This window comes from Anabas testudineus, chromosome 9, assembly GCF_900324465.2.
Source record: "Anabas testudineus chromosome 9, fAnaTes1.2, whole genome shotgun sequence".
Lineage (NCBI taxonomy): Eukaryota > Metazoa > Chordata > Actinopteri > Anabantiformes > Anabantidae > Anabas > Anabas testudineus.
Window position 1 is genome coordinate 18054181 of NC_046618.1, and position 120804 is coordinate 18174984.

General features: G+C 39.4%; 2 protein-coding genes across 2 annotated transcripts; one reads left to right on the forward strand and one right to left on the reverse strand.

The window, feature by feature from the left end:
- Positions 1-3824: 3824 nt before the first annotated feature.
- On the reverse strand, positions 3825-96660 carry arl15a (ADP-ribosylation factor-like 15a). Its single transcript, XM_026343161.1, has 5 exons — positions 96305-96660; positions 58901-59045; positions 57458-57517; positions 49338-49546; positions 3825-5698 (listed from the first exon to the last, which is right to left on the reverse strand). The coding sequence occupies exons 1-5, from the start codon at positions 96314-96316 to the stop codon at positions 5546-5548; spliced, it is 579 nt and encodes a 192-aa protein (XP_026198946.1). The 5' UTR covers positions 96317-96660; the 3' UTR covers positions 3825-5545.
- Positions 96661-101028: 4368 nt separating this feature from the next.
- snx18a (sorting nexin 18a) lies at positions 101029-111605 on the forward strand. Its single transcript, XM_026343110.1, has 2 exons — positions 101029-102940; positions 110148-111605. Exons 1-2 carry the CDS (start codon positions 101428-101430, stop codon positions 110399-110401), a joined length of 1767 nt encoding a protein of 588 aa, XP_026198895.1. The 5' UTR covers positions 101029-101427; the 3' UTR covers positions 110402-111605.
- Positions 111606-120804: the final 9199 nt, after the last annotated feature.

The following is a 120804-nucleotide window of genomic DNA, read 5'->3' on the forward strand; positions in this document are numbered from 1 at the left end:
AATAAGGCCTTCTTTGTCCAAACACGATTGATTGGAAGCAAATGACTACGGCAGATGTCTGGCTCACTGGTCAATATCCTCAATTTCCATGTCTGATTAAGTTACTTCAAATACGCTCAGACTAATTGAATAAACTCCAGTGTGCTAGTGTATCATGATCTTAATATTAATGAAGTTTACAAAAAACAACTTTATTGACACTGGGAAGTAAAAATCAAGTCAAATAATAATTAACAGGACTATTTCCGGCGTAACTCATACGACGTAACTCATTAAGTTTATTAGGTTTGAGCCATTCAGTTGTTTTACTGCTCAACCTCAAACCTGTGGGGTCACATGCACGACAGGAGGGATTCCTCAGCGTTTACATTCAGCAACAGGGACGTCGGCTATGAGGAGTGATCCTGCTGAGCATCTGAAAATACAAAGCAGACAAAACACAACTTAGTTATTTCCATTAGAAACGCTGCCGACACACTTAATTCTTGTATAAGCAAAAGAAAAAGTGGCACTGTTTTCATTTGGTTTGATGAAAATCAGTCAATAATGTCACAAATGTCAAATATCTGACTGGATTTCTTTGTTGCTTTGTTACTTGAGGCACCATGAGCATGATATAACTGTAGCATGATCTACTTACAATTACAAGTAGATTTACACTATAAATATACTCCAAAGTCACTATGTTGACTTGTGATGTTCACACCCACTTTGTTCTCGCACCTTCAGGAAAAAACAAAACGACCAGTTTGCTGGTCAGTTTCAAGTCACTAAAATATGTGGAGAGACACCAGTCACAATACAGAATCCAGTCCCTGTGAATGGAACAATCGTCTCACACGTCCGGAAATTATCATTTAGGCCAGGGAACATTTCCATCATTTGTATAAGTTTCTCTAAGGGGTGTGTGTATGAGAGAGAGAGTCATGAAGGCAGGAGTGTTGAAGCAAAGACGAAACACCTCAAATGAACCCAGAGGACCTGTCTGAACTCAATCTGCAATCTTTACCGCACATATCCACAAACCAGCATTAAAGTTGATTTCTGCTTGAGGATCTTGAAAAGGAGAGTTCCACCACCACCCCCACAACCACCCCCCGCCCTCTGGGGGAGCAGCACCTCGCTGTGTGAAGGCCGGGAATGTGGGGTGTCCTCCACGGAGCATCAGTTGTGGGAGACAGAGCGGGAGTACGAGGCCCAGATGGATGTCAAGGCAACATCTGTTGCACCTCCTGGCTGGGTCTTATCAGCAGAAATGCTGCCACACACACTGGACAGGAGAAGACGGAGAGAAAAAGGCATTCTTTGCAGAGTTTAAGAAAACATGCCTGCTTTTGTTTGTCTTGTAAACGAAAGTTTGGTTCCCTGTCAGGTCACGCATTTGCATTTCACAAAGCTCATAGGGGTGTGTGATCACATTTGTTTGCAGTTGCGGAAGGCTGTTATACTGTATGTGGCATAGGTTTGTTCTAATAAGAGATAGATATTTCACTGTACGTGCTAAAATCTAAATAATGTAACAAATTAAATTGAAACTAATGCTCCCCGAAAGTTCAGTTAAGATTCAGTATTTTCTGAAAAGAAAAAAAAAAGTTGTAGTCTGCAAGGCCCAAACTCTGTTTACTTTAGAAATGTATCCTGAAATCTGTCAGATAATATATTTCATTTAATACTACCAATACTTTGGTAATATGTTTTTTCTAAATACTTTACTTTTCCTTTACATTCATTCATTCTGCCAGGCATAACAATATATCTGAAGCTTTATTCTAGTCTACTATTTGAAACACTGACAGCAGAAAATACATAATGCATGCATACTTTATATGCAGTATATGTATATATATATATTTTTTTTTTTTGTTTGTTTGTTTGTTTCGTATTTTTGTTTAAAAGAAAAGTCTTGATTGTTGTTACAGTTAAAGCAAACAGTCCATATTTTAGTCCCATCTACACTTGATGGATGAGAACCTGCGTTCACATTAACTCCAATGTAAGTACAAACAAACACTGTAACCAAGCTGCAAAATCAAAAGTAACAAACATGACGTGAATGCAGCACTCCTAATGCTAATTTCTAAGAAAATCAAAACCAAGAAGAAGAACAAACTGTTTTGAGGCTGTAGCAGTTGTGGTTGGCATGTGTGCACTTAACTGAGCACTTTTAAGTTCAATTTCCTTTTGAGCAGCGTCTTGCTCAGTCATTCACTAAACAGCATTTTTGCAAGTCTTGCCCCTTTGTTTTACACCTACGCTCTTCATTACTGCCAACAATTAGGCTTGCCATAATTTTTTTGATTTCTTTAAATGTTTTTCCTCCCTTCCAGGCAGCCATTAATTACCATTCATTTTAGTGAATCTGAAAATCGACCTGCAGAGACTTGAAGGTTTCTCAAGATACTGTAACCATCCCAGTAAACATTAAGTCTACATTATTGTTTCTTGGTAATGTAACTGTAGAGTATGAGAGAAGTCTGGACTGTGTTTTCACACGGCAGCTTCTTATATGAAAGTCACATTGAGGGTTGCCGCCAACAAGAACAAGAGGGGAAAAAATTCTGAGCACTGCAGCCAGACACCAGCAATTAAACAGGTAGAGCAGGTAAAGGTTCAGTGTGGGAGGAGAGGACTGGCTACTTCTTTTTCAAGGGAGTAACGTCAACTGTAGAGACAGAAAGAGAGAGTCAGGAGGAGTGTTTCTCTCTTTTTTCCTCCAAGGAGGGCTGCTTCGCTGAGGTCCTGGCCTCTTCTCTTCCCCCGGGTATCCTGGATGCCCATGCTGAGGGAGGGCTGCTTTGGCAAGACCAAAGGGAAGCAGAGTGAGTAAGAGAGAGACAGAGAGATGGAGAGAACACAAAAGAAAAAAAAAAAAAACAGTAAGAAGAGAGAGCGATAGAGAGGCCTCAAAAAACAGAGAGAAAGTGAGAGCGACAGGAAGAAAAGGGGGAGTGAGATGAACGCAGCAGCCCATGGTTTGTCTCAGAGCTGCAGCAGCTTCCAGAGCTGGTGTGCAGCAGACTGAAGAGAAGCACGTCTGCCCCAGAGGCAGAGACTGGAAAACAGGATCAAAGAGTCGCCGGGGCAACCTGCATGACACACATTGTATTAAAGCCACACGGTTAATTTGAAAGAGAGGGAAGAAGGGCAAAAGAAGAAAAAGGGAAGGCAGAGGTAGCACAGGGTAGAGTATATTTATCAGGAACCACTGTCTCACTCAGTTAACTTTCCACTCAAAACTTTCTTCAGCTTTTCCACTTTGACTTTGAGCACTTAAAAAAAAAAAGTTACTTTGGCTCAGACTCCACTGGCTCATCTGTGTTTTGCCGATTGTCTTCCAGCATCTCCGATTTCCACAGATCACCTTAAATCACAAATCAGACACCGTGAAGAAACGGTTTCCAGAAAAGTAAGCACACATACAACTCATCATAGACTTCACACTGATACATCAAGTATGATTATGACATTGAATTAATATATAAAAATAGACCTAAGAATCATCAAATAGATCAAACATAATACAAAAATGAACAGCGCAGCTAAGCAATTACTCTGTGGAGGCAGATTACAGAATATATTGACACAGTTTAATGAACCATCAGCCATACTCCCATAATGAGGTTATACATTAACAATATGGAAGTGTTATGGGAGCACACTGGTAGCCCCGTAACTGCAACATCCCCGCTTCGAGTCCGGCTGGAGACTCCCCCTGTCTCCCCCTCTTTCATATTTCCACAACACAAAATGCAAAAAGCAACTGAGACAATATTTTTAACTTTTTAAAAGTTTAATAGGCATTTTAGACAAAATGCATAATTGAAAAAAACAGGACAAACAAAAAAAAAAGGGATTGCAATGAATGTTTTAGAACCTATGTGTGAGCAGATGATATGCAAAGTCCAACATTGTTTTAAATCCTAGTCAACAGATTTATTTTGCATTCATGTGGCTGAATGCTCGGATCCATTCAGACTGTAAAAAAATACCCGGCAGATCACATGCCAGGTGATTGAATCTCTAAAAACCCAACATTACAGACGTAACAACAACCACAAATATACAAAGTACGCAGGGAGGACGTGTGAACATTACAGACGCGCATTGCAGGGGCAACCACACGCCTGTGGCACGATAAATACAACATATTTTTGAGGTGGGTCCACATAAGGGCATCCTGGCTGAACGATGGCATCTGGGATAAAAAGCCCACCAAGCGGTCATGGGGACAGGGAGCGAAGCTGGGGTGGTGGGGCAGCGTTGGTTAGAACGGGGTGGGATGAGGTGGGGCAAGGCTCCGTGATAAACAGCAGACAGGGAGGGGTCTTCACAGACAGTTGGAAGGCATTAGGGTGTTGGACAGAGACTTGTCACATGCAGCTGTTGCTGCAGCTGATTGATAGTTTGTATTCCACTCTGATGTGAGACTGGAGTGGCTAGACAGTATTAAGAGGGTTACTGTCAAATTTAAAAAGAAACAAATGCAATACAAATGTAGAAAAACAAACATAACATTTGCACAATAACATAAAACTAAATCCATCACATATTTATGCCTCGGGGCTGCATCCAGCCTGGTCAATCACTGCTGCTTTTCCTTCTCCTTTTTTTTTGGTCTTTGATTTGAAAGTCATAAGTGTGGTATGATATATAAAAAATCTGAATGTAGCTCTACGACGTTAACATACAGAGCTATAAAATATATCCTAAGTTGCACATGTATAAAAGCATTCAGACTGGTTCCCACCTTCTCCACATGGTCTCATAAAGTCACCTAGCACTTAGTCACTTGATTAGTAGTACTTGCGTATGGCTGCACAGGAATGTACACAGCATTATACTTGGTTGCCAGTACGTATTATTCCATGAGATACTCAGACTACACTATTCAGATTAGATATTCATACACTGATATGTAACTACCATACATAACACAAAGCTTTGGACTATGCACTCCAATCACACAACGGTATTCGTTGTTACTGAGTCGAAAGGAGAAGCACACTTCAGCCATACAGTACTTCTCAGTGGTAAGAATATCAACCGTGCCCACCCCAACATCCTGTAAAGTAATTAGTGGAGACGTTAAACATATCTACAGACAAACTGGGCTCCACTTTGTGTGTGGCAATATATGAGTGTGTGCAAGAGTGAGAAAGTGTGTGTGTGTGTGCATGCGTTAGTGTCTAATGATGACTAAAGGAATGCCATACGTCCCAAATGCCACCGGTTTAATCACAATGGCACAGACAGTAGTAAACAAGATTTCCATTCCTGTCATAGTTCAAAACTGCTTTACATTGGATGGGTTTAATGGTGGCTCACCCCTGTCAGGCTGCAGTGGCTGACTCTTGCTTGTGTACACCATTCCAATTTGTAAAATGAGATCGCAGTGAAGGAAGGATTACATACAATACACATCTTGAAGAGAGAGCCCAACTCTGTATTTTCTTGAGTGTACGTTTGTGTCTGTGCGTGAGTGTGTGTACATGGGCACCAGTAGGACTGTGTTGTTTCTTCGTCTTTAGCTGATCGCCCTTTAGCATCATATCCTTGCAAGCTCAGTGTCTTTGTCCTCCAACAGGCTAATGAATTGACCAAAGCTCTCCTTCACTGCCTCCATGTTGTCGGTGGTGCTGCCATCCAAGATCCAGCGTTTCCCCCGGGCCAGTGGCTCGAGCTCAAAATACTTCTTGATCTGTCGACAAAAACAGAGATTATGTTAAAGCATTGTAAAAATAAAATGATGAATTTTTAAGTGAAAAGCTACAACATCTCTCAAACCATGTCCTATTTACAGAACTGGGTGTATTCAGTGATTTAGTCACAGTGTTGTTGACCATCCAAATAACCATTTTTATTCATCATGTCCAATGCAAGTAGTTTTCCATGCACAGCACCATCGCATGCATCAGATGTTTTTACATAATCACTCATAAATACATGCACAGTCATGAATCTATCCATGCTCAGCTTTACACCAGAAAGCAACTAAATTCAACTAATATCATAGAACTAAATGAAAAGTCTTATTTGAAAAATATGCGGCTTGGAGACTTGGCACTGTTCTTTGTAACTGTTGATTCTAAAGTTCATATGTTGGGATTTTGGCAGCTCGTGACCGTGGGGGTGCGGTGGTCAAGAGGAGAACCAGAACCAGCTGTTACGTAAAAACAAATCTCGACAGAGGGAAACAATGTCTTAGACCTCCATTGAAGGTACTAGTGGTTGTTAGGATTTCTGACATCTTCAAGCTGAGAGTAATGGAAGCAATTTTGTTTGCCCGATGTGAACGAAGTTCAGCCATCTCCTCCTGTTTGTCTGATAGCCAGTGAAGAATGTACAAAGACAAATGTGTACTGTCAGCAGCTCTGACAAAAAAGAAAAAGAAAACAAAAAAGTAAAAGGTCCTCATGTCACTGATGCAATGCAACTACAGTTTTCCATCCACAACGTATGCATATTTAGTCAGTTTCATGCTCAGTTTGACAGTTTTGAGTCTGAAAAAGTTTAAAACAATATGTCTGTCACAGTGAAAATAAACAATATAAACAAATGCTGGAAGAATCAGCTGTCTATCACAGTAATTGCATCATTTATAAGTCCTGAAAACACTGAAATCTAAAGGACTGTTTCCCAGTTGTTAACATCTGAAGGGCTTGTCTATAAATTACCCAAATAATCTCTTTCTTGTTTATGTGTATTGTAAACTTGCTTTCACTTACTGAGTGTGTGTAAAAGCACAAAGGCTAAAATGGGATATCAATCAATTACTGCAGAAATACTGAAGCTGCTATTAACCTTTCTAATAGTATTTCTACATATTTCTGCAAATATAAAATGATTAATGAGTGAAGACAATTTAAAATAAAAGCAGATAACACAGTGTTCTCTTTTGGTCTTTTCCAATAAAAGAAGACAAATAGATTTGTGCACCCAGTAAACACCATCAAATCCACACGGGTGCCCGTCACACAGTCAAATGACTTTTCAACTTCAAGTGAAATTGCTTTTGTCTAGACTGTGCTGTGCTGTCTAGCTGTGCCATGGTGTGTGGCATAAAGGCTGTGGGGAGGAGGAGTACGGGGGTTTCTTTGTGTCTGCTCAAATCCAGCCAGCCATGCCAGTGAGTGGGAGAGTGAGCGTTGTCTCCGTCCCCCTGAGCCGAGTCTCTGTCCGAGTGTAATGTGAGTTTAATGACAGATTAAGTCACCTCAGCCGCGTTTGGCTCAGAGGACTGGCTAGAAAGCCGAGCGGACCCAAACAGTGTTAACAAATCTGTCTGGGTAACTTGAGCTGCCCTAGACCAGGCTGTAGCCCCAGACCTATACTGCAGACGATGTGGCTGTCTGTCTGGCTAGCTGGCTGGCTCACTTGTCTGCCCATAGCCAAGGCCCTCTTCTGGAAGACCGTGGCCCCTGCACTGGCAGACAGTCAAAAGGCCAGCGGTGACCTCTGTGCAAGTGCAGACAGGCTCAAGCTTCTCTCACGTCCCTCCTTGCCTAACAGGCCAATAGAACACACCCAGGAGCGCCTCACAGTGCAGCAAATGCCTTCTTTAGCACTATGCAACAGACAACTGATCTTACCAGTGATACCAGATGACTTATTAAGTTTTCAGTGTAGCTTTACAGTACTCACTCACGATAACACGAGAAGTCTGAGATACTAAAGATTCCGCCATCTGCTTAGTACCTACTTGGTATGGACACCTTCATACGGGCCACATTTCACTGACTGGGCACATCCAATCCAGAGATTTTAATCACACAACAGGCGGACAGGACATATTGCCAAAAAAACTCAGTCTCAGTGTTACATGACTAAAAGAACCCCATGACCTAACAGTCAGGAGTCTCTACATTGGCAGTCAACAGTGTGGCCCAAACCAGTTTTTCTGAGATTAAGTGCTCCTAAGCACACTTATGCTTGCTTAAGGAGTTGCGTGAGGCACTGGGAGAGGTAAGCCACACAAGACGTGTGTTGCCAGATGGCTCCTAGGATGACCACTGGGTCATCCAGTCTAGCTTCTTCTAGGTCATAAAGACCAGGGTCCTTGCAAATGGCTTATAGAGTACATGCAAAAGAGTGTAAAAGAAAGAATCCTTGATCACCTGTGTCTGTGACAACTGTATTCAAGTAGCAAGAATCCCAGTGACCAGGGGATATAAAACTGAGGACAAGTTTGTTTCCAGGAAAGCTGAACCCATGGCCAACAAGTCCAAATATTTGAAGTGACTACAGAACTTGACAAAATGTGCACCAAGGACAGTACAATGACTACGAGCATGCAGGAGCATGATTTTATATAACATTTTTGTTTTCTTTTATTATAGACAGGTTATTATATTACTTTATTATTCTCCTGATTAATATAAAAATGTGCAAGCAAGGTGTTTCAAGTAGTTGAAGTATGTAGGATTAGATGATATATTCACTGGTAATTGAAAATTTACTGTACATTAATCTTTTATAATGGAACTTATTAAATGATTTAACAAGGGATATGGGAAGTACAAATTGATCATGGTAGTGACGTTTGGTAATGGTAATTTGTGACCCAGTGTCTGCAGGGAGTGGCTGGTCAGCTAAGCTTAAGCTTCAAGCCTGGCAAGCCTACTTCTGGCTTCCTTAGACAGTGGATGGGCACGCATGGCACATGCATGCACCCAGCTGCTTCTTGACCTGTGCCAGATTACTACATGTGATGGTCACTGTTGGCATAATGTCAAGTTAAGGATATCCTGGAGGAATAAAAAGAGCTTTGGCAGTGGTCTACTGCCAGCACAGCCTTGCTCTGGCCTCCTGACCAACTAAACACAACAAGGCGGTAGACAGCGGCAAAAAAGACTCAGTGGCAGAGGAGAGACAGCTGCCTGAGGCAAATTTGTAGTCAAGGAACTGCATGATGTTGGCTGCTGAGTACATGTGTGAGAAAACCTCCTGACAAATTTATATCCTGCACAATTTATGTTCTGTTCTGCAGTGGTGCTCAGTTTAAAAATAAACTAGATAGCAGATGGTATTCAAATGTTTGCCTTCTTTGGATGTACTGAAAACTAAACAAAAAAACTGTTCTATTACAATTGAACTTTCACTAGGTTAAAATTAAATTCCCCCTTTTTCATGTTTTCCTGCTTATTTACTTTTCTTTATACTCATACTGTAGTTAAAAATGGGGCATGCACTGTGCAACAGGTTTGTTACCAGTCTCATACAGGTATAGTACACAAACGAAACCAAACAAGCTCACTCATGTCTACCTTCATACCTCCTGGATTGTTTAATCCAGACTGACTTTATATGCCCTCAAGCCTTGCTTTAAGATATACAATAGAGAGATTTAGTTTAAGCGTATATATCTTGCCTACAGAGTGGTCAACACTACAGCACCTGCCTAGCTGAATTCCCAAATCCAGGTCTACAATCCCTTCCATCCACTGCTCTCTGCCAATGCCAATCTGGTGATCTCTTTACCACTCAGTAAAAGATCACAATCAAGGCGCCTTAGCTGAGTGGTCCCGGGACAATGAAATACTCAATACCTTTGGGATGGAGTGTATATGCAGCATTGCCACAACAGATACAACAGTTACTGTAGCGCAAGTTAAACTTTCTCCTTATACTCTACAGATCTGGATGTCTGTCTATCAGATGCTTAGCTAGGTTTGAGGTGTTTCCTCCTTACGTTCCAAAAGTTCTGAGGCACAGTTTGAATTTCGGAATTAGCTTACTACAGGAGTAGAGGTTCTTGTGACATGCCAACCAGGTATATAAACAAAAAATAATAATAAAATGTAACAGACACTTAACACTGACAGCAAAATGTTAACTAATATGCAGCATAATATGACCTATATTTGTAGCAGTGTTTGCAGGAGTGACTACTTAACTTCAAAGTCCAGCAGCTTTTTCATTATTTTATCTATATCCTGAGGTTTCCTACAGTACTTTCTGCAATCAAGTTGTCTATCTCAAGGGTGCACTGGCAGAGGTCCGAGGCAACAAAGTAAAATCAGTTAACATGCTTTGTTTGGGATGTCTCAGATAAAAAGACTTGCCGTGGTTCAATGGTCTTGTGCTATGTACATGTATTTTGGAGATCTAAAGTCAGTTCTAGCATTCTTGCCGAGGTTAACAGCAAACCCAGATGGAACAGATGTAGATATGTTGGACACACTCTTATAGCAGATCAGTATCGTAAAAGAAAGTTAAATGACCTGCGCTGTCAACTCAATTTCTCATCTAGGGCATGTTTTCTTTTTTTGTTGAGTTTGGCTCTTGCAGTTGCCTTAGGTTCCAAATGTCTGAGAAAAATATCGAAACTAAATTCAATAATATCAAATAATTCTAATAATCTCTTCCTGTTTAGGTAACAAGATCATAAAAGGAAGAACAGGAAATGTTCACTTGAGAAGATGTTGCCTTTCAGCAATGTTTAAAAAAGCCAAACATAAAGAGAAGCTGATTAAAAAAAAAAAAAAACTTAAATCATCAAACATCCTCTATAGACCAAGGAGAGCTTTACTCAAAACCACTGGATGCTTACAGTCGGATGAACTTGAGCAGGGGCCATATACATATGCATCAATGCATATACAGTGGAAAGAAAAGGTATGAATTAATTACTGGTTGACCCCCCTTGGCAGCAATAACCTCAACCTGTGGCTGTAGCTGTGGATGATCTGCACATTGTTCAGGATATAGCCCATTCTTCGGGAAGAACTGCTTTAGCTCTGTCATATTCTTTGGACATCTCGTGTGTGGCTCTCTAAAGTCGTTCCATAGCATCTTTGTTGGGTTGAGGTCTGGGCCACACTAAAACTCTGAGGCCATTCTGTTGTGAACATGCTTTGGTGTTTTGGGTCATTGTCCTGTAGCATCACCCAACTTCAGCTGATGTCCAGACATTCTCACATCATTCTGAAGAATTTCTGATACACTTGGGAATTTAGCTGGCCAGGCCCTGACGCAACAAAACAGGCCTAAATCATGATGTTTCCTCCACCATACTTTACGACTGGGATGATGTTTTCATGATGATATGCAGTGAGCTTTTTACACCAGATGTAGTGTTGTGTGTTCTTTCCAAATAGTTCAATCTTAGTTTCATCAGTCCACAGAACACTTTGCCAACACTGCTGTGGAGTGTCATTGTGCTCTTTGGCAAACTTCAGATGTGCAGAAATGTTCTTTTTATTAAGCAGCAGCTTCCTTTGTGGTGTCCTGCCATAGACACCATGTTTGTTCAATGTTTTATGTACTGTGGACTCATGAACACACGTTAGCCAGTTCCAATGAAGCCTTCAAATCTTTGTCTGTCTCTCTGAGTTGTTTTCAAAATTGTTTCTTTACGTCATTAATGAGTGTTCGTTGTGCTCTTAGGGTCATTTTGATTGGCTGCCCACTTCTTAGTAGTGTTGCCTCAGTCCCAAAGTGTCTCCATTTGTAGATTGTTTGCCTAACTGTTGACTGGTGAAGTTCTAAAGTCTTTTATATCACTTTGTAACCCTTTCGACCTTTTTAAAAAATGAATTCTTGATCATAGATCCTCTGAAAGCTCCTTTTGGTGAGGCCTTGCTTACATAAGTGTATTCTTCTTGTATGGAGCAAACTCAAAATGTTTGAGTGTTTTTTTGTCAGTCAAAGTAGCTTTAGTCTACACCCCCAAAATAATTTTCTTGCAGGTATGCTAATTCCTGACTTCAATTGGCTTTTTAGAGATCATTATGCTAAAACTAGCACTATGAGGTTTTTATAGTATGGCAAAGGCATGAAAGATTCGTTTTTAATTTATTCACATTATATTTGTTAATCCTCTTAATTTATATAAAGATCAGATCACATTTTATGATGCTGATTAATGCAGCAAACTTGAAAGTTTCCAATTTTTCCATATATACATACATGCATACATATATACACACATACGTGTGTGTGTGTGTGTTTGTGTTTAATTGTTGGGCAATATGGCCTTTAATGTCCTTATCCCAATATGTTCCATGACAAAATGTCTATCATGCTTCACTGTCATAACCCCACCACATACTTAAGTTATAAAACTGGAGAAGGAAGCAATATGGGGTCTCTGAACTAGGGAAAGTGGCATACTCAAATATCCAAGACAATCAATTATACCATCCCTTGACATGTTGGCCCCTGTGAAGATATCAGTCACTTGGAAAGTGGCCCACACTGGCGACTGCATTGAAATGGGAGCGTAATGTGAGATCCACTTACCATATGATAGATATGCCTTTGTTTGCTTTTCCGGCTTACCTAAAGAGCCTTAAAGACACGAGAATGCCCGGAGGTCCCTTAGAGGGGAACACTTGGGAAGCCTTTGAAAAAACAAACACTGCACCACAAACTGTGGGAAGTGTCAAATGAAACAGCCCACTGGCCAGTAAGTAAGACCTAAAGCCTATTTAAGCAAGGCTGTAACACCTTGGGCAATGGACGCAAGGCTTTGCATCTGAATGGATTACTGTCGCCAAGTGTTATCTAAAGTATATAATGAACTACTGATCACCTGTTAAGTGAAAGTATCAGCTGTAGGTGAGGCACATGACACTACCTTTGTTTCCAAGTTACATGCAGTGAGGACTTCAGGACACACCTCTGCCCTCTGTCTTATTGGGCCGGCTGGCAGGTGGGACAGCACAGAAGGTATAGACTATAAAGAACTCGGCATGATCCCCATGCCAAACCAAACCTTTCTCTATCTTATGTGCAACTAGCGGGTACAATTTATGCATGTCCTCGCATGTTTGTCATTGTAGTTATCACTTTACTGTAGTGAATCCTGTGGACAAATCTAAAGCACGCAGGAACCAACAGCACAGCAACAGCACAGTAACAGCTAGGGGAGATTGCTCTTGATGTCACTGGAAAAGCTGGAAAGGCCAACAGTGAGAAAGACTGCATGTTGCTATCATACAGTATTTGTTGTTGTTATTTACTTGATTCCTCACTGATCTTTAAAATACATTGGTTCTCAGGCAGCACATGCATTTTTAAGTAAGTGACTCACAGATACCAATCAAATTAATCAGCAATCAGCAGTGGTGCAGTGGTGCATAAAGACTGCTAAAGACAGGTCCACGTAGCAGACCTTAAAAGTAAAATAAGAAGAAAAATACATATTCAAGTCAAAAATAAATACAGCAACAAATAATTAATTATAAAGACTATATAGTTGAAGTCTCACCACGTAGAGGAGCACCAAAAAAGAGAGGAAGATATGGACTTTGAGTATAGTCTTTTCATTTGCTGTTGAAACATTTCAGGACAAGGTGAGGCCACCTTGGAACCAGGCCATGGTTGTAGAACAGTTGGGCCAGGGGATTCAGCAGGCAACAAATTAAGCCTTTAGTCCCCATGTCACAGTGCAAAAACTGAACTGCTTTTAGATTTACTGTCTTGTTCCACTGAGGTGGGACCATGGGTCTCTCTCAGGCCCAGCTCAGTGCAGGTTCAAAGTGATCCACTTGCGGTACACTTCTCTTCAAAGCCAAATGACCACTGCCAGATCAGAGTCATCCTCAGAGGCGCTGTAAATCTAAGCGAGGTTGCACAGGGGACAGTCTTGTCGACTTTGTCAATGTGCTCCTTGGAACAATGCTATTACACTTAAGAGTCAACACAGTGATAATGTCCTTTCCATATAGGCAGGCATTCTGGAAATTTATCTAAAAGATGTTCCCGAGAAGATTCCCATTTGGACAATGAGCAGGTTGGTCTCTTTTTGCTTTGTTTTTACAAGCACGGAGGCATTTATTTTTATATTTCTTGCAGTAGATCAGATGACTTCCAAAAACACTGGCTGCTGTTACTTGAGTAAATGACCCGTGCCTCAAGTCTGGTCAGGGCAACAGCAGATGCAGTGTGTGTTTGCAGAACACATACTCAAACATCCTTAAACAATGGGGATTAGCACTGGGTGACAATTAAAAAATGTTTATCCACTTGTGGGATAGACAAAGATGTAAGGGAGACAAACCATAAAATAATATATTTACTTATCAGTATTGTAGATGGGTAGAATTTCCTTAAAATCAGTCAACCAATAACAACTTTACTGTCCCTAAGGAGCAATTGTTTATGACCACAGTCAACATAAAGTAAATTAAGCAAAACGCTTTCATCATGAAAAAGGCATTATTAAAACTGATGCCATGTGTTAAAATACACTTATCTTTGGGTTAGGTCACTGAAAGATATCAAGAAGTGAGGGTCAGAAACCCAGTGAAGTTGCAGTCTAGAAACATAAAGGCTATATTCTATTGTTAGACTGTGGGTTGGGAGCAAAGGGGAAGAAAAACATCCCTCATAATTGGCATGTTCAGTAGCTGGGACATGGGCCCCTTCACAAGGAGCTGACCTGTAGGACACTAAGAAAAGTCTGGACAGAATATCTGCAGTGTGTGTAGTGTAGGAGGTGGGGTGCCAGTGTTTGCTTTGCCTTATTACAGATTTACAGTAACTCAATTTATTAAAGACCAAGAGCTCTGTGACAAGGAACATGTGATCTGTGGGACTTGAACTGATGAACTGGCATCCTGCCCATGCTCCCTGCTGTTGGGGTCAATGTGCCAGCACCTTCCCTTGAGCTCGCCCTCCCTCTCGTCTTTGTGTGAAGGGGGCCCCCTTAGCTGTAGGAGCCCACACAGAGGGCTCTCAAAAACCAGGAAGTCCATCACAAGCCCTCCTTCCCCAAGACCCCCCTGGTGTGACCCTTTAGACACATTATATTTGTTAATACTTTTGACTTAGATGAAGATCAGATAACATTTCATGTACTTTTTCTTGCCACTGTATTAATCGAAGAGAGGTGTCTTTCATTACATAGCATAAGTGCAGACAGATAAAACAAACTTTTCAAATATAAAGAAACTTACAAAACAATGGATGCAATGAAACTATCTCAACCATTGTTGAGAACACAACAACACACAATTCACACTCCTTTTCTGGCAGTGGCTAAACTAAACTATATTACTCTACGAATGTGAAATCTGTTAAACCCAGATGTCAGTGGTTTCTTTGTATACAGAATATGCACAGTTAAAGTGGTTCCTCAGGTCAATTTAGAAAGTGAGACTTTGTGTCTTTTAGGAAATTTGTTTATTTTTATGCAATGCAAATTTCCCCTGTAATGAGGCTGCTCTTGACTGGCTTTAACCACTACCAGGAAATCAGGAGTATACAACCGATGAAGCAACCAGCCCAAGTAAAAGCAACCATGGTACTGATTTTCATACAACATCTGACAGGTATGAATGCTGTCCAATGTGCTTTTTTAGTTAATTATGCATAAACTCAATAATGACCATCAACGTTAAGTATTCAAGAATGAAGACGGGTAACTCTCAATGGATGAAAAAGCTCCATGGAAGAAACCCCCTAGAGATTCACAGCGTTTGATCCCTGTGAGTTAGCAATGGAACCTGGGGGTCAAATCACACGATGAATAGGCTTTTCGGAAGTCTTGTCCTGGCTAGTGGCGGCCGGTCGTCCGACCCTGCTTGACCAGCAGACAAAGAGAGGGCAGTGACCATAATTGGGATGGGGGGGATTCTTTTCTCCCCCAATGGAAGGTCCGGACCTGAATAGGGTCTGGCTGTCTGAATTGTGTTCCACACCAATTTGAAAGTGAGGACCCACTCGGGTCAGGGTTCAGCAGCATTTACGCAGGTTGTGGGAAAACGCAAGCATGGTGCTCGCACAACCTGCCAACTGCCCTCTTACCCACAGTGCCCCTTAACCTCCCAGAGGGACAGACCACCAGTCCAGGGATGACAGGATGAGACAGGCCATATGGGTGGGAAAAGGAAAGAAAGCAGAGATGAAGGTGGGCGGGAGGGCAGGACTTGTGGGATAGACAAAGATGTAAGAGAGATAAACCATCAAAGAAAGGAGAAATTTCTAAGTAGCTTCACATATTGTGTTGCGAAGGGTTAGAACACATTCTCTAGAGGGTAATCAATGTGTGCTGCTTGACTGGTTTTCCAACCCTTGCCTCCCAAGGTGGGATAGAAGAAGCAGTGGGTACATGTCTATGAGATCTCTCTTGACACTTTAGGGTCTGCAGTCTCTCTGTGTAATCATTCAAACAAGAAACATGCAAAATGAGAATACTGGTACATGGAAATCTATGCTGTATTCCTTCTGAAGTGTGTTACTGTCTGACTGACAGACATAAAGATGTAGTTTAACATTAGAGTCACCTACAGAATTTACATGGATATATGAGTATATACACACAGTATATTCTGAGTCAATTATATAGCCCTACACACTTTGTCCTTTTCAAATTTGATAATTGGTTACTGACAGCTGCAAGCACTTTCTGGTCACAACCGACATGATTGACAACGATCCTTCCATTTCCACTCCTTTCATGAAATCTAAGAGGATTTTATAACCAGACACGAGTCAGGCACTTTGTTCCACATGCAAAATGCAAAGGTGTTGCTCACTCTCTAGCCACCACTGAGACAATTTTCTGTTGTCCTGCTTGTTGAACAGAAACTGTTCCACAGTGATCACAGACTTTGTGGGATGGGAAACAGATTATGTGAGCTTTGCTTCAACAATCCCTTTTTATTAACTTCACACCAAAAAGAAATAATGAGGATACCTGTGGAATCACTTGCATCACCCCAAGGTAATTGAAGTAACCAAGAATTGCAGACCTGACTGGATTTGTTGTGCTAAAACTAAGTTGCATTATTAAATTATTAAATCACACAGTTAAGAGCTATGATTTTAACACAAGACTGAAAGACATTTACAGAGTGGCATTTAAAGACAGCTTAATTGTAACAGTTAACTTTCAATTGGAAAATCAAGCTGTCAACGCTATGTTTTACCAGAGAGGATAAAGTCATCCAACTGCACATGGCAAGGCCACGGGCTGACAGGAGACACCTCTTAAAAAAATATCACGTGCTGCTTTACATGGAATGTCACACTTTGGGGTGCCATACGGTACACCTCATCAACTGACCTGAGGGAACAGAAAACACATTAACAAAATATATTGGATCTTCTGCAGTTTAAATAAACTGTTAGTTGTTGTTGTCTGTTCAAGATAAAGCCCTACAAAAATAATACTGGTAAAAATAATCTGGTGTTTTCTCTGGGCTAATAAAACAGCAGAGCTGTCCAATGCCACAAGCTACTTTTAAGATTTCTATCAGCTGATTCACACTGTAGGTTTCCCAACCAAATGTTTCTGCAAGATTTAATAACATGAACCACTATTATGACAAGAATGTGAAAAGTAGATAAAGTTTGTTGCTCCTGGAATACATAACACAAAGTCAAAAATTAGCCATAAAACTGAATCAAAAGCTAGACAGAGAGCATTTATGCTTTGTGTATTTAGTATTTAGAAAAACAGACATTGGGTGAATTAACCTTGATTTTATGTGAAAAGCAGAACACTGTCATGTATTTCATGTTACTATTATTAATGTTATCCATTTTGATGTTACATATAAATATTATTGGAGCAATTAACAATTGACAAAAAAATATCTCATACAGCATTTCAATGAAGACGACAGATGACACCTCTGGATATGTTTCATACATACATATTGTTATATTGCAGTGAATATTTTTATGTCATGTGTCCATAGAGCTGTGTTTCACTTGGCTAGAAATGAGGGACACAGCTTAACAAGGTCACCTGCTCCACACTCGTTTTTCCACTATAGCCAGCAACTCGCAAGTCGGGGGTTGGGAAGGGGACTTGGGGGTGGGGAGGGTTGGTTGCTGACCGGCTTCAGTCTAGACGGCTCAATACGCAGTTGACTTTTTAAACCCGCTTGTCTGGAAAAAGAGCAGACGTGAGGTAAGAGGGGGGTGAGCTGCAGCAGAGAGGTGGTGGTGCATTTTGGCTGCCACAGACAGCAGGCTACATTTGCTACGAGCAAGTGGAGTGACAGGGGATGAGAGAAAAACAAAAAGAGACAGGAAGAGCGAGAAAGAGAGACAGTGAGAAAAGGAAACAGACAGCGAGGAGAGAGAGAGAGAGAGAAAGAGCAGTAGACGGTACTGGAGAGAGCTATCCGAGTCACTGGCAGTGGCTCCATTGTCAAGGTCAGTATGCTGCGGAGTAAAAGTCACGCCACCTGAACCCCCCTCCCTCTCTGCCTATCTGCTTTCCTGCTGTTCATCCGCTGTCCTCTCCCAGTACCTTCATCAGTCTTGTCTGCTCACTCAGCGTACACGGTGAGAGAATATGATCTCAGTGACTGCACAAATGTTCTGTAATTATGCCGTCATCATATAACTATTTTACAATTTCTCTTTTTATGCTTTTTGATGGAGAGGAAGATTATAGCATCAGACGAAATAGTTGAAAGAGCCACCCAGCTGCACATGCTGTTGTTCAACATGTTAATGCTTTCCTGTCTCTTATAAAATACATGAATTCCCCAAATCTATGGAAACTGTGATGATCTCTCTGCTGATGCTGTGCCTATACTCTGCAGCACACATTCATGCAGCAGCTGGACCTTTAAAGTTTAGAGCACATTCATCTTCATTTGGCATCCAGAAGAATGGTTTTAATGGCAAGTTAGAAACATTTTAAAAGAATGCCTGTTTGGAATGCTGACTGCTCTCAATTTGCAGTTTTCATTAGTCCCAATCTTTGATAGTCTAGCTGATAAAAATTATTTGACGTTGCACAATGATCTCATCTTTACAAGACTGGCAATGAGCCCTTTTGGAAGTTCTCTTAATTATTATTCTGCAGAGAGAAGAAGAAAGATGAAATTGGCTCACTCCTACTTTTGCAACATTACTTAACTCTCTTAAGGCAAAAACAACCCACTGAAGGACCCTGACATCTGCTGAATCATTTGACTGGGCTGCAGCTATTTGTTACTGATTGTCTAGTGGGTCTGAATGCTACTGCTAAACCTAAACGACAAGATTAAGAGAGGTTCTAGCTCACACACTGTCCTTCTGATGATTAAGCACTGACCAGAGCTTATTCTGGCAATGAGGTATGTGAAAAAGCCAACATAACAGTTACATGCTGTGTACCGTTAAGTATAGCATGACTTTGTCAAGAGCATCGGTACTTAGGGACTGATCTGAGCAAACATGCCCCCCCCCCTTCCTTTTCCAAAAAGGTTGCAAAATCAAAATCAGACTGAACACGTCCGTCGGAATACATCACAACTTGTGGAAAAGAAACAGTAAATCAACATGCATCTGACATATCAAACACAATAGCACCACACACACTTACTTTCCACTTCAAATGGCTTTGTTGGTGTCATGTTAAAGGCAGCTGTGAGAATCGTGTGAAAATAACAATTCTGGTGCGAGAGTGACATTTTTTCTGCTATTGCAATGACTAATTTAACATTTTACTGTAGACAGTAACATGAACTTTTAATTTGGACATTTTTAAAGATATGCTCTGATGCTGGTTATGCAACTCAGTGTGTCTTATTTCTTCTGCTGTTCTGTAGATATCTGCAATAAGAGATCTTCATCTCAATTAGATTGCCTAAAATGAACTAAATATGCAAAAAGGCATTAACTTTAAAAGACAGCTGGTACTAGCAATATTTATAAGTTGTTAAAACTTATTTGCGACAGATGTACAACTTTCACCCTGTTGATTATTCTAAATGAGCTGGCAATAATTAGACATTTCCGCTCAGTAATGACGCAAGTGCAAGGTATTGTAAGGGTGATCTTAACAAGTTAGTTAGAGCCATTTGGTAACGAAGTTGCTCACACTGTTGTTTCCTTCTTAAAGTTCATTCATTGGCCCTTACCTGTGCCTCATCTTCTACACAACCAATCAGCTGCCGCCAGGGAATTTAGAGCCACCAGCGTCACAGGCCACAATGACACACACACCATGTGCCAGACGTTTGACGAAAGTTTCAGACACTGGGCGCCTCATGAGTCATTGAGCACAGCCACCACCCAATGTGTGCCAAGACCTGCAAGTTCACCATGTGCAAAATGTGACAGAGGACAGTGGTTGACTAGCCACTTCCGTCTTGGACTATTCCCAACGCAGTTTGATCAAGTTATTATTGCACTTTCTGCAATGTCAAGTGACTGTATTGGACAGAAAAAAGAATGAATGTCCCAGTAACATGAACAATTCAAAATCTCTGTGATTTATTTTTGCAAGCAGCTGTCCCAAACAGCTGTACACAGCAGCATCAGCAGTAGTTCTGAAAAGGAGAAACAAATCTTGCACAAGTATTTTTATGATTCAGGCACTCACAGAACTTGGTGAGGTGAGGTCAGTTTGCAGTTTAGTTGCACAGGTACATCATTTTTAGAGACAGGGTTTTTATTTGGGTGGTTATCATTGAAACCCTTCAGGAGATTAAAGTGGAGTCCTTTTAGTTTTACATTAAATGAACAATTCTTATGGATTTCATAAGACTTTGAACGAGATTTAGAAATTCCATGGTTACCAAAAAACATATATACTGATTGTCATTATGGGAGACTTAATTATGAATCACCTACAAAGTGCAGATTTTAACAAATTGCTTCTTTTGATCATAAATGACAGATGGTGTGCCAACAATTATTAGGAACCTACTCACATTTGGATCACATTAAAGCACTATAGACTGAGGGTAGAAAGAAGGCAGGCATGGCTCAACCTGTGCAGGGTCAGACATGCAGCAACACATTAATTACTTGGCAGTGTAACTACCTACGTGATACATGCTCAGAGAACTTCTGAACTAATTAATGCCTAAGTGGAAGTGGTCTATTGGATGTCACATTCAAGTAGCCATCTGGATGTCTACCACCTGTCGAGGGTGACTAAGAGCAGTGAGTGGCTATGAAAGAAATGCGTCATATTTCAAACAAAAGTCAGTTTATTTTACAAACTTTGTCCATTATTGCAATAGTTCAAAGGCATTTTTCATATGTACGTAGAATCCATTCACCCAGTTATCATCTATACATATCAAATTCAATTTTGCATAAATACATTATTTTGGTGCATCTAAAACAAGTTTTAGCAACACAGAAGTTGCCTAACAAACTACATGGGACACTACCTCTTTTTGCCTTTTTGAGTGAAAGCAGGTTTTTACTTCTGTAGGTTAACTTTTTTTTTTTAGCTAATGTAACTGATTGACACATTTAAGACAATGTACTGTGAGCAAAGAATATCACTTACAGGGCTCAAACTCTGGTAACTGGTACACAGAGCCAAGTCTATGTTTTCCTCGAGCAAGGAGTGAAGGGGGATATGTGACACGTGTGTGAGCTGTCACACTTGCAGACAGGCAGAGAGAATCAAACAGTACACGGAGTGAGATAATTTTGAATAAAACGTGGGAGAGTCACCATGATTACAGGAAAAAAAGTGGTTATTTTTAGGCGTTAGAATTTCTGGTTAATAACACAGAAGTTCAATACAAGCTGTTGGAACTGATGTTACTTCAGATCCTTCCCTGACCGAGCGCTAGAACTCAGATCTAAAACATAAACTAAATTAACATTAACTAACATAACACCAACACAACTAAAAAACATGACTAGCTATCAGGTTTTATAGATTGTCTAGACTGCACAATATATTTATGTAGCAGGTTTTGAACCTGATCTTACACTCTTATTAACACACTGGGCTGAGTTTAGTTTATCATGCTCCAAAAAAAACATGTGTGCAGTGCCAGTGTGCAGAGCACAAATCCTGACCAGCTGAATGAGCTGGAACTGCTTACCAATTTTTGTATTTCTAGTTGAGTAATTTATATATCTCTAAAGCAATGATTTTTATGCATGTTATTATTATGATCAAAAAACTGTGAAATGCATAGTAGGTAAACTTTGCATACAGTGGACACATAACGGCAAACATGAACCAGGTGTGATTATAACTATAACTGTATATGTAACTTTTCCTAAACAATTACGTAGCAATCAGAGGGGATTATTGTTTGAGTGTGGCAATAATTTTAAATATATATTGAAAAGTAGTTTAATGCTAAAATGCATGGGTCATAATAAACATTGTATAGCAGTACAGCATCATTGACGCACTCCTTGAGGAAATCCCTGATGATTCTCTAAACGGCGAGCAAACCTCTGAACGATAACTGCAAGAAATGTCTGCAGTTGGTGGTTTGCATTATACTGTGTAAAGGAAATAATTTGTTATACAAATGTTTAAAGTGTAACAGATAATTATACCACCAATTCATTGAGATTTTTTGTTAGAAACACAAACTGTTAGAGCTTTGCTGAGAAGCTCATTTCTCATTTTCACCAAACCCAAGCATCTTGGACACTTATTTTAACAAATGTCCTTTTTGAATTGAACATACTGTGATGCACCTAAACACATTATATATATTTATTTTTCTTTTTTTTATATACATAATTTCATATTCCAACCACTTCCTACAGCCACAGTGCAAAAGAAACATTTAATGATATTTTTTCTTGCCCATGCTGTCCATACCTCCAGTGAACTAATTAAATATACATTTGGACTGAATAACTGTCATTAGATCTCACCTAATCAGGCATATGATCAGATAGCAGTTGAAGGAAATCTTGCTGAGTAACATCTACAGTACCTAATACTTAATCAGTAACAGAGGTGAAGGCCTTGAGAAAGAGCTTTTCTCTAGTTGGAAAGCTGCCTGTGAGTGATTAAGTAAAGCCTTCACCCTGGGGAGTAAATTAGTACATTTTGGAAAAGAGTCAAATGATCATAAATTACAAAATCAAAGCAGATAAAGAATAGTCTGCTGAATGAGCAGGCTGCCTTTCCAAAGCTTTCATCTTACTTTATTGACACTTTTTGAGTCAGTCTGTTCAGACCAGTTGGACTCCACGGAAGTGCTACAGGAGTATCAGCTGCATCTTCTTGAACCGTGTTGAAATATATATGGCTCAATATGATGCTTTGTGGTGAAGCGACTACACTGGAGGTGTGAGCATAACTGCTTGGTGTGCATGTCAAGAAAACAATAATGGCTATCAACACCCATGCATTACTTCAAAAGGCCTCAATTACAAGAGATTATTGCACATAAACGTTTCCGTTAAACATGCCATTGTCCGGATATATGCCATTTTCAGAAGTTAATTGTCAGAGGTGGAATGCCATCCTCTCCATTGTCAATGACTGGCAGTTCATTCCCACAGGAGAAAAACAGATTCTTTCTTTCCACAGGCCAGGATTACTAAACAAAAGAGGAAACAATATACATTTTGAATAGTGGAAAGCCCCTTCTGCACAACAGACACGAAAAGAGTAATTTAAAAATGAGCAGGAGGGAGGGGAAAAGCTTTTTGTGTTGCATCATATATTAGAAAATAAAAGATTTCATATATCAACATATCTTGTTTGTGCATCTGCATCCATATCATTCAAAAGCTCACATAGCCTTCATCTGGAGGCTATGGTGCAGCTCCGTCTTAAACACCCCAGATCATTTGATTCCCTTCCAGACAGTAAGTGCTTGAAACGAATCAGAAGAAACACCATGTTCTGAGAGGATGTCAGTGGTCGGGAGTGGTCATGCTACAGCATTCAGACATTAGAGAGACTCTCTGCACTGTAACTCATGTAGGGTCATTACTGGTGAAATCACATGAGAGACTTTTAACATTTCAACACCAGCTACCATTAGTTCTTAGTAAGCTTGGTCATTGCTTGCTTTTCTAATTTGCCATTATATAAAAAAGTATAAATAAGCCAATATTTCAAGTGACTGTATCCAAAAAGGATTCCATTCCACTCTGCCAACAGACACCAAAACATGCCATACTACCAGCCCACAATTCCTTCATGGTATAATGCAACATGACACACTGGGAGAAATGCTTGAAATTGGTGATCACGTATCCACAACGATAAAAAAAGATGAATAGGTGGTTTTGCAAATGTGGTGCATGCTGGTGGTACAGAGACAATTATGTGCTATGCCCACAGTTTACGAGGCAAAATTGACAACATTTTCAACCACCCACTTGGGGACTGGAAAGAATAATATTCTGTGTGGGAAAGGACACAGATTTTCTTTTATATTTGCACTTAGCAACAGAACAAAAAGCATATTGGGCATGACAAAACATGCACTACCAAAAACAAACACATCTGTAGGACTTTAACTCTGATGTATGTTACAGTGGCTCAGCAATACTTTGGTTACATTTTACCAAACTAATTCACCTTAATACTTAAACAGCAATACAGATGCAACACTTGCACACTGTCAGCATGTAGCTTTCTCCTATGGAACTGAATAAGTAAGATAGCAAATCATCATAATACACTTAGTTATACAATATTTAAAATATAAAAATGTGTTTTTACAGGTAGCTGGAACAATGCATTTAGCTTCATATCACATCAAGTTTTTACACCATAAACCAACTCCACTTTACTTCAATTGCTTCAGAATGGGCACTTAGTATTTAACTTGCTGTGTTATGGGAATATTAACTACAATGTTTCCAGTACATAGAGACAAGACTTTGGTTTCTGGACAATAATTATTCTTTCAAGTGATAATTCTGCTCTTTTAATTTAATACAACTATCCTATAAAGAGGGTGGATCACAGAATTTGGTGTATATAGGTAAACAAGTGGATCAAACACACTGTCAGAGCTGAGTTTTGATTTCTCCGCAGGCTTTTTGTTTAAGTTAGAAGATATTCAAATATAAGAGTAGGGTTAAGGTTCAGGTGTAGGCCCCCAGGCTCGACTAATCCCACTTGAAGTGCCTGTCCCATTAGACCATGTAATCAGGAATGTGGTGCAAAGCAGGTGTGTTAATAATGCTTATTAAACAAACGCCCGTTTACTGCTGTCTGCTTTGGATACCTGATGTTAGTGATGTCATGACAGACATTGGATGGGAGGGAGAGAGGAGGAGGTAAGGTTAGTGAGGAGTATTTTCACAGACTGGCGAGTCCAGACAGAGAGGCAGAGCGAAAATAGCTCAAGGGGCAAACAAGGTAACCTTTTTCAAAAGACGCTTCAGGGGGTGTCTGCCAAGTCCCACACAATACTGTCTGCAGAGAACGTCTGTGTTGCACTTGTATTGCACTAAGAACAAAATATCTTAAAACGTCTGGGTGAATCTTCTTAAGGAAGATCAAATCTACTGAAACACTCCAACGCTGCTTATCTGAATGCCTGATGTGTAACGTAACATCTTCCACGGAAAAAATATAAATTTTGCCCGGAGATTGTGATGTTGTTAAGACCCTTACATCTAGAATTCTATGCGACACCAGACCAAAAATGAACTTAATCCAAGTTCTCCTGTGCAGCCCCCTACTGTACTCACCTTTTTTTTTTTTATTTTAAGTGTACAACGTAAATCAGATTACCATGCATGTGGCATGAAGCATTCTTTTTCATTCTTTTTTTTTTTTAATTACTGATTTCTTACAGTAATTATGCTTATGTACAATAAGCTAATATGCAGAACCAAACACTGTACGCTGAAGGACTACGCCACTATCAATCAATTAGCTGAACTGTAGAATCGTGCACATGCTGGTCTTTGCAGAGGGAAAAAATATCAAAGTAGTTTGTGGATATTTTTTCCTTCACAGTGTGCATCATTCCAATGTGTTTATCTGACACACAGTAGCATGGGCCCTACATAGTCCTACATGTGATATAGTCATAATGCACATATAGAGGAATGCAGATCCTACAGTCCCTACTGGAGCCCTGGATTAAGGCAAGCACATAAACATGTTGCAGTGAGGTCACGGACATCTCTCCTGTTTGTGATATCATAACCACAGAAAAAGCCATGCACACTCGGTGTCAGGCTATAATCAGCTCTGCTACATGGTAACTGTTGTCAAGAATAAGACTGAGAGAATAACACTGCCCAGTTTACTTGAAAGCTGAGTATATCCCTTCTAAGACATCTCCATGATTCACGGGAGGGCCCCTGTTGTTGAGGTGGGAGGGGGCTGGGGCAAAAGGCAGTACGACAAGTCTGGACACATCCATGCCAGCCGGGACATCCCCATTAAGGGGCCACTTGGTTCTAAAAGTGGATAGAGGGGCACTGGGGTCAAATGGCCAGTTGTTTACAAAGTGTTTGCCCACTTACATAGATAAGAACTTACAATATAAGACAATATAAAATTATATTAAGAAAGTAATCCCAACTCCTCCTACATTTTGGTGTATTTAATTTACTTTGAATTAGTGTAAGAAAAAACATAATCTGGTTATATTAGGTTTTGATGTATGAGAAGTAAAGTTAAAATTAAGAAGTTGCTGAGGTCACTGGAAGAATGGTTGAAACATATCCCTAACCTTATCTTTATTTAGAGTCACAGAAACTAGCACTGCAATATATTGCACACTTATTAAGTAAGTGATGCAAGTCCAAAAAAACAAAACAAAACAATGAAGCACAGAAATGACTGAATTGAATGATGTGTGGAAGCTGGAGCGGTGGATTTAAGTGCTACAAAGTGACTGGCCATGCCCTCTCTTTGTGTCCTAAGGCCAGAGTGCATCCTCTATGAGTCCCCTGACGAGCTCAGACCTCATTCATGGGTAATGTACCAGACAGAGCAGATTACTCCCCTTTCTTCATTCTCTCCACTCAGCCAAGGAAGCCCTCCCTACCCTACCCATGCCTTTCGTCCACTTTCTCTGTTGACCTGTTTGTCAGGTTGACAGACAGCAAGCCTGTTAAAGTTAAAATCTGACAGAGCACATCTTAAAAAATAAATAAATAAATAAATAATAATAATAATAATAATTTACACAGTGGTTCACAGATGAGTAAGTCCATGCAATTCGACATACTGTTTAGGTAAAAACCTACAATCTGCTCATTTGTTCTTTTTCCCTAACTTGCGCCTAATGTTCCACTGAATAAACAATTCAGTATCCAGGATTTTTTGAAGTGATGTTACAACCGGATCTCTAAGACTGAGTGATTGCTGTCAGGGACTTCTGTCTTCAAGAGCTATCTGAAGGGTTCCACATTGGTTCTGCACTGTGAGCAGTGATGGGACCCTACAAAGTGTTTACATACATTCACTCATCGGTGACGGAGGACTGTTGGGCAATGAGGCATTCGTGCCTTGTCCATGGGTTATTTATCTCCAATGAGCAGTGGCTGCTGAAATGCAAATAGATGAAAAAATATATTAGTTACTTGTTTCTTGGCCTGCTTGAGAAATTCCGAAGAAATGCGTTTTATAATGGACAAAAAATAAAATTAATTTGTTTTTAGAATTATAACTTATTTATATAATATTGCATAATGTATACATTTACATAAGTAGTCTGCAAGGCAGAAATTAAATAGTTAAAGAGTTATATGAATTTTCTCAATTTGAAGTAGCTATGAGATGTCTGCGGTGAACGAGAGTGGTGTGAAAATGGTAAGCAAGTGATTAATTGTTTACAGTTTGCATATCAGTGAGGGAGACCACTGACAAATATAGAATACTGCCACTTGCTGGTAGAGAGACTTATCTCCTCTCACACAGGCTCTAGATGTATGTGCTACTGTAGCTGACTGTTGGTTAAAGTTTTTACTGTTCAATTGCCGGCCTTTTTTGAAGCAACAGTCAGCTTTTGTCATCACTAATTTTTTGTTGTCACTTTGGTGTGTCTCTCGGCTTGTCTCTTTAGGGTTCCCACAGCAGAACATGTTTCGCAAGTTGATCTGGCACGTTTTTTTATGCCGGATGCTTTTCATGCCGCAAACCTCCCATTTTTTTTTTATCCGGGCAAGGGACCGGCACCAAAGTCGCCCTTGGTGGCTCAGCAGGGCAACACCTAGTAGGGTGGGATGCGAAACCTCGGCCTTCTGTTGCCCAACCCAATGCTGGACCATTGAGGCCCCCCTCCCTACATTTCGATATTAAATTTTTCTGAATGAATAAATGTAAATATTGACATCTATAAAGACATCTCATGTGATAAAAAAAAAATCTTGCAGGAATGTCACACAGAAGTGTGATGAAATTATAAATGCAACAAGTACCAAATGAAAGGTCTGCTTCAGTAACAAAGACATTCGTAAGCATGCACAAGAAACAGGAAGCAATAGAGTAAATCGTTCTACAACAATGACAGTGAAAGAACTACTTACTACTTGCATGTGTTGGCTAATCAGATTTTTAATCCAGTTATGTGAAATCCACTTATATGCAATTTACATTTTTTAGTACCATCAAACTTAATTGTGGTGTATTCAGTTCACTATCACATAGCCACACAAAATGGTCCCTTCTCAGGAGCATTTCACTACTGACTTAGACGTTGGCACTGTCACAAACTCAGGCAGACAGAGTGAAAGAAAGCAAAAGAAAGACAGGAGCTGGCATATGAGTAAGGTCTACAGGTTTGGCATCCAGTGGGGCTGGCAGAAACACAGCTAAAGATGGCTGAGTGCATTCCCAGCCCTGGCAGAACAAATAGAACTGTTGTTTGGGTTCAGAGGAGCTGGTCCTCAGAAAGGACACCGCGGGAGGGTTGTGGAGGGGTGGGCAGGCCAGACAGGGACAGACGAGGACACTGGAGCAGGGTGGCTGGGTTGCATGGCTCACACCACTCACATCAGCTCCAACAGACAGGACTGAACTGTTCCCAGTGAGTAAAGTTTGTGGAGGGAAAAGAAAAGAGTGCACCCGGTGGAAGTCACAAATACAAACCCATTGTACGTATGAGGCTTACAATTTGCACAAAATCTTGGAATGTATTACAAGATGAAAGGGGAACAAATGTTATGAGGCACGTTCTAACATGTCCAGACATTTAAATTGTACAGCTGCTGCTATCATCAATACATAAAAAACTTTTTTGTTGATATGTTCTGAATGAAAGTGACTGTGAAGCTTTATTAAGTCAATCAACTGAGTTTAGAAGTTCAGACATTATTTAAACCTAAATGATCTGTTAGGGTAATACTGCCATAGTAATGTTCAGTCCTCTTTTGACTCTGCTCTCAAGCACATTGGGACTGTAACACAGATCACAGAGGAAAAGTGTCTCATGTGGCTCAAAGAGCCCAGGGGACTCGTCTGTCATCTGGTGTGATAAAGATACAAATCGAGCTGGAACAGTGAAACTGCCCAGTGCAGCATGCACTACAAACAGTGAGGGTTAGGCCTGGAGATGTATGTGGGTGTGACTTAAGAAAAAAAAAAAAAAAGATTGATTCTGGTTGACTTTAAGCAGCAGTTTAGGAGGAAATAAGCCTGCTAAGGTTGGAGGTCATATTCTGTTTTCAGCTGCTTGGATCTTCCAGTGGACCTTTGGTTCAAATAGTTGAAAAGAATAAAGTAATTAAGTCAGGACAAAAATTTATGCAAAGCCTATTTGCAAGAAAGCAGGGACTTCATCTATAATGCAATAAAAACAAAAATGTGTTTTAGCTATGCGACAATATATCAAAGAAACTGACGTAGTTGTATTTTGTGTGTATAATGAATAAATTATTTGTGAGATCTACCTCTTATTTGAAATTGTATCGTGCATCATGAAGAGGAGAACCACAGAATGTTAAGCAGGTGAAGTCTTGTATCCAGCAAGAAATGCAAAGCTTCCACTTGCAAAACTACAAGTCTGAAGTATTAGTCTGACATCCAAGACAAACAATGGATTAAAACAGACTAGCTTTGTTTGATGTGAAATTGCAAGTAATATCACAACACAGTCATTGTTATTCTTTCCAGTATTTAAATCAATTTGAAAACTAAACCATGATCACAATGCAGACAACACAACATATAAATAACGTGTAAACACATGTGGTGCGGCCGGATTAATGATTATACAAATAGCGTATCCAGAAACAGACCAGATTTTAGACCTTAGGGTATGTGAGGTCCACACATACTGGTCAGATGAAAACAAAAAACATGTGCAAGCAGATCACACTAAAATTATTTCTAAATAGAGTAAAATTTCTAATTATTGGTAATCAATAATGGAAAAATTCATCCTATTCAACTGGAATTGATGAGAGAACTGTTAATGACATCCACACTCAAAAAGATGAAAGCTGCGGTCAGAATAGTTCAGTAACCCTATAGCACAATATGTTATCTCATTTGAAGTATGTCTGAGATAATGCTGTGGCTTTAATCATATCCAGGCAAGAGTGTGGTGCTCAACAGACCTGGCTTCCAAAACCTCATGGTAACATCTCCATTTTTGGGAGACATATTTTACAGTCATTCGGCTTGCGGTTGGCTATGGCTTTTCACCAACACTGAGTGAAACATAAGAATAACATGATACTGTTTTTATAAAGAACTCTGAGTGATGTTTGCAGCAAACATACGTTTCTGCACCAAATACATCTTATTACATTTTCCGTTCCCAGTATTATAGAGGTCCAATATTGTTTGTTTACTTTGTCCACGTCCAAGTGTTTAAAAGTGTAAAAATGTGGATGAGCGTTTATTTACAAATTTAAAATAGAAAACTCATACAGTGATAAACTATTAATGTGCTTCATCTTCCTGAAATTGAGGATTCCCAAATTAACGTGTTAAATGATTAGGCTGCTCCATTGGCATGGTTGAAAATGTAGAAAACCCTTAAGGAAACCTTTAAAGGCAGAAACCAAATAACCACTGTTACTTGAACTGAACAAGTTCGACTCGATTGCACCAGACAGAGTTAGCATACACTACTAAACCATCTTTAAGCCCACATGAAGAACAGACTGTGTTTCTATTATTGGAAACTCTCGAGTCAACACTGTGTTCAAAAATTATTTATTAGACCTTTTCAAATGCAGGCTTCCAGTTTCAGGTTACATCATGTAATACTACAGAGCTTGTCTTGACTGCACAGGGCTTAAACTCTTAAGGTAGCGAGCAGGATAAACAAGATGTCTGTGTAATGATCTGCTTTCCCCAGTTCCCCATTGTTCTCATAGCCAGTACGTGTTAGTAAAAAACTTTAACACAGGAAGCAGTGTACTGAAACTCATCATCATCATCATCACCTTAGACAAGACCCTTGTGTCTTTGATTACAATAAGAGTATAATCATATTTTGGAAAACAGTTGTCATTATTTATAGTTATATTCAAAAGACATACAGTGCATTCAGAAAGTATTCTTACGCCCTTTCATTTTAAAATATCTTGCTGCCTGATACTACAGTCATTCAATTTCTTTTTTTTTTAACTCGCACCTCTCTACAGAAGGCCTCACAGCTGACAATACTTTCATGTATGCATGTCATGAATATGTTTTAAATGTCTACATAAACTGAGAATAAATTGTTCGCAAGCAGCTCCTTTTTCCAATGATAAGAGTAGCAACATAAATTAATCTCAGTAACACATCTCTGCCATGTGGCATGATTACAGTACTGACAGATGTGCACACAACTTTATGTATCTCAAAAAAATACAGAGGTGCAGAACTTTACACACATGCACACAAGCCTTAATATCTCTTTGCTTCCACACACAACATTTTCTTCCTCTGACAGCTACAACAGGTAAAGTCATATATTGTTTACATGAAAAGCGATGCTTGCCGATGCAGATGAGCACCTCCCACGAAACTACCTCACTCCTAACCTCCCTCCTGGCAAAGCATACCAATTTCCACCTGGATGGTCTTCAACTATGTGCCAAGAGGATATCACGGCAGCTCCATATCCTCTGTGTGACAGTGTAATTCCCTCTGCCCTGCAGCAATGTCTGCAAAACTCAGACAGTTTACATGTTCATGTAGCTACATTGCACTCGGGAAGAATGACTTGCCAAGTATTCTGTACATTCATTTAATTTCTGGCACACACAGTTTAACCCCTCCAACATGAGCTGTCACAGGCGAAACAAAGTCAAAGGGGGAGGTGTGTTTATTCTTTCTTTCAATTCAGCATATGGCAACCGAAAACCAGTGCTTTTGACTGCTCCACTAGAACTGAAGGAAAATACTCAATTTCAATGCTGAGCAGCAAAGTATTGGGTATAATGAATGGATATGGAGTAGGAGTACTGGGATTTATCTACTCCCAGACATTATTCAACCCAGGTATGCAGAAAAAAATCTGGCGTAATTAGATAATATTGTATTTCACATTTGATTACAGTACAAAGGAAACTATTAAAATACATTTCAATCACTTAGATTCAACATTTAATTAAATATTCTACAACACAAACCAAAAACATCAGATCCCTGACAGTTGAGGTTTTTTTAATCTGTGATCAAATGTAACATGTTTTCAATCAAATACAGTAAAGTTCAGTAAGCCACACCATTATCATTTAAGATTGCAAAATCCTTTGGCTAAATGCCAGGATATTACTGTAAAATACCACCTACATTGCAAGCAGTAGACATAAAAACACACACTATACTGCTGCATTGTTCACTGACTATTAAGAGGTCAGGCATTATAGAGTTCACTAACAACTCCAACAACACAAGCAATACCAAGACTCCATGATTTCTATGTGAGTCATCCCAACTGAGTGAAGCAACTTACTATTTGGGTTCTGGGCTGCCCCCTAACGGGAAAGGCAATGCTAATCCATGTTCCAGTATCTGTGGGCTGAAGAGAACTGATGAGACAAACAGAAAGTAATGTTTATGAGTGTGTGTTTTTGCATGCTGGTTTAGGTATAGCACAGAAAAAAGGTCACAAAAAAATAAAAATGAAAAAGCCAGACCACCTAATTAGTCAAGTAAAACTAACTATTCCATTTTATAATACATTCATAAGACTTTGGCTTGAGTTTGAAGGTAAACATACTCTATTATAATAGGTTGAATAAATGCCAACCAATGTGGATGAACACAAGGTATGTGAATCTCAAATCACAAAACAGTATAAGTTATGAGTTATAAGTTGACAGACTTTAATTTACATTTTTTTGTCTTCCTTCCTTGATCTACATTGCTTTCTAAGTGCCACTTCTTAAATAACTGTGTATCTTTGGTCAGACTTGTCTTATATTTAAACACAGACATGCATAAATAAGTCTTGAAGTGCTACGTTAAAAACCTTTAACAGATTTCTAGACAGTATGAACATTAAGTAAAGGATTTTGGAAATAGGATATTTTTTAATGTTGCACAAGCAGTGAGCTTAGGATAACTAACAAACAGCTGAAGGAACTAATGGAAGCATATGTTCAATGTTGTTTTAAACCGATTCACCATCATAGGCCTACCACGAACACCCCCACCCTCCACACAAAGCTAAGGCTATCAGACAACTAAAGCTGCAAAAGTAAAATGACCTGGTCACTGTTAAAGCCCTTGGGAGAGTTTCTGTCTGGTTTCTGGGCTCATCTATCAATCCAGACACTGGATTAAATATACTCCACTGTTTCCACCAGACCCAAGAATTGGACTGACTTCAGATATACAAATCCCACAGAATGACATGTTTTGATTTTACGGAAGTGATCTGTCGTCAAAACAGGCTTGATAGATGTTTATTTCAGAAATGTATATGCACAAACTTTCCAAAAAATGAGGAAATAATAACTAACAGATGGGAAAATTATGTAAATGAAAAGTTTGAAAATATCTTTCTATCTTATGCTTAAAGGTTTCTGTATAGCTTCAAGGTCTAATTATTAGTCACAGTAACTCTAATAATGTAAACTGTAATCTGCAGATATTGATGTCTGGGAAGACGTTGTAGGTTTACCCTTCAGTTCTTATTCCCCTATCTCTTCCCTCTCCACAGACAAACTGGTCACAACACTGTGGTCCTGGCCTCATGGCCTGCAGGTCATTGGATGCGCCGATTACCCGCAAGTCCTTGACACAAGACAAATCTGAGCGCTTTCATCTGTGTCGGTGGGTCACCCCTCAAAGCCTTGTTACAGGATTGGCACTCACCAATTAGCACAATTACCTTTTGGCAAGCCGCCGGGGGTGTCACACAGCACCAGCTTTGCACTGATGGTACCTGACAAGCCTGCAGATCAGTCATGTCTGCCATCACAGGGGATAAATTGGTTGCAAGAAGACATTTAGAAATGGTCTCATGAATAGTTCATGATGCAGTAGTAGAATGTGTATAATATTCAATTCAAGGCATTTCAGAGAAATAGGATTAAGTGGAGTGTTAAACTGAAACACAAGCATGTTGTCTAATAAGCTCAAAGATATTGCAGTCAATACAGTTAATATATAGCTCTAAAGTGAGGCAATACCAAGTTTCGAGGAAGTGTCTGTCATGTGAAGGACTTCTTATCCAGGATTTTTTAAATCTAAATTTGTCATTTGTCTTTTTAGGTCAGAGACTGACTTAGTTTGTGAGTCCTGTGTCCCTTAATGCTTTATCCAGAATGCTCTGTTGAGGGGCTACTATGTCAGAGTCTTTTGAAGAGATGAAAAACATTTGCAAATAAACTGGCTTTATGGAGCGAAATCCAACCCATGAAAAGGTTCCCTGGCTTTTCCGAAAAAAGTACAGTATAGGAGGACAACATCTGGAGGTGATTGTACGATGAAAGAATGCAGACATTAAAACATATAGGTTTCGGACAAAAAGCAGAGCATCATAATATCAAGGTGAATGTGTCGACTGCATATGTATAGTATATATGGGAAATCACCTTGGAAAACAACAGCAATATAATGGAGGAGGCCAAGCGTATAACCTTACTACCTGTATTATATGCTGACAACTCAACTACAAGTCAGTACTCAGATGGTGATTAATGATCAAGTCCTGTACTAGTTGAAGACAACTCTGGCAATTTTACAAATCAGCATATCTCAAGGCACTCTAAAATGTAAGGTTTAGGTCCTGAATATGACTATTATTATTATTATTATTATTATTATTATTATTATTATAATTAATAATAATAATAATAATAATAATAATAATAAGAGTGGAGAGACAAAACTCTCTTTAACAAAAGAAACAACAGAAAGGGGAGAGAGGGAAAAAAAAGCAACAAGTAAAAAAACAAAACAAAAAAACAACAGCAATAAGCAGCAGACAATTCAGTGAGCAGGTTGGTAGGGCCAGTAACTGCACACAGGAAACATACAGGGGATACCTGTGAAAAGATACAGAGAAAAGGAGATAGAAAGGAAGAAGCACAACTAAGGAGGAAAGAGGACACAACGTTAATGACAAAGGTGGCACATAAATAATAAGATAGGAGAGGAGCTCAGTTTATCAAGGGATGTCCCCCAGGCAGTCTAAAGCAGCAAAAGTAAGAGATTGTTCAGGGTCTTGAGACACAGCTCCAGGCCACATATCTACTCTTTTGTGCAGGAGGAGGTAATGTTTCCCGTGGTGAACATGATGCAGTCTGTGGTGAACGTATTGCAGTCTAACATCTTCAAGCATGACCAGTTTGGTGGTGGGAAGTCGTATCCTTGTAGGGCTGCTCAGACCTCCATGTCATAGCCAATGGTACCCTGATGTGTACAGTATACGGTACACTATGGAGCTTACTGATGCTCCGATCCAGGTCTGGGAAGAGATCTGCCAGGACATCACCCACTAATTCATCCTGAGCCAGCCCAGATGTTGTTGTTGGTAGTGCATACAGGCACATGGGGGGCCATACACACTTCTCTGTCACACTTGGATGAGTCTGTAATTTAAAATTTCCACTTTGATTTTCAGTGTGCCTTCCATAGGTTGACGATTTTGGTTTCCATTGACAGTGGTAATGTCAAATTGTTATGAACAAGTTTTACAATGTACATTATCAAAGATTTTCAACTTGATTAATTTGTTCAAAATGTGATGTGATTTAAGTGAATTGCGCTGTCCATCAAGTCCTCATCACTGATATAACAGTTTGATAAGACCATGTTATAGCAAACCTAACAAGGAGAGCAACATAAAACACAGACAAAACTCATTGCCTGGATACAATTGGTGTGCTGAAAAAAAAAAAAGAGCCCCAGACGATGAGCAAAAAGATAAGCAAAAGGGGAGGTCTGGGGCACTTATGTTCTGCCACAATACTGTTCTCATTTGCAGCTTTGTGTTTCCTTAGTTCTCTCGCTTTTCCTCAGCCTCATCAGTGTAATCTCTATGCCTGGCTACACTGCTTGAGATTACTATCTCTGCTAAAACAAGAAGCCAGGAAGTGTTCTGTCTGTCATTATCACAATTCACCCAGCACTGTGGTTTTCCTCTTCCCATTAAATCCATTCTTTATGGTTTCCTTCTCAGGGATCTTGTGTAAGTTAGTATTTTTAAACCATTCCACCTGAGTACAGTAAAGGAGAGTGAGAACACACCAAGAGTGTGTGTGTTTCTGTATGGAGTGCAGCGACATTCCTGAGGGTGAGCAATGATTTGACCACACAACACTATGGTGTGTGGGAGTGTGACACTAGAATGAAGAGGTATTATGGTGTAAAGGTTTGTGAATGTAAAACATGACTGCTTGATTGTTACGGGAGTGCACATGTGTATAAATGAGCACATCCACAGAGCTGCTCACCAATGGGCGTGTTGGAGCATCACACCTTGTCTGACAACACCCGGACGCATCTGGATGTCTCAAAGAGGAGACAAGTTAAAATAGCAACCTAATTATCTGGCCTGAATACCAAAGAATGCCAAACAAAAACATTCCCATATCTTCTCTTCGCGCTTTCTTTCATGAATATAGGTAGATGTTTCCCATCCACATGAAAGCTTCAACATAAAGGGTATAGTGAAACACCTTATCATCAGATGTTAGCTGCATTGGGAAAAGCACTTACAAAGAAAGGTAAACAAAGTGACCTCAATAAACTGTCTTGCAAAACTGTGTTTATGTCAGCTTCAAAGAAAGAGGGCTGCAAATCCCATCTTTCTCAGAAGTCATTATGCACAGAACTGGATTCAGAAGTTATTTCCTGTAATCAAATCAAATGGACCACCTGAATCAGTCACTTGCTCCAAACCTTGGGTGTTTTCAATGTTAACCTGCTAATATGAAAATAAACTTAGGAGACTGTGCCAAAATGGGCCAACAAATAAAAAAAGAAAAACTCACTCGACTAATTTACCAAACCATGTTTTGATAGTAGAAGTAATATGCTACCAACATAGACAACACAGCCCCAACACTTGGTGGCTGTTTTGTCTGGACTCAAACGTATTACACTTAAAATGAAAAGATACATTAAAATCAAGTCAAAACAACTAGAAATAGCCAGTGTTAGACAGGATTGCTATAGACCCCTTAGTCACTTCAATTTCAAATCAATTGACCTCCCAAACCTGACCTGGTAGCTGGTCAGAAGAAAGGGAGCTTGATAGACTAAAGCTCCGCCTCCCATTTAGTTTTTGAAAAGTCTAGGAACCATAAGTGGACCTGGACTATGGGAGCAAAGTGTTCCATCTATAGAGGTGGAGAAGACGAAGACAAAGAAGAAGAAGAAGAAGAAGAAGACGAAGACGAAGAAGACGAAGACAACGAAGAAGAAGAAGACGAAGACGAAGACGACGAAGACGAAGACGATGAAGACGAAGATGAAGACGATGAAGACGAAGAAGACAAAGACGAAGAAGACGAAGATGAAGACGACGAAGACGAAGAAGACGACGAAGAAGAAGAAGACGACGACGAAGAAGAAGAAGACGACGAAGAAGAAGACGACGAAGAAGAAGAAGAAGACGAAGAAGAAGAAGAAGACGAAGAAGAAAAAGAAGAAGTAGTTAAGATATGATGGAGCATGACCTTTGTACACAAGGAAAAGTTAATGAAGGAGAACCCTGATCGGTCTTGCTAATTTTGGTCAGTGCTCTTTTTGCAGTCTTTTGGATACATTTTTAGGGAGTTATTAGGACGTTGTAATTTATGGTAATCCAGTTAAGAAGGAACAAATGTCTTAAGTACTCTTTAAGTGTCACCATGATACAAGACACACTTAATTTTTATAATATTTTGCAGGTGTAAGAAGGCTGCTGTAGAGTTTAGTTTTATGTATGAGGTAAAGGACAAACGTTAAAAACAAATCGAAGGTTCTTCACAGTACTACTGGAGACTAAAGCTATGTCATCTATAGTGGCTATGTGATTAGATATATGATAACATCTACCTTGTCTGAATATAGAAGTAGAAAGTTACAGGACAACCAGGCCTAAACACACAACCAAATACACTACATGGTGCACAAAGCAGCTGTAACTTTCATCATCATTGGTGAGTTCAGCTCTATGGGCAAAAAGGTTTGATCTGTGAAAGCGATAAAGCTTGTGTCTATAATTCCAATTTTATGAAAGTTGAATGTTAGATTAGAGATTTGTTATGCAATGGTGATTAAACTGTTGAGGTAACTAAACTGCTGAAGTCCTTAAGTTTTTTGTTTTTTTTATCTAGTGTCTCTGTGATTTACTAACAGCTTGAGGTGAAGGTTCACCTCTTTCTAAACTAGAGGAGGGCTGAATTTAATGTGCATGTAGACTGAGAAAATGAAGATGCATTGCAACTGAATTTGTGTGTAGCCAACAGAAATGTGGCATGTAAATGAAAGTGTTTTAAATCTCATAAATCTCAACACTTCATATGATGGGTGTAAATGGGGACTGATAAAAAATGTGTTTCTAGAAGTCCAGAAAAGTAAATATACAATTATACATATATATTTCTTGTTATTATTATTTATTAATATTATGATGATATTCCACACAGAGCATTGACACTTGTTCAGTGTATGGAGCGGCTAAACCGTGGGACAGATGTATGGAAAAGGGTGCAGTCTGGTTGTCTTGTCACAACATTCAGTTTGAGCCCTAAAGACAGAGACAGCGTTATCCGCTTATTGTCATGGAGAGTAGTGCCATGGAGACTTGAGGCACAAAGACTAGAGGAAAGTTGGCCTTAAAGCTTCTTTGGGGATAGAATTAGATATTTGCATGATGCTAGAACATCCTTATAGGAGGGCTTCATGTTCAGTCAGGGGGGTTAGGACAGAAAATCACTTTTACAAACAGTGGGTATGAATGACTTCAGTGGTGCATATTTTTTGTGACTTTTTTATTTTGCATAATAAAAATACTACAAAAATCAGATTTTACAGATCAAAATGTTTTGATGATGAGATGACAAATCTGGCCTGCACCTCTCTGATCATGAGTGAGCTAATCCTTTATCAAAGTTTCCCCAAACGTTGACGATGGAATTCACTCATTCATTCAAGTTTTTTTTGCAATATATCATATCAGATTTGCATACACTTGTGCCTGTGCACACATGTATTCACAGGTATTTACACAGCTTCCAGGCTAAATAGATCCTTGTATCTCCACTCAAGTGGAAAAACGCCTCCATTACTTTCCCTAAAGCATCCTCATTCTCTAGTTAGTTCCCAGTCAACATCCACCCTGTCACCCTTCCTCAAAAAATCCTTGAGGAGGTCAACTCAGAGATTAAGACTCTTCAAATGGGGTCATGGAGATCAATGATCAAACAGCCAGCCAGGCACAGCCCCCATGCACCCACTTCACCCACTTTATTTCAGGAAGCCTGATAATAGAGACAAAAAGTCTGGCTAACAATTACTTCCCTACACCATGACCCAATCACCCTTTTAATCTCTGGTGGTGGCCTCACCTACTGTTGTCACTGACAGTTCCACCAATCACTAATCACAACATCTCCATTAATTCATTTTAGAAATGAAAGGCTAAACTGGACCTGTACTCACAAAAGTACCAGTGATATTGATCAATATAATAAAATACTGTGCAAAATCCAATACTTATATGTCACAGTTTAGATCTAATTAGCCAGAGATAAATGAAAACATGCATGTAAAGTTACATCCTTTCCCTCAGTGAGTCCATTAATTATAAGATGAGGTAAAACCATAAAATCACACCTGTCAAACAGCAATCCCTTTAATCTTTTTTGCTGTGCAAGTGTTTCCTGATTTCAGAAGGGGCACAAAGGCATTGGTCAAATGAGACCACTTTCATGGAAAGATTAATTGGTTGGTTGTGCGTTTTCCATCATTGTGTGAGTTACATTCCTGTAGATCACAGGAGAACAGAAACTGGCTGCGGAGAAACCTATTCAGCTGTGGGGTTGGTGATGTTTTCCCTTCAGAAAACAGGCTTTCAAATGAGTTATAGGCTTTCGTATGCTGGATTATGTTCAGCATTTTTAGAGGTAAAAACATGCATATTTTTACTGGGGCTTTAAAAGTGAGGAAAGAGAAAGGATGAATTACACACAGCTTGCCAGACCGTTAAGGAATTACCCAGTTGGTGCATCTATTACATAAAGCATACGCTAAGAAAACAAGGTATGGAATTGTTCAATTTGTCACTAGAGCTATATGTGTCTGACAGAAACTTCTCAGAGTCAAGCAACTGTTGCAGTCACTGCAATGAAAGGGGTTGTGTCAAGTTCAGGGTTATTATGACTGGGCAAATGAATGAATGAAAAAATGAGCAGGAAAAGAGAGAGGGAGTAAAGAGAAGGACAGAGATAAAATTATGTGTAGCACAATGCAAAATTGGTATTAATTACAAAATAGCATCCAATAAAACACAAACGAAGATGAAAATAAAGAGTTAAATCTAAGACGACTGGCTAACTAAGTTGATCTATGCAGTGCAGATGCAAAGTCTCACTTTACCACTCATCAGATGGCATTTCAGGATATGTGTAATGCTTTTGTTCACTGTCTATCACCCCCTCTCCGTGTGTGTAAGTGTGTCTCTGTGACACATACACAGTGTGTAAGAGGTACAACGCAGACTATAGATGGAGACAAAAAAGGCGATAAATACTGGTAACAGCAGCCCACATAATGGAATTAGAACTTCATGTTTTAGAATAATCCCAAAAGCATGCAGCCATTCAAAAACTTCAAGCACTTTTCAAACTATTTTATAATGGGATGTGCGTGTTCCTGTGAGTGTGTATGACCATCAACTCAGCCTTAAAGATGTTTATATAATGTCCAGTTATACTAAGTCTAGCCTGAGTGCTGGACCCTTAAAAGTTATCATAATGATAAGTTATGAGTATAACGTGTGCTCTGAAAACCTGAAAGTTTGTGGGCAAGTAGAGTGGTTAACAGCAGAACTTACTCTGAGAAGCATTATCCTTCACATACTTGATGAGATTCATTTATGCAGGTCTTTATAGCTATTAAACTAGCTTATAAACAGCAACCAAGAAAAAATAAATCAATCATTCTTATGAGAAAAATGATTTTCTCTAGGATCAGCTGAAGCCAGAAAACATGGCACATATGAGACAAACAATGTCTGCGTCAATGTGCTCAAATGTGTCTAAGTGTATTTGTGTGTCTGCCTGTCTGTTTCTGTCAAAACATGGCAAATTGATGATTAATGATTGTTTCCATGCTGGTTGGTGAGGAGGTGAAAATCTGTCAGTGTCTCCATTCTGCTTCTTGGTACAGTTGTCTAGATTTTCCGGAAATTGAGACAAGAGTTGGAACAATGTGTAAAAACACAAAATAACAATTAACGTCAACCTTCTGTAATTCACTGCTGGGGTACAGAAAATGTCCCACAAGTGTATGACGCATTTGAGTGGCTGCTGGTCTGTGTGGTATAACTCTGTCACAGTGCAAAAGCAAAATGAGGTTTAGCTTTAGTACACTGAAAACAGATGTTGTGCAGTTTTTACCAGGCATTGTTTCTTCACTGTGGACTAAAGCATAAAGGATCTGATTCGTGAATGAACTGACTTGAGTTTGATTGTCTGTGTGAGTGAGAAAGTGGGATTGAGAGTGTGAAAGAGACAGGAAAGATAAAAAAAAAAGTGTGTTTAGTCATCTGGGACTTTGACCGCAATGTTTCAGTGCTTCTGTCCCCAGCTTCAGAGGACAGCCATCATCGTGGATCTCAAGGTTAGATCTTTCAGCCTCCCCATTTTTCCTCAATATTCTCTCCCCACTTCAACATAAAACAGCTCTACCCTGTTGAACCCCCTTTTCTTTCTCCCTTCCTGTGTGTCACTCCGGGGCTCCATTGTTTTCTCCACTCTTTATGCTGTGCATCAGTTTTATTCTGTCTTCTATCTCTTCCTTAGATAACAAGCACCAATAGAATCAAAAGAACTCTGCCTCCGTCCACATCACATTGACAGCTTTTTCTAAAACAAGAGCTCTCGTGGATGCAGTCCATTAGGCCCAGCCATCCAAACAGACCTGCTTTGTTGAGGTGTTATATCAACAGGGTGACCTCCCCTCCACTCATTCCCAGCTTCCTTGGGCCCCCAAAGGCAGGAGATTGATGTCAACAAGGAATTTTGTCCCACATTTCCTTCTACCTTTTCCAGACCCACCCTAGTCCTGAAAAACACTTCACCAGCACAGAGGCTTTAACAGGCCCGCTGAGCTGCATAACCCCATCGCCACCTACGCTCACCCCTTGCTCTAGCAATGCCAGAAACACTTCAAGTCACTAATGTGACACAGTAAACAAGGAGTGCCCCAGAAAACAGCACTAGCAAATGCAAGTATGCGTGGGTTTAAAGGAAATGAGCCACCTTGTTCTGTCAACAGAGTGGTTGCTGTGAGAAGAAGGCCAACATGGAGACGTCATATGTGTATAGTGTCATCGCCAGAATAGCTGCCAGTAGACTTCAGACCGACTAAATTTGGGCTCGTTTCATGGGTGGTGCCAGTCAAACATACGCAAGATGCAAGAAACCTGCAGCTGCTGTCTTGGGAGATTTACAGAGTTCAGATGAAAACGCGTTACAGGAGTCAGGGGTCGACAGCAAGACGTTTGCAAAATCCAACATATGTTCCTATAAAACTACATAACAATACATAATTTCATTCATCTGTGGGACTAATTTAATTTTGTAATCTAGATCAGGTACAGGCCTTCAATGACATACACACTATACTGTTTCCTCAAAGACTTACATCAGTGGTTGAAACCAGACCATACCATATCCAGTAATGATTGTCCAAAGCAACATTTTCTATCCTATTTACTTATAGAAGCCTTTCAAATTTTATATGTTACATGTATTACAATTGGAATGAGAAAAATTAAGATGTAAATATGATATACCTCAGAATATTTCTCTTAAAAAATGGAAAGAATTGACATTTTTATAAAACAAAATAGCTTAAAATAGCTATAGATTACATTTTAAGAAAGATTTAATTTCTACATCATAACATGTTAATTACATTCCCATGATAAAGCTGTATATGTGTATGTATATTTTTTGGGGTTTTTTTTTTTATTTTATCATAATTTTATACATGTTTAGTTCCACAAATGTTAATTTTGCAAAGACCACCTCTCATATACTATTTTTTTTTTTAAATAGAGTGTTGTATGGTGTAAACATAAATGTGGTTTGTACAAATGTCTGTGTGTGTAACTTAAAGGGGGTGGGTAAATAAATGATATATATAAATAAACTAAATAAACTAAAATTAATAAGTGGTTCTTACCATTACGTTTGTGTGTCTAAAAATTCTTAAAATGTTGCTTGCAAAACTTATTCTGTGGATGAGTTTTAGAAAGTTTGTAATTACATTTTGGTTCATAGGGATTTATCTTGTAATGTTATAAGATGAAAAAAGTATATGAGCTAAAAGACATCTTAGTGAAAGTGTCACATTTATTTACATTACACAACATTTAATCTCAGGACAACTAAATAAATACAATTTCGTACACATATCTTGGGGAAAAAATGGGCATAAAGACAGAGCCCAATGTTACATGGTCCCCATGAAACCACAGTTCCAGGTGAAAGGTACTTGAGTCAGGGGATCAGAAGGGGGAAGACCTGAAGCATTATATCCATGCATCACACATTGTATATACAAAACCTTATGCATGACTTCTTGTTTTAATTTTGAGTGACCTGTCTAATAAACATTTAGACATGCTTAAATCCTTTAAACATTTCAAGGGGATTACTATGTATGTAACAAACTCTTCCAGAGCAAACTGTGACATTGATTAAAGATTATTATCAAAAAAAAAAAAAAAGTACACTACTGTTCAGAAGTTTGGGAGAGGAGTAGGAGGCTCCAGTGCACAACAGTGAACAAGAAAAAATAGAACAATAGAGTCTATAGTTTAATAAACACACTCTATAGGTCCTCAATTTGCAGCTTCATTAAAGAGTGCCTGCAAAAGTCAAGTCTCAATTTCAACAGTGAAGAAACAACTCTGATCTTGGCAGAAAAGGAAAAGATTAAGATTAAGATGGGCAAAAGAAAACAGACATATTCAATTCCTGGTTCCCCCCTGACTCCTGGTCAGGTCATCACACTTGGTGCCTAAAATGCAACAGCCTGTCCAAAAATTTCCCCAAGCGGATTAATGGAGTATCAATTATTATTATTAAAATGGGGGACATTTTCTGTGTTGTATTAAATAACAAATCAGAACACTAAAGACCATTGGGCTCTGATGATTTTCGAAACACAGACGACCCACATGTACATTCTGTGCTGTTCCTAAATGCTCTGCAGCATCAGAGCTGCTAACAGACAACCACTGCTACATCTTTTATATAGGCACAGTGTGACTTTCTTAACATAAAGCTTGCTCAGGAATATCTGGTTCAGTATGTCTACATGACTAATATGTTAAACATAAAAACAATTATGTGGAATTATGTCTGGATCTACTGGCTTGGGGAATTATATAACTGGATTTTCTTTCCATATAACCATAAATTAATAGCTACCACTATTCACCTTTTCACAGTCTTAAACCCTTAACATGGTGATGACCCAGTGAACAGCGCACAGCTTCTATGAGTGTCAGTAAAGTAGTTCCACTGGCCCAAAACATCTCAAAGTAATGTGCACTGACCCTGGGAAGGACTTGTATACTTAGGAAAAAGATAATGGAAATTCTAATGAATAATGGAAAGATACATTACATACTGGGTATATATGTTGACTTATACAAGACCCCTGAAAGATACATGTGTATGTAAGATTATTTGGATCCTGGAGAAAATGACAAGACTGTATTACTTATGTAGACACTTTTACAGTATGTTCGAGGGAGCTACAATAAGAAAGATATTAACTAGGTTAGCCCTTCTATAATTTGACTTAAAGGCAAGTGTCTGGAAAAAGAAAAAACCTTCAACTATGCTACTGAGTCAACTTTTATGACTACAGCACTGTAACCATACAAGATCTAACCCTTCAGGAATATCAGCTAAACCAGCAATGTAGCAAACTCAATCAGAGAAGTAATTTGCAGTGCAAGCACAGATATATAGATATATTTCAGATTTGGATTTACATTTAGTTATTTGGCAGATGCTTTTATCCAAAGCAAGTGAGGTACAAAGGTGGATAGGCCGGTCAGATATCCTAAAAAGTTATATGGTATGTTGAGATGCTTCTAGCAACCATGGTGCCGAGGATGAAAGGTAAAAATAAGAAGTGACATATCCTTAATTGCGCTTTTATCGTCAGTTGAAGAGACACACTAGGACAGTGCAATTGTAGGTCGTCACCTGAGTTTGACATATATCTTAGTACTTTTAGTATAACTTTCATTTAATACTAAGCAACCTGGCTCTTCAGGAGAGCATTTGTGACAACCTTTATCAATAAATAATGTGAACACAAAAATACTCCCAAACTTCCAGAAGACATGTAGTACAGGGGCCCAATGTGTAGTGTAGTAACCAAATACATTAAGACAGATTGCTATCTGTGCTATATAGTGCTACTGGAAAAAGTATGTAAACCTGTCAGGGTTTAGCATACCTGGAGAGTTGTTAAGAAAATTAGTTTGGAGGTGTGGACTAGAGCTAGTTTGACGGACAAAAAAAACCCAAAAACACTTTAATTCCAAGGGTTCACATATTCTTTCCACTAGCACAATGATGATTTTATGGTTGTTTTCAAGAGATAAAAGAGATTTATAGAGATATATAGATATAAAAGATCACAATTTATTTTGTTAATGTTTTAAGCACATTATATTTGTTAATACTGTTGACTTAGATGGATATCAGATCATATACAAACTTGACATTTATGACTAATTAATGGTGAAAACCAATTTGGATTTTAAAAGGTTCACATACTTTTTCTTGTCACTGTTGCTTTTTTATTAGAGAATAGAAAATAAACTCCAGGTGAATATTACAGTGGTTGGTTTACATATTAGGGGTTTGCACTTTTGCACTCATACTATTACCACAGTTTTATCTATTTTATTTGTTTTTCTATTTTTGACTGTCAGTGATGACAACAAGCAAGCTATTACTTTGTTTGTGACATATAGTACAGAAGCAAAGAACAATGTGTACAGGAAGAGATTAAATCAAAAACTTATTTCATTGTTTGTCTAAAATTCTGTTTCATCTTATCAAAGGCTACTCATGAGTCACTGAACACTAAGTGCCTTCAGTGACACAGCCATGAGTCAGATGATAATATGCACAAACAAGCATGATAACACTCATAATGACCATGTGACTGCAAGCATACAAAGGTATTACAAAGAATACAGACACAATTAAAAAACTATGATAATTAAGAGTATTTCTTTTAGAAGTTGAAGGCTACCAGTATGGCCCTAGAGACCCTGTAAAATGTCTTTATTAATCAATCTGTCAGTGAAATTTAATTGTGGTATACAATAAGCCACCACTGACAATACATTTAGAAACCCTTCAAAAGCCTGTCATAAGTAGATGAAATAGTATGTATGATCGTGGATGATATCCTTTTTTTTTTTTTAAATGTAGAACAATCTGATATCACCTCTATCACAAGTGCAAATGAGAAATTATTAATTGTGTGTTTAAGGTACACACATTTACAGCAGACATAGTTTGACAGCACACCCAAATAAATGTGGGCAGTGTGGGCAAAATATACTTTGCTCATAGAAGTATACACAGTATTCAAACAACTGAAAAGGTACAGTAATAACAGCTTTCTTTACTATCCTGATTAACTCAGTCACTCGTTATGAACTGAAGTTGCCTTTAGGCAACATCTATCTCATCCCTCCGTCCACATTAGCCACTCTCACGTGTCATCAGTGTTTGCTAACAGTTCAAAAACTCAATACTTCCAGAGACTGATGCCTGATGACAGATCAAATATGTCAGAGGACACATCACGCCAAGACCGGTGGGAAAGAGTGGGCAGCTCACAGACTGGATTAATTGGCTATGTTATGAGGGCCAACAAAGACACCAGTGTTGTTGAACTTCAAGCAAGCAGATGCCATTTGAAATATCAACGATTAGATAAGATAAGATTACTGGGTTTCTGTGACTGTAGCATCATGTGCTCACATACAAACACACTAATTAGTTAAACTGCTCCTGGAAGTGTCATAGGTTTGCCTCAAATGCATTTAAAGACCTTTTAAAAACATTTTTCACATTTCACTTCGTATTACTAAAGAGCAGCAACACTGGTATCTTGGCTGCAGGAAATGCAGATTGTCCACTGCAGGCATCCATGCTTCAGAAATATTGAATGTGCTTCTCCAGGTGATGCATGTATGCCTATATTTCTGTGTGAGTGAGTGATTCTGTGAAGGTGCAGAAAAGTGCCATTCCAGGTTTTTTTTAAATATGCGTGAAAGTGGTACAGGGAATCCTAGACATAACATCATTCTCCAAGAGACTCCTACTGTGAGGGAGGTACAGTAGTACTACATAGCTTCAAAGAAAAAAAGAGAATTGCGAGAGAGAGATAGTAGTAATACAGTGATAGAGATAAAGATGTACAGGTGCAACAGACAGACTACACTTAGTCGCGCGGTATTTTATTCATGCCTCTAAAAGCAGTGATTAATTGTGTCCTGAGGGGAGGTGATGACTTACTTCTCCATGACTACTAGATGACTTTTGTACCATCTTCTAACTGTTATAGACCTGCTGCTGTAAGTGTTAGTCAAATAAAAGTTGAACTAAATATCTGCACATGGTGTCAGGCTGGAGTGAATGAGAAAATTTACTTAATAAACTACATGGCATGATAAGATACACAATCATATTCATTTGAGATCTCTAGTAAGGGTTAAAAAAAAGCAGTAGAAGTATTTCCTCGCTCAGTGAAGAAACACAGGGCATGACATATGTTTTACAAAAAGTGTGCTGAAAATAGAAAACTGATGCAAGTATTGTAGCTCTTCCATTTGTGAACACCAGATAGTTTACCAGAAGTACTTGGACTAAAGCATTTAAAAGAACAGGCAATGCTGAAGTATCATTTGCAATTTGAACAACTTTGCAAACTTGCTCATAGCAATTAATGACAAATTCATACATTTTAGTGGCCAAAGGAGATTTTGCAAGAACACTTGCACAAAGATCATGTCCAGGTATCTTATTAATATTCCCAAACCAACTTAACTAACCTTAACCTTTCAGCTTGGAGAAGCAATGACTGCAAAGCACCTTCCAGTTTAACCTCTTTATCGGGTTTGGGTTGAGAAGGTGAGACAAAACAAAAAGAAGTGCATTTCTGGCATTTGCACCCATCATCTTATTCTTCCTGTAGTAAAGTAGAAAAAACTGGTCCTCTGTTCCATAAATGAGGCTGACATTTGCTTTAATCACTGTATCTATTGTTCAATATGTGTTGACATCAAATTCCAACACCTTGGCTTAAGATTTCCCAGGAGAATGAGCACTTATAGACATGTCAAACATGAAAACCAACAAACAACATTGAAAGCCTTTTGTCTTACAACTTTCCACAAAAAGTATTTCTGTTGAGTTCATACATTTCTGAAATGTTCCTCCCACACTGCTCAGTACTATCAGCATTACTTGCCAGTGTGCGGGGTCAAGAGGAGTACTCCCCTGCTGAGAAGACCCTACTCCTCCTTCTTGAGTCATCGAACAGTATGCCAAAACCTTGCAGAAGCCAACTAAAAGTCTGCCTTCATAAACTCCACAAACTACTGCAACAACAGAAGCTGACATTTGTGTGCTGATACAGAATTTCCTTGAGAAAATCAAGCCTGACAAGCTTCTGTCTTCGGCCCAATAAGGTCCTTTAAACGTTCATGTCCTCCAGCCTCTCTTCCTGAGAACCCCTGGAGAAATTTTTTTGCTAATGGACTTCATCCAGACATTTCTAGTTCACACTGACTGTACATTTGTTTTTAGTATCTTTTGCCAAAGTGCCAGTCTTTACCACTATGATCAGTCAGTACCAGTCCGAACATGGTGTTCATTATGGGTAGTCTATAAATTCGGCATCATTTTTCAATCAATCATTCTTTGCTGCTCTTTTTTTTTTTTTCCACACAGTGGATCTTGAAACTGGTGAAATTGGTGCAGCTCTTGCTTGAACCCACCCAGAAACAAAAACATCATCTACTCAAACTAGATTGAATAAATTAACAAAAAAAACTGTAAACAGGTAAAGTTACTTGGTTTGGCGTCCGTGCAGCGGGCTTGTCCTGGTGGTTGGCAAGAATCAGGAAAGGCAGTGTGCAGAGCTGCGGGTGCTGCAGGGCTGAGTGGAGCTCGTTACGTGCTGCCTCAAGGTCCTCATCTGATGATGCACTGTCCAACACGAAGACTACACCCTGCGACCCCTGATAGTAACGACTCCAATATTTCTTGATGTTGTCTGCTCCTGTAGAAAGATTAAGGATGTTAGTAAATGTTTTTGGCAGAGGCCATTATCATACCTGATGCTATTCATATTAGCCATAAAATTTATCTTGCAATTGTTAACTTTGTTAATACACACTTATACTTACACTTACACACTAATAATTACAAACTACAGTTATGTCATTCCTTTAACAAAGTTTTTATAATTTTTTTTGTAAAAGATTTGCAGTATGAAGTTCAAATTGCCTCTTATTTTAAAATTTTTACTGACACAAGAATAATCTTCAAAGTTCTTGAAGTAAATGTCAAATTCACATCAAGAGAAACTGCTCAGGGTCTGTCCAAATCCAGCCTGCCACAAGGGACTGGTAGAACAAAGCCCAAATCAGTGCCTTGACCATAACCTTAAAGTAAATTTTCACCAGATGCGAAACATTATCATTTTAGTAGAAGACCAACCACACCTCTGAGAAAAAAATCTGTTATGTACTAGAGCTGCAACAAAAACTCTGACTTAATGTCTTGACTGGACACATTCAGCACTCAACAACCTTTGTGACCTAGCAGTAAACATTTATGACAGATTCTCATTATATTACTATTCAGTTGATGAAAAAAAAAAAAAAACTCTGTTATTCTTAAGGTCAGGAATGACTGATGACAGCTGCTGCTGTTCCCCTTTCTTCATTGATGCTGACAAAATCCACACCACAAACCATAATAAGCTGGTCATATCCTCCATGTTACTCATGCTCCTTCAGCATTTGCAACACCTTGCTCTTTTCTTATGTTCACTGTAATCCATCCATCCACTGAACACATTTTGACCACAGCTGCTGATCTATGTTAATGACCCAACAGGAGGCGAGTTGTGAAAACCACAGATAGATTTAAGGTGAAGTGTCATTTTCAACACAATTATCTTTCACAGCATAGGAACAAACAAAGAAAAAGTCACAATAATCTTATAGGTTAGTTTTTTTTGCACTGTATAATCAGTGTTCTTTCTCAACACACTGCTTTCCTATCTTAAATACACCAGAGTAGGATTTTGCAATTTCAGATTTCTATTTCTGTTCTGCTTTGATTACAATTTATTAAGCTATTAGAATTATGTCCTTTTCGCAACATGTTTTTCATTATATCATTCTGAATGTTTGTTTTATTTGGTCAACAAATTTGCCGGAACTGCATAGAGACAATTATCAAGGGTCATATCACTTTGCATACGCAAGTACATGCTCTTGCTTTTAGAGGATGTACTCTCTCTGGTTAAAATTATCCTCCTCCGACTGGTGAGGTTACTTCCTTTGCAATCCTGTGAACTGTTGTTTTGTTATTGTTGCTCATAGTAAGGTAACTGCCAAGAAGTGACGAACTGTGAGGCTGGCAAATGTTTAAACATCACGAAGTGCTTTCAGTGACATTTACCTCCCTTCCTGTATGCTCTCCCTCCCTTCCTTCTTTCCTCCCCCACTCTTTCTACTCACACCTCTCACTAGAGTGGAAGCCTATCAGACAAAGTGCCACTTGAGAGATTGACTAGGAAGTTTCTCTTATCTTTGCCTGGAAATGGTGGAATGTATCATGTCTCGTTGGATCTCGTTGGCAGCTTCTGCCACCTATTGGTCTGATAGGAGGATTTCCGAAGATGACGTCATGATTCTTGGGGGATGCAGGCAGCCCTATCATTAATCAAATAAGTGCACCATGAGTAAGCCCTCATTCCTCTGCTTAGTTTTATCTCTTCCTTTAATACTTTGTTTAAATCATCTGTACATAGCTTGTAATTATACATAACATGTTTTATTCTTTCAGATTCCAATGAGATATAATTTGCCACAAGTTAACAGCATAGCATGAGGAAGTAATTTATCTTACTGACCCATCAAATATTTTTACTTATGGCTGTTATTTCAATTCTATCAATGTAATAATGAAGGGCTCTTGTATAATCAATTACCTAGCCAAGTTATATGTGAACAAACACTTTTCTGTTCTTTTTTATTATGTTTCGTTATATGTTTAACTGTTGGTTTAATGTGAAGGTAAAAGAAACAATGAGTTACAGTCAGCACAAAAAAATCAAAACATAACTAGAACTTGGCTCAACAGTTGTCTACTGAGGCTACCCTTGGCAATGTAACTGGTATCTGTTTCTTTTAATATATTTGTTGAGAAAACTGAAAATGTGGTGTAAAATGATAGAAACTAGCAAAGTTTCTGCAGAAGACATGATACCCATAATACAAGGAGAGGAGAGAAAAACAGACACGCATTGGTTACATAATCACGAGTGGCAACAACATTTCAGTGATCAGGTTACTTCTTTTTCTTGAGTAAAGTGTGACTAACTTAGAGGCAAGTGCCAGTAAAACATAAGAAAGCAATTACACAAGAAAAATAAAAGCAGATAGTCTTCTGCTTGAATTCAGATTGTCTTTGATAGCTTGTATTCTTGAATGCATCTGCAAATTCAAACAACTCATTTCAAAAGTGAGCCCACATAGATGAAACCCATGGTCTAATTAAGGCCACTGCTGCCACAGCTTGCACTGTTTACTGTTGGGTATTGTTCCAGGTAGAGTTTCAGATTCACAGTCAGCTTCAGCAACACTTTCACATACCTGCCTCCTATGGTTCATACTCTTACAAATAACTGCAAATCTTGCAAACTTGCAAATCAAGTCTTTTTTCACTTTTCTTTGAAGTCTCCCTCACGAAAGCAGACAGTGTTTTTTCTCTCTGAACAGCTACAATACAATGGGGGGGGGGGGACCACAATAATGTGTGCTCTAGTAATAAAGTTTGCTTACTTCATTGAGGGGGGGGGGACCACAATAATGTGTGCTCTAGTAATAAAGTGTGCTTACTTCATTGAGGAATGAGCTTGAACAGGAAATGGAGTGAGGTGGAAAACACTTCAGCTGTTGATACACCCATCGACCTGTGGTCTCAGCAGTGTCTGTTTTAAGTAAATAGTTCCTGTATGAGGCCTAGTCCAAAACACAAATCAATTACTCCCATTTATGCACACAATTGAGAAAGTGGTTTCCAGAAAAGTGTTGTTACTGAATGTGTGCCTTGCTACTTTAGACCCCTCCTCTCCATTGCCTAAATTCATTGGCACAGCTGTTTATAGTGAAAACCTGATGTGCTTATACAAACAAAAATGCCAAGTTTACAAGACATGTCTTCCCTGTTCTTGCACATTTGACCTAGTCAAATCTGCCATCATATAGGATAATGTCGTTGAATGAAGTCTCAAATGAAGATAAGTTAAAATTGCTGTCATCAGAACTTCAAATCTATAAGTCAGAACTGTCTGCAACTGTCAACATCTGCTCTAACCCAAAGGACAATGTAAAACCTTTGGAGAGAGCTTATCCTATATAAGAAAATGTTCCCCTGTCATGCAATGTAACACACACTGTGGTCCTATTTGACAGTAATAAGAACCACATTGTGTCTGCAGTGACTACATTTTAGTGGTTTTGCTCTTAGATGTGCTCACAGACTTTATTTGCCTGATGGCAGTCATAGGCAACTGGCAAATGCTCTGTGACATTATTGCATCTCGCTTGCCTCCCATCATGTTGTCTCTGTGTGTCCACAATAGATTAACATTAAGTGATAAGATGGACTCTTGTTATGCAGAAGATGCTTATTGCCAACTAAAGAATGCATCTCTATAAACTGTCTGATTTCCAGTGTAGTGGAATATAGAGAAGCACTAGAAAATACTTTCAAACCAGAGCCACTTAATGTGCAAGTTTCTGCTGCTTTACTTCACATCAAAAGCATCAACTCTTAACCACAGCCCCAACACTAAAGAACAACACAGAGTGGTGATTATTAGAACCACTTCTTCATCAGCTGTCATGGTGTGGCGTGAATGCACACTGTGAAATGGCCCGTCTAGACTTGACGTCATGTCACTGTCCACACACACACACACACACACACACACACACACACACACACACACACACACACACTCTCTCTCTATCTCACTACACATACACACACTTAATAGATTCCTCCCTGTGTCCCCTGAGGTGCCCTTCCCACCTAATCCCCATACCTGGCACCAGCTGGGTAGCAAATGCTTGCTGAACTAAAGATCGCCCAATGCAAAATTCCCAATGCCAACTAAATGAAAAGAATTTCGTAAATGTTATTCAGATGAGTACAAAGCATTTATATTTTACAATCCTGCAGTTCTTCTGTAGTGTTACTGCCCACTGATTAAATAAATAGTTTCAATCTTTTCATTCTGGCCATCTTACAATCAAAATGCAAAATTCTCTCTGGGTATTTATTTAATTCCTGATTAAATTTTCAAGTGAGACCACACAGTGTGTCTTTTAGTGTGCACATCTGTTTGAATTTTATAAATAGTCTGCTGTTCAGCTGTGGAAATGAACTTATTTAAGCTTATTTCAGTAAGACTTTGGATATAATTATGTCACAGTTGTCTCTTTCCCTGTTTGAAATTGAAATAACAACTGTGAGGCATTGTGCTTTATCAAGGCCAGACAATGTGTTTAAATCAATAAGCAAGGAAAGCTTGACAGAAGATTGAAAGACAGGCAAGAGAGAGACAAAGACAGCCCTAATAGCATAATCCACAATGGTAAAGAGAAGAAGTAATGGGAGACAGAAAGAAAAGGAAGGAAACAGAGACAGAAACCAGAGCTGAAGATGAGAAAGAGAACAAATGAAAACAAGATGGCAGGGACCTCAATGACAAATGCATCAGTGAGACAAATGTACAGTGGCAAAAAAAGGATGTGAACTCTTTGAAATGTTGTAGTTTTCTGCATTAATTTCTCAAAAAACATGATCAAGAGTTTTAAGAAATATGATGTGTGTGATGACCAGTGTTGTGTGTTCTTTCCAAATAGTTCAATATAGTTTCGTAAATCCAAAAAACATTTTTCTAAACCGCTGTGGAGTGTCAATGTGCTCTTTCGCAAACTTCAGGCGTGCAGAAATGTGTTCTTATTACTAAGCAGCAACTTCCTTCGTTGTATCCTGCCTTAAAAACCCTGATGTTCAAAGTTTTACGTACTGTGGACTCATGAACACAGATGTTAGCCAGTTCCAAACCTTCCAACCTTAAAATCTATGACTGTCTCTCGGGGTTGTTTCTTTACCTAATTAATGAGTATTTGTTGTGCTCTTGGGGTCATTTTGACTGGCTGCCCACTTCTTGGTAGAGTGTCCACAGTCTCAAAGTGTCTCCATTTGTAGACTGTTTGCCTAATTTTAGACTGGTGAATATCTAAAGTCTTTGACATCACTTTGTGACCCTTCACAGCTCGATCATAGATCCTCTGACAGCTTCTTTTGGTCAAGGATGGCTCACATAAGCACATTCTTCTTGATCAAAGCAAATTCAAATGTTCAAGTGTTTTTTGGTCAGTCAAAGCAGCTCTACAAGGTTGTTCAATAATTTTTTTTGATGTTATTATTTTAGGCACATTATATTTGTTAATACTCTTGACAAAGATCAGATAACGTTTTTTGACAAATCAATGCACACACACACACACACAAAATTCCTAAAGGTTCACATACGTTTTCTTGCCACTGTATCGCTTGGCCTGAATCATTACAGGCATTATACATCAGGGTTACCTGCACATAAGAAGCCTGGCACTTACGGTTAAAAAGAAACACACTTCTTAACCTGCACTCAAGGTAAGGACAGTTAAAAATGCATTACCAGGCTTAGCAACAATCCATGTTACAGCTCTGAGTCAATCATAATTATACACGCTCATAGTCTGCAACATTTTAATGAGAGGAGAACTGGCTCCTAAGCCACTCAAGTGCTATGTGAGGGTCATTCCCAGTGCTTTGCTGTATGTAAGATTTCACTGCATGCTAAATATGCTCAACGTAACACTTTCTGTGGTGTGTTTATATTCAACATGGTCCACTTTTGTCTCTTGGATTAAATGGGTTGAGCAATCGCCATGCTTCTTTAGGGAAGCACAAAACAAGGCTAGAATAATAGCATATAAAAAGTGTTGAAGCTTGAGATCTTGTGAAGAAAGATTTCATGTATTTTAACTTCTACTTGCTTCAACAAAAAAAACAAAACAAATGCCAACAAATAATAATCACTTTTTTCACATTTCATACTGTAAAGGGAGAATCCCTCTTTCATATCTAATAGCATTTTGGGTAGAAGAGGAAGGAAATACTGTATATGGAAAGTGTTCACACTTCAAGCTCTTCAACAAGTGCTTCTTCTTTGCTTTAGTCAAGGCTGAGTGAAAAGAATAAACCACAAAGGTATTGTTTAAACAAGTTTTTTTGGGGTCAGGAATGCTCGTGTCTGTGCGTCACATCTTGTATCATTTTTCTGCATCGCTGATGCAGTGCAAAATAATATAAAACTGAACCAGGCATGTTTACTTGTTTTAAAACCATAGGGAAAAGAGGCGAAAAAAAGGAATATTGACAGAAATGGGAAGTGTTTAGTTACAAACAGTACAAAAAAGGGCTGCTTAATCAAAAAACTCTCTCTCAAAGGCTCTTTATGAAAAAAGTGACCAGTGGAACATTATGCAAGCGCAACAACTCTCCTGACTCCACATTTACGTCATTTCTATTTGGATCAAGAAGTGTACAGGTTCACTCAGCCAAACCCAAACAAAAGAGATGCATGTCAACATTTTACTTCACACAGAAACTTAAATCCAAGAGTAAGCTTCTCAAAAAAAATAGTCATAAGAGCCATCAACAGATCATCTCAACTTCCTATGCTCTGAGTACTACCAAAGAAAAAATAAGGCTCAGGGCAGTTAGGTCCAGGCAGGGGGGCAATAAGGAAAAAAGAACAGATTTCATAATCCTTTGCTGTGGTGGCAGCCAGCACTAACTTCTCTAAATCAAACGTGTCATCCATGGGACCCGTGTTTTTCCAACCACAATAATGTCCTAGCAGACTAGCTTTGACCCAATCCAGAAAAACCTCTTTTGAAAACCCCCTAATGCGCTCTGTCCAAATTTGGTAGCACCCTCGTTGGTGGTCTTAAGGAGCCTCTGTGCGAATGTGTTAGTGTGTGTTTCTGTGTCTCTGTGTGTGTATGGTTTTCATCTTCTCAGAAGGGTAGGTTGTGTGAGGCTTCAAAATAGGCACTGCACCTGTCATGCTCCTATAGCACGCAGAAAACATAAATTATTTTAACTTTCAACAAAACAATACATCTTCGTGTGTCACTAGGTTGCATGTAGCACTGATAGATCCCTCTCTTAAGGCTCCCTTTAAGGACTGGAGCCCTCCCTCTGCCTCTGGTCTGTTTACGTGTCTCCACCTCAAGATCTCTCATCTGTGCTTATTAAACAGCTTCTTCGAGTGCTGTACATTTCCAAGAATAACAGGGTGCAGATTGTACAGCCACTTCAGAAAACGTTAACATGTCTGACGTCTGTACACAAATGTCAGTCTGCAAAAGAAAGGTGTGATGCTACTAGAGGTAAAACAAACAACATCCTTGGTGTACACAGTTGTTGGTGTAAACACGTAATGTTGACACAAGAAATGCAATCATGAGTTTTATTACCTACATGTTTTAAAATCTTTGTATGATTTTGATTCATGACACTGAACAAAGATGTTGCTTTAATAAATAATTGATATTAAAAGAGAAACTGAGTTTCTAAGCTAGTAACATATTTAAAAATAATATGGGCTGATAAAATTATTCAATAAAACATGTAGAACAAATGTAGTCTAACATATGCTAAGCTGCCAAAAAACACAGCAGAGCAAAGCAACTTAACATTGACACTTCATGCAAATTTAAAATCCAAAATCACATTTGGATACCGGTGAAGTTAGTGTAGGGCCACAGCCAAAACTGTCTGAATTTATCTGAGTTTTCCAGGTAGAAAAAGGACATGCATTTCTTACCTCCAAGTTCTTTTACATTCAGGATGGCATTAGGAAATGGCACTGCTTTGATGCTGAAACCTGAGAGGAGAAAAATGAAAATCCATTGTAAAAACATGAAGAAACTGTGTGTATGGACGTGTGGACAGCACATGTTAGAAGTGATGACAGTCAACTTTGAGCAATGCTGGCTGGATTGCTTTTCAATAGTGAGAAGATGGTTTGAAATCTACTTTATCATTTAGTCTCCCCGGGATATTTAGTATACCTTTGTCAAACGACCAGCTGGTAAACACAAAGAACTGTCAACATATCCGTGTTGCAAATGAAAAGAAAAGAAAAGAAAAAAAAAAAAAAAACACGTTGTGTGGTCCTACTAATGAAAAACAAGAAAAGCTAAACAGAAAGATGTATTTTTTTTTTTTTTTTTAATTTAGGGATTAGTGGAGCACTGAACTAAAGTCTAATGTGCTACCACATATTATGTGGTTTGTTTCTGTGGTGACATACAGTGGGAAATGGTAAAGTAGAGAAAGAAAGAGATTTAATGTTACTCAAGTTATGCCAATTGTCTCAACAGGAATTCATATTCTGGTAACATTAAAAAACAGGAGGAGAGACAGACACTACCCATCATAATTTGCTTAACATATGAATTAACTGCTAAATGTGGGCTTTCAGCACATTACAACAGTGCAAAATCATGATCTTCCCTGTGTAGATGTTGGCAGAGGCAGACTGTGATGACAGCTAAATCTTATTTCAAAGAAATTCACAAAAATAATTTTCTGGTAAGGTGAGTAATCAACATGTTTTCTTCTATGAAGACCTTCTCTGCAGTAGGGGCAGACAGGTGTTCACTCCCATGACCCACCTCCTTCTACAGAGAAATACACAAAACAGTCAGAGGCAGACATTTGGAAATTATATTATATTTAGCTTCTAGTGGTGAAAGTGCACGGTGACTAAATCTAAAATGGGATTTCTGCAACAGCTCAAAGCTGACAAAGCCAGGGGAGGAAAAAGGAATGTCAGTGTCCTTGAGGGATTGCATTGTGTATATGGAAAGCAGAGTGTTGACTACCAAGAGAATGATGTACTAACCCTAAAGCCTGCTCTTCTGGACATACTTAACACCAGCCTCCCACTTGACTAGAAGAAAAAAGCTCAGCATTGGCTGGTGAGACAGCAGAGTGTTTCTGGCATGAGCGCTGGGACACTGAAAGACATGCTGAAGACATGCTTCCCCCTATTGGCAAGCTGTAATACCTGGATAGTATTATCTAAACGATTCCAATTCAGGCAACATGTTCGCAAAACACAAAAGCATCTGAGAAACTGGGAAATCTTGCACAAACACATCAGGAAGAAGTGTTTTTGTGTGGATGTTATATGCTTCTATTTAAGTATATACAATAACAAAAAAGAACTTCTTACATGGATTTATGTGTTTTGTGAACCTACCTGTTGTAGGAACGATGCCGTCGCTGCCCTCACTACAGAGACGAGAGAGCAGGCTCGTCTTCCCAGCACCTGTCAGACCAATGCACACCACATCATATTCTGGTCTTGGCGGCGGGGGTCCTTTACAGCACAATGCCCGGAAACACTAAAAAGATAGCAATCAAACAATTAACACATTGGAAAACAAACCAAATGCAATGAATACTCACAGATACGAATGTGTATATTGAAGTCTCTTATGGGCAAATACATTTATTTATGAGGCGGGAAATTGGGTTTGGATCTATGAAACACATTCTCAGTAGTGTTAGTAAGTTAAGAAGTAAAATGTTTTCTCCATAAAGCAAAAAAGAGGAATGACTAATCAGAGAAAATAAAGCCAATTATTACCTTAACTGATTCAATGTAATCATGTCATACACAGTGATTAGAAAAGGTAGGACTTTGTTGGATTTACCTAGTTTTCTGAATCTGAATCAAAAAATGTCATAAAATATGATCACAATGTGACACAATCTTCATCTAAGTCACATGTACAGACATAAACATAATGTGCGTATGCTAATACACATTTATAATCTTTTTGTGTCTTTGCTGAATATACCCATTAAACACTGAGCTAGTGGAAAAAGTGAAACCGTTTTATTTAATAATAGATGGAACTTATTTTGGTGGTCGTAACCTCATAAAAGCACTGCTAGTAGCTGCGGATCAGACCTGCATAATATTAGAAGCAATTTTGAACCACTATTTATCACAGACCTGCTTCAATTTACCCATATTCAAGGGAAAGTTATTAAGTTATTCCACATTATTTGACGTAATTCTGTTAAAATTTTGATGTTTAGGATCATTGGGGCTCATTCACAAAGTATTCATTAGGTTTATACAGACTGTGTCATAGATTCCGACATTCACCATTCAGAAGATCACTCAGAACTAATTTAAGAAAAACTGATGATATTAATGAATGAGGCCCATTGTCCTGATGAATTACCCAACATCTTCTGAAACTTTATCTACAGGACAGCAACACCAACTTTATCCTGCAATATAGTCATACATAGATGGGAAATCATTTTGCCCCCGATAACTAAGCTATCCAAGCCAAAAGGCAGAAAATCAGCCCTAGATGATGATTACTGCCGTAATTTAGTTTGAACGATGTTTTCATGTTGGAATATAGTGCCCTTTTTACATGCTACTGCTCAATTCAACCTTAATTATAATCAAATTATTAATTAAATGATCTCCATTTGTACAAAATTTGTACAAATAGTGATAACTGTAGACTGATTGATATCAAACCTCTATGAGATTACTGTGGTATCCTTTCCATCTTAAAACAAATCAATGATTCTTTATTGTAACACAGTTCTACTTTTCTGTCCTATTCACATCAGCATATGCTTATTCTTATTCATTGATTGGAATCCAGGTTTGATAACTTGAGCTTAATTAGTGTTTATTGATGTCAGCAGCCTAAGGGTTTTTTTTTTTTTAACACAGAGGCAGAATAATGTATTGAACATGGAAAAAAACACTAAAATAATTGGTGTGTCATTAGTTAAAACATTTGAATAGGTTTATAAATAAATAATGTAGATAAATCTCTGACCAAGACAAATATACATAAAGGCAGGGTTTTGGTATACTTCTTCTTGCCACTTTCCAAAGGCTTACATGAAAATAAAAGTGAAAGGACGAAAGCATGTTAGTTGCATGCATCTAAGAACTGCTGCATATTTTGTCTGCAGCATCTATGTCTGATTGGGCCCTTATGGTGGCCAGAGGCAGACCTGTCACTCCATGAATCATGGCCTGGGACCGAGGGCCTGCTGTGAGACTTTAAAGGGCAAATGCAGTGTGAACCGTGAATAAGATCTTTAAATGTCTGTGGAAAGATCAGTATCCAAAACTAAAAAGAGATCTCTTTTATTAGCAAGACAGGAACCAGTCTGGACAAGGCAGGGCTGGCACACACACTCTCTTCTATCTACTATATCACATTTCAGGTGGAAGAACATCAACACAACATTGCTTACTGCTCATGTCAAAGGATGACCCTGTTCAACAGATTGCTACTGTTCAATCAAAGACTCTGACAGGAGGGAAACATGCACAAGTGTGCATGAACTGCTGCACATCTGAGAGCACATTCCCCAGGTGTGCTTGGAGAAGCCAATGTATGTCAATGGAGGTAGCACATATAATCAAATGAGAGACAAAATGTCTATATAAATGCTGAAAGATTTTTTGTTCAAGATGAAAGAATTCATTTATTATAACTGAATGCAGCAAATGGGAAAAATACTTTCCTCCAAATAGCAGTGATTACTACAAGGTACAGCAATTCTTCAAACTGGATGGGAACAGGAGAGTAGCAAAGTGTGTTTTAGCCTCAATTCTTCCACAGACCCCCAGAGATAAGTGACCACCAGGGTCAGTTTTCAGAGCCGTGCCAAAACAGTGCTGCTGTTTGATGGAGATGTGGGGAATCCGCTTCAACAGAACCAGACGTCGGCAGAGCAACCCGACCCCCCCGACTCCTTGGTGAACCCACCAGTCTGCTCAAACAGGAAATATTCTCCTCTTCCAGAAAAATGGTAAGATCAAAAACACACGCGTGTCAAGATGGGGGAACATATGTAAAAACTTGGTTTGATGAGGTCATTCTATTCTCTTTCTTGGACTCTTCTCCTCTTGCCACCTCTAACCCTACACCTACTTTTCCTAAGGCTAAAGATTTCTGCAGAATGTAAAATTTTCCCTTTAGCTGTCAGCCCTCTAAGCTGATAGTTAATCTTTCAAAGGAAGAGAGAGGTTAAGATAAGGAGAAAGAGAGAAGCTAGGGTGGCTTTGAAGTTGCAAGTTCAATGATTGTTATTTATTCGTCCCCTTATGAAAAAGATCATATTACTAGACCAAGTATATATTGCAAAAAAAGGCAGCTAAAAGGTTGTTGCCTCATTGGCTATGTGGGAGCAGACAGACAGGACAGCTCCCACCACATACAGTGCAAGTTTCACAACAGTTACCAAAGGAGCATCCGGGGCCTGACCCTGGGGTCCTCATGTACACAGTAGCTCCTGTGAAAGAGAGACAGGAGCTCCCACCTCTGGCCCTGTTTGACAGCACAAGATTGACGAGGAGAGTTTGGTCAAAAGGCTCACAAGAGAAAAATAAATATGTCCAAAGGTCTTTGCTTACCTCAAGACACGCCCCTCCCCTGTCAACCACACACTCAGTGATCTGAGAGTCAGCATGCTGTGTCACTGAGACTGAGGGCTCAAATGAAAGTGTTCTATAATCACTACCTTCATAAATCTCCAAGGCATCCAGACAAACAGCTGAGATTAAACTGGAACTGAATTTAACATACACAGTCAACAGTTCCCCAAATGTAGTTGGAGTGATTTACAGTCACACAGCTAAGAAGTCACTGTCGTATTCTTATATGTACTGTCACATCATAGAACATGTCTATGGAGGATTATTAGCTTTATTTGTTTATTATGACTTACTGTATATTAAACCACTATGCAGCAATCTGTGGAGAAACAGAAGGTAAAATCTTTGCCAAAATGCTCCCCATTAAAACTCTGCCATTCATTGACGTTATTGATCAGCTACCTCTTATAGGATTGGACATGTTTTAATTGTACTTCCCTGAGAGACCTGTCGAGACATTACCTCACTGTTGTGAAAGCTGATTAGCTAGGCTTTATGTAAATGAAAAAAACTGTTGGCTATAAATATCATTAAAGACATACACTGCATTCTTTCAGATTAAATGTCTCCTTAGAAGATGCATGACAGCACAAAGAAAAAAAACTGCCCGCCAGCCTCCAATTTGAAAAAGATGTCAAAACATTTAATGTGTGACATATTTAACTAGGCCTCCTGGCAGCGGACCAGAGCTCAAGCATGCAAGAACAGAAGCTGAAGACACTACTGTTGGTCTACCAGTACCAATGACACATCAGGACAGCTCCATCCAACTTTATTCACCGACTTTAATAGCATTTAACCTCATGTAAATGATGGGGGCAGCCATTAAATAGGCACCAGTGGTATGGAAGGAAATAATTACCACAGTCATTCCCCAATGTTTCCCTTCAAACAACTCTCAGTCATACCACATGCAACAGCATGCAGCCTAACCAATACTGCCATCAAGCAAATCTTAATTTGCATACTATTAACAAAAGACATATACAAGGATTTTTAAACAGCACATACATGTATAAACATTAAGAAACGGAGGTCAGCCACTACAAACTGACTTCAACTATTCAGTTACAGTTTGGGGGGAAACTGTTCTGTCAATGACTCGTAACCTAATGTGTTGCAAATTCACCTGACGTAGTTGGACAGAACAGGAGCCAGCCTCATTTTAGAAAACCACTTTGTATTTTCAGAATACATAAATGTGGGTTAGAGGAAAGCCGCTTCTACCACAGTGACTAGTTCATGTTACACTCTCATACTTTCTGGCTACCATCAAGACACCACAGGACAGGAAAATGGGAGGCATGACAACATGTTCCAAATTGAAGCACCCCAACAAGCTCTCACTTTCTTTGGACTGGTTCTCTTTGCTTCAGTTGTGAAATACTGTAACTACTAAACATTTGTTGTCAGAGCATAAATGCAGCATATGGCCTGCCCTACTCTTGCAGGTTTTTTTGACGTTCAAGCAAGAATGCATGCTGCGTGAAGGTGCATCTTGATTTTCCGCTTAGGAACATAAAGAAATGTTTAGAGTAATGGCGCGAGTGCTGTCTAAGTGCTAAAACATCAGAACAGGTGTGCAGTCTCATCTATTAACACTGCTGGAATACTGAGGACAAGCACATAATTAATCCAATGCCTTGCCTAGAAAACGTTAGCAGTCCTTTGGGATCATTAGGATCATTACATAGTATTGTGTTTATCCAGATGTTTGGCTGACATTGTCCACACTTACCAAATACCACGCTTATTACAAACAGTTTCTGTAATAGATGGGTTTTGATACAATAACATTTTGCAGAAAAATGGTTAAAAGGTGTTAACAGTTAACTCAATGGAAGATTCAGCATTGAGTGAATTATTACAAACTTGCTTCCAAGAACACCAAATATGTCAAGCTGAATCACTGAGAAAAGCATTAGTTGTGATGAATAACACATATGAATTTTCCATTTGAACTGGAAGTGCAACAGCAAATAGCAATATGAAGTAGTTGAAAAAGTGTTGGAGGAACCAAACAGACCTGTTTTTACTTTTTAAAGTAAAAACATTTTTGAAAACATGATTTGATAATGATAGTGACTGACCTTTGTCATTTACAGCATTACTGCAAACAGAAAACTCTAACGGAAAGGCAAGTATGTAAAGCATACAAATTAGAGGGTTTCAGTGGAAATTATAGATCAGATAATTATCTTATTAGAGAATTATCCACACTGGAAGTTCACCAAAATTCCTGAAAAACTGTGAAAAAAATAATAATTACATTGGTTTATAGTGAGTACCCGTTGGCTTATTCACTGGAATCTGGCTTACATCTCCCCTAGGTTTTGCGTTAATCTTGAAGCTGGCTAAAAGAAATTTGTTCCCAGGATATGGATGTAGATGTGCTGGCTATCAACAGACAGTCTAATTGTTTACACTTTGCTAACTACAAGCCTCAGACACACAGACCACGCTCTCTTAAAATAAAAACACAGTGGGTCATGTCCTTGCTCAACACGCCTGTGGCACAGCACACTTCCTCTTAAAAGGTAGGTTACACATCAACTGATATGCTTGAACAGCTTGCACTCAGCCCAGCCATGGTGCTAATGAGTGCAATAATGCCTGTTAAAAACTGTGGTATCACATTTACCTCCAGGCATTTCCAATAGCAAAGCACACAAAAAAGCAAAGCATGACTTCCTCCTTGGCTGCTAATTTACACAAGCTGGGCATCTTGATTTCCTGACAACAGTGTAGCTAGCAAAGGAAAGACAAGAGGAGGAGGAGAAAAGGGAAAGGACATCCGAGACACGGGTCATAGTCACCGTAGACAGACACACACAGACTATGACGGGCAAGCAAGCCGTTTTTATTTTTCCAGACCAAGTGTCGGGACAACACTTGTGTGCATGGCTCACTCCTGACCTTTGGAAATGACAGTCCTTTATATGGGTGTCCCGACAGATATGTGTGTAATACACACCAGCCACATTCATAACACAGGCCTGCAAAGCAGAGGTGAGCGGAGTGCAGGAGTGGAGAAGGGCATGTAGGAAGGCAGTTGGTCAGTGATGGAAGGAAGGGTAGAGGGGAGCGGGGGAGGTCTGGGGGCAAAGGGGGGATGGAAGGGGCACATTCATTCATCCTCATTCATCTTCTCCCCCCTTCAGTTGTTGTTATTTGCAGCTTTGAAGCTAGATGGGGGGTGCACGGTGGGACACAGTGCAGTTCAGTACAGTGAGGGAAGGGGGTGTGTGGGGAGCACTGCATGCCATTCTTGTTAAGGGGTGAGAGAGACATGCTAGACACACAAGCCTGCTCACTGGACTCTTCCCATGCTTAGTTGTTACCGCGCCAACCGCTGACTGCTTCAGTCCTGGTTTCCCGCCACACATCACAAAACCACCCACAACCCTTTATTCTCCTTGATAACATAACACATATTTCAGACCGCAATGTTTGGTTGCTCAAGTTCGGATGTTTTGATCAAACCACACTTCACCATCCTTCTAACTGCCACCACTTGTCTCTCGTGGTAGCACGTTTTTCTCCCTGAGGGCACAGGCAAGATGATACCGGAGGCACAATGCTTGTCACTACAGGCATGATTGACTGGTTTCTTGAAACATTAATTGCAAGTTAAACTAACAAAATGCAGATTTGGCAGCAAGCGCCGTGACATGCTTTCAACTGTAGCGGCGGGTGATGAAATATAAGATTTACGGCACTTCAAAAATGATGGCCAACTAAGGACACTAAACAGGTGCCATTCATTACCCCCGCATCAGAAATAGATCCCTGTACAAACACAGACACCTACAGACGCATGCACTGAAAGAGTACACTGTAACAAGTGGGGAATACGTGTCATTACCGTTCCATGCCTCAACAATGCACATCTAGTTGTGTGGAATGTTTTTGATGCAGTGAATGTTGAATATGTCTACTGTTGACTTCAACAGCTTAAAACACGATATCACACAGACCTACTGGACTGAAATGACAGACACGCAGCAATGATAAGATGACCCTGTCTGCACCAGCTCTACATCCCGTCTGGTGAAGTAGACCGTGTCTTACTTAACTCGACAAAACAACCCACAACCCATTATGCCTGCGTGTCTGTGTGTGTAGGGGAGGCCCTGTTTTAAAGCTGATATGCTTGTCACTGTTTTGCAGGCACATCATCCCCTTATTCTGAACCAACATCCAGTCTCTCACACTTTCTCCTATCACCCCTGCTACCCAATTCATTCATCCTACTTCTGTCTGTCTGGCCCTCGTTTCAGCGCTCAAACACTATTGCCCTGACGCTAAGGTGTCTGGACAAGGAGACAATCTCGAACACACATACATGCACACACACAGAAAGCCACAGAGTGAAGTCAGAGCGCCCCCTAGCTTTCTCCTGGAGCACATTGCATGTATTACACTGCAAAAGAGACTTGCATCTCTGTAACTGCTATCTACCGTTAGTGTATTTGAACATTAACTTACATTTTTTTATATTCTAGTAATAGATACACATGAGGATTTGATCAAAACAATATTTAAAACATTGCATTTTCAGTATGTCACACTTCTTTCTTAATTTATTATTAAAGTATAAAACACAGGACAGAGGAAGCAAGGCACAGTCCCACAGCCATGAGATCTCAGAGTGAACCAAGTGTTCCAAAAACTTACAGGAAAACGCAAAGTAAAACCTGAGCAAGGTAGATTTTCTCATCTGACTGAATGAAGTGGCCAACTAAACATCTGGACCATAAAAGTTTTAAACTTTTATTTAAGACAACCAATAAAGGGTAGGCTGTGGGGGCAAGACTTTTGAATAATCGACTGGAATGACCCCCCTGCTTCCCACTGTTCCCCTTTTCAGCATTTATCACCAGTGCTGGCCTTCTCCGATCTGGCCTGACATGGTACCTTGTGACCCTGCGTGGTTGAGGAGGAGGCCAGATCAAAGGCAGAGGAGCAGCCTTGAAAAAACATTTGGGCTGAGAATGGACGGGATATCTGTCCGGAAGCCTTTCCCACTGGGCTCACTAGTGCTAGGGCCCAGGGATCAGGTTACCACCCAAAAACGTCAACATGAAAGAGGGGGTGACGCTAATCCACATATATGGGGCTCTTTCTCAGTCTGTCCTGCACTCACACTACCACCAATATTGTATCCCTTCTTCTATTCTTTTTCCGACCCTCTAAACTCTCAAACACTCTGTATCAGTGTGTCACCTCCAAACTACAGCAACCTAACTACAGCCCCTACCTTCCCAAGCTTGTGCACACCACCATCTCACCCTCCTCCCCAATCCTTCACCCCAAAACTCAAGCTTCATCACAGAGGATTAGCAGGAAACCCTGACACAAGCTATTGTGATAGGAGGCAGAGGGGGTTTGGGTGGTTTTGCCACCCCAAGTGGGTCTTTTTTTCCACCGGGATTGTGATTCTTTCAGAAAATGAGACTGGGGCACTTCTAACTAACCTCTCTAATGTACTATTCCACAACTTCTCCCTCCACTTGCATACATAAGGCCTTGTGGCGGGCAAGAGTTGTTCAGTAGCAATGAGCAGGGGCTAAAAAAAGAAGGATGGAGAGAGAATAGGTTGGGGCAAGGGAGGGTGCATTTGAAAGACCAAGTAGGATAAAGAGAGTGTTCAGGACAAGGATGGTGTATATGTGTGGTGGGGGGGTTTGGGGAGAGTGCCAGTGCTGTAAATCTTGATGTCACTGACAGGAAGACTGTTGCGGACCATTACCATAAATCTGACAAACGCTAATTTGATGGGAGGCTGTATCTGTCTGGTCAGGGACCAGTCTAGACGGTCCTATTGAGGGGTCCTACAGCGTAGCCCTGTTTGTTTCCAGCACCATCTGGATGTGGCAGTAAGTGCCCGCTGCTATGGTTCACATACGCACACCCATGCAGACACAGAAACACCAAGTGTACTAGTGCACTATTAGTGAAACCTTTTAAAGGATTTGGTCTTTATTTTGTGTAAAAATAAATAAATAAATAAAAATGTATTTTATAATGCAAAAACAGCATTTTCCTTTATCACTTTAAACAAATCCTAGAACAACAGGTTGTTCATAACATGTCTAGGAGCAGTGTGTTGTCACCAGACATCAAGGTTTAACACTTAACAATAACACTTTAACAATATAATATACAATCGAATAACAAGTCTGTCGACATAGTTTCATTTTTTGTGCTTCACAATTTCTATCAACTTCATAGGCACACAGAGAGATATCCTTCTGTACTTTAAATTGCCTGCTGTACACACTCACCCATTTCTGTAAGTGTTTTCAGTAAAAGGTTAAAAGCTTCCATGATTTCATGACTACAGGAAGGTTTCTTAGTTTCTTAAGGAGATTCACTGTATTGTAGAGAATGAAGCCCATCAATTTTGTACAAAAGGTGCAATTTCTCAAGGCAATGCAACCAAGACAACCTACCTGTACTAATTAATTCTGATTAACTTGAGAACAGAATAAGACCAGCTTTTCACCACAATGCTACATCTGAGAATTAATTATATCCCAAACACACATGCAATAGTTATGTGTATTGCCTACTATTACATACTTCTTGTGTTTAGTTGAACAAAATTCTGTCTTTTGAGTTATTATGCGTTTATTTGAAAGAACACATTTCCCCTCTCAGCAAGCAGGACAAGAGTTCACCTGAGGAGAACCTGGGACAGATCCAAGAGCTTGAACGGGTTCAGCCAGCACTTCACAGGCTCCATGTTAGCCTCATTCAAAGGGGCCAATAGAGGGCCACAGTGCAAACTGGGGTTGAACTTTGTGTCATTATAGCTACACTTTGTTTCTTACAAATGTACAAATGTCACCTCATTAAGAAGTTCATAACCTGCATGCTCCCCAAACCCCCCCCCCCCAAATCACTGACAATAAAAGTTTAGCAGACAGAAAGGGGAAAAAAGCAACAGAAGGATGAATAAAAGAGGTGAAATGGGTTTGATGTAGAAAATATATATAAGAGAAAATATAGGAATATAGGCCACTAGGCATGCTGAGGGGCATAGTATTCTCTCCCCCCCCCCCCCCCCCCCGACACATTTATCTGTCTGGAACCTACCTTGGAGCTACTGTGTGTTTCAAGACATTTACTGGAAAAGTACATTAAGTAGAGAATAAGAGGGACAGCGTTAAGGGGCCCACCCACAGGACTGTTTTCATGTTATCCTCTTTATGTAAAAGCAAGAGGTGGTGGCAAGGCAGCTGCATTCACAGACAGAAGACACCTTTGCTCCATGGGACATCCCGAGGGTAGATAAGGGGTCCAAAGAATGGAGGGGTTGAAGGGGTACAACTAGGCGCCATTACGTTATATAAATCTTATAATTGGAAAGGGTGATTAGCTTTGCTGCATTAGCATACGGTGGCGGCAAAAAACTTTGGTTTCCTGGGCACAGTGTAGGGCAAAAAGATGTTTTCCGCACCCATATAGAGGATCAAAGCTTGAGAGGGCCCCCTTTTGAAGGCCCCGAAAACAGTGTGCAAGAACCAAGGGGGGTGGGGAGGCGCCCCAGCTCACAGACATAAAAAGGGTGGGTGGGTGGATGGGGAGGGCACTTGTCCCAGTTATAGCATATATTCATACAGCATCTATCGACAACCTCAATTTTTGATCAAAACAAATCTTAGGGCCCCTTTCCTTTGAAACGTGTGGGAAAGCTACTTTGAGACAAAAATACTAGCAGGGACCAACTGAACAATAAATCTGTTTTTAAACATTGTGCAGTAGCTGAGAAATTAGGTTTGATGAGCTGGGGGACAAATTGGATGGGCAACATAAACAGATTCTCTCTGGATTATAGAAAATGATAGCACAGTGATCAGTCATAAAATCCCCAATGACCTGGTTCAACACGTGAGAGTGTAAGGATTAAGATGGGGGATTAGAGAATGGCTTTCTTTGGCAGTCTATCACAAACTATAGACACAGAGAAAGAACCCCTCTGTTCTAACAACCCTGAAGAGATGGTAAACAGGCCTCTGGAGATTTTTAAGACCAGCAAAATGGAAAAGCCATTAATAGTGATCCACTACCAGTGATGCCAAGATGAAGACAGAGGGACGTTTTCAGCAAGAGAAGCGCCATGACCTTGAGTATCATTAGAGATTAAAGGAGCACCAAGTGATTTCAGCAGCATCAGAAGAAACGAGTCATAACACAGAAGACAGCTGCATTCTGGAGAAGTCACTATTACAGTAATATGGTTTTTGTTATCTCCTTAGATGGTTTTGTGCCCTTGTTGAAAACTATGATACGCTTTTGTTTACTTAAGTCACTGAGACAAGATTCAGTATGTGCTACTCTGTTGATAATTGTGCACATCTCCCCATATTATTTCACAGGTGCTTCAGAGATGTACAGTTATACACCTCAAATGTCTGTTACTGCTACACCATATCCTGCACCAACAAGATCTTTTCCATGTATTTCATCCAGACTGTGTCTGTGTCCAGTTAAGACAGATTCAAACTCAAAAAAATGCAACCAGAGTGAACACTTGTGAGCAGATAGGAAACAGTGTCCATCACCAGAGCAAAATGCACTTATGCCTATTGCTGGTGACACATGAACAGCACTGGAGTAGTTTTTAATACTACACATTGGCTTTATGCTTCATCTAGATCTATGATTATTGAATATAAGGTTTTGTTGAGCTACATTGAGCTAAATTTACATTTAGCCATTTGGCAGGTGCTATTATACAAAGCAACTTAAGTGAAGTACAAGGTAAGCAAAGTAAAAAATACTGACCAGGCAGTTCATAAGTGTAGTTTGGGACATGTGCATGCTTTCCTATCCATGTCAGAAAGTGTGTAAACTGGTCTGAGATACTCTATGCTGCATTAAAGTTACTAATTTCATGCCTAAAAGGTGATTTTTCTTTTATATGTGCAGTTTGCAATATGTTGGGTGTGCAGACACTATAATGCAACTGCTGCTCCTTAGTATTTCTGCTCTACTATGAGCAGAAATGCGAAGCAGTGAAGGACCCTATTTACAAGGCTGTATAAAGGGATGACAGACACACACTAAGTGGTCTGTTGGTGTGGATGTGTGTTTTCCACAACAGAAGCACCAGCCACAGTAATCACTAACCACACACCGCTAGTTTACACACTGTTAGCTTTCACTTGATTGCTGGCATTTTAATGGCTGAAATGTGCCTGGAGCCACCCACCTCTAATAACAGACTACCACATACATCTCAAATACTATATGCCCCCCCAAATAACACACATCAATTACACACAATTGATACGCAATTTATAAATTCAGGCAAAATCCTTTTATTTAGTTACATGCTACATGATATAATATTGAGGAGGATGCATAATCCAAATGCATTTAAATCCTTTGGTGAATATATTTGCAATGGTAAACAATATAGCGATATATATTAGAATATTAGATCCAAAGGCTCTGGAATAGGTAAAGGCAAATGGTTATGGAAAGAACAAGAGAGGTGAGATCTTCCAGGACAGGAAGATGTTGTAGTATTATAATATACATTTAATAATTTACTAAGACCCTTTTATCTAAAGCGACTTAAAAGTGAGGTACAAGGCCAAAGCTGGGTAAGCGTAAGAAGATCTTGTCCAAGGACCCCCTACTGGAGAGAGGCCACAGCTAGAATCTCCGGGCAGCAATCTTACCACTATACTATCCAGTCTCTTTGCATCCCAAAAACAAAGGGCTATTGACAAAAAATTACACAACAAAAAGTAAAAGCCACATAGAAAAACATTCACCTACCAAACATAGAAAGATGAAAACAATCTTGTGGCAATTGACTTGCAAAGTCAACAAAAAGAACATGCAGCATCAATGAAATCACAAACTGTAGCTACTGATCAGTAAAAACCTGTCTTTCTAACAATAATAAGAAGCATCTTCCATTCAGTAAAATTCTGTCTCTGTCATCTGACTTGACTTTTTGGAAGAAACAGATTGATTTACTAAATTGGAGAATAAGACAAGAAAAAAAAAAAAAAACAACTGCTAAGAAAATGCAGCTGCATGCCAACATGAAAAGGTATCACTGTGTTAATGTATTGATCTTCAGCAAGTCCGCAAAATGTGTGGCTCTATGGACACACGTGGATCTAGATCCAGAAGTAATGGCACAATAATAGCACGCTTTAGGGAAGAGGGAAAAGTCCCACTAAGAAACAAAACATTAACAATATGTCGTGTGCAAGACAAGAAATAACAGGCACACAGTTTGGTGGCAATGGAGTCAAAGCAACAGGTGGATGACGTAGGGTGATTGATTACTTTTTCCAAGACCAACAGTGGTTATTGTACAGAAACAGTGGTTGATTTATCATGCATGAATTTGAAACAGAGAGCAGAGCAGAGGTGTTTGAGCAGGAGTCTGCAATGCTGTTTGTCATATGAGATCCTTTGTCAGAAAAGAATTGAGCAAACTCATTACATTTACTGGTTGAGTAGTTTCTTCATACTTTGAATTTCTGGGATTTTCTGGGGGATAATCTGATTGTTAGTAATTAGAATAAAAATATATTTACTTCAAATAATATTTATTTTCTTTTTTAACCTGTCACATTATTTCGCCAGAGGGCTTCTGGTGACCCAAGTATCTGTTTGTATTTAGTTAGTGCAAGGCAATCAATCTCATATAAAGGTATTCAGGAAGTCATCAACCATAACATTAAGTGATGGCAGAGCAGACAGCGTGGGCTTCAAAAAGTCATTATTTAACATGTCAGCATTAGGTGTTCAGGTGTTAGCTTAGGTATAACTTCTTATTTGAATTAATCAACCTGTAGTTTATTCGATTTTAAACAAAGTGATCAGACATTGTAGCATCTAGTAACTTTATTATTTTTATGAGACCAGTAACATATTTGGCCTTCAGTAGGATAACAGTAGGCTTGCTGTGTCCTGGGCCTAAGGATAAGTACACTGTGTGTTACAGGCTGGAGTAAATGGTTACATATCCAAAGCTGTGAAAATCACCAAAAGACAATTTCGATTTTAAGTTAAGTTAAGAGCAGCTTTCCTTCCAGTGTTCTTGTTATCACAGTTACAGTTAAGGGAAATAGAAGAATTACATTGAACATTACATTTTTAAATTATTAATCCCATATTTTACAAGGACCTTTTGAAATTAAGAAACACAGCACTTCAATTCAGAACATCACAGTGAAATGTGATGTGTCACTTCTCCCTCAGCCGCCACCACCACAGCATCCGGACTCACTCAGGAAGACTTGCTTGGCTCAGATAATTCTGGACTAGTGTGTCCACAAGAACTGAGATCATGTGTGAGATCATAAGATCATTTTCTTTTTTTCCTGTATCTTGTTCATAAGAATATTCCGTGTCAGATTCACCAAGCTCTCTTAGCTGTTTCATAATTAGCTTTTAATTCAGCTGTGTCAGACTAATGACACACAAATACCCGTTCATTGGAGCCTGTTTGTGTGATTTTAGCTTTTGTTTAATCAACACCGCTAAGATTGCGATATAAGGCTAATTGTTGTACTTCATTTGCAGCAAAAATGTATTCACAAAACTATCATAAGTAATAAGTATTTCATTCTTGAGGTGTGCTAAACTGTGACAGAAATAAAGAGTATGCCTCAGGCTACATGATACTAAATGCAAAGTACATATCCAATATGTGAGACTGTGAGACCTATCTTTTTATTTATCTATTACCTAATCTGGGCATGACATTTAAACTAAAATTCATTCAGATTAAGCCACTGTCAGTCATAAGTACCTGTCAAATGCGTGTGTGCGTAGGGGGAGTCTAAAAGCAGTTTATGACTAGTGCAACAGGTCTGGACTTCACTGGATTTCATTTATACCCAAGAGAAATAAGAAGTGCAACAAAATTGGAAAATCCCACAAATTCGCTTAAATTTCTCGTACGTGCGGCTGAAGAACAAATCTCTTCGTACAACTGGTTCTTGCATCAGTTTTGCATTGTTTTAACCTTTGCCAGAGGAGCCCCTGTCTCATTCCCAGGGGCTGGCTGTGTAAAAGGGTCAATGACTTCAATAGGCCTTCATTAAGCACAGTTAGTGTCAACAGTTAATTATGTAAATTAGAAGACCCCTCATGTGGTTTGTGGGTCCCTGGCCTCCCCTTTCATAACAGGCTCACACACAAAAAGTACCACCCTGCAGACACACATACACATTCTATATAGCACATACATTCACTTATGCACACTGTATGCCTTTCATAAATTACTTTTCCTTCTCACTCATTTCTTGTCAGGAATCAAAACTGGAGTACTATGGTGTCGATACATAAATGGAGGCCTATGAGGCCCCTGAGGTCTCCAGTGGCTTTTCTTGCCATCAAAGAACCTCCGGAAGGTTCTTGCTGAGTGAAGCTGAAAGCCCACCAAGTTCTCCTCATCAACACTGAGGAGGGAGGGGGCATTAGTGCCCCCCTCAAAAACAAAATGAAGAAAAAACCTGCATCAAAACAGTCAATTAGGCAAAAATGCATGACAGCCAAATTCAAGCATTGTTTCTGTGATGGTAATGACAGGCCTTTCGCTCCTCTGCCTCTTCCACACATCTGATGTCTACGGCCCCCTGATTTTCAAAGGCTGGGAAGCCATCAGTAATTAATAATCACACGCTTTGGGCCCCTCAGTTGTGACTGGCGGATTCTTTGTAGGGCCAGCCTCAAAAACCTCAAATACACTTGAACCTACCACTTGTCACCCTATCAGCGCTAGTTTATGTCCACATCCCTGGCAAATGCCTCTGTCACTTCCTGCTATTTAGTTCAGGTACTTTGTATGTCCCCCCCAAGCATCCATCGAAACCTGCATAACACCTACTAACTGTGGAGAGATAGGACTGTTGAGGGTTTCAGAGGTGGCGAGATAAAACAGCCTCTGTGAGTGAAAACCAATCAAGCACCACCCCAAGAACTGTTTACACACCAGATTTGCTTTGTTGTTGGTAATTTTATTTTCCTTAACTTTTTTCCTGCAAAGCAAAGCTCTCAAAAACAACAATCTCAGAGTGCTTATGTAATAGTAAATCAGAACCAGATTGTGGCCTCCACTAGTCCAAACCCACCCAAGTGGTCTGGGAGCAGGGCTCTGTTTCTTCACTATAAGATACAGGTGTCAAGTTTTCTTTTGACACAGGCAAGAACATCATGCAGAGACCTCATAATCCCAAAGCAGTATATTTGTAAATCAAGGAAGGCCAGATGCTCTACACAGCCAAGTTGGTTTAATACACAAGCATTGTGAAGGATTTGCAACTAGCAGGGGGTGAGGACTGAGCGTTGCTCAAGACACAACAGTCGATGCACTTCAGCTGCACCTTACTGACCTGTGTGTATGTGTAGTGCAGTCAGAAAGTATTAATCAGGTGACATGTTTGGCTTTATCTGGGAGGAGTACCCTATCCCACTGGATTTAAACAACAAAACAATGATCATAAATATCAGATGAGATGTCCAAAGTGACAGGAGAGGGGTTTTATCTGTTTGTTTTTATACAGCAAAACCAGAGAACTCTTAATTGATTGCCTGACCTCAAGCCACTTGATGACATTTGTTTTACTTGTTGACTTACTAAAGAAAGTTTGAGTTTTTGTTTTTGGGGAACAGGAATCACAACACCAAGCATCTATGATAGATCTTGAACTAAATGTTAAATATGATGACTTTATATTTCTGTTAACTTGTAATGGAATTTTGAATTCCTTCCTTTGTGTTTGTAAACACCCTGAAATTAAGTTTTTGTTTCAGGGCAACCTTGTAGTCATGGTTTCTTTTCAGATCCAATGTGCTGGAATACAGAGCCAACACCATAAACCATGTGTCTCTGTCCCAACACATTCAGACTGCAGTGTACATGTGTGTGAAAGATGGTGAAGATAGAACAGGCAATACACTGAAACAGGGAAACATGTGTGTGTAAGCTACCACTATACAAACTGTATGACTAAATCCCACACAGGGAGGATTTGACTAAAGCCAATGGACTCCACATGTCTTTCCTACATCAAAGGGGTCAAAAAAACATATAGCATCATATAAGCCCATCCTTCTTCCTTACAAGAACATACAAGAAGAACTCAAGTCAGCTAACTTTTTCATGCAACAGCTTATTTTTTATATTCAACAATATGAATACAGAGAGTGTAACTGTGTAGTGTCAAAAGGTTGGAAAAAAGAACTAACAATAAAATCACTCAAGGTCTACTGAGTGTTATCTTTACTGAGTCCTCTAGAGTGTATGTTTGCTCTGCATTAGCATGACACCTACTGGATGGCCGAATATTTTCCATGGCTTACTTATACAAGTATTCGAACAGTGCTGTGAAACCACATTGCTGAATATCAACAGGTACTTTGCAAAATTTCTGACCACAATTAACTAATCAGTACTTCTAGTAACATACAGTAGACACAGTGGCAAATAAACAGTATGCCATAGTTCATAAATGTGAATCTTGCCCATTATAACGTAACATGCAAACAATAATTATAGAGTTGCCCCTGGTAAATGACAAAGTAAATAATTGCATAAGAAACAGAGCAGATTAACATCATGTGTGACTGTGCAACAGCCTGCTGTGATACAGAAAAGAACATGAGACAAGAACTCCACATTACTAACAAAATCATACTTTACCGGAAGAGATGGACACCAGACAAATAGCAGAAACACACACAACACTCACACAGAGTAAGAGCCAAGCCTGACAGACAGATGTTGTGCGTATGGCAGTATTGCGCAAAAGAGCTTTCATAAACGGCTGAGCACAGAGGGAAACATTTACTTAGTCAAAGACAGGAAAGAACAGACAGAGGCCAACTGTGCCATGATCCTTTACAGGCCTACCTGTGACACTGCACAGTGCAACCTGATTCAGAGGTAGCCTAAGCCCTTCCTGAGGTCTGCCTGTGCAGAGGGAGAGCATCTAACCTCCCAACTGTGGATGATAGGGACTAGGAAACATCTGCATGTCAGAACACACTACAGAGATGAATAGCACCTGATGTTAACTGCCATGAGAAGATGAGGAGATTCGAGGTGTTAATAATTTAGAAATGCAATGAAAAATGTTACTTGGAAAACAAAGTTATTATCATGGTTTGGTTTTGACTCATTTGAAGCAACCTGCTTTGTGAAAGTTATTTGGCTAAGGAAACTGATTTAATTAGAAGGTATCAAGAACAGGAAACGAATGAGCACAAAAATACTCAAGAGTTAATGGTTTTAATAGTGTCAGGGGAAAATACTTCCAGCTCATAATCATCAGTGACGTAGATGGTTTTGAAACATTTGCTAATTTAGGTTTTAAAGTGAGTGGAAATGACTGCACATTATAAACAATGTGGAAAAAAAAGACTGATCTTTCATCAGAGAAAATGTTTTACATGTGCACTTCTTTGATGTGGTTTTTGCACACTATTACATATTTCCTCAGATACGTTTTCCAAACAAAATCAATGACCATAAAAAATATTTATCAATATTATCTAAAGGATTTTTTTTTTCCACTAGGTAAGTAGCCCTTGTTGATCCCTTTAATACAGTAGCATATGATTTGCTTTGAAGGGTACATACTAAGCATAGCATCACAGCACCGCTGGATTATGTTCATCTAATACCAATGAGATATCCAAACGTCCATGTGCTGTTATTAAAGTAGAATCCAGTGTATTTTAGTCATGTAAGCAAAAATTGTTTGTTTCAAGAGATGTTGTGATAAACATGTTTAGTAAATTTGCAACTGAGTTGATGAGATGATCAGTGACTTTATGGCTCCACCCAGAGGACACATGATTGTATTTTATAGTCTGAATCATCTGCTACAGACGGCCTGTAAAATTTAGCTTGTCAGTTTGTAGTGGAAATCATACTCTTTTGCAAACCTTGTGTTTTAGTTACAGTTTTTATGTCCCTTGAAAAAAAATAGTGTTTACTGTGCAACTTTGCAAACCTTTGAAGCTTCCAACTACAAAAACCCTTTCTGGTCATCAGTTTTACCATCACTTCTGCTCTGATAGTTTTGAGCATTTATGTGTAGGGTGTTTGAGCATGCTGTTTTGACACAGATTATGCTATATTTGACCAAGTATGGCACAAACTAACACCTCAAGAGCAGAAAGACCACATGCTGAGCAATGAATAAAGTCCAAACTTCTACAATGATATACTGTTATTCATGTTCTAAGTTGTGTCTGTGGGGACACTCTTCAAGAGGGAAAATCTCAAGCTTTTTGACAGATGAGGGGGATTTAGAATCCAACAACACACTGTGTGCTAAACTAAATCCCATTAGGGTTCAGTCAATAGTAGATCCAGTCATTTTGGAACACATGGGAGACAACCCTTTGTCTCATAAAAACACTCAAATTTGTCGAGTCACATTTAATAGAGAAATTATTTTGCTGGAAAAGGGGGAATATCATGAGAGAACAACTATTTGTACACATGAGTGTGCCGAGTCCGTGCAGTGCTCTCATATTTCTTTCCCATTCCACAATTACACCGAACAATCATGGAGTCGAATGACGCCAAGGCAAAAAAATGGCTGCCAACACAATTACAGATATTATACAATTATGGGATCTTTTAGCTTTCTCTAAACGTGATTTCCACGTAGAAAGGTGAAAATTAGTCATCAGGCCAGTAATTTCCCATACAACCTTTAAAGGTGTGCATTGTGTGCTACTTACATCAGCTTATACCTCAGACTGTATTTCTAAGCCTTTTAGTAGCTCTCTTGTTCTTTTATTAGCTCTAGTTTACAATGAAGTCTTGTGGTAACTTTTTGAGACTAATTCAGTGTGTTTTGTATTTTTCAGCATTACAGCCTCTATTTTAATGATGTTAAGAGAGACTTTATGGACTTGTTTTTAAGTATCTGCTTCATATGGTTTAAGGTTATGTTGTTTGTTTTGTGCCTTGTTTTACTATGTCACTGTAAAACGCTGTGTTAAATTTGAAAATCATTTCGCAATGAGAAATACCTTTGATCTGATGTCTCCAAAAATGCAGTAATTTGGTTACAGACCATTATCCTTTATAACTTTTAAACGCTTTGTGGTTCTCAGAAAGCTCATGCAGAAGTTCTGGTTGCAGTTTCAAAACTGAATAATAAAACTCTACTGCAACATGTCTGTGCTATCTTTTGTAACAGTGAACTAGTTATTGCAAAGACTGAGGTATCAATATTTGCCCATGAGCTGCATCAGCCTAAAACAAACACCTGTAAATTCCTATGTTGATTTTAGAGGAAAAGACAGGCGGGGCTAAACATTTAGTTGAATACACTAAGTGCTGACATTGTGCAGAGAAAACAGGTGTGAGGTAAGGGACACATGGCAAAGATGAAAACCTCAGTAAACTCTTGCAGTATGTGGTCAGCCAGAAAAGTGTCTTTTCAATAACAACAGAGGGCGCCATCACGCTTTCTTTAAATCAGCAGTTCACAACATACCAAGCATGTCCAGACACAAACCTATCCTCACCGACACGGTTTATGAAATCAGCGCTGATCTTAGATTTAACCAGTCCCTATACATATGGAAAGAGGCTACTGGGAAACGACGAATGTGTATTCTAGATGTCACCAGTTTAAATGTTTAGTGGTAACATGTTACCTTTGATTACTTTCAGGTACAAGGAGGATTTCTGAAGTTGTTTTCTGCTGAACCAACAAAATTCTGCATATGAAAATGTCAAGACACAAGAACTGTAACAAAAAGACACTATGATTAAAAAAAACATCTTGTTAAAGTAAATAACTATTATTGTCATTAGCTGACAGGTTTCAATGCTCAGGGCTAAAGGTACATTTTGGTATCAGTCTGAACTGCCCAGACAACAAACAATTATTTAGGATGGAGTCTGCAGGATATCCATGTAGACCAGTATTTGAAAATATTAAATTGTCAGCACAGGGTTTATTTTTAACTCTGACTTATCTATTCATCAAGAAGGAAGCAGCACAGTTTATAAATGATGGGCATGTCCATTCAGACATCAACAGCACAGCTGCCCACATCACTGTTTGTTACACTTCCTCCACATGATGCCAAAAATATCTACGCTCACTGAAAAACTGGAAGAGGAACCCCCTTTATATTGGATCTCTTTGATTACTCATAAAAAAGGATTACATATGAGAATGGAAAAAGTCTCAGTGATTACAGCATTTATGAGAGTTGTTTTTATTATTTTACCTTAGACTCAGATTCAAATGATCCTGTTTAAAACTTAAGGGTGTTTAGAAATGTACAAAACTAGAAAGTATGCATAGCCTGGTTTTGATCTTGTAGTTTAGAAGTGACTTATCATTATGACCTATGTTTAACAATTTGGAGTTCCTATTTTATGCTGCTGCGAAATAGAGCTGTCAGAAATAGTAACTAGAGCATGATATGCAACAGCTCCACTGTCATAATTAGTTATCTCAGAGAGGTTATAGACTGTACTACAGACTGTCAATGTAAAACATTAGAGGGAGAATTGGGACTGACAAGTCCTCTTTAGTAAATTTTGACACTTCTGAAAGTAAGAATGCACAGTTTTTAAAATGATTGTGCCGTTTTTAAATGGTTTAGACGTTGACCTTGACATGTATATGCCTGAAGTATAGTATATGATTATCATGGTTTTAGAAACATATATTGGCTGTAAATCCAAAGTAATCACAAAAAAAATGTATAAAACTAGTTCCTAATAGTAATTTTCAATAGAATTACACTTAATATAGTGTAATAAGATGTAGATTAAGTGTACACTGCGCTGGACAAATACACTGCATAGGGAAATAATTTAGAGAATGTTTTAACATATCAACCACAGACTTTTATATTATATTATATTATATTATATTATACTATATTATATTATACTATATTATATTATATTATATTATATTATATTATATTATATTATATTATATTATAATTTTAAATATATTTTCTTTTTTCTCTACTGTAAATAAACCGTGAAGCAACACTATTTTTACGTTTTTAATAATAGTGGATATTATTATATTAAAATATTTCCGTTTTTAAAGAAACATACTGTAAAATATAATTTGATATTGTAATTTAACAGCAACTGCAACTTTGCCAACAGGCTACCTTTTTTCATACTTTTACTTTTGTGCAGTTCTAAATCACAGATCCATCATGTCAATAGATGCATACAGCCTAGATCACCAAATGAAAAAGAGAAATCATATAAATCAGCTGGGCGTGCAGGTGATGACATTTACATATATTCCAAAAATATAGGAAAATAAGGAATCAGCATTGTCACGCATAGTAAAATGTCTATCTTTGACTGGTTTACAAGGAAGAACAATGGTAAAGAGGACAATCCCCAACAAACTAATCCAACACATTAATATTTTACTGAAACCTGCCTCTACCTTAATGGCTGACTCATGGATGCCAATAAATGTTAAAAGAGAATGGAGTATGATTCTTTTACTGTTCCTTTCTACAAGAGGCTACAAGAGTTTGCTGAAAAATATTAATACAAAACAGACAGGTTCATGTTCACCTAGTCCTTTGTATATTTGTAGGTTAATTCATAGTTCATTCTTTCAAAGGCCTGGTCATGCCATTTTCAGAGAATTAAGATTATGAAATGCTTTTTTTAATTTTCACTGTTTAATTAAATATTCAGATCGTTTGTTTTTTTCCCAAATAACAACTCTAAATGCAGATAATCCATCCAACTGAAGCTTGAACCAATTGTATGTATTGCTATCACTGACATGAAAATATTTGGCAGTTATTTTTTCTGTTAGTGAACTAATCAATTCATCTAATAAAAAAACTAATCAAAATCACAGAATAATTATACAAATCTCCAAGAGGCACAACACGAACTAGAAGATACCAAATCATCTTTCTTTCAAATTCAATTTTTGAGGGAGAGCTGGTTCTGGTAGCTAAAATGACTGAATTTACAGCCAACCTCTGTATTACATTGTCTTGCGGATAAGAATATTACTTTATGTTCTGCAGGCCCTGAGTTCAGCGTGAAAGTTGGTCCTAGTTATGTCATGTGGACAAAGAGTACTGAATAACAAAGGCGCTTTAAAGCGTCTCACAACAAAAGCCTACAAAGAATGGTTGAATGGCACTGTGAAGGAGCCCTCTGAAAATATAGGCCAACAGAAAAGATCTAGATGACTGTGTGATGTCAAGGTATAACAAATAGGCCTACAAATTTGTTTTGAAATTGCATTTTGAATGCAATTAAGTCAGACAATCAAGGCTGTTTATTTATAAACAGCCTGAAAGTTTTTCTCTGTTGACTTTAAAACTGAGCTATGAGAAGGTTTTGTGTCATCATAAGTAGTTGGGAGGTCAACATACAAGTATGATGAGGAAACCTCAAGTAGTAAACACTAAGGATGAAACTGCGCGGTAGGTGAGTGAAATTACAACTGGGGGGTCCAGTCATTTTGTCCTAACTGGTGATCATTGCCATAAACCCCCCAAATTCAGTCTTATCAACACTAAATCAATACACAGTTTCTCTCAACTTACAGCTCTTTAGTGTCCTTAACTAGAGCAATTATTTTGTATACACCAATTTTATCATTTACATGTGCCCAGTTTAACCTCCAAACATTTGCTTGTCTCTTAGACTCACAGCTATGGTTTTGTCTGCCAAAATGTGTGCGAAGCTTTGCAATATTAGAACTCTCTGGAAACAATGATTCATGTAATTCACAAAACGTACTACAACTTGATAGGCATGACTACTGCATAATACATGCAACTGAAAAGGATGTATTCCAGAAAATAAATGCCCCAAGGTCTTTGTATACATGGTACACAAAGACAAAACGTGGCGGCGCCCTGCTCTGTCAGCCAATACATCACCAACAGGAAGTTATTCTTTGTTGTTTCCCAAACAACCAGAGCCAAATTCCTTCCCAAAATGTCCTTAACACAACAAAACAAACCAATAAAGACTGGCAGCCAGATTTTAAGAAACAGTACTGAATAGTGGGCGGGCGACCCTTCGTGATCTCTAAATCATCATTCCACCATGGTCCTGTGGTTATTTTAAAATGTGAGATATTCATGGCCCAGGATGGGGCAATGGCTGCTCCCATCCTGCTTTTCACAACCGACGGAAACAGGTTGGAAATTTACACTGCCCATATGCTGAGAGAATGGTTTATTTAGTGGGTAAATACTTTTCCAAGACATAATAGGCATCAGAAAACAATAACTCTTTCAGACCTATGAGTCCCAAGGGCTTAAGAAAAGCTAAACACATTATTGTCTTGAATATCTTGGGGTCTACCTGAACTCAAAGACGCTTTATGATTCACAATTAGCAATAAAAAAAATAAGGCAAAAATAAACAAATAAATAACCTGGGCCAAATAATATCTTTAGCAGAACCACTTCACTCTACAATGTTTGAAGTGAACAACCTACAGACAGAGACAGAGATTAAGTCTTAACAATTAAATTATATCGCCTGAGTTATCTCAAGACAGGGGAGCTAAAAATACCTCTTCCTGAAAACAGGATGACTTCTTTTGTTTGACAATAAACACTTCTACAGAAGTGTTGGGGTTTCCTGTATAAACTGCTTTTGGGATTTCTTCATAAATGTCACCTTCATTCATTCATTTTTCAAATGAATGAATGAATGTTGAAATTAACAATTGTTTAAAGCTTCTAAAATTTAAAGACACAATTGTATCACCAACTAAAAGAAAACATATCTCTGGAGAAAGTGGTGAACTAGACTGCCCTCAACTTTAAATTACAAAGCAACATTTAGCTTATTTATGTGATGATCTTTTCCCAAAAATCAGAAATAAACATTTTTGAAGTTCACATTATCACTACAGAGAAATCACAGAGTGCTTGCTCTTATTACAGACATTGACAGATACGCTACTCTAAAACTACTGGAAAAGTGAGGCCACTTGCTGTAGACTGAAAACATTTGGCTTTGACATCAAAAGATGAATATGAGACAAAAGGTCAACATTTCAGCTGTCAGGTGTTTACATCAGGATGCGATACACAACTTAGAACATAGCAAAAGTATTGTAACAGATAAACATAAAAAAGATCAAAGTAAATAAGACTTAAGATTTGGTTGTAAACCCTTTGCTGGTCTGTGAACCGTTGACGTCACCAAACTTTAGCATTTTACTGCACCCTTTTTCAGTTGTTGTTTGTTTTGAGTGAGTTACTCCTATCAGTCTTTTAGCAGGTAAGATGCATGTTCAAGTCTGGATACTGACTTGACCTAAAACTGGTCTAAATCTTCCACATCTCAACCCTGACAAACTTCTTTGTTGTTTTTGGCAGTGTGTTTTGGATCATTATCTTGCTGCATGATGAATCTCCCAGTCAGTTTGGTTGCATCTCTCTTTACACTGGCTGACAACATTTTTCCGTAGACTTCTGACATTTTGCTGCTGCCATCATGTGTTACATCATTGATAAAGATTATTGAACCTGTCCCAGAGGAATCCATGTAGTTCAAGCCATGACATTACCTCCACTGTGTTTCATAAATGAATGTTTGGGATCATGAGCAGATCCTGTCTTTCTCCTGCGAAAGTAAAGGAACTGGCCTCACTTTTCCAAAACTTTTGGAGGATATTGTACATACTGCGTTGCTCACTGACACTTCACCAAGTAGCAGGGGGAATCAACAGAGGTCTTTGCAGATGAGCTACTAGCTCCTCAATCAATATGCTAACCTGTGATACTGCCTTCTTTCTAAGAAGTAATGATTAAATAATAATAATAATAATAATAATAATAATAATAAATTAATTCTTTGTGGACAGACTGCCTCTTTAAGGCGCCAAGGCTTTGGGGTTAAGCATCTTGTCCAGGGACACTTCGACATGTGGCTAAGAAATACAGAGGGATCCTGGAATTGAAACACCAATCCAGTTGTTTGTAGACGAGAAACTTGTCAAACTATAACTAAGCTACTTGGGAAAGTCCCGCAGTTATCTGTTCAAAACCAACAGGGATAAAACATCTCTTTTAAAGTTAAGTTGAGAGCTGAACTTGTACAATTCTGTTAACTCTGAACAAAGATACAAATCTGGCTCCTGGTCAAACAGAACTTAATTTAAAGTTCTAACCTTGTCTGTCTAATAAAAACATTTATGACATTTCAACTTTGTCATCATGTTTCTGCATGAATTAAGCACTGGCTCCAATTTTAAAACTGACGGAATGAAAAAATTAAGAAAATAAGAAAGCCTACTGTTGCTATTATTGTGCAGCTCCAGTGAATAAAAAACATATTGATCAGAACCATGAATGCTATATCAGCTGACTATAGCACTACTAAGTAAAGGATTGCTCTACATTAGAGTGATCTTCCTTCACACATGAACCAGATGAAAGTTTGTGCCCGGGTGCCTGCTAACATCCATTTCACATGTGCAATATTGAATTTCCACTAAGTGGTCTATTTACTGTGTGAATGTCTTGTTTCTGAGCAGTGTTTCAGAAAATGCAGATATCTGCAGAATGGTTACAACAGATGTAATACCAGCAGCTATATTAAATGATGATAATAGTGAGTCTGATGTCAGGTTCAGGTCTCAACTGAAGGTAAAGACAAAAGAGCAGGTGTCCACCTGCCTACTCCATAGTGCCCTCTACTGTGTCACAGAGCAACGGCAACTCCTGCAATGACAATACTGTCATTGCAGGAGTTGAGGACAGTGTCAGGACAGTGTCCACACAGATACATATTGGGAGGTACTAACTTAGGAGGGAGGTACTGTGGGAAGCATGTTCTAACATTAACAACAATAAGATATTTAAAAAATTTTATTCTGTCTGTCAAACAACAATTCTGCAACATTTCTAAAATATTTCTGAGAAGAAAAATGAGAACAGCAGATTTGGGATTTTGATCATGTTCAGGCATAGCAGTACAGTGTACTCCAGTTTGTTGCAGTGATATTTAAACTCTAATTACTTACTTACTTACTTAAAATTACTTGCCTATATTGTAATTAATTACCAGTTACAATTTAACTGGATCTCATAAACTACGTTGCTTAAACAGGTGGTTTGGATCTAAAATGACTCAACTGTTTTAATGCCTCTTAGAAACACAACAATAAAACCTACAGCACTTCAATCTGTCTAGACTTTTGTCATATAAAAAAGATTTCTTTTGCAACTGACAGGCCAATTCAGTTCTTGTTTGTTCAACCAGTCCTGTATGTGCTGCTCCTTTAAGGTAGTGTAGAACCTTGCGTGTGCATTTTAAAATCAGTGAGGTAATGTTCACCATGCACACTCCATCTTGTTTCTTTCCAAATTAAGCATGAAGCTGCCTTGAGACTGTTGGTCTGAATGAAGTGGCCTGAGGGTCGGAGCAACCAAATCAGTGCAGCAGTCGTTTTCCACTCCATTAATAACATAATGAGGTGACCACAAACTGCATAATATGATCACTTAGAACCTTAATGGTTAAGGCATCCTGCTAAAAGCAGTAGCTAAGGTACCTACAGCACGTGGTCTCTTATGCTAATGACCTATAGCACCTGCTGCTACCAAGAACGTAAAATTACACTCCAGCTACAAGATTCAAAAACAAACCACCATCCCACTCCCTCCCTCTCACTGCCTCTCTCCTACATCCTTATCATGCTTGCTGTGTCACCTAAAGCAGGAATCCCAAGTCTGCTAGTCTGCGAGTCAACTTTAACAACATCTTCCAACAGAAAATACTTCCTTGAAGCCTCGGTTCAAGATGGGTAATAGACCACTACTGTATTTACATTTTCACTGGCTCACTCCACTCCTGATTTTGACCTGCTTTCCATGGTTAAAACAAGAAGGTTGTACTGCTGCAAGCTATTTAGTGAACATGGACAGATCCTGATGCAAGTTTCTCACTCATTATAATGTACAGTAAGGTCCATAAATAATGGAATAAAGATAAGGTAATAAGTGATCTGTGCACCACCACATGGATTTTTTTAAATGAAACTCAAGATGTGAACAAGGTCAATACTTTCAGCTTGAATTCAAGGGGTTTGACAAAACTGTGGCATAAAATGCCCAGAAGTGTTACATTTGCATTTTGTAGCTGTTTACTGGAACTCTCAACATCAGGTCCAAACAGGTGTCTATACAAGTAAAGGAGGCATCGTTAGGCAGTAAAAATACAATAAACAGATCAGAGAGATAGCAAAAACAGTGCAACACACAGCTAAAGCTTAACAAAGAAAGGCCAGATTAGACTTTGCCAACAAACACGTGGAATACGATTCATTGCCCTGATGAAACCAAGGTTAACTTGTACCAGAATGATGGGAAGAAAAAAGTGTTTGAGCATGTGTGCCAGTCAGTGGAACTGTGTCACTGGTGTCTGCTGATAAAAGTAGCTATACATCAGAGATGGATAAGGACCCTAACCATAAAGTGAGAGCTATCCAAGAGTTTCTTAAGGCAAAGAAATGGGATATTATTTCACTGTCTGAAGTTAGTCACCTGATCTGAACCCAATAGAACATGCTTTACACTTACTGAAGACAAGACTGACAGCAGATTGAGCCACAAACAAGCAGCAGCTGCAGTTGAATCCTGGCAGACTCCAGACAGGATTTTCATCCAAGTATTGAAGGCAATCCTTATTTTTTTGTTTTTCTTTATTTATGTGTGTGTGTGTGTGTGTGTGTGTGTGTGTGTGTGTGTGTGTGTGTGTGTGTGTGTGTGTGTGTGTGTGTGTGTGTGTGTGTGTGTGTGTGTGTGTAGGGAAATGGCTGCAATTGTTGGATGGTTAAGGACAGTTTTATCAAACCCCTTGGATTAAAGCTGAAAGTCTTGACCTCGCTCACATCATGAGGGTTTTATTACAAATTCGATGTGGTTGTGTACAGAGCCACTGTACAATAAAAGAAAAACTTATCTTTATTCCATTATTTATCGACCTAAGTGCATGTGGCTTTTACTATATATTGTCACTGCCAATTTTCCTTTACGTTTAAAACAACTGTTTGTGTTTTCCATACAATATCAACACCAACTGCCACATATTAATATTCTGCTTTGTTAAAATGTAATTTAAATTTGTTGAGAAACTCAGCATCCGTGTATCTCTCTCTAAAATAAGTTATTTGCAAGCAATTAGCCTGGCTAGTAAGGAAAGCTGTTACAATACAGTTGGGGGGTTGAGGTTAGAGCAATGTATATAGCATGTATGTATCAACCATTCATGCAGATAACATTAATCATCAATCTACTGGTCTTCAAGTTAGATCAGTTCAGAGAGCATCATATTATGATTTATAAAAGTGTTTCAATTCCATTCAGTTGCCATAGCAGTTTTCATTACCCTTATGTAATGTTACTTCTTAGGTTAGAAAGGTAAAATGGGAAGGCATGTTCATACAAGTAGGTTACAAAAAGGAATGCAACTGCAGCAATTTAGCAGCATTTGGGGGATGTTCTGAATGTTAGAGAGCTGGCAAACCTTCAAGTAAGTAGTAAATAATAAATGTTTTAAATGAATTTTTAACATTGTACATGTTTGTCTGGATACAGAAACTTTTAGGATAATAGGATTCTGCCAAAAAAGAGTGTGCATTAATGGCCTTACAATTGTGCACACTGCTAAAAAGGTATAGTATTGTCAAACGTTACTAGTCTCTTCTGCTATTTTAGTGTTCATAGTCGTGACTGAATTATGATAAGTCATAAATGGAATGTTTTGTTGTTCATAAATAGCTGGCTCAGATCTGAAAACAATAACCCTAATCATCAAAGTAAATTTGGCTTGAAACAACTGGTTAACTTAATTATTAGTTCAGTGTAAATAAAATTGAAGTATTTCTTGATTTTTTTTTTGTGGCATAGCTTGTGGCATACAAGTTTGTGTTTTATCTCAACAAAGTTACAAACCTTTATGGCATACACACAGCAGCGCTGGGAATGTATCCCAGCATTCCTTTCCCACAGCATCACATATGTTAAGGTTTGATTTTGCACATCACGATATTGTGGTGACTCAGCAGAGGCTTGAATCTCAATGCCTGTAAGCCAATAAAAACAATCACTCCTTTGAACTTCTCCATGGTAGCCTTATACTTACACTGATCCCCTTTTTAAGTGCTCAGTAATCCCAAAGTATATCTTAGTGAGAGGCTAAAAACCAACAAAAAAGGCTGGAAAGGGATTTGACCTATTTACATGCATGGAATGCACTACTTGCAAAGTTACACAGAAGTTATCATTTCTGTAGTGTTCTTAACAGGATCCCAGTTAGCTGTATTCTGAGAACCCATCAGATTAACACAAAATGATATTGAACTTTATGCTCTATCTCACAGTTATGTTCTTGTTAGTTTACCACACTTAAACTACATCTTACTAAGGTTCACACAGTAAATGATTAATGCAACAAGGCTAACAACTAAGGGGCTACAACTAACAATTATGTTCATTTATAAAAGTACCAGTAATATTTTGTCACACTAGCAGTGATAAAGCCACTTTCAAGCTGTTTTTCCTTATGCACTCTGGAGACAATGTCTGGAGAATCAAGTCTGTACAATGTGTGGAGTTGTGCGTTCACACATGCAGCACACAGCACAGGAGACCAGGCCAGATGCGTTCTCACTTGAGGAAACAGTCCGTTTGGCACAACATGGCACCTAAAGTGCACTGTTTTGTTTACAGTACATCAAAGCAGAGCCTGTGACATGATTGAAAATGACGTGTTATGTATATAACCCCGTCTTTCCAGAGGGAAAGAAGCATAATCCAACAATATATATCTCTCTTGTGTTGTGCTGAGTGGATTGACTGAAAGGGGGCTCTTTCTCACTCACTATGAATACTTAGGACAATTGCCTGCTGTAGTCACACATGGACATTTGCGTTCTCACATGCAGCTCACCCAGGTAATGTCCACAGCAATTCAGGGTTCCAGTGCATTTGTGAAAGCAGTTTATTTTGGTATTGGTTGCCAGAGAATAAATCCTCCTAGACTTTTGAGCCAGGAAGTAATGACAGCTAAGCAGAGATGGGAAACTGCACTTGAGCCTTAAGTCAGACAGTTTACAGATGGAATTCAATGCAACATGTTATGTCAATGTTATAGATAGTTCTCCAACAGATTTACAATAGTCTGAAAAAGTGCCACTGGAATTAGGTAATATTACACAGGAGTTGTTATTATCAGCAATCACATATAGCTTTAAAGATTCTAATCGTTTCCTAAAATTACTATGTACTTCTGATAGACTGTGCTTACCATGTACTATAGCTGTTATATGTGCACATACTGTATACTAAAATACATCTACCTACATGATGTAGAGAAAAAAAAAACGGAGACTGCAAGACAAACCAGCTTCCTTTACCTTCAGTTCCAGTGAAGCCAATATCCATTTTGCTGTATTCCCACTCATTTGATTCATGTGTGACTGAAAAGATGAGTCATGGGTGAGATACAGTATTAAATGTGTATCAGTGCACATCAAGCAAAAGCTCACTGTTAAACACTCATATTTCAAAATAAGTCTCTCTGTTAACTTTCATTGACCAATTTTCACCAGCAGTTAAACAGGCGTCCTGATAATACGCAACATGAGTCATCAGCGATCATTAGAAGACAACAGCTTGAAACATTTATTCAAAGTTACATTTTTCCTTAGGCAAAATTACAAATACAAATAATTATACCAACACAAATTCAACTTTAGCACTATTTCCTTTATAGTCTCTAGCATAATATCAATGGATCCTTCAAAAGCACAGTGTACCGAACTACAACTACTGAACAAACCAGTTGCTATGAGCTACAGAAAAAAAAGGCACAGCCTTTAATTCTTGTTCATGAAGGTTTAATTTACATCACACCCACCTGTTCATCTCGAATGAAACAGAGCATACTTTCCATTCAGTGACCAAGCAACAGTGGCTGCTGCTTCACTGTTGCTTGGTTAGTATCCATTTCACAACACATCAAGGTAAGATTAAACCAAGGTAAACTATCACCATTCAATCCAGCACACACACAAATGTAACACAGCACATCCCTGACAAACAGACAGCAGAACACATACATATTCTTACCGTGTAAAGCCCAATCCTGCACAAGGCTAGGGAGAGCTGCATGTGCTCCGACATTGTGCTCTGCAACAAGCGTAACCCCCGGCAACAAACAAGCCAAGCCTCTGGAGTAAATGAATGGATGGAGGAGGATCAGCTGAGCACAACAGTTTCAGGTCAACAACACGACTCCAGTTCTTTGCTGTCTCACTACATCTACAAAGAATTTTGTCTGAGCTTAAAAGAGGAGTCATGCACTGCATGGACAGGATTGGAGGATGTCTAGTGTTCACTCCCTGTATTCATTCATAGAAAGATAAAACTGCCAGAGACTAGATTGCCACAAGGATCAGTAAACAGACACAAGCTTGAGATTAGTTTGTGAGGATCTCTCTCTCCACAGAGATTAAGGGCTCAGTGACAAGTAGGGATCCAGAATAAGACTGCAAATTGGATTAGTCACCATTACACACCCACACACTATGCCCATACTGTACATCAAGCTTCGTGAACTATGAAAACCATTTCTTTCTATGCATGGAGGAGGATCAAGGGATCGACCACTTCAGCTTACCGCAGTTATGGTGGAGATCAATACCTGTTGTGGGACTCTTTGTCAGAAGTCTGTCTGTTCAGGAATAACTGTGAGTCATTTAAATTGTTTGTTTTGGTCAGCTCAGATGTCTACTAAAACAGTCGCCACCACCTGCTGTCATACTGCCCTAAAATATAATACACAGGGAGTACTAACTAACTGTAATGCAATGAGGTTATATGACAACAAATTACAGCATTAACAGGTAGCCTAGAATTGACATTGAACAATTCAAAAACACATTTTTGGAAAAATGCATTCACACAACTGAGCGAAACATATTTCAATCAATTAACTATGCCCTTAAACGAGCTGATTCAAGTTCAGTTCCATGTATTTCATACTGAACTATGAAAATAATAAAGGGGAAAAGCAAGGTGTATGGCACTGCCACATTATTGCTTTAGGACCATGTCATTGTCCTCGGTGCAGTAAAACAGTCATTATAAGCTTTTACAATTGCAAAGTCAGCTGAAAGAAAATACTGGCACAAACTGAGACTGGCTTGTTGTTATATCTAGCCTGGTAATAGGACCTACATACCATAGGTAAAAATTATTTTTTATGATTATATCAAGGATCAATAACTTAATAAAACAGTGCTGTAAACCAGTGATTTATTACACTGGTACACATGGATTTTAACTTTCCTCTATTAACAATAATATACTTGTACTGCAACACCTTGCATCCTGGCTGTTTTTAAGTTGACTTGCTTAAGAATTGAATTTGTATTATGTTGGTCTGCAATAAAAACTTGCTTTCTTGACTGACAGTTTAAAGCAAAGGCACTCATATTATACATACATATTTACACACATTTGTGTCTCACTTGCTTGAGACCTGCTGACCAGCATCCCTTGTTAAAAATAGGGCCCAGAACTTGTCATAAATCAACATTCCCTTTCCACCTGCTTACAAACTGCACTGTACAGATATATTATTTTGTAACACAGCTCCTTGTATAACAGTTGATATTTCTGCAATAGTTTATTGGTCTACTAGTTGGCAAGATTGCTTTCTTGTGAAAGCCACTGAGTCTTTGATAAAGCTCTGATTATCAAACCACATGTTTATGGATTTTATAAAAATTGAAAAAAAAACACTAACATAAATTCTTACAACTTTAACTTCTCTTTTTGTTTTTCTAGTGATGAAAAGTTGAGTCTAGTGTAGGGTAGGGTAGAGTCTAACACTATAAGAAACATTATAAAATGGGAGAAAGTAAAAGAAATGAAAATGCCATTACAAAACAGCACTCTTCACAGACAAGTCATTAAAATGAGGTAACCAGCATGTTAAGTGCTGGTATGGCGCAGTCAGGCTTAAAATCAGTGACAGAGAAATGCTTGTGAAAGATATTTCTCATTACAATTAAAAGGTGAGACACCTGAAATAAGAGGGTAGAATTTAAGGAACGATGCCTTTTATCACCAAACCTTAGATAAACAAAGCCTGAGAACTTGTCTACACCAATGGATTAAATAAATGATTCACATTCATCTATCTATCTATCTATCTATCTATCTATCTATCTATCTATCTATCTATCTATCTATCTATCTATCTATCTATCGGAAGCAAGAACATTGTTTTAATATTCTCAGAGATTCTTGGAGCTCTCTGCCAACACAGGCAAGGTGTGTAACATGGTCAGATAGAGGGCAAAAGTAACACTAGCCCTGCATCCCATAGGTTTGCAAGCTGTATTCTTAGGCTGCCAAGAACTTCCAATCAGCTCTGTTTCCTCTGTGTTATGGTGGTGAGATGTCAATCTGTTACAGCCTGCTGTGTGCCCTTGGACAGGGGATCTGCTCCGAGATACAATTCAGCCAAGAACACAGTCAGGTTTCTACTAAGACTATGTATTTTTATAAAGGTGCGATCCGAGTGCTGACAGGATAAACAAAGGCATGATAATTTTACATGTTTTATTTCAAACTGCATATTGTATGAGGTATTCTAGCAGGTTTCTTAAAGAACCGTGGTGTAATAAGGGAGAAAAACAGGTGAAACTTGATAGTATTGTGCACAAGATTTATTTTTGAATGTGAAATAAATAACACACAAACCCACCATTTCACAGTGCAGTCTATCAAGCATTTAGTGGCAACAATGCATCAGATTTAATCAAAATTAAATATTCAGTGAAACTGTTGAATTGAACTCAAGACACAATTATATAATTACACAAAGCCTTTCTTACACAACACTTTCTCTTTTAAAAATTAATCTTTTAGCTCCTTTTTTCCCCAGACTTTTCTCCTCTTTATGCTTTCTGACTCAGATGTGTAGCAGTATGGGTCAGCCCATATATTAGATGAGGCATTGTTTTGTTATCCGTCACATCCCATATACCATATGGTTTTTGGTCACTGTCTGGTGGTTAAATCTTTGGTATAATTTAAATCCCTCAAAAACCATACTGGTTGTTCAACACTAGACAAAATGAAAGCTTTTTAGAGCATCACAGCTCAATCTGCCTTAAGGCAAAGCTAAAAAAATGACCGAAATGTCAGCCCTCTTAAGGGATTAGTCACTCATGTAGTGAAATAAATAGATGGTCGCGAAAGGCAAATATTGTGCAAATTAAAGAAACAGCCTACATGCTGTGAATTTGTATTCCTCCTTCATAGAGAACAAATAATGCTGTGAAAAATGTTTAGTAAATGTAAGACAATAATAAAGCATAACACTGTTACAGAAGTAAACTAGCAAAGACAGTTTTTATCTACAAATGTAGGGTCTACTACAGAAAAACCTCAGAGCAAAGTTGCAAGCTCTTGTACAACTAAAGATAGCTTTTCTCACATACAAAGTGCCCTGTCACTCAATGTGTCCTGTCTACTGAAGTCTGCAACAAGTTAGGATCCAAGAGTTGACCACACAGAGCACTTGTAATTTGGTAAGACTGTATCATGGCAACAGCTAGCACCAAATTCCTCTGTTGCTGCCATTTCATGTGGTCTTTAACACTGTGCTGACCATGCAAGAGTACCAGCTCGAGCTCCAGCTACAAGATAAAACAGAATCCACCCCAGGCCCATATTCCCCAGCAATCTGCTTAATTATATAATTGCATAGAACTTACTTAACTTATAAGTATGAACTAACTTATTGGACAGATCTGATGTAAAACTGGATGTGAGACTAGCAGCATTTATCAAAGGTTTAGCAACATGTTCTTGGGTTTTGTGCCAGGTCTCTAGTGTTGCACAGCAGGAAAAGAGGCCCTGCGCCCATTGAGTGCCTGACCTCTGAGGACAGCCAAGCACTCCGCTCCAACAGTTCACAGAGTTACAGCTGTGCTTTCCACAGAAAACTGTTTGTCACTGAAAATCTTAAGTCCTTCAAGCGTGTAAGCTAGAAAATGTATCCTTTGCCTCTTAGTATTAGTATATCTGACAAATACATACAGTATGGGAGGTCATAGTTTACTGTATATGAAGTAGAGACAGGTAGGGGTTTACAGTGAAATTGGCTGCATTCGTTTCACTTCACTTATGTGCTCATTTTGACAATGATGCCTCAAACGTGGCCTTTGGTACCATAAACTTTCCATTAACATCTAACCAGGTTTACAGAATAACTCCTGTAAACCCTGAATGCACTACTTTTTGTCCTCTTTTCTTTTCCAAAAGACTTGTCACTTCCAAGACCAGAAGCCACACGCAAGCTAGACATTAATCAGTCTGCATTAACAACAGAACAACTATTCTGGTGCCAGATGCCGGACTTTGTAATCTTGACTCAAGAGGAGTCCCAATGAGGTAGAAGTACAAAGTTCCCTTTAGGTCCCACGTCTTGGGAGGCCCATTATAAACAAGCTGATAACACTGGGTGGGCAAGTTCCTCTGCATTTCACACCGTCACTCTGTCCCCCTCCTGAGATGACAGCACAATGTCTGTGTACTCTTTTTCCACTGGCTTTATAAATTCCCAGGGAAAGCCTTCACTTACAGCTTCCTCTCTATTGTTGCACTGTTTCAGCAGCACCCATCCCACCCTTACAATGTGGGCAAAGGCCCAAAAACCATAATCTCCCAGGCCAAAGCTGGTACAGTGCTATGGACTGTTATCATTATGTTGGTCACAGGTATTAAAGACATGCAGGCGGCTAATGCTTCAAACCAGTGCAACTTTATAGACCCACGTCAGTGACATCTTGGCTGAAGTGCAGCTATATCCGCGACAGCAATACGAAACTGTATGGAAAATAACAGCTTCGTGTCACATTTCAGAGCTAAAAGTATGTGAAGGGTGTAGCTAGTTGGCTAAATATCGTATTTCACGTGAAAAAAGCAGTCAAACCCAGTTTACACAGCAGTGACAGGCAGAGGCTTCAGGCTCTTTGCTAACTTTAACACACAGCCGGCGTTCAACCTTGTTGATGGCCACACACCTGGGTGACATCACTGTCTGAGTAAGAAGAAGCAAGACCACCGCATTTCGAGTCGTTCACTTACCAGATAATCCATGTACTATCGCTGACCAGTCACAAAAGCACGAACTGGACTTAGCAGTAATCCCGTTTTTGCCTCAGCGAGTCCAAAATGTGATGAATTTGGCCACACGTCGCTTTGTATTCCCCGCCTTTCGACAGCCACAGCAAAATAAAAAACCAGCCTTTAACGGGTTCACAAGCAGGACTTTTCGCCACCTACCTCGCTAATGAGACAGTTTTTACTAAAGCAGCGGACGAGTTTGTTAAAAACGACGAGGGCCGCTGGGTTTGTGTGCTTTTCTTCTGACTAAACAGCCCTGATCCACCGGCAGACTTCCAGTTTTTATCACAATATCAGTTGAGTGTTTGGTTGAGGAAACTAGCGAAGCCCAGACTGCTACGTCACGCACGTCGTCGTGAGGACGTAACGTGGTCACATGATCAAACACATGGCGGCTACTTTCATTCTGAGGAGGAGTCGTAGTCGACTCGGCCTCTGCTACATTATACTATATATTTATTAATTTATCTAATGACAACTCCCACGCATCTTTACGTCATTATCTTAAGTCAGTTTGTGGCTGCAATCTCTCTCGCGTTACCATGTAGGATTTTGTCACATACTGATTTGTGATGTAACACCAGTGTACAGCTCTACAGATCCTCTGCAGCACATTGGAGATGTGTGTCAGCTGTAGCAAAATAAGTTTAAAGAAAATACAGAAATTGCATAGGTAATACATAAATTCCATATATGTTTTAAAAAAAACATATATGGTATGTTTTCAAAAATCATTTTCAACATTATGATAGGTAATCTTGTTAATTCAAACTGCGCTGCATTACTAGGTAGCTCTGAAGTGAATAACAGTAGTTTGTACTTTACATTCTGAACAGGTAAAACAACTCTAAAGTAAAGAATTAGACTTTGCTTGGTGGTGCATGGTTCATAGATTTATCGAGATTGAAGCAGCACAAAATGCAGCAACCGGTGACATAATATATTGAAGAATACAGGGAAGACACAGTTCAAAGTCAAAGGCTGTATCCTCTGAAGCACGTAGGCCCGACCACAGATGCTCACACATAGAAGTGTGATGTAGTCAGTAAAGGGTGTGTAAATGGCTGATAGATACAAAACCTTGTGATGTGTTTGATGTGTGCCAAGAGCAAAATAAATGTAACTTAAGTCAAAGACAAATAACACTGCTAACTCTACATCACCCTTCAGGACTCTGCTGATCTGAATTTCAGTGCTCACATCAGCATCCACAACAATCTACCTATCTGGGCTTGAAAAAACATTATACCAAATAGAGTAAAATTAACAGGACAGAAAAGAAATGGCTGATGGGAAGCAAACATGTTGGCCGGACAAAGCAATTATGTGAAATCCTGATAAGAGGAAGAGTTTAAATCACATGTCTGCTAATGTGATGCAAGCTGCATACTGAAGTAATTCCTATTCCCCAGAGAACGCACTCCTTTTCAATATTTCATGTGCTGTGAGGGAAATCTTCCTGAACACAGTTAGGGGGAAGGTGAACTTGATGTCCTCTGCTCAGGTCTCCGGCCAGGTGTGGTGAAGGTTGCGAAAACTGAAAAAGGCAGAACTGCATTTTATTTAAAATGTATTTAACTGAAAATTTTAAGCATATTCAAATTAAATACAGTATTGTCTTGTCCAGGATATGTATTTCCATCAGTCAAACGTGAGAAGGGAGACCTCTGGTGGCCTCCAGGAAGAAGGTTGTTGAGCTTCCAAAGCTTATTAAACTATTTTGATAAAAGCTTTGTCCAAATGAAGTTACCTTTTTTTTACCACACACATAACAAACAATTTGGGAAATAGTGTCTTATGACATATAAATAGGCTGAGCCCAGGGTTACCAACCCTATGCCAAATCTGAAGCAAATCCTTATTTTGGTTAGAAACGTGGCATCAGATGCATGTTTTAAAGCTCAGGTTGCTTCATAAATAAATTATATATATACCATCATTTCTACAATTTGAAGAAAACACAAACGTCCTCTCTAGAAGGACCACCAGGGGGCACTGTCTACCAGATTGAAGAGTAGATTGTCACCATAGAACATAACATACAGCATCTTTCTCAAAGGAAATTGTTTGCTTAAATATTTTCAACAAAGCATAAAATGTGTGGTTTTGGTTGTGAAAGATCAATTAAAAGATGGAAAAGTCAAAAACAAAGTCTGAGTCAAAGAGTAAAAAGGGCTGACTTTGGTCAGAAAGCACTTTGTACATTTAAAGGTTTGTAGTTTGTACTTTTGATTCAAGTATTGAAATATTTTTTTAAATGATCAGAAACTGATTAAATGAAATAATTTAAATTTAGTTTATTAAGCAGGGATGGTACTATTCACATTAATTACTATTAAGTTAATATTTTTTATCTATAGTTCCTGGACTTGTGTTCACACGTTCACAAAAACTGTTCTTTAAATATGTAGACATTTATATTTATTCATTACATTAACATTACATCAAGTCATTAATTTAATAAAGAGAGGGGGCAATAGAAAACAACTGTTCACTTTCCCGTGAGTGACCAGTTAACCTCACTGCATGTCTTTGGACCACACTTTAAGTATAAGACACCAATTAAAACATGCAAGACAAGAAGACAAGACCAGACGTATTATCTAAAGGACTCAATAAAAATAGGACCTCACTGAAAGACCTACATGCAGATACACGAGGACAGACTAACAAGGGTGAGATACAGTAGCAATAACTGACAGGCAGTGAAGCACACAGCACCGAAATTGAGGGCAACAAGGTGTGACTAATGTTTAGTGCTGCTGACAAAGCTGAATGCAGTTGAATGTCTGTTTTTTATATTATTTTTATATGGAGGGTATGGTCTTTCTTCCATAAAGCCACGTTGACAATGTTCATTATGTCCAGTACATTGGAGAAAAACAAAACTTTACTAGTAGTTTAAGCAGCAGCTATAACTCCCACCTATCTCATACAGCAATGAAGGATACAGTAGACCTGAAACAACAACGATAGATGTGTGATGGAATTAATTAAGACTGTTTGATAAAACATCTAAAAAGTGATGATTAGCTGTTTCCATTTGTCATACCTGTAAATGTAATACTGTGTGTTTTGGAAATTTTGGTAAATTAAATAAACACACAAGTGTTCATGAACATTTCATTGGTAAAACAATGATCTACTTGAACGAAGGAGCTGCACATTAATCATTAATAAAAATACACTTTAGTAGTAGCTTTTTTTATGTGCCCTTTCTAGTTTCTAGCCTTTATTTCTTTGGAGGGCAGAGGGCGAGAGAGAGAGATGGAAAAATAAACACTAATGCATTTGGCCCTTCGAATAACTGTCTGCTTACTAATATCAGTCAGTGTAGTTGTGCATTTTTGGATCAGTAATTTATTAATTATTAATTAAATTGTTCTTTAAAACGCAAACACAGTAAACTATGATTCTGCTACTCAGACCTGAACTGACACGGCATGAGAGCACGTGAACCAGTCAGAGGTTGATGTCATTGTTTTTTAGTTGCTGCTTTTTTCAGCGTGATGTCAGTGAATGACATTCCTTTCCAATGATGGAAGATGACAAACGAGCGGCTTTGCCCCAGTTTAACTTCCAGTCGACATCAGTTTCATAACATGTGGCTTTATGACGCTGAGTATCGCCTTGACTCTATTATACTGCCAATTTCCACAAGTTTTTTTCTGAGAGAGGTTATTTCATAATGGACTACTGACTCTCTGTGTAATACTTTATAATACACTGCTATAGAGAAGCTGTACTGATTTAAATTTTGCCTTCTGGTTCTAGCTGTGGCAGCACATGTACATGAATGACATACAATCTTTCTCTGCATCATCTCTGCTATTAAAAAAAAAAAAAAAAAAAACTCCCTGGTTTCAGGGGAAAACTCAGGTGAGGTCATCTGCCAGGGTTTTTCAGATAATAATGAATAAGACAATGTCATGTGATTACTCATACCGCCAACATTGTCCTACACCTCCAGAACATCTCTAAATGATGTAATCTGGGGGAGAGAGATATTTTAACATAAGGAGAAGGAAGTTCAAGAACATGAATATGTACTCCCCTGACTACACTACAGGAAACAAGCTGAAGATTGTTGAGGCTGACATTTAAATAAAAATGAAATAACCCCTGACTGGGCTGTGGAGAAAGCTGTAATCACGAGTTTCCTGAGTTCACTGACCACTGAGGACCACAACGTCTTTTTTAACCGGTTGTACAATTTGCAGTTTTGGTGCAATCAGCAACGACATCAGGACACATTATGAAATGCATTGCTGCATGGTGTCAGATCCTGTATTTTACAACCACATAAAAGAGCATGAATCAACTATCTTACTTCAACTGAGTTGATATTATTAAACTCATTTTCAACAGAAAACTAAACCACACATGCACACAGCTGTAGGATGCACATGTAGCATCATGCAGCAGGTCCATTAGTTGCTTTTTAAACCTTGGGTACAACCCTTTTAGCTCATGTTTGATTATTTACCACAGCAGCCTGTGACTACAAGCTTCCCATCTCAGATGGGACAAACTGCTCCACAGGCTGGTGAGGCTGGTCTGGCATATGTTTTTTAAGGGGTCTGAAGCACTCAACAGGTCTAGAAAAGGCGTCTTTTTGCAGCACACAGGCGGTTGATTTGTGTTGTCTGGCTGGATTGCAGCATATTGTGGCTCCGCCCTCGATTATCCAGCCTGGTTCACTTGCGGTCGCTGCGCAGCGTGTGAAGGCAGAAGCGTCCGGGTCGGATCGGAGGGAGGCTGGGTGGGCTCTGATTTGTGTTGTTGTTGCTGTTGCGATATAGATTTCTACACTTTGGCTCCAGTTTCACACACTACAACTTCTGGCTTTGATAAAACGACCGCAGGTTCTCCTCGGTGTGGACCAAGAGCACCGGGGGTCGCGCAGGACGGGGACGGACGCAGGGTTTTCGCGCACCGTGAGAAGTTTTGCACGCCGAGTTTGAGCTGTAGTTTCGGGGTGGGCTGGCTGAGCTAGCCTGGCTGCCCGCTGCGCTCCCCCCTGTCTCGGCCAGACAGCCATAAGTTAGCCCGGCGTCCTGCGCCTCGTCCAGCTGTGGTGAATCATGGCGCTCAGAGCCAGGGCGCTGTACGACTTCAACTCCGAAAACCCCGGAGAGGTGTCGGTGAAGGAGAGTGAGATACTAACTCTGTACAGCGAGCAGGACATCGAGGGCTGGTTCGAGGGGACAAACAGCAGAGGAGAGAGGGGACTGTTCCCCGCGTCCTACGTGGAGATCCTGAGGAACGACGCAGCCTCCGCGTCCAACAACAACAGCTGCAGCACATCTGGGGACTCACGATACGCCAACATCCCCGCCGGAGGGTTTGACGGCTCCTACAAGCCCCAGAACAAAGTTGAGAACTTTTCCAAACCGCCTCCTCCGTCTCTGTGCTCCTTCTCGGCTCCGCCGCCTCAGCAGCAGACATATCAGCAGCACAGCTCCGCGCAGCACAGCCAGGGCAGCGATGACGACTGGGACGATGACTGGGACGACAACTCCACTGTCGCAGACGAGCCGGGGACTGTAGGAGGAAGGTATCGCGACTTTGAAGGGAATGGGCCATCCACATACAGAGTGTCCACATCCTCGATGCAGAGAGCCAACGCACAGCAAGCAAAGAGCTCGGCCACTGTCAGCAGGAACCTGAACAGGTTTTCTACCTTTGTGAAGTCAGGAGGAGAGGCGTTCGTGCTGGGGGAGGCATCAGGATTTGTGAAAGATGGGGATAAGATCTGCGTGGTGATGGGTCAGTATGGCCCAGAGTGGCAGGAGAACCCATATCCGTTCAGTTGCACAATAGACGACCCCACTAAACAGACCAAGTTCAAGGGCATGAAGAGCTACATCTCCTACAAGCTGACCCCCACCCACACACAGAACCAGGTAAACAGGAGGTACAAGCACTTTGACTGGCTGTACGCCCGGCTGGTGGAGAAATTTCCCGTCATCTCGGTTCCACACATCCCCGAGAAGCAGGCCACAGGTCGCTTTGAGGAGGACTTCATCTCCAAGAGGAGGAAAGGCCTCATATGGTGGATGAATCACATGACCAGCCACCCTGTGCTGGCCAGATGTGATGTTTTCCAGCACTTCCTCACCTGCAGCAGCACAGACGAAAAGACCTGGAAGCAGGGAAAGAGGAAGGCAGAGAAGGACGAGATGGTCGGGGCCAACTTTTTCCTCACCATCAGCACTCCGGCCGCTCCACTCGACTTCCAGGAAGTCGAGAGCAAGATAGACGGATTCAAGACTTTCACCAAAAGGATGGATGACAGCACGCTGCAGCTCAACGCCACTGTGAGCGAGTTTGCCCGCAAACAGATCAGCGGCTTTAAGAAGGAGTATCAGAAAGTTGGGATGTCATTCAAGCTCCTCAGCCAAGCATTTGAAATAGACCAGCAGCCATATTCTGCAGGACTCAACCAGGCTATATCCTTCACCGGGGATGCATATGAAGCCATTGGAGAGTATTTTGCTGAGCAGCCGAGCAAGGATCTTGATCCCATCATGGATTTGTTAGCTCTCTACCAAGGACACCTGGCAAACTACCCAGACATCATCCATGTCCAGAAAGGTAAAGTAACAACACTGTCATGCACATTTTATACATTATTTATGACATTTAGACACTGATGATCTATCCTCACACTAACACCCACCAATAAAAAAGGTGCAATCAACAGGCTTTAAAGTAAAGAAATTCATGTGTTTGCGGGTGACCAACAGATCAGCAGCAGCAGGGTTGTGATTATTAGAGTTGTCGCTTTGCAAACCAAATAGCCGGTGTTTGCACTGGTCTACATGTTGGTCCCACCTGCTGAATGAAATGGCCTGCTCTCATTTGGCTGTGTTTGATTTTCCATTACTGGTGGATTATTAAATTCAAGTGCTCCAGCGACCTGTTAACACCAAGATCCAATCAGAAATCATTATACTGAAAGTTATTGTTTGCCTTTCTCCTACATGACTCCAACCCTGTGTTCTCATTGTGTGGCAAAATGTGACGTCCATGGGAGGCAACGCTGTTGCTCAAGAGGCAGTAACAAGCTCTCACTGCTATTTCTACTGAGAACATGACTTCCACATGAAGACAAAATGATAATCGGAAGAAAACTGGCTGATTAGCTCAACCGCTCGTCGTTTCCATGCAGGTTAAACCTGTCTGGCTTTTTCAACCGCGTAGGATATGTGTCAGCCTACGTGGGCCATTGTGCTTTCATTTCGTGAGGCCCTCTTTAAACCACATTAAACCTTAATCTTTACAGTCACTGACAGCTGGAATTTCTTAATCATACCTGGAACAGTGTCACGTATCACACATTCAAAACCGCACGATCAGAAGATAATTTGAGCTAATCCTTGTCATACCATTGCATTGTGTGAGTCCGGTGCCTTACCTACTGATAATACACACCTCTCAGATCTGTGTAAGAGATTAATCTTGTTGTGCACCAGCCAGAGTCCCTGATCATGTCCAGTATTTCATTTACAAGCGAATGTGTGTCTTTCAAATTATAACTCGCCAAAGTGACTTAGACAAAGCCACAACTTGCAAGTTACAAATTTGGCTAGAGTTTAGTGTTAATTCTCCACCTTGTGTGTGGACGTCTTGATTTACCATTTGGGTCCACTCCAAGTAGTACATTAATTAATTCAACCCACAGCAGACGACAGGGGGGAAATGGGACAGACTGTGTTTAGACTGCAGTGGGACTTAGATATCCCAGTCAGCTCGAATCACGTTTGCCACGTAAGGCGCATGCAGTCTAAATAAGGTGATGCAGGCATTTCCACCGTCTGGAGTGATGAGCCCAACCTCATTCTACAGGTGAGAGACTCTGATTTGATATCACGCACGAAAGACCTTGCTCTGGGCAAAGTTTTGAGAGATGACGTGTGGTGAAAAAGCACTTCACCACACACTGTGAGACTGGAAATAAATCTCATGAGAACGCCAGGACATGCAGGAGATGAAAGGAAAGAGCAAACTGAATTCAAATGACTTTGATCTGATCTTTTTTTTTTAACGGGCTGAGACTCTTTAGTTCCTCTGTTTGTTTGAGTCCAGATGAGCTAGTTTCTCAATGCGTGCATTCTTTATTGCTTAAGTCATGCAAGTTAAGACTATTCCAACATTATTTCTGTGTATAAATAACGATACAAGACAAAAATAGAAAGTCTCCCCAGATTTTTTACCTGCACCTATGTTGATGCAGCATTTGGAAAAGGCTTTAAACATTTATTACACTGTGGTGAAGTAATAATTAACGTACCTAGATTACATCAAACATTTTTAAAGTTTCCTTATTCATGACAGCTGAATGACTGCTTGTCAGTCTAATTGCCTACATGTTTCCAGGAAACCTTAAAATGCAAATATCCTGTGCACAGGTAGCTGCCGTTCATGCTCTAAAGTTGTTCTAAGTTGTCTGCTCACCTTAAGGCATTGTAGAATAATCCAGCAGTTGACAGCTGTTAATGTTGCAGTGAAATGACTGTAATTAGGGGAGAAGGTTACCTGAAGGAATAAGGGGCTTTTAATAAAGCTGTAAACATTGAGAGCTTGAATTTCAGTGTGAAGTCAATACTGTGCAGCTGTCCTGAACTCGAGGTTGGTACTTTCTCTGTCCTCTTGTCTACTTTTCTTTCAGCGCCTGTTTTATTTAAACCTAATATGACCTAATGTCTGTCCCTTCTGTTGCTCGGCTGCTTTCGTGTCTACAGATGTGAAGGGAACGCTCACAAGTGTTTTATTGCTGTCTACTCTCAGCACCTGTAGAAAGACCAAGCCACATCCTTTTCTGTCATAAACCAAAGTGCACATTTCCGTAACACTAGTGGTCACTGGGCCAAGTAGGTCAAGTGGGACTAAATGCTGCTAAATGCATGCATTGGTGAGGTGACAATCAAGATTTTAAACCAACCAGAGAGAGAAACTGTAATCCTGACAACTTTATAGCACAGGCTGACAGGCAGGCTGCCTGGTCATTACCCTGATTTTATGAAGCTGTGTCTGAAGGTGGTCTTCCACTCATGTCACTCACTTTACCAGAAACCTGACGAAGCACTGCTCATCAGTGCTATCAAGAGCTGAATTCCATTCTGAGCTCCCTGTATCTGTCTCATGAGGACCTCCAACTCCAGACACATCCCCGTGGAAGTGACCAGCGAAACATGAGCTTCCCCACAGAGGGACACTGAACATCACTTTATCGATCTCCACCTCTGCAGGGCTCCCATTAGCCATTAGTATGCAGCTTGGCGGGGACAATACCAGCTCCTAATATCGATGCCATAGTTTAGCTTTGCTTTTAAAAAGTTATTCAATTTCACATCTTTTATTTTTGTACCTTTATTTTTGTCCTAAACTGCTGATGTACCCAACATTAGGTTATGTTGTTTGTACTTATTTCCAGCTTTCGAGAAAGAGTAAGGGAGGAGAAGGGTTTTATAAAAGGTCAATACTTCTAGTCTAAATATATGCTTAAAGGTAACTCTGGTACAAGAAGCCTTGTGATGAGAGAAATCACTTGAAATGCCCCAATAAAGCACAAGTGAGTATTGAGCGAGGAGGTAATCGAATATTAAAAGTTTAACCTTAAAATAATGTGACCACTCACAGCATGCAGAAGTGAAAACAAATAGCTGCTTTTACACGTCTTTATTTGTCAAGTGAGTATGGCAGTGCACTGCCCAGTTCTGCAAAGTTCTTCAAACACAAAGTGATAATATTTAGTTTGCCTACAGTGACTCTTAAGGGAAAAACATTAGTTTACTTAAGCTGAAGCGATAAAGCAACACCCAATTTTATGGCAAGTTTACCAATGGTTTTTATTTGTTAATTAAAAACTCTCAGAAAACAGAACCACCCAATGAAGTAGTCTGAAATAGGGGAGAACACGCTTTAATGAACTTGAATGTAATTGTAAAGTACGGCTAAGTTCAGCTGCTTTTTGACTTGGCTTCCTTTATCCCCACTTTGGCTTCATTTGTGGCCTTTTCTTTCTCTCTTCTGCCCATTGTAAGAGCTGCTTTGTTCTCTGGTCCCATCACATTTTTATCACGTGCGTGGATAAAACAATGGCGGGGAAACAGGGGAAAACAGCCATTTACAAGGATGTCAGGTCTTCCTGCTGAGTCAGCGGACTCTCCTGCGCTACCGCCGCAGGCCTGCCTGATATATTGTTACAGAATATTTAAATGTCCTCTAATGCACAAATGGATGAACAGAGGTGGTGCGGTGATAAGATGGGGATTGCTGCTCGTTGTTCAGGTCACAGGCTCACAGAAGCTTGGTGTTGTGTAACCAGGGATTACGTAAGAGCTGAAGAGGCTGTCGAGCAGGAGGGACTTTTCCCTATTAATGTTGTGACACTGCAGTATGCTACTGGCCTCATTACTCATTCTTGGTGATGCTGGCGTTAGGCAGTAATCAGTAGCTCTGTCTGCATATTCATGAGCTTATACTAAACAAATCTATGGTGATTAAATTGGATTTTCTCACTTCCTTTTATTATTTATGTGGAGGTAGTACTTCATACAACATTTCTGCACCCTATAAAGTCACACAGCCTGTAAAATAATGCTCCAGCACGCTGTAGATATCTCACTTTATTTGCAAAATATATTAGTATATATATATATATATATATATATATATATATATATATATATATATATATATATATATATATATATATATATATATATATATATATACATATATGTATATGTATATATTTAATATTACATGAATTTTACTTGTTCATAGTCCAAAGATCAAACAACCAACTGACATTTTCTGGCTCTAATTTCTAAATTTGTTGCTTTTCTTTGTCATAAATTGCAGTAGATGAAGTCTCTTCAGATGATGGACTGTTGCTTGGAGAAAACATGAATTCTAGATGAATATTTGTCTTAATTTTCAGAGACTTCAGACCAGACAATCTATTACTTATGCTCCCCGAGGTTCTTTTTTTGCACCGAGCCTGCAAAAAGGGTTTGCAGCACCTGTGAAAATCGTGTGGCTTTTTATGTAACAGTTTGCTGACAACATCTTCAATAAGTGAACTCTTGCATTTCTCTTAAAGTCTCCATGGTAACAATTATTCCTCCTTAGTCCATTAGTGGCCTTTTAAAACACAGGAAGCCAGAGAGTTTTAAAGTAAAGTAAACACCTTTGGGAAAAGTCTTTGGACAGCTGTGTTTGTTCCCGTCTCTGCTCTGCTCTTATCTTTGCCTCTCTTTCTGTCATGTTCAGTCTGTTGTGCATTAGAGGAATTTCAGAGATCTGGGTTAAACTGCAGCTAAGGCAGCTACAGCCAGAAGGCAATCTGGGCAGATTTGGTGGGGGTTGGGGGGGGTAAAGAGATGTCTTTTTGGTGGCATGTTGTCTGCATATTTCTTTGCACTGTGTGATGTGATGTATAGCTTCACTTGTGGAGTGAAAACCAAAGAGTTCCGCCTCAGGTCAGTACGTCTTCTGTTGCCTCACATTTCAAGATGAATCAGACTTTCAACAAAGTGCTGGTGACTAAGCTCAAATAATGACTGAAAAATCCCATGACCGACCAATACAGGAAGCTTTGCAGTTATGCCTTAAGGGCCAAATATTACCTTACCACCCCGCCCTGTTACCATCATTCAGCTGGTTGTGTTGTCTGTCAGCTGGTTATTCACGCGTGCCACTTGTTGTACTACATTTGGAATGATTGCAACATCAGTCACTGTTGTTACTCCATAAGATTAAGATCAGTAATCTGCTAATAGTTTTCTCAAGTCATTGTTTTTTTTAGATGTCGGAAGATGTTCTGTCCAGCCCAGTGAAATGTTGAAACCCAACAAAACCAGCTACTCAAAAAAGGAAATATTTCTTTATTGGTTGTGCATGTGCTTAGAATAGGGCTGCAAAGTTAGTTAAAACAAGCAGGAACATTTAAGACTTCCTCGCTTTGGCCGACAAATCAAAGCTACTTGAAGAACTCCAAGTTACACTAAGACATTATGTAATCACACCTTTAAAAGCATTCATATCACGACCCGAAGAATCATAGCTTTCTTCGTCACATTATCTTCCAGCCGTGGCGATTTAACCAGGAGGTCACATCCTGTCAGTTTTTTTTTAAATATTTCAACTTTACTGCTCGTGACACTTGTTCCTTTACTCAGTCAGGAAATGTCAGCAGCAGATAAGTCATCTGTCATGAGCCTTCTGCTCTCACTGCACCATCTGTCTGGAAAATTGTAGTCAAATATTTTTTTGGTTTTGTCACCAGAATTGCTGAAGGCCTTTTCTGTAGCAAGCACTACTTGGTGGAAGCCTTATGAAGGAAGTAGCAGCAACACTGACGGTTGACTCGTGTGAAAAAGGGAGGTTGTAAACCATCATGTCTATGCACTTATGCCACAAGTGCACCACAGAAATGACAGCACGTAGCTCTTCCTTGCAGTGTGGAAACTCGGGGGCAACTTAAAACTTTGACACTATAGATGAGTCAGTATGCGTGTGATATGCTGAATATCTTTTCTGTTAAATATGCTTCCTGTTTTATAAGAACTAGATGTACCATTTGATACTTTCAAGGTTTACTGATGACCAGTTACTGATACGACTGCCCTCAAGTACAAACACAGGTCAAGCAGTGACCAATAGCTGAACTCAGAAAGAGACTAAAACACACCGACTACTGCTAAATGACAGTAATGCCGACAAGAGAAAAAGCTGTATTTTAGCATAAAACATGTAAACATTGTGTAAACCGTTCCACCGACTAGAAATAACAACTGTTGCCAGCAGGGTTCATTAACTGTGGCGTGGTAGGTGATTGAATCTGCTGTTAAAGTGAGACCTTTGTAAAGGAAGTCTTAAAGGTGCTCTTGACCACATAGGCGACATTGTGCTGAAAGACAGAGGCGAACAGAGCCCAAAGCAACCACATGAACTATGACATTCACTATGACAACTGTGACCATAGAAGGCAGGGAAAGGATTGTGTAGTTAGTCCTAGGATTGTAAGTGTGATAAGGAAAGAACGATCTGACATTTTCACTTTTAAGAGAAAAGGATGAGGACTTACTGATGTGTTAGCACACACTGTATTGGTTAACACGTTTGGTTACTGAGGCCTGAGAATAAACTTGCATCCTCTTATAGACAGAATAAATGAGCAGTTGTATTCATTCCTTATATTTTGCTGAAGCTTGATATCAGCATGAAATAACAGCAGAAGCTCACAAAACAGACTTTAGACTTTGTTGGTCTTGAGGTCACCAACAAACTTTGGATGGTACCAAACTACTAAAGCAGTAAAAATCCCCCTACATGGTTGCTTTAGAGAAGTCTTTGGAGTGACATGATGTAAGAGATATTTCTAGACACAGGCCCCTTCACATTCTCTAACTATAGTCTCAGATGTGGGTCTGGTTCTCAGGGAGTTTGGAACAAACTGTTCATTGGTCTTCAAACTATTTCGGTCCGTTCTCTGACGTTATAGATGTGCTGTCAACTTATTCTCCTGAATCTTACACAGAACTAACTTTAAGTCTGAAAAGTTTAAATAGGTTATGTTTGACATAGATAAAATAGATTGTGGATAGTTTTCCTGTTATGGTTAAAACAGTAATTGGATGATTTCTGCTTATGATTTAACACTGATAATTAAACAGGGTGGATGTTTTTCTATTTGTAGAATATTAACTCATTGGCAACATCATTGTTTATTATTGATTGTCGACCAAAACAAAAATAATCTGAATTTCTTCTCTATTTCATTCTCAAACAGGAGCACTAACAAAGGTGAAAGAGAGCCAGAAGCATGTGGAGGAGGGCAAGATGGACCGGGCACAGGCAGAAGGCATCAATGAACGCTGCAACATCATCTCCTGTGCCACGCTGGCGGAGATCCAGCACTTCCACCACATCCGCGTGCGTGACTTCAAGGCACAGATGCAGCATCACTTACAGCAGCAGATCACCTTCTTCCAGAAAATCACAGGGAAGCTGGAGGAGGCTTTGCAGAAATACGACAACGCGTAACACATCACTTCCCTAAGCTCGGCGGTTTAGACCTTGGTCTAAATGACCATGCATCTCCCTCGGCCAGCCAGTGGAGTCTTGGCAAACAGTGGCCAGTACTGCAGAAAGCTGTTGATCCAGCAGGGAGGAAAATCCACGGAGAAAACCCTCCAGTAATAATGACATTTCAACCAAATCCAGGTTTGGCCACAATTGTTTGAGACTGGGTGTCCTTGATTTAAAAAAAGAGTATGTAGATAAATTACGTTAGGCCAAACAAAGTCGAACAAAGACCTTTAGATTTTATGAGAATCAGTGACAATGATGGTGCGCCACTTGGTCAGGTGTGCGGGTGAAATAAATCCAATCAATGTTCCAACCTGCAGAGAAAGAACCTTGTACCTGCTGCTGCTGATTGCATATATTTAGTTTTTAGCCTTACTACACTGTTCTGAACTGACTGTTTTGAAGTGACTGCCACTCCCAGAGCAGCGATGATCAGTGGCTACCACACTGCCTTCTGCAAACACTCAAGCCCTTCCTGGTGTCTGTCGCCGCGGACAAAGAGAATCAAATGTTTACAGTGTCCTCGCTGAGCAGCCGATGTCACCATTGTCTCACTGTGCCTTCTGATTACTCTCTCTCTCTCTCTCTGGTCATTTTTGTTACATTTAGTTACTAGAAAGCTTTATATACTGTATATGTTGAAATATATTCTATATTGTTTTCATAAAGCTACATATTTTGCCGTCTTTGACAAAAAAAGATCACTGTCTTTTGAACAAGGACAATGTCTTATGGGAGATAATATTTACAGTTGTGCCGTTTTTTTGTTCCCCCGTTGTGCCAGGATTGATTTTTAACAACTGTGTAACTAAATCAGATTCAGGATCAAGAGAGCATCACCTACTGGGAGCCACGTCTTACTCATGGCACAGAAGCACCAGTGCTGATCATAAGCATTTAAGGAACAGGAATAATAATGGGCACGTGTCCATCAGTGGTTTTCAGGCTTAGTTTTGGTGTAGTGTTCAGGTGTTCAGGCCTGCTGTTAGAAAATAGAGTTCCTCACATGTTTTAATAATGCAGTGTTTTTAATAACACACATCTAGACTGTTCACGTGTTCTGTACTGCTATTTTTAACCTTCGTGATGTTGGTTGCATCATGACAACATTAACATAGAAGGAGAGATGCTAAATAAATCCCCCTTTCACAGAAAGCCATCCATTGGTCCTGTGTGTTTTGTAAAGAGGTATTTACTCTTTTATTATTCTCAATTTGATGCCACTGAACATAGAGCATGAGCTTGAATACAGTGAACGACCAACAGGAAACTGTGCTGACATCCTCATTTATATTTTAACAACCTTCAAAGTGCTGTGGACATTTCATATTATGGAACCTATGGAGCCACCTTACTATTTTCTAATGGCACTAAGACACAGAGAGCAAACTGTACAGCTCTGCAGGTTTCCTTGGCTGCATCCCTGGAGGGCTGGTGTGCCGTGTCAGTGTTTCATGCTAAGCTCATGCTCGGCTCGCAAATCTGCTGACATTGCTGGGCCCGGCGTGCCATCTGGTACATCTGGTCACTGTTAAAAAGTGCTGCAGAGGATGACAGTGAATATGCAGTAAACAGGAAAAGGTCAAAAACAGCAGGAAGAGGTTTTTTATTAGCTGTCATCACAACCACATATAACCAAGATAACCAACATAAAGAACACTGCTGATCAGAGTTTCTCCTTGCACAGATAGTCTGTTAGAAATATTCTTCCTGTGCACGTCAACAGTCTTGTCTGATGCTGGCCCTTTGTTTAGGTACTATTGTGAGGCGAATGCTGTAAACTATGAAGCCTGGAGTGACTATTGCTAAGACAGACGATGGGAGATAACAGACAGCGGCTTTCTTCACCTCTGGGTCCTAAGGTTCAACTACGCAGCTCTGTAAATATGTTGATGTGTTTCCACTATATTTTGTAGCCTTCTCTCCACATTTGCCAGAGCTTGAAGGCAGAATACAGAAACATATAGAAACACTAGACAGAACATGTATTTGTTTGTTTTAACTACAGTAATGAAACTGTGATGTTTCTCAATATAGTGATGAAACACAACACGACATTATCTCAAACAAAGAGTGAGGAGTAATGAACCCATTTATCACGAGATGCCTTTTAATTCCATTCTATTAGCTTTGTGCTAACACAAAGTACAGTATAAGACCCATGAGGAGGTCATTAGTGCAGCACACAGCCTGCGTGATATTGTGCAATTTAACAGTTTTATCTGTGAATGGAGCTGAATAATAAGTTGAGTGAAACATTCGCTCATAGCTCCAAATCGCCAGAGTCGTTCCTTATAAATAAACCTCACAATTTTATGCCATCACTTGGGGTAAGTGTGTATGAAATATTTCAATGGCTATTAAGATATTTCAGTCTGTATGAAAGCAGCTGAATGTGTTGTTGCATCTGCAGAAGCTACACCACTAACATAACTAACTCTCACCATCTTGCTTCCATTCCCTAGATTTCTATTGCTTTATCTGTTTTTCATTTTCTAAGTAAACTTCACAAGCTGCACATTGCCTTTAGCCATATCTCATCCTGCAGGCCTACCGTCACTACTGCCAACGCCCAGAGAAATGGGTGCTCCTCTTTTTTAAGCCTTTGCTTTCGGTCTTAAGCTTTGGCTGTTCTGTGTTAGTAAAACTGATAAAAGCCAGGCACGAATAGCTCAGAAGAAGAACAAATTGGCCAAGATGGTTGCTACTTTTGATAAATAGGACTATTGTGAAGTTGGAGATCCACATTTGATAACAACGGTGTCATAGCTTGTTCCACAGGGTCGTGTCAATGTTAAATGCAAACATCTGCAGAATGCAAACTTTGAGTTTTGAGTTGGGTCATCATCTTTGGTGCAGCACAGTTATTCTAAGAAAACAGGATGGGCTTCGTACTCACCACAGTTTAGCAGTAAACAGCTCTCAATTCACTCTGGGATTTTCTTTGAGACAGTATAGAGTTAGCAGGTGACCACAGTTCACAAACACAAGAGTCAACTGAATGAAACCAACAGCCACAAGAGCAGTTCTGGAAATAACTACCAGATGCCACAGAGGAGCAAATTAACAGAGCATGACACCAGTTTAATCAATGAAGGGTGAAAGCAAAGAGGTTCTGTGAGTTTCAGTGTGGCTTTCTGGACTTTGTAATTGAGGTATTCAGCTGTAATAGGTTGTCTTCACTGCTCCTAAGAGATCCCCCTTGTTTTGGACTTGTGTGTGTATTGGTGCTCTGGAATTCGCTGAATGAAACCCAGAAACATCCTGTACCTTTGTTCTCACTGTGGCGATGACCCAGCATGAGAAAATCTGGCAGAACCTCTTTCCAGTTGCTCATTTTGTTCTTATTTTTTAAAGCCTAAGGCAGCAAATTTCCCCTTCCATCACAGAAAAAGAACAGTTTCACATAGTTTTTTTTTACTTATTGAGTACTTTGTGTTTTCTTAAGACCTGTTTACTCACTCATCTAGGAACAGGTGTTTTCCATTGGTTTTAGTAGTTGGCACTGTGAAAGTGAAAAGGGTTTCCTCTTTTAATGGCCCAGCACTGATGCCACATTTGACCACAGTGCTTTCGCTCTTGTCTGATGCAAACGAGTTATCCTCTGTTTACGTGCCGCGACATGATGTCACATCTTATGCCAATATGCCCTCAGTTCACCTCACCCTTAAAGAACTTTCCCTCCACCACATCATGACATAATTTCACACCCAATGCCATTGTAAGTTTGACCCTGACTTCCTCTCACTGCTGCAGCTGATTTAAGCCTTCCAAATGCTACTTGATAATACCAGGAAGTGCCCGAACCACAGAGATTTCATCCTTCAAATGTATTCTTTCAGTATTATTATATTGAGAAAGGAAGTTCCAAACCAATTACAGGATTTCGGATCAAAGGAAATGGTTTGTTGTAGAGGGTATTCAAGGGTATTTCAAGTCAAGAACAGATCGTGTATTTTGTTATGGTGTCAGTTGTTGTTCTGGTGGCACCATTGGCATTATACCTCATAATAAAACGGTCGTAAAACGTCTGATTTAGGGTATTTTTCCAGTGGGTTGGGTAAACTAAGCATAAAGACTTAGTTTAAAAGATATAATAAATAAACATCCAATAAATCCTTAAATCCATATCTCCTAACATGCAAGTTCAGATGTGCTGTTAGATATTCATCCTGTAAAAGCACCTGTGTGTATGCAGCTGCTGAGAAAGATAAAATCATACAAACTAAGCCCCCGGTCCCGTCTTTGTCTGCACATGTGGGACAGAAGCAAACGTCCAACAAGGAGTATGTCTATATTCAGCATATTCCAGCTGGAGGGGAGATTCTGGTGGGATCTGTTTCCTGTTACAGCTGGGTCTGTGTTAGCCTTTGATCAGAGTCTGGTCCCCGGCAGAGGAGCTACTGAGCCCTCAGGCTGTGGGCTGAACAGATTCTCATTCACTCCCTCCAGTGCGGTGTTTATGAGAAACATTGTGTGTGTGTGTGTGTGAATAATCATGTGTGAAGTAAGGATCACTTTGGTTTATCCTACTTAACTATATTACATAACATTCAATAACCCTAATTAGAATCTAATTGAAATCTCGTTCGAACAGCTGGACAGTTCAACACCCGCGACACTTCCATATAAAAAAGTGTACAGGTGACATTCATGTGTCTCGACAGGTGTGTAAACTTACAGCCTCTTTTTGCTCTCGTCATTTTGACGCGTGTTCATCAACGGATTGTTTTGTTCCAAGTCAGCAGTTTGATGTCAGACATGTTTGTCTTTTAAAACATAGATGACATCAGTGTTTTGTCTTTTTAGCTAAGCACGAAACATGTCTGACATATTTCCACAGGGTCATGTTACAGTTTCAGAAGAAACTGAAAACACCTGACTATTATATAAATAGGCTGAGAGGTACAGTGTGTGCTAATGTGTGTATAACAATGAGACACAATTAAGCACTCCCCAGGGCTTGGCTGGGGGTTTACAGCTCATCACTTAACTACATTTCCATGAACGTTACTAAATTTAGCCGGAGCTGGTTTGTTAATTAGATTTTTGTGCTTTTTATTATTTATTTATTTATTTTTATCATGTCGTAGTATTTATATTTTACTACATAAAACTACCTTCACCACAGCTAAGCCCAGAATAGCTAATGAATCTCAACTTTATTTTGCTAATAAAGTTAATTAAAGAGTTAAATGAATAAATAAAAAATGAAAAGAAAAAAATCAGTATAAGTGTGTACACAGCAAAGAGCTCAATATTTCTTCTCCTTCGTCTGTTTAAATATTATTTTGTTTGCATACAGTGGAAACTGTTCTGAACTGAACACTTGAGCACTTCTTGGTTTTGCAGGAAGTGTGATTAGACTAACACGTGGGCCGAGTCAGTAGCTCCCATGAGATCATCCACTGACCTCAGCGCTGCAGCACCCTGCCCACTCCCAGGGGTGAAGTCCCTAGTCCTGGGAAAGGCTCAGACATGCTACACCCGGCTTATAAAACATTATTTTTGGCTAAAATCACATTTGCTCTGTCTAAAATCTTTTACATGGCATTTTTTAGTGGCTATGGTATAAAATAGCAAAAAGAAGCACAACATAAAATGTTGGTACAGCGTGGTACTGGCACGATCAAATCCACATCCTGTCACACCCACTGCCGGTGTTACTGGAAAGTGGAGAATTAAAAAGTAGATATCTGCTAATCGCTCGCTCCCGTTTCGCCTGCTAAGAGCAGTCTTTATAAAATCTTTTCCAGTTACTTTCACCGTTGTTAAATAACTCTCTTGTTAAAGAAGCAGCTGTTCAAAACGTTCCTCCATTACATTTGTGGCATTGTCCTCAGAGGGTGAATCCTAATGTTGGTCATGACCTCCCTGACCTTCCCTCTATTACTCCCACCAGTTTAAAATAAATACCCATCTAATGAATCCAATCCCAAATCCAGATGATCATCATTTCACATTTAGTAAACTCCTGCTCCTTCCTTTTGCACCACCATTTGGATAAAACAACAGCTCTTTACAAAGTATTCTAAAGGACAAACACTTTATACAGGGACATTCGTGGTCTCCAGAGGATAAACCTGTTTGACCCACATTCATCTCAGGGAAACCTTTAGGCTACATTTAAAATCAATCTTTTTACTGTGATATTCAATGAACATGACAGCATCTATGGACCACCAGCAGAGCCCTAATCATTTCGTCTTGGACCCCAAATCTTTACTAATGCAGCTCTGACCTTTTCCGAACCTCCGCTTGTGTGTTTTAATCAATGCCGAGGCATCATGGGAATTGATGTATTTTTCTATTTATTCAAGGAAAGAGCAGAGGACACGCTGTGTGTCCCGTACCTGGCAGCATGTTCAGGAATGTGGGAGCTCTCTACATTCTTTAGTCCCGGTTTTGTTTTTATAGCCCTCATACAGGAAGCTCACCCAGTGGGGCCTCATTCATGTTGTCTGAAAAAACGCTGACTGCCCTCCCACCCCCACCTCTCTGGCTTCCCTCCAAGATACACACATACTCTCTCTCTCTCACTCACAAACACTCTCCCCTCCCCCTAGATTTTTCACTTACAGCATGTTTACAATAAACAACAAGAACAACTTGTGAAAAGGCTGCTTCCCCGCTCGCGTTCCTCCCTCTGTAAGAACCACTTGAATGTCCGTCACACACTAAGTTATGTGTTTTCACGAGTATTTCTTTGTTTTGAAAATAATCTTTATGGTAGTGGTTTGGTTGGGAAGAGTGGGCTACTTATCACGTCCACTGGTCCTGAAATCAGGATGATTCCCGCAGGAAACATCTGTGCTGTCAAGCTGAAGTTATATGAGGGAAAATAGAAGGGTTGAGCCAACTGTGAGATTTAACATGGCAATGACTTGTTGTTATATTGGGAGGACTTTCACGAGATAACCAAGCAAAAAATAAACAATAATAAAGGCAAATGTCAAAGTACAAGTTTTATCATGGCACCATGATAACACAAACAACATGTCTGTCATCATGTGTAAGAGTGTTTGCATGTTTTTAACTTCAAATGATCCTCTCAGAACACTTGTTGCAAGGGATTTCTCTATTTTCTCCTCCAGCTGTGACTGACCTGTCTTCACGACATCATAAAAACAACACACACACACGCTCAAGCACACTCTCGCTTTTTGTGCTGACCAGCTAACCACCCTCTTTGTCCACTGCCCACAAACCACAGTCATCAAATATACCAGCTGATATAAACCCTGTTGGTCTGTGTAGTCTTAAAGTTGATCTACAGCATACAGAGCTGTGAACAGTTTGAATTCTGTATGAATGATGACAACATGTTTCAGGGTGCGGGGAAAGCCTATGAAACTTTCAGCTGGTGCATCACATCTCTTTATGGTCCCACTGTGGATGAATCAAGAGACAAAGTCAGTGGACAGTGGGACGTGTGGTCAGGCTTTAAAATGAGGTAAGAAACTGTAACAAAAAAAAAAAAACATTCAGAATCAGTTCATAGTGCAGGCGAAATGAAATAAACATAAAGAACTAAACATGAAAGAGATAAAATAGTATTTATTATAAATATACAAATTAACTCCTACAGAGAAGAAGAAGAAAAGTGTAAATTTGTAAAGTGCTGTCATTTCTCCAGAAAACGATGATGAACAAGGAACCACAACACCTCCACAATAAAACAGCTCCTGATGATGCCACTTGGGTAAAAGGTTCTAGGAAGAACTAATAAATAACTTGATTACAAAGCTGCTTTTCTCTTAAAGGCTTCTTCACTGTGACTTTCAGCACCAGCACGTTACATTCTGAAACTCTTTGCAGTATTTTGCGTGCCTTGATTTGCTTTAATGGAGAACCTGAGTGAAGCTTGGTGGCTGATTTAGAAGTCGTCTTTTCCCCTCCACCTCCATCCTGGTCCTTTTCTGTACGATACCACTGGAGGTGGAAGCGATTCAGTGAACCATCTGCGTCTGTCCTTATTAAACCGAACGAGCAGAGACTGCTTTGTCTCTCTCAGCCTCGTCTTGCAGGGAGCTTTTGTTCTTTCACCTTCTGCCCTACAATTAGCCACCCTTAAATTATGATCATTACTGAGATCTAATATCTGAGCGCACGACTAGATCTTGGCTAATTATCTCTCACCGTCTTTCTCTCTGTTTTGTCTCCTATAGTACTTACAATGGGACGATACCGTACATTAGCTGTATTATGACCCTGCATCATCTCACTTTTAAATAAAAGGGTGGACTGAAAACCGCGTGTGTAACTCTTTGACTGTGTAACAAGGCATCCAGGCAGCACAATGAGAATGAGCCTTTGAGTGCCAACATGTAGCCATTTCCTGCCAGACATCCACATTTCGTAACTCCACATCTCGTGATGTCAGCGTCTTCTCTGCGCTGGTTTCCTCTATTTCAGACTATAACTTGCCTTTTGTTTTTTGGAAGCACAAATCACTCATGTTTGTGTGCAGTGTTCAAAAGTCATCACATTTGGACTATTTAGAACAAAATGTGATAAATCATCTGAACAAGTTGAATGTAAAATATGAGCAATAGCTGCTTCTAGTCTCAGTATTCACCATTTTTTAAATCTCGTGCTCCGCTGGACAAAAGATTGTGTACGTGATGTGGCATCAAAACAAACTGTGCAGCTCTGCAAGTGATTTAAAGCAATAAATAGCTTGTGAGTTGGCTTGATGGAGTTGATTCTTCCCGAATTCCTCAACACAAACAAGCAATTTCATCATGTAAAACCGTTGTTGGTGGTCCCACCAAGAGTGTGTGTGTGTGTGGAGTTTATAAGCAAAACTGTGCATGATTTCATTTCTGCTTCTCAAGAAAAGTTGTTTTTGCCTCAAAGAGACTTTGTTGCTTTGATAGTTTGAGAATGAGGTTTGGATTCAGACTGGGGAAGTACAGCAAAGGACAATTGATCTATCTATAGCAAGACTGTCTGGACATGATAGTTTATGAATACGTTTTTTAACTTAAAGGTTGTTTATCTAACCAGGTAAAGCAATATCACAGAGCAGGAAAGCCATGTTTCACTATCACTGTACATATTTGCTCTGAAACCAGGCAGAGAGTCAGAGATTCAGGGCTCTGTGACCAGAGTAGCAGCTATGTTACGTTAACCTTTATATACTGTAGGTCATATTCAACACCACCAGCAGTTGAGGCTTCTGTGGATGGATTTCAGAAAGTTAAGGTAACCTGTGATGATGCATTTTATTCCTCTTTACTTAGATGCTAGTGCTCAATGCAGTGTGTTAAAAAAATGACTAATGTCCTCCTGGAGTTTTAGAAGGGGGTTTAAAAGGGTCAGTCAACATTGCCAAAAGCTACTGAAAGGCCTCACTGTATCTACAATCATAGCATCTGTACACTCAACTGTATGTACTCAACACATTACATTTAAATCTCTAATTCCTCTCTAATCACATCATTGATGCATAACCTGTGTAGTTGGTTTATTTTTTCTTTCTGAGTCGATAAAAGCATCCTAGTTACATGAAAAGTGGCCATTTATTCAATAGCTTCTGACACTGAATACAGATGTGTGGCAGGCAACTAAAGTTACACCACTAACTACACTTCAGTTGTTTCTCTGGCCGGAGTAGCAGCTATACAGGATGTTAATATTTGCTTAGCCATGTTTAACCGTGTGTCTATATTTGTATCTTGATGTATGTGTATTCAAGGCATTGTGTAACTAGAACCACAAACTTTTTTTGTGTCATTTAAAGTGATTAAAGTGAGAGTACATGTGAAGAATTCTAACAGTGTATCAATGAAGCACTTGCCTTCTTATGTGAAGTCGTTTCAGTTCATAGTTTCAACTACGTATGTGACAACAGATGATATTCACCCTCAGTTGTGTTGAAGGTTCCTTTTAATAGATGAAAATACTGTGGTGAAGAACTGCCCCAGTGAAGCTCCTGCTGGTTTAACATCATTGTGCTAAGTTTGCAGCTCACATGTGATGCCATTACTCATGACCCCTATTAGCTCATTTACTGTCAACAAAACCATTCGGCACAGCAGCACTGACAGTGTGCGAGTCCTGCCGTGCACATTTTTTTGGGAGCATTCCTAATGAGATCACTTTGATGTTAATTTAACACTTGCTGACACCCAAACATTTTCTGTGTTTGGGGGTCAGGAAAACAAGTAATTGCTTTCTACGGGTGATATCATCAGTCATATGGACTGACTCACAGCCGTGAAGCTTTAGCTGTACAAAAGGATCCTTGTGCTTTTCCAAATCACATTACATGTTTACCTTCTCCACTGAGATTTCTAGAGGACATTGGATTTAGCAACAACACAGCTCCTACTGAGACGAAACACCCTGAAATA

Bases quoted from the DNA above. Each gene is read 5' to 3' on its own strand.
- snx18a (XM_026343110.1), top strand. From the start codon at position 101,428: ATGGCGCTCAGAGCCAGGGCGCTGTACGACTTCAACTCCGAAAACCCC. The intron at 102,941-110,147 runs GTAAAGTAACAA...ATTCTCAAACAG, and splicing joins CATCATCCATGTCCAGAAAG to GAGCACTAACAAAGGTGAAA.
- arl15a (XM_026343161.1), bottom strand. The intron at 57,518-58,900 runs GTAGGTTCACAA...TTCTCCTCTCAG, and splicing joins CGGCATCGTTCCTACAACAG to GTTTCAGCATCAAAGCAGTG. The intron at 49,547-57,457 runs GTAAGAAATGCA...ATCTTTCTACAG, and splicing joins GAATGTAAAAGAACTTGGAG to GAGCAGACAACATCAAGAAA.